The following is a 120,217-nucleotide window of genomic DNA, read 5'->3' on the forward strand; positions in this document are numbered from 1 at the left end:
GTCTAGGGAACGTGTGTTCCAAGTGGCACAATTTTAATATGCCGTTTGTTCTCACGGGCCGCTCCCACTAATGCGACATATCGAATTTTTTAAGATCATTTAATCATACTATCGACTTAAATCGTACATTTTTTGTTATTTACGGCATTTTCAATTAACTACATGCGAAATTGGATGACTCACCCGCCGTTATACGTATTATCGTTCGTATGGTTGCTTTGCTGAGAAACAATTAAAGTATAAATGTAAATTTCACCACTTCTTTGAGAGTAGCTTCCGACGAAACACGTTGGACCCTCGGTTGATTTGGAAAAAGTGCAAATTTTTTTACACACTTACATGTAACATCCTGTAGAAATAAAAATAAAAGGCATAAAAATCAGAATTTCGTTATCACTAAAAAAAATGTTGGTTTGCATAGAACGCAAACTGGTTACAATTACAGAACTAGAATAGTCAGCCGCTTTTCCCATCTTTGCAGATATTACGGTTATCTTCAATAATACAGTTTCGCCTAGTAAAAAAAAGGGCGCAATATATTAAAGAATTCTAGAATTTCCCAATGACTTTCTCGTCATAAAATGTCTGAAATAAGTAACAAATTTGGCTTAGTTTCAACATTTCCACGTCTCAACAGTGTTTTGGGAACACTCGTGTCAACAATTATTATTTAGGGTGGGTATCTCTTGAAATAAAGTAATAGTATAGTATTTGTGTTATATTATGGTAATAGCATAGTATAATAATTGTGGTAATAGTGACCATCAAGAATGTAACTCTACCTTTTAAATTTTAACTTATACTTTGATGTAATGAATTTTTAGCGCATTTTTGCAAATTTATTTGTAAAAAGTAGCTTTTAATCTCACTTTGGCTGGCTGGCTGGTCGGCTGGCTGGCAGCAAATGTGGGCGCGTAGAAGAACTCTTGTAGAAACGCAACGGGTGTACGTGTATCTACAAGGCCGTGTAATTTGTAAACCTTGGGGACAGGGCTACCTGATGTGAGGTTGGCGACATCTGGGCATCGTCCTCGAGCGTAGTATACTAACGTGAAGGTTTTTCAGTGTTTTCCTATCTTCTACTACAGTTTTGGTCCGATTCTTTTCAAATTGGTGTCGTCGGAAAGATGTAAACGCGCACAACTCCTGCGTGGCGGAATTTTGTTTTTTGGCCTAGGGGCGAAATTAACGACCTTTTGCAAGGCGCGCGCGCGCGCGTCTTCGAGAGGTAGTCAACTTCGGGCACCTTTTACCTTCCGTTGCGAATTCTGTCACGCGTTTTAACGTTTCGTAAATCTCGAATGGCTGTCTCTCTTTCTCGTGTCGCCAATAGAAGCTCGAGCAATGAGAAGTGCCCCCCAAAAATTAAGTACTATCTTGTGGAAGGTTTTAAGCGAGATCCACCAAAATGTGGGTGTAAAATAAGTATGCACCGAAAAAGGAAATGTATAGTAGCCTCCGACAAGATCTAACTGATGGTGGAGAAAAATCTTCAAACGCGAATTGCGGGTGAACGGGACGTCGGCAGTGGGTACCGTCAAAGGGAATGTGGTAGCCCCCAACACGATCTTACTGATGGTGGAGTTAAATCTTCAAACCCGAATTGCGGGTGAACGGGACATCGGAAGTGGGTACCGTCAAAGGGAACGTGGTATCCTTCGACAAGATCTTTTATTGATGGTTGAGTCAAAAGTGGCTATAGAATACTGATCTGCCACACAAAAATGCGCTGAAGTCCCTTCGATCTCACACGAGGAATTTGATAATTTTTTATATAAATATTTTTTAAATATATTTATTATATGTTTATTCAAGTCGCGTTTTTTTGGTAAAATAAAATGACATGAATTGTTGGTTAAACCGTCGAACGTAGTGCCTGTCAATAGGCAACACACATTACTATGTAACTAAGATTTCATGTGTTACGTTATGTGTCCTGTAATATTTCAATTTCAGGGTTCTGAGGGCGGATATTAAGGATCTACATTATATGCCCAACGTATTTCTGTAAGTGCATACTATAGTCATTGAATCATCATATCATGCTCTAGTTTCCGAGATGTTTCCAGTTTCACTTCTGAGATGTAACGTAAATATTATTTTGACATGTTTTGATCAGAATACGCGTCGCCTCAGAAAAATAATTTAACATCTTTGAATCACACACACGTGGTTATCAAATGTGCATGTGATGTACCTTTTTAGTATCACGATAATGCGTTTGAAAGCTTGTACTTCAACTTCAAATTCATGTGTAAATAGTTTTGGGTACATTTTGCTCTAAAACTTTCAACCTATACCACAGAGAAGAGTTGAATTGTTACACACCTAAGAGTCATAGGGAATAATCTAGCGAAAGTCCGAACTCGATACATGACCTCTAGGGAATGAAATATGTTGATTTCTATTATATTGAGCCCGCCGTTTTTCCTGTTCCCGATTCACTCACGGCCAATTGCACAAAAAAAATAAGCCAGGATGATTGTTTAATCCGGTTTTGGCTTTATATTGCAGTTGGCAAATAATCTAGGATTGCGATTATAATTCGCTTTCCTGCAATATAGAGTCCTATAACTTTTATTCCTGTTGAACCAGCTTTCTGAAAATCAATAGCGTCCGTTCTTAATGTACCAAGAACCCAAAGTACCGGTACATCAAATTTCAACACAATCGGCCACTTTTAAAAAGAGTTATAGCGCATACGGACGCGACAATACAAAACTATCAAGGATCTGAGGATAAAGCTAGGTAGAAATACCTTGGATGTACTCGTATACCTAAGTATTTCCAAATGCACGTAAGTGTTCTTTCAGAGTCAACCTTGCCAAACAAGACAAGATTTAAAATGGCTCCAAAAATTATATGATTTCACATGTTTTCTAGCGAATACCACTGTCTTATATGATTTTGGAGTTCTATCATGGGGTTAAGAGTGGATTTATGGAAATCATTAAAGCATTAATTGATAATAATTTCCGAAATGAATCAAAGTGGTTTACATTACAATTTTTTCTAATGCAAAATTTCGAGATACAAAAATAGTTAAAAAAAATTATAAATTATAAGGGGCAGTATCCAAGTTAAGTCGGGTCATATGTCCATCAATCCATCCTCTAAATCGCGAGACATCAACATACACTCCGGGAACATCTCGTTGTCCACATCCAATTCCCCACGCGACAATGCCGGCTTGTACATACCGTTTTGGATTACTAGGGTCAGGGCACACCAATGGACCACCTCCGTCACCCTAAAACAGATGAAATTATTTAAAAACTAGTTAGATATTTTTTTAATCCTTACTGTGCACGCATCTACTCCACTTTCCCCTCCAGCACACATAAATGATTGATGAAGTACAAACTTAGCACCAAGCCTGGTCTTACGCAAATTTTCTTCACATTTACCTTTCGACACAGTGGGTAGTTCAATCTTTTTAAGTATTACTTGAAATCTGCCTTTTTTACCTACAAAACCGCAATGGCATATCAAAAAATCGAAATCTTAGCATTACCAAATACATCTTTTCCCCATCCGCTAACGAAACAGTTCCTAGAATTAACCACAACTCCTTGATGTGGCAAACAAATTGTGCCAATGTGGGCTGCTTTGTCGAAGGGTCTGTTGAGAACGATTAAAGCAACGTCATTAAATAAGTTGTTAGATTTGTAACCCTCGTGGATTACTATTTGCTGAATCTCTCTCTCTTGATAGGCATATCTCTCACTTTCGGTTTGCGTGTCCCATTCTCCGGCACGAACCTTTATGTCACTACTTCTCACACTAAAAAAGAATCCAAATATTACCATGCGACACATTTTTATGCTTACTTTTGAACGCAATGCGCTCCAGTGAGCACAACATTAGGTGCGATCAAAGAGGCGCCGCAAATCGATGAAAGCCCGTCGGGTCCTGGATTCTTGTTCAAAATCGCCAACATCCACGGGAACTCGCCATATTCAGCTTCGTTGTTGCTATTTCCAGTGATTTTGAAACCGACTCCGTTAGGATTTCTAATACCGCAGAAACTCGGTTGATCCGGAGGTAGAGTCGGCGTCATTGGAGTAACATCAGGAGGAGATGTAACCTCGGGAGGAATTTTACCGTCGGCAGGAATTTGGCAGCATACATCAAGGTAATCATCACAGTTGTTGTTACCAAATCTAGAACAAAGTTAAGCGTTACCATACCATTTTGCTAAGTTTGTTTGATTTGAAAAAATGTGAGAATGCCTCTTGAATAGTGAACCTAGATTAAGTACACACCTGTAAGGTTAGTTGTAGAACTATAATTGAAATAGTTTGCATGACTAAAGCAAATTTATGCCACATCAAACAGCAAACACCAAAAACCACAAATTACCTGGCGTCGCACCGAGTTACATAAAATTCACGTGTTGCGCAATGCGTCCTGACATTTTGAACCAAAATCGCAGACGCATAAATGCGGGCCCTAGATCGACTGTGGTCACCAAAAAGTTAATAAAATTCCTTTATCAGATACTAGAACAATTAATTTTAGCATTGAAACTGGTACACGTATAATGATTTTGATTCCCTTACTCTTGATCAAAACCTATGTAGTCAATTGGGATAGATGCAAAATATCGATCCTAGAGTATGGTTCAAAAGAAGCCAACGGACATTTTCACAAAATGGAAATTAATTTCTTGGGCATTACAGGAATGCAATCGAACGTTTTCTGGTCATAGTAAATGTATAAATAACGATTGTAACTTCTGAAGAAATATAAATAATTTCCTAAACAGGTACTTTAAATTTTTACCATTTTCATTTCCAAAATATTTAAAGTTATTGTTTTTGAGGCCAAAGTATTGACGCTCACTTCCTCTAAAATTTCGATTTATTCAAGAGCCAACATGTATAATCTGTGTTTTTAATAAACTGTACTGATCGTAGATTTCCCTGCTATTGTTGAAAAATGTTGGAAAACTAAAAGGATGTATTCGAAGGGAATTCCAAAAAGTATGTACACATAGAGTTTGCCTGAGTTTATTGATGCACTAAATTGTGATTGAGAAACATTCAACGTTCAAGAAGTGAATTTACCACTAACTAAAAGATAATGGATTTATTTGGAAAAAAAAATATACGCTGGGATGTTTAAACTGATAGAGGATAGATGGATTGTTGCGAATCCCGGATCTGTTTCTGAGTGAATTTTATTTAGAATAGGTATGCACTCATTGGTGGATATTCCAAATCCGGAACAATCGCTTTACAATCAGAGGTAGATTTATCTTGCACGTACCACAAAAAACATTAAACCCTCCAATTATGATAAATTTGCCGCCATTATTATTGGTAAAAATCCATCAACGCCTTCACTCAAAATCCCACAGGATGGCAGAAGAAATCCCTACAAAGTTGGGGCTCTACCAATGTAATTAGGACAAGGATTTGTTTCTGATATTAATTGTAAATTGCGATGGTGAAGAAGAAAAGGCCCAACGTAAATGATGCTCGTTCACTGACTGCATAGCAGAAGAATTTGCTGTGGATTTGGACGGTTTCACATCGATAGTCGATTCTTGAATCAAAATTCAAAAATTATTCAATCGAGTTTCTTAATTAGGTCTGTTAAGTCAACTAAACTGACGTTGAACTGTTGTGGTACAAGGGGTCCTCAGTGAAAAAGTATAAAGATTATTTAATTCTATTTTCTGAAATTAGTAGCTTTAGGTATACCTCTAGATAAGCTAGTAAATGAGCAAAGCGGAATTGGTAAACAAATTTTTAAAACTATTATTAATGCAATAATATCTTTAGAAAAACGTCGAAATGCATTATCCAAGTGCATATTGTGTGAATATAACAACGTGAATTTTCACTTATAATTGCACAAGAGGTTTGTATCTTACCGAGTAAATTTGAGTTGTTTAGTTAATGAAAATCTGTTGCTTAGCAATTAGACGAGAAAAACTGTCAACTAGTTGACTAGGTAGACAGTTTTTCAAGTTCAATTGCTAAAAGGAAACGGGTTTGAATCGCAACAACACAAATTTACTCGGTTTAGGTAAATACAAACCCCGAGTGTAATTCGGCAGGACAATTTAACGAACAAGAAATTCACCAAACTAATCAATTATTGACAGACGTCAAACTAGTCATATGGGAAAGGATAATGCGATAATTGGTTCGAAAATGAATAAGTGAAAAAACCACTAGTGCATTTGTCGCTGGAAAAGTTGTAGGTAACTTTTGCCGATGTCAAGGTGACAATTGTCAAGCACATTTGAAATTGTTGACCAATCATACGCCTTTCGGATTACAGTATCGTCGGATTTCGTATGCATGTGAATCCAGCTTTATGCATGAGTTGAATTGTCAAAAAAAATCAAACTAGAAGAAAAAAAATCGGCTAGAGTCGACACATTAAGGAAATATAGGAATAGTATGTACCTAATTCATATTTACCAAAATGGATGGCCACAACGGCACAATAGCCAACGCTAACAACACAAACAAAAAAATAAATAAAAAAAATTCCTGCAAATTTAACAATTTAAGTAAGTGGCATTGTTTATTGTGTAAGGGTTTGTTTGGCTTTGCGTTTGGTTGTGTTATATAGTATACACACTTTTACATTTAATAAACCTTTTTTCACATTTGTAAGTGCTTCGCACCCTAACATCATAACATGAATTAATAATAAATAAGTAAATAAATAAATGAATTTATAATTCGAAGATTTAGATCGTGATTCCGAACCCGCATCAACTTTAAGATGGGCGCAGTGTGACGTACTAAAGATGCAATCTTCCTTGAGGCCGAAATAGTATCGAGATTCCACATTGTCGGTATATGCACAAAATAATATCGCATCAGTCAATATAAATAAATTGTTTATGCTAGGCTAGGTACTTCGGTATACATATATTACACTCAAAAATAAATTATAATTATTCGGACGTGTTTTGAATGAGTTATATAAATAGAAAATATAAAGTTAAGCACATGTTAGGACGCAATTGGTTTTTTTTCTAGCGAAATACATCTTGTAACTGCCTCGCGTTCAGATTCACATTCAAACGCGATACAATTTGATGTTCATTAAAGTACCTAGCTATATCATGTTTTATAAGAGCAACTTTTCGCGTTGCCTTTTTCATTCGCTGAACGTTCACAAGAAAAAGTCCTACTTTTGTAAGTTGATGAATACAAATAGGTTGAGGAGGTAACGCTGCCTATTTAAATACGATGTTTAATGTAACTCTGTTCTTGAAGTGTGATAAAATCTTGGGCTTCCCCAGATTTTTCATGCTTCAGAGTGATTTGTGACGTGGTGCATGTAGAAAAAAGATGATTCCAACTTCCAAGTGACATTTATATACGAAATGTTGGCGTTGTGCAAATGGTTTGCAAAATAAAAAATCTCTTGGTAAAAGATCATCCAACTTTCAAGTTTGTAGGTATACCTACATAGGTATAAGCAAAAAACATGTTAATAAACTAGCCACTTGGACGTACTTACTATCTGCCATATCCTTATTAATATTTATAGGTACAAGATGCTATAATGCACCTGTACGTAGATGCCCAAGCATTTTATAAAACGCAGACGGATTTTTTTCAGCATACTTAAGCAGCTTTTCCAAAGTGAGACGGGCAAGGTTATCAACAAATCCATCAAGTTTATACATACTATCACCTATTGACAGGAGAACAATGTAGTTACCGCTTCTAGACATTAGAGGCCAATTAAAATTGCATATTATGTACGTTTAAGTACATTATACATTAAATTTGATTTCACTATCTAAATTTTAAGAATTGTAAGGAAGCAGAAGAGAATAATGAAAATTTTGTTTTTCTATTTACAGTTCAAATTTAACAAAAATTAGGGGCCCTAACTACTAAAACATGGCGCAATAAAATAGTACGAACCCATTAATTTTATCAAGATTTAAGCAGGTCAAAACTGCATAGACTAACTTGCATTGGTGTAGGAACCCAAAACTTTGTCCTTGTCCATATATAATTGTTTAAGTTAAATATACATCTTGAATTATTAGCATAGTATAAAGTATTAGTACCTGATATCAATCAATCCTGTACCATCGTACTCTTCACTTGGGATTATGGTCCGCGTTTCACCATCGCAGTTGAAGTATCGCACGCAGCGATGAACCCCTTCATCCGAACCTTGTCCACATTTTTGCTCGGCCCCAAAACCGTCATTTCTTGGAGACGTTACTTCTTCATATTGATCAAAGTAATTTCCAGTAGATGTAGTAAAGATCTTATCTATGGCAACTTGTACCTTGTCCTGTTGTGCATGTATGTGCAACAACGTGGATAATATAATAATCAATTGCTTCATCTCAAATTAATTCGTCGAAACTTAAAAATGATCACACAAGGTCAAAAAAATAAGTTAACGTAACCTTGACTTACGCGTGCTTCTCTTCTGCAGTATAAATTGCTAACTGCAGTACATATACTTAGCACCTACAGCAAGACAATTACGAAGGACTGTAGCGAAGAAACGAATTGAATAGTTGTTCAAGATCGTCCTCCCCCACCACCACGTCAAAACAAAATAATGTATTTACGTGGAAAACCCGTTTACAAAATACTGGGGACTTTATTTTCAAGAAATGTGACCTTAGCAACGTCATTATCGCAACCTAAATTACAATTTCAACATTATTTATCAATAACTTCTGTAAAATGTTTAAAGATTTTTTGTTTATTGACATACATTAATATGAAGCGTCATTAATTATGAAAAATTCTTACAAACTTAATTTCTATACACAGCAGTATCGAAACCTTGATCGATCATCATGTTGTCTATCCATTCGATTGATTTTGCTACATTGGCGTACACCCCCGGAACCAAGTCTTCACCGCAACCAATTCCCCAGGCGACAATTCCGGCTTGAAAGTATTTATTCTCATTTTCTTTACCGAGAATTGGACAAACGAGAGGACTACCGCCATCTCCCTTACATGTGTCTTTACCGGGTTGTCCCCCAGCGCAAATAAATGATTCGTTTAACTTAAAATGGACACCCAACCTAGTTTTTCGAAGCTTTGCTTGACAAGTCTCCCTTTGCACGATCGGCAGGTCAATTTTTTTCAAAATGACTTGATATTTTCCCTCTTTGCCAAAAACATCTTTCCCCCAACCAGTCGCGTAACACATCAAATTATCGAGTATTTCGTGTTTATCCGGTAAACAAACGACGTCCACGTTTTCAGCAAGATCTACGGGTGAATCTAAGATTAAAAGAGCAAAATCGTAAAAAAGTGAGCCCGGTTTGTAATGGGGATGTATCAAAATATTTTTTACGTCTCGGTCTTGATGAGGATGGAGTTCATTTTTAGTTTGCGTGTCCCATTCGCCCGCGCGTATTTTGTACATCTTATTTTTATCGGGAATGCAATGCGCAGCAGTTAAAACTACTTGAGGATGAATGAGAGAGGCTCCGCATTGATAAATTAACAGTTTTTTGGGATTTCCTTCAATCGATTCTTCGCGAAGTAATGCGACCATCCATGGAAATTCACCGAATTGTGCCTCATGATCCTTTGCGCCAGTAATACGAAAACCCGCACCTTTGGGGTGTCTCCTGCCACACCCTTTCGCTTCTAGGTCTGGTTTCGGGGTTATGGGGACTGGAGATCTGTCTTTCGGCTCGCAGCAATGTGATAAATAATCACACGGACCATCGTCGATTCTAAGCAATGTAAATAAGGGCGAAATTACGTTTAGTTTATTAGTGGTTATAATGAGATTTGAATGGACCTACCGTATATCGATAACTCCAAACCCGTCATCGATGATGGTACCATTAGGTGTGCACAGATAATAGGGAACGCAATCACAGTTTCCCGTCCCGGGGACCTTGTCTTTTGGGGTTAAATCTGGACCTCTACTCTCCGTGGGTGGTTTCTTGAAGACAGTGTCAATTATATCATCAAGATCTTTACCACCTGCAGTTTGCCCCACAACTACGTTTAGCAAACAACATGCAAAAATCGGTATGACCAAAATCATTGTGAGACTGAAACATATTACCATAATTACATACGATTAATGCAATAACACCACTTACTGAATCGCTCAGTAAACGCGCTGTTACAATTCGACTGTTATATCAGACGCCGCAAGTTCGACACTGGAACACCTTGAATAAGCGTAGTTAATACCGTCAACGTCACGGACAAGTAGAAGAGTGGTATAAAGACGATAACTACGAAAAATTATCGCTAAGAGTTCTGTTTGCTGTACTTTGTTGAATGAAATTGAATCAGCTTAAAAACTGGGTGGGAGGGCTACTTTTTCCTTATCTAGAACATTTGACCTTATCTTCGATTGGATGATAACACAATACTTTAACATGGGAATTTCTATGATTTCTTCCTGTACAAGAAAATTAGAAGAATTGTTGAGTGAAAGTTTCCCAAATACCTTAACAATAAAATGCATGTCCAAGAACGTATAAACATTTAGTTAGTAAGTAGGTACCAATCGACTTGGAAATTCCATTATATCAAACGTAATGTAGATGTATACCAACGGTATATTATTATAGTAATGAAAACAATTTGCAATTCCCTAGACATAAAAAGACAAGCTCCATAGAATGTGATCGAAACATTATGTTGTTGACCTTTGTCAATAACCAGCTTTTACTGATGAATTCACAGCGAGATTCACAGTATTTTTATTGGTTTACTGACATTAGTTAATACTACTTACTGCTTTCTAAAAAAGTTCTTGGGCCGAAAAACACCTATGTATCTATTATAAGAGGATAGTAATATACGAGTACATGTACAATAGTAAACCATATTTAACGAAACGTCTACACTACACTAAACTATGCTGTGCTGCATATTTAATAAAATTCGTTCTAATGTTTTTTAGTTAGGTCTATTTGTTCTGAATATGATTTTTGGATTTTTTAAAAATTGAAACGGAAATATTATTATTATTTAAAATCTACCGTGTTCATCGGCTTTACGCGTCAACATTTACCTAGTTAAGTTAGTATAATAGTTATAGTAGTTAAAATAATAGTTAGTGCGTTAAATTTCGTTGGATTCAGACACATGCTCAATTATTAAAAATATTTTTATTCTACAGTCCAAGTGGTTATTGGACTACAGGAACTACCCGCTGCGTAATCATATTCATGAATTTTTCGTTTCGCACAAGTCGTTATTAACCGGTCCTTCGAGTTTTACACGTATAGAGGGGTACGATTTATCAAAAATAGCAGACAAGAAGGACATTTATTAATGTAATGCAATTTTCAGTTAAACCTTTTTACATAGGTCCTACTTGATGTACATGAAAATACATCTTTTTACATTTTCCTACCAAAATTAATGTTTCTTCTTGGATACTATGAAGACCAGAAGCACCAACACAACATGCGCAGCTATTGTATGACACCTACTACACTAGAGTATAACTCACACGGCGCTATTTTAAATGGGAAATGTAGGTATACCTATTCCACAAAATTGTATTTTTTATTGCAAGCAACATATGGATTATATGTAACAACTGTTCAAAAAACGTATACAGGTGGCTCAGGAAATGTGAAAACTTATTTGTTTTTAATGGGAACCCTCCCTTTAATCTTTATCCTTTACAGACAAATCGTGCTCAAGAAAATAAGGCCAGTTTGTAATTAGCTAATTGCATATTATACCTATATGTATACCTCCCTTAAATGAACGGTTTTCGGAGAAAAAGGAATAAACCGAAAATGTATACGACGTTGTCACATTTGTCTTTTTAAATCTACCAACAAACAAATATCGTTAGGTTAAAATACAAACCAGAAAACAACAACAAAGATCTAGCTAGCACACAGCAAGAAACAAAAACCTAAAGCAAATATAGACGATTTATCTTTAGCGACAGACGGACGGAAACATCAGAGCGTTGCACCAAAAACTATTGAACACGGCTCAATTCAATTGTAACGATGTTAGCTATTTTTGAATAATTTCACAAAGTGATATGAGGAAAAATTTGTGAACGATATGACGCGTTTATACACTGTGTCTAAGATATGGATGTCTGTCATAGGAATCTCCGAAACCATGAAAGATACGACGATGGTCAAATTAGAGAAAATATGCGCAATGGAAAAGTTATTATCCTGCTTTAAAGAGTTCCGATTACTTCCGAAGAAATGCTAAAAAAACCGAAATTTGCCGATTTGGTTTTTATTTTTTTCTTATATTATTTGAACAGACATAACAAACATTTTTTTTCACTACTAGCGTCTGATGACATGATTATTAACCTTTTTTCCATTCTTAAAGTGGGCTTTCTCGGCAGTTGTGCAAAGTGGTTAATAATGTGGACATTATCAACTAGTAGTCAATAATGAGAACTGTCACGCTGTCACTTTTAGAAAACACAACCAGGGCCGAATTAAGGTTTGTCCGGGCCCTAGGCAGAATGAAATTTTCGGGCTCCTTTTCATAAATTATAATAACTCGTGTTCCAGCACAGTTGTGTTAGTTGTGTACTTTTTCGCATATACGTTAAACCGTTCGTAGCTCCTTCTAAATATTAATTCAATTAACCGGGTCAAAATATGCCAAAAGTGAAAGACATCTATGTCTATCCGTCTACAAAAATATTTTATCGGACTGAAGGCAAAATTTTTTAATTGCAAATTTGGAGAAATACATAATTGTTAATTGTTTTTCCGATACCTAATTAGAGTTAGTTTCGTCATAATCATGTTTTATTGAGGAATAAAGGTTTTTTTGTGTGGATGGTTGATTGTGCATTTGTTTGCTTACTTTGCCCTTTTTTCAGCTTTTTTGCCCGTTTTGATGCATATAATAAGCGCTTATTTTATAAAAATAAATGCGTTTTTATCCGCACTCTAATCATTATTTAATATAGTTTCGCACCTTACACTCCTCGGCGCAAGCGCCTCGAGATGTAATCTTGGTGCTCAGGCAATAATACTGTAATTCTCTACCTTCATATATAATATACTATTTCTTCTCCTATACTTTAATTCATAAAATATTAAACATTTGCTACCTGTACTTAAATGATAGATTTTTCATTAACATACAAGTTTACGACCAATAGGAATGCAGCATCACGGGAACATGACGCATAATTTATGAAAATCAAAGTTGCCATAACAATGACAGGTCTAATAGTACATTATATATCAAGGTAGAGAAGTACAGTATTATTGCCTGAGCACCAAGATTACATCTCGAGGCGCTTGCGCCGAGGGGTGTAAGGTGCGAAGGCAATAATAGACTTCTCTACCGTGGTATATATACTATTTTTTTCACTACTAGCACTTGAAGTCCTCTAAATTAACATATTATATTGATAAGAAAGTGAACGGTTGGACAGAATTGTTTGTTTATTAATTTAACATGTCAATCAAGTACGTAGAAGTACAAGTCAAACAGGCCGTATTTTGTTCTGTCATTGAGATATTTTCAAAGAGTAATTTCGTTCGAATTTTTTCAAAATGTGATAATGGGGGTTTACAGTATAGTTGAATTCCGCAGTTCTAATTTAATAAGCGTGTACCTGAAACCATAAAACATTTTTTTGGACAGTAAAAGTTTATTTAAAAATAGAGGCTGATTAGCAAAAAAATAATGAACATGTGCGGTTTTAAAGGTTTATTCAAAACGATATGATTGTGGCGGGCTCTGTGACGTAATAAGCCCGACCAATCAGCTCCTAGAACCATTCAGATGACATAACGACTTGGCAATATTGCAGGAGAATGGCATTTATAACTTGCGTCATCGGTCACAGGCACTTGTCACTTTCGTGCTAGATCACAGCCGTCTATAATTACAAGCCGTGCTGAGAATTATGGCAACACTGCATGGTAGGCTGATTTCCTAATTCAACTTGACAGATTTTGAGTGTATTTTATATGTGTTTTGGGTGTAATATTCCTATTTACCCGTTTTAACAGAGCGAGATTGCGACAATTTGCGTTACTCCCTACGAAATGAACAGAAATTATTATTCAGGAAAGTTGCTAAACGAAATATATCGATTTGTTGTCATAACCTCTAAAGCAGGCTACTCCTTACTGGACCCTTTACAAGCACTTTTATTTGTTCAAAGTATCTGTAAGAAGCTCAAATATGACCTACACACTACCTGGTACGTAAGTACGGTAAGTGTTTATCGTGAAAAAATACAATTAGTTTGTATTTCAGGTATTCTAGCACGGACATGTCAAATCCATTTTCTCTGAAGGAACCTTTCAACTTATTCCCAAGAGTTCATGGTACGGGAATTTGAAGTCTATGGGGCTCCCATCTTTAAAAGCTTCGTACCTAGACCTAGACTCACTGGAGTAGCGACTGGCTTAAAGTCTTCCATTCCGAATCACACCTGGTCGTTGATATAACCTCGCTGATGCGCAGCGATTTACTGTCCTTTTACCGAAATTAAGTGCTCAAGCGTGTGCTTCACCTCGACCTCTTTCGACAGAAGTTCACCAATTTCGGAGATCTCGATGGAAAACACATTATGATACAGTTACCAATTTACAGCGTTCCGCATTTTAAAGTCAAATAAAAATGTTATTATCCATTTTTGTAAATAAATAATATATATGCACAATTGTAAGCTGCCTAAGTATCTTTCTTCTATATTAAAACCGCCAAGGCGAAACACAGGGGAGAAGAAAATGCCATTTTTCAAGAGCAACAAGACGCCATTAAAACTTACATCGGCCCACCGATTGAGTTTCGAACAACGTTGGCCGTTGCCAAACTTCTCAGCATGGCTTGTAATTATAGACGGCTGTGGCTAGATGCAGTTAAACATCCCTCTCAAAACGTCAAATGTGACAAACGTCAGACCCTCGCGTAAGGTTGCCAGCTCACTTCTACGTGATTGGTTGTGGGTTTGTGACGTATTTAGTCTGAAGCGTTTCAAATTCGGACTAAAAACACAGCTTTTCAATAATTTATTTTGGGTTTATTTTACTCGCAAATAAAAATTGAGGACACACGGGTCTTTTTATTTTTTATGTACTTTGTGGATCAGAAATAAAAAATGAGGGCGGAATTTTAGGTATATGTAATTTCTCTGGAAATTGCGATGATGGCAATTATTCATTTTAGAGAACTTGTCCAAACGTTTATTGAGCGAAATTTCGGGTTGTTTTTTCTAAAAGTGACAGCGTGACAGTTCTCATTATTGACTACTAGTTAATAATGTCCACATTATTAACCACTTTGAACAGTGAATAGTACATTATATATCAAGGTAGAGAAGTCCACTATTATTGCCTGAGCACCAAGATTACATCTCGAGGCGCTTGCGCCGAGGGGTGTAAGGTGCGAAGGCAATAATAGACTTCTCTACCGTGGTATATATACTATTTTTTTCACTACTAGCACTTGAAATCCTCTAAATTAACATATTATATTGATAAGAGAGTTAACGGTTGGACAGAATTGTTTGTTTCTTAATTTAACATGTCAATCAAGTACGTGGAAGTACAAGTCAAACAGGCCGTATTTTGTTCTGTCATTGAGATTTTTCAAAGAGTAATTTCGTTCGAATTTTTTCAAAATGTGATAATTTTAGGTATGTAATTTCTCTGGAAATTGCGAATGGTGGCAATTATTCGTTTTAGAGAACTTGTCTAAACGTTCATTGAGCGAAATTTCGGGTTGTGTTTTCTAAAAGTGACAGCGTGACAGTTCTCATTATTGACTACTAGTTAATAATAAAAAATTATTAACCACTTTGAACAAATGCCGAGAAAGCCTACTTTACAAGTGGAAAAAAGGTTAATAATCATGTCATCAGACGCTAGTAGTGAAAAAAAAAACTTATTACTTTTGACAACTGATGGACAAATCGGTGGTTCGTTTTCTTATGAATTATGGCCGTTTACACCGACAAATTTAAGTTGATCTTAGCTTAAGGATAGCTTAAAATCCATGGGAACTATTATTGAGACAATGGTTGCCATGGATTTTAAGCTACGCTTAAGCTAAGCTCTGCTTAAATTTGTTGGTGCAAACGGGCATTAATTATGTGTGTAGAAATAGCTATTTCGACACTTCATGTGTTCTAACCGCCAATTTTCAATTTTCTTCCATAGATCATCCCCTTTTTGCAATGAACGTCTTTTTACCTCTAGTGACAATAACTTCGTCAACGGTCGACAAAGACAAATCACCAATTGCACACACGTACACCATGTTTAACACCCTGAAATTAATCTACGGCAACACTGACTGTAAGGAGTCCGTTAACTTGCCCCCCCCCCCCCCACTAGAGATTTGATTGTCACACTATTACAAAGTAATGCGCTCGTTATGTGTTCACATGCGCCACCGATAATAATTCTTGCGGCAATCCGAAAATACATCTGGGAGGAGCCAAGTATACGTTATACCATTGAATAAAAACACTATAAGAAGCCTAACGCTTATGGAAGAAAGCGCGACAAATCTCACAAATCCTTGCACCCGCATTGGTTGTGACCGCCGAACTCTCTTTGCGGTAAATAGGAGGAAAGCAAATTCTCATTCTTCTCAGTTCAAGAATCGACTCTATTGACAGTGTTCCCATTATATTCTCAGTTCAAACTCTGTCGCGCTTTATTTCCACGGGGTTAGGCTTCTTATAGTGTTTTATTCAATGGTTATACGTAGTAGCGCATAAGCAGATGTATCTAGTGGCACATATACCGATAGCAAGCTTGGGCCCTCCCAAATATATTTAGGGATAACCAAAAAACAAAAAATATCTTTTTACGGCGCATTTTAGCGCATACCTAGGGGTACAATTTAGTATCGAAACTTGATAGAAAAATGTAAATTTCAAAAACGTTAAGTTGCCCTCCTTTTTTGAAAATTTGTCAAAGCTTAATCGTGATGGCGCTAGCTTAAATTCAAGTGGCGCAATTGAGCGCATACATACATACAGCGACAACATACGTTGGGGGGGGGGGGGCTATGTATACTTCGCCCCTCCAAATCTCTGTTTTCGGATTGCTAAAAAACGATCATGGCGCAAGAGTTATTATCGGTGGTGCGTGTGAGCGCATTACTTTATAATAAAAGGACCATCAAATCTAAGTGGGGGCAGGTTAACGCTCCTGACTGCAAGTAGGTACGAAATGAACGGAAAATTGACATTACCAATGGATATATTTGTTCCAAATGTCAGAATCGCCCTTTGTGAGGTACCCTCCTACGCCACCCCGCTTTTGAGATATGAAGAATTATAACCGACCACGACAAGACGTCGATAAGAAGAACTGTTGTTGGTAGAAATTAATTCATATCGTTGAGACCTTTTATTAGAGTACTATAAATCGGTTTTGTGGTTCAGTGGTAGCGCGTTGAGCTATAAATCCGGAGGTCGGGTGTTCTAACCTAGGTTGAGGTGAATTTTTCATCTGTGGCAGAGATGGGAATTACCTTCGACCAGTTTCGAGCATTCTGCGGGCTACTCCGAATTAGGTTTTCCTGCAGTAAGGTAAATATCGGAGTAGTATAGAACAACTTAAGACCTTCTGCAAAGGCACCTTTAAAAAGCATTATGCCGGTCACTCTGTAATTGGGCCCATAACAAGAGAGGGATAATAAATAAATAAATAAAAAATAAAAGTATAAAGGATAAAACCAGTTCCTCCCATCCACCACCAGATTTGATATTAGAGGTAAGGGAAAGGGGCGGTAGTTGGTAGAAAGCGGTTCCTTTGTTTGAGACCTGTAGAATACTTTGACAGATAAAACCAATTTATTCCCTTCCTCCCCTCCAGCCACCTGCTGATCTCAAAAATGAGTCACAGAGTACAGGTAGATATAGTTTGTAGAAAGCAATTTGCCTTTGAGTAGGTATGTAAATGTGGCACACATTTAATTGCGGTTGACGCATATAGAACCAACCAACTCCATCAGAACTCTTTAGACAATTTCCCGACGAACAAAATGCACACAATACTTATAGTATAAAATATATTATTACATATTATTACGTCATAAGTGAAATTATAGTGCGTATTAAAAGTGAGTAGAAAAACTGCGCACGATTGGCGGCAATTCTATGAACTTGTAATACGCAAATTATAACCGAATTACGTATCATCAACGGTATCATATTTTTTCTGTGACCTCCGTCGATTTCGAAATGAAAAACACAAAACGACATCTATTGACAGTTCTGGCATTTGTAGATAATTATCACTTCCAAACGTACGTCATCTATTCAAATTTTTTTCATTACGCACGGGTGTAGGTAATGGCCGGGTGCCTCTAAATTATACGTTATGATCTCCTTTTCCGGGAGGTCGTAGAAAAACACATTTTTTAAACTTACAAAATGCGCGAAATACCAAGGACTGTCAGATAACGTTGGCACATTTATTTATGATGTCTGTAAAGCAATGTTAAAAATAATAACAATTCTTGACTAAAACAAAAAAATTATAGTAATGATAGTGCAAATGTATTACATTGTGAAGGTAATCAGAAATCTACTACAAGCAAGTGCATTTACGTTTTATAAGAAGAGGTATCAAAATTATGAGACAGCATGATTTTATCAATCCAATCAACTGCTTTTGCTACATGTGCATATACTCCTGGAACTAAATCTTCACCACAGCCAATTCCCCAAGCAACGATTCCAGCTTGAAAGTATTTATTCTTTTTACCCTGGATCGGGCAAACTAGAGGACTACCGCCATCTCCCTTACATGTATCTTTCCCCGGTTGCCCACCAGCACAAATGAGAGATTCGTGTAGCTTAAAATGTGGACCCAACCGAGTCTTTTTTCTAAATCTCTCTTGACATATTTCTCTGTTCACAATTGGAAGGTCAATTTTTTTCAAAATTACTTGGTATTTTCCCTCCTTTCCGAAAACGTCCTTTCCCCATCCACTTGCATAACATGGTAAATCGTCTAACCTCTCGTTCTTGCCCGGTAAGCACACCACGTCTACATTTTCGGTTATATTGAACGGCGAATCCAAGATTAATAGCGCAAAATCATAAAACAGCGCTCCTCCATAGAAGTCTGGATGTATCACAATATTAGTGACTTCCCTATCTTGATGAGGATAAATTTCATGTTTGGTTTGAGTGTCCCATTCCCCTGCGCGCACTTTATAACGTTTCTGCTTTTCAGGCACGCAATGTGCAGCAGTAAGAACTACCTGCGGGTGAATAAGGGAAGCTCCGCACTGATAAATTAGCAGCTTCTTTGGGTTTCCCTCAATCGTTTCTTCTTTAAGTAGCGCAACCATCCAGGGAAATTCTCCAAATTGAGCTTCATTATCTTTTGCTCCAGTGATACGAAAACCTACCCCATCAGGATTCCTCTTACCGCAACCTTGACGTGTGTAAGTTTCTGTCGGTGGAGGCTTTTCGATTTTATCTTTAGCAATGCAACACCGTGATAAATAGTCGCACGGTCCATCATCAATTCTACAAAAAAATGCATCCAATGTAAAGTTATATACAATCTCTGCTAATTTATGGCGTTATTAAATCAAAGAGTAACTAACTACACGTTATATAGGTATTCAACAAGTATTGATCAATGAATTTAACAATTCAAAAACCTAAACCGGTGCAATTTACCTACATTAAAGGTGGATTCTCACTTGCGCAGCACTCAGCTTGGCCACGCGACGCGATATCGCGCTGCGAAGCGTCGCCAAAAAAGATTTCATGCTTTTAAATGCTAGACTACAATATACGACACCACGCAAAATCTTTATTTAGCGGCGTCGTGTCGCGTCATCGAGCTGAGTGTAGCGCAAGTGAGAGTCCACCTTAAGATTTACAATAAGTAAATCAAAAGCATTGAATAACGAAATTTTTCACTCAACGATTTAAGTAACCAGTTAAGAAAATTAGTACCTACCTGATATCAATGATTCCTAATCCGTCTTCCACAATAGTTCCATTCATGCAAAGATAATACGGAACGCATTCACAATCACCAGTGCCGGGCACAGAGGCTGGACCTTTTTCAGTAACCCCAGTCTCTGTGCCACCAGAATAACCCGGCGGTTTTGTGAAAAGCTTATTCAATATATCATCCAAGTTTTGCCCGCTGGCCTCCTGAGACTCCACAGTTCCTGGCAAACAAAATGACAATATGCATATCAGTGACGCAGCCAGCCTAAAACGAAATCATACAGTGATGTTGACATGAATTTATTAAAAATAACTTACCACATTTCTGGAAAGATATTAGAAAAATAGGCACCGCTTTATTTTAATAGGTACTCGATTACCTTGAAGAGCAGCTTTAAAAGTGTTGTGAATAAACGCAATTAACAATGAGGACGTCAGGGACGAATTGTGGTATGTATATTTAGGTAATCTTGCGGGAAATTCTGAGCAACGATCGAATTAATCTGTTACAGAATGGAGTAGGGTCAAACCATTCCACTATCATTTGACCCGGCGTCCCATTGGTTGCTATTCGTTCCTGTCATGTCTACTTATGAACTCGGTAATTTTTGCACACTTTTTTATGCTTACCACCTTTTTTTAAATGGTACGACGATACGCCATAATGTATTTGTATACTACAACCGACGGTTTATACTAGGTAGGTGTCTAGAGTATTCTTTTCAATGGATAGACAGCTATCTAATTTGGGAAGAATAATTAAAATTTAGTATTGATATAAATATTGTAATCAAAGATTATATCAATTAATAAATTAATAAATAATATATAAAGAATATTCTTATACGTATGTAATTATATAAACTTATTTGAAGGTTCCACTCTATAGATTTCGGCGAATTGATAAATAACCTTGTACTGGTGCAAATTATATTTGCAATCCAAAAAAAATCGCGTTCCAATAACATCAGTACCTAAACAATGCAATATTGCAAATGCAGGGACTTTACACTTTGAGTGAGTGAAGGGGATTCCTTCACCCAACGCTTTACCTACATTTACCGACCCGGTAGCTAAAATAGGTGCTTCACCTTCAATTACTATTCTGCGAAGTTGGAGGTTACCTACATACATGATGATTATATGTATAGATAGGTACGTCATTTTTAAATTAAATAACTCAATGTAAGATCTCTTTGTTTTTAGTACTTGGTATGGAAGAAATTCACTAGGTATAGTATTCGCCCTTTGTCCACCTGCCTCTGTCTTTACGTAGCGTAGCCCATGTTGTTCACATCATGCGTGTATCACGCAATTGCTTCCGTCAAATCGAGGAAGGAAACAACCAAATAAAATGTACAGTTTCTTGTAGACCACCCTTATTTACAAAATGTTTTTGGATCGGGCCGATGCACCGAACTTATAAATTGATAAAACCCGCTGTTGCGGCGCATTTCAAATAGGTACTCTTTCTAAGTTTGCAAACAAATTGTTATACAAAGATGAATCGCATACGATTTCCAGTAAGGGAATTTTTTGACACGCAGCACGCATTCGGAAATACCGGCTCGTATCGATAGTACTGATCCTTGAACCCGTAGAAATCGATTGGAGAAGATTTAGCTGTCTCATTTAGTCATTTCGTTCTCGAGTTAAACGACGAACAGACGGACAGGCGAAAAATTCCTAAAAAATATAAAGCTATTGACATTTAATTTGCACCTAATAAAAAGTTGAGCACCTCTTATGACACTAGGACCTTAGGTCGATTTTCTACCGCTTTTTTTTAATTGAGGGGAAATTGAGAGATGAGATTTTGTAGGGCAAATTTCGACCTGCATTTCCTGTGAAGCGTCATTCAAGGTCTTCTTATTAGCATACACACTATGTAATTGAATTTCCAAACGAAGTTACTGCTGGAAAATTTACTTATTAATCTCACCTATGAAAATTGGGAGCTTATTGAAACCACTCCAAATTTCGATTTTGAGATTCCACCGGATCGTTACGTTTTAAAGGTCCCAGGAGTCCAAAAAAAGAGGTTCCGACCGATTTAGTTGAAATTTGGTACATGAGAGCTGATAGGAATTTGGTAGCGATTTGAAAATGGCAAATGCATCAGGGATTTCAATGCTAATTTCTTAATATCGACATATTTTCTACCTTAATTAATTTACCTAGAGCAAAGTTGTAAATATTTTACAATCTACAACAAATTTATTTATCTGTTACTCAGTTGTAAACGTTGATTAACAAGACAAAACGCAAACGGGTAAACGTCATGTTTAAACGCTACTGACTTGTAAAACTGACAGCAGACCTGTAAAACTGACAGCAAACCTGTAAAAATTTTACAAGTTAGTAATCTAGTTATTTCATTGGCCAGAATTAATGCGAAGTCTCTGTTACATGGATAACATGATATTTTAGACATTTCTTCAAGATTAATTTAAGAACTAATTATTTACGTTTACTATTGTTTACAAATGAGTAACAAATAAAATATTGTACATTATACGCCAGGTAATAGTTTTTACTGGCTCTAGGAGATGACAAGCTCGCCTAACGGCTCGCCAGTCAACTTCTCCTATCGCCAGTAAAAACTCACTTACCTGGCTAATAATGTAAAATACTATTACAACTATGCTGTAAAATAATTAGGGAAGAAAATATTTCAATATAAAGAAATTACCATTGAAATCCCTATGGTGCATAAACAAATTCTACACCATGTATATTCAAAACTGTTGGGTAGGTATTGGTTTTTGGTTTATTAATATCAATTTAATATTCTTGCGGTACGGCAATATAAGGAGCGGTTTTTTTTTGGAATATTTCAAGGCAGGTTTCAAGGTTAACGCATTGATAAAATCAATGACATTCAAATTGAATTTATTTTTGGCAGTGTACAAATATGCAAGCAAGGTTATCATAAAGTAACGGATTATTTTTTATCAGGTACAAAGGCTATTAGCCATGCGACAAGATATTTTGCATTTCAATGGATGTAGATACACAGCGAGTGATTTACAGCAGAGGTCATTCAAATCTATTAGCATTAGTTTTAATAAAGAATGCTATTCGTTAAAGTGTCTGCGCGTGAAGATATACAGGGTGACAATTTGAAAACTTACCACCCCCCCATATCTTAGTAAATAAACGAGATATTAAAAAAAATCAAAATCCGTTTCATTAATTCGGAGGGGGAATTACAATGACATAGTTGGCGACGCATCCCCTCACACCCCCTGCGCCCCAGCCACCCCAACTTTTAAATCTTAAATAGTGACCCCTCATGTGTGATACGTCGTTGGAAAGCTCTGAAAAAATAGCATTACATTTAGGTTAGTAATTATCGTGCAAATCAAAAAATAAACTAATATGATACATTTGAAATCTGTCGTATTTAAAACGCAACCGGCGAACATAGACGAACTAAGACAGAGAATAATTCAAGAATGTCGAAATATTGCAAAACCAACATTGGAAAGGTTCGACAAGAGTTTGAGAATAGATTATAACTGGCGATCAAAAATGAGTTGCTGTCGAGTCGGCTTTGGAAGTTCAAGTTAAATACGATTTTCCATGTTTATTTTTTGATTTGCACGATAATTACTAACCTAAATGTAATGCTATTTGGTATGGTTGGAAAGCATTTTTTCAGAGCTTTCCAACGACGTATCACACATGGGGGGTCACTATTTAAGATTTAAAAGTTGGGGTGGCTGGGGCGCAGGGGGTTGGAGGGGGTGCGTCGCCAACTATGTCATTGTGATTCCCCCTCCGAATTACCGAAACGGATTTTGATTTTTTTAAATATCTCGTTTATTTACTAAGATATGGGGGGTGGTAAGTTTTCAAATTGTCACCCTGTATATGAGGGATGTTTTAGCAATAATTGATTAAAATTTTAAAACTAAGTATGTACCTGCATAGCACAGCGTTTGTTCCTCTCTGCACATCACGGAGTACAAAAACCGATACAACTGAATACCGAACGAACCTCGAGATCTTCACACACATTTCATTTTTACAATATACCTTAAGGGGTTGATTCTATCTCACCAAATCAGCATAACATGAAGAACATACTTTTTGAATCGGCATTAGTTTTACTTTATTGGAGGTGCATACACAGAAAATTTCATGTAATCACCTTAACAAATGAAAAAACCGAGTCCGCATGCGCAAAACAAATTTTTTAATTCGGCATTAGTTTTACTTTAATTTGAGGTGCCTACATACAAAATTTCATTTAAATATCTTAACAAATAAAAAAACGCAAATGCGCAAATACAAAAGTTGGAATGCGCATGCGCAATATTTTTTTTTGAATTTGCATAGTTGCCTGAGGTTTAAGAAATGTTTACTAACACAGAAAACCCGACATTCATATTGGAGGTTTGTGCAGTTTTTTGGGCTGTAACTTTTTGGCCCGTTGGTCTACGTAGCCAAAAAATAATAGCGACCTTTCTTACATAAGAATATGTGTATCAATTTTCAAAGCGATCGGACGTTTCTACACAAAGTTATCGTGCACATGGATAGACTGACGGACAGACAGACAGCCGGACTGACAGATGGGCATCTTTCGAAAAATTCCCCAAAAAATGAAATTTTGTTCACCTCCCCCCCTGAAAAGTAATCACCGGTTTTAAGCGTCTCTATGACAGTCAGGGTGCACTACTGGGGCTGTGATCACTGTCTAGAGGCGTGGGGCGTCATTAACACTTATAACGTTATGACGCCATAAAGATGACGGCCGTGCAATTGTATGATTCGATTTTTAAGAAAACAACCCGACGACTTTTTATTCTAAAGGCGCGTACAGACATGCAACAGATCATCGTAACGTAACTCCGCTCTGCAACATTTTTCGTTGCAGGGCGAAGTTACGGTGTCATTGGATTGCGAGGTGCAACAAAACACCGCTATGCAACATTGGTGCGAAACATATTACCGTGACGGTGGATACCGTCCCATCAGTTTCTAATTTTTTTTGTTAAAGAATGGACGTTGCTGCTGCAGCTTGTATTGTAATTCACTATTTAGTGCAAAAAAAAACGCCGATAAAGGCGCAATTTTTACCCATGTGTCGTTTTTTTTTAAATTTTATTATAATAAAAGGGGTGTTTAGTATCCCACAAAATTTCTTTTTCGTACTTCCGAGACTAAAGTGACAACTTCACTCCATTATGACAAGTACTAAAGTGTCACTTTTTGTCCCGCCGGGATTAAATTTGGATGAAAATCCCGGAAGGATGAAATTGCCCACAGCGGCAAAATTGTAAGGGCGGCAAATTTGGAGGAAAACAGAAAAATTAAAATGCGTTCAAATTTTTTAGGTAAACGGTGAATCGGTGAATGAAATGAAGCAAAAATAAAATCTGTTAGTACATTCATTGCATTGCAAATATAGCCAATGAATGCCTTACTTTCCCCACCTTGTAATAATGGTGATATAGTGATATGTCAAGGGCGGCAAAAAATGTTTGTCCACAGCGGCGGAAACCCTAAATCCGGCACTGCAGGTAAGTGAAACATTACATTCTTAATTGTTTATTTAATTTATAATTTTGTTTTCAGAAACATGTTTTTATTTTTACGCAGGTGAACTTACCCCGAATTTTCCGTACCCATTATTAATAAACCTTTTTACTAATTACTATATTTTGTTATTACTAGAATTTGTTTTGTTAGTTTTATAATAAGTTTTTTAAAATAAAATAATGCACGTTCAAATCCAGCCGCGAGACGAATCCGCTAAACGTGCGACTTCGTCGCGCCGTTGGCTGCTCAACAACGCTGCACTACGTCTCGCAGCGCGACTGAGCAGTGCTGCTAAGTCGTCCAGTGTGCCGAAGTACTTAGGATTTTTTCAATTGCTTTCGCTACATTCGTTTCCAGCTACTTTTCGATGCCTAATGTCAGACTGTTATCTGTCATGATACTGTTTTAGTGTTTTTTATAGGAATATCATGGCACCATGGCACGTACTTCAAATTTGTCAACCAGTGACGTCTTTAGAAACCCGGGAGCATATCTATTAGCGGAAACCTTAGACCATAATAGTACATGGACTGCTAATTGTAACTAAAATATGGTCAAGGACATCGCCTGGGTAAACGAGTCTCTCCGAAGTTGTCCGATTAGACACGATTTGAGACTGTCAACCTATAAATTAGCAAACGTCAATTAATTAATCGTCTAGATATGGCAAAAAAAGCAAAGCTGTTCTTATTTGTGGACGTATAGAAGATAATCAAGTTTATTTAAAGCTTCCCGTACTACGCGGTTACTATAAAAGCTACTCTTTACGCGATCTGAATGGTGTTTACACGACTTTTACCCTGAGATTCACATACCCACGACTACAGTGCCCTCTATCCGTGACCACCCACTTTGTATTGAAAGCATAGGGCCATTGAACTTATAGAAATTCAATGATAAGGACTAATAGCAGTCCATGTACTATATGGTCTAAGGCGGAAACCCAGCTTAAATAGTAAGTAAGCTGTGAAACTCGATGCAACATGGCCGCTGATCTTAACGGCCAATCAAAAAGTAGGGTTCTAGATATATGTGTCTCAAGTCTGTTTTTTTCCGTAACCAGTTAACCACATGGCTGACTAGTTGTGTCGCGACAGTTGTTGAATCATTAATCATTTTTCCCTCTCCCCCTTTATTCCCATTATCATTGTAAATTAGCTACACCATACATCACGTTTTGGTACCTATTCATGACTTTTTACTTCTTTTTCACACATATTAATTGACAAATTACATTGCTATAATGAATTTTTTCAATGAGCGAGTTTGCGGACACGTATTTTCCGTTACGTTAGACGGCCATTTTTTCTTATGATATAACGTAAGGAAATTTAGTGAAACGCGCTTGCGGATAAATTTATTGTTGCTGGAATTTGATTGGTTTACGTTATTTCTAAACATAAGGTATAATAGTGTCTTTATACGGTATAACTCTTAAGCTTTTTTACGTTATAAGATATAACGACAAGTTTTGTAACGTAAAATGTACATCCGCAAACTCGCTATTAGAACCGAAACCGTTAGAAATATTTTCGCTTAAATATAAACAGAACCGGAACCAATGTTTCATTTGAGTCCGGGTCCCTGAAAATAATACTTACAAATCATTTTGGAATTGTAGGCATCTTAATGGTATTTAGTGGTAACAGGAGACCCATCCCTGTAGGGGGCGGTTTTCTGCTGATTCAATTTGTAACGTAGATACACATTCTCTTACTAACTGATTTTCACATTTATTCATTGTTTTGTTATATGGTACTCACCTTATTGTTACTTATCTACTAAATTGGTTTATACGCCCCTATAACCTGATGCCCTCGAAATGTTTATCAATCTTTTCAGTGTATGTATGTATATCAAAGATAATTAGTATATGCAACCTAAAGAAAAAAAAAAAGAGGCCCCAAAAATTCTCATTGCTTACAGCCTCCTAGGTCATAAATCCGATTCTGCTAATGTCTGGTCTGAAAGGTGGTCGAACAAAATTTGTCAGTCCATGTTGTGGTGATTTGACAGAAAAATACAATTAAAATTACTGACGTTCATGATATGTACTTAGACAGACAGACTTTCGATCTCTCACACTGCACACATCTGTAAATATTATTCTGGCCCCCATCCGTTTGATCATTTAATTCTTCTGGGACATTTGCAAGGGTGGATGCAGAGCGAAGGTGACGCCCCCCCCCCCAAGCGGTAATGAATTTTGTTCCTTAAAAATAATACAATGTAGTAGAAGTTTTGATCTGATAGGTTCCCATGACAACTTATTTTCCATTTGTTTATGCATTATAAAATGAAAGGCACTAGTTTATTAAAAATTTAATAAATAAAAAACTACAGTAAAAACTAGCTTAAATACAATATTTTAGTGTCACATGATACACGCAGGTTCTTTAAAAAATTGATAATTGTTGAACACATTTCATGCTAAATTAAAATCAACTCTCATAATTAACATTCTTTTTGTATGTATGTTACTATCACTATTATTATTTACAATACAGTTCAAATTCCTTATCGTTAGAGTCTTGTGCATCATGTAGCACTAACTAATTAATTCTATACGTAATATTAATTATTCTTTAGAATGTAGTCCTAAAACCAAAAAGGATATGTACTTAAAATCCAGATCGATAGATACATAAAATAAATCTATTTATAATATATGTAAAAAACACAAATATTAGGCACTCAACAAATAATATATGATCTGTTTATGTATGATGTAGTAGGAAAACATGAACCCTTAGCTTATATGCTTGATATAAATATATGACAATCCTAAACCTACGAACAATACATAGGTACATAAATAATATTCTAAAAATAGACTTACATATCTAAGGGGCACGATACTCGCCCTGTACAAATAATAATGCACACAAAATACAAATACTGAGAGGAGAGCAGATATTTTACCAAACGACCTACTAGTTAAAGCACTAATGTAGGATTGCAATGTTAATTCAGTGCGTCAGAGGGTCCACGGGACTCTGTGATATGTTCCTAATACTAGACTACAACTGCCAATATTGCGCAAATGTAATATACAGTGTTATTTCATAACAGACAATTTGGTATTTTCGATATCACTACAATGTTTTTCATTCTATTACGTTTAACTAAAAATAAAATACAACGAAACAGTACAAAATTTACTTTGGTCTGTATAAAATACTAAAATTGGAAATGTTTAGAAGAATATAGTTATTTCTGTATTTGATCCGAATTATTAGATTGCGAACTGGAATGATCCGAATTGTTATTCATCTTTCCAATCAGTCCTTCCAATTTTTCCTTTTTAATAACCGTCACGTCAGGACAGTTTGCAAGTACCGAAGTGGTAGCGTTACTTGTCGACGATGCTGGAGAATTATTTGAAGATTTCATATTTTTATATACATTTATATTTGAAGGCAGATCGGGTAAAATACTATCTCCATCTTCGTCTGATTCTCCGTCATCGTACTTGTCAATGCTTCCGTGGGGAGTCATTGTTTCGTTATCGAGCTGTGACATCGAAATTAAATAGTTCGATAACGTTTGCGGCGTAACATTTAACTGTTCTGCTGCACGAAATAGTGTTACTTCCTTTCTCTTCAATTTTAAAAGGATGTCTGTTGGACCTTGCTCACTCCAAAAATCTCTTACTCTACATGAAATCAAAATTAATTAATATTCGTTTGTACAAACTCGTCTTAAATAGATCAGTCAAGTCATGCGGTGTACTATAAATAAAATTCTATCTATTTGTCCTCTTCTGTTCATGCTTTTTTAAATAAAACCATACAAAAGTAATCAAAAATGTAAGCAGAGTTCCAAGCAAACTGAATATATACAACTGAAAGGTCCTAATAATCCCAAGGGCTAGTTAGTATCTTCTCGCTATAGAACAAAAATTTAGAATAAAAACACAGGACACATAATATAAGCTTTGATGTTTTTATGTAGGTAATGTGAGTGTTAATATATGATTGATAAGTATAAAATATAATATGATTAGTAATTTGCGATATTGAGTGAATAAAAAATATCATTTCAATTATACAATAATCATGTGCAATCCAAACTTATTTCCAATTGAATTGTACATTTTCAAATTTTTAAAAGGAACAATTAGAAGGTACTAGCGGGAAAACTATAATATGGCTCAAGCCACGGCTTGGGATTTGTACTGGAAATAACCACTTGCATCAGGATTTTGAAAGTTCCCACATTTTTGGGTGAGTGATAAAGTATGTCACCAACTCTCAAATGAAACATCCGACATTACACCCATGTGAAGATCAAGAATACCAAACCATTGAGACACAATAACTTTAGATGTGACATACAGCGCTTTTACCAGTTTATATAATTCATAATTAGGTTCTTTTTCAGCTTTATAATAATTTTGTTGCAGTGATACAGTTCTTGTAAAATTGTTCTCCTTTTACGACTGATTTTCGTGTAGGGATTAGTTTAATTGAATACTTAAATGCAAATTGGTTTTCAGATTAAAATAATAGTTTTGGGTTCATACTGCGGTGTTTTTGCTATTTCCCCTTTTTTATCAAAATTATAAAATAAGTAAGGTGGTTCATTATGATATGAAAATTCTGCATAAGTGGGAGGAATAGAAGTTGCGATGCTACAAAGATGGAAATGCGAATTATTGGTATCGTCCCACAAGAAAATGAGTGCTACCATTTTCTAGTCCTAAGATGAAGCTTTGCCACTTTTGGTGAATTGAAGCTGAAACAGATGAAAAGAAAAATTCACAACAAAGCAAAAGCCTCAGAGTCCTTCGAATGTTTTACAAGTAAGGTTCGTTATTTTTTAATTTTTTATGGAAAGTCATTGTTATTTTACTTATCATTACTGCCTATTAATAAAGGTCATAAACCATATCTATAGAACCGATAATTGACAGCGTGGGGAAAAAAGATTTTGTTAACAAAACCGCTGGAAACTATTTTTAAGTTTCTAGGTTTGCCGCTAGAGGGCGTACGATACATGACTCGAAAACGTAACAGTGTTACCTACCAGTATACCATTGACTCAATTCCAATTACTCGAAACAATAATAATAAGGATCTAGGGGTTCATTTTGACAGCACTTTTACTTTCTCGAATCATATTAGACAAATATGTAGCTCCTCCACAAAAACGCTAGGTTTTATTTTACGTAACTGCAAGTCGTTCACGAATACAGACACTATAAGATTTTCTCTCTTGTACGAACGAAACTTGAATACTGCTCTCTTATATGGTATCCGCTGTACGCTTATCAGACAGCTAACATTGAATCTGTGCAACGTAAACTACTAAAATACTTAGCATTTAAAAGTGATGGAGTTTATCCTGCTAGAGGCACCAATCACGTAAATCTTTTACGCCATTTTAATTGTCAGTCACTTGAAAAATGAAGAATCCGATCGAGCCTCTCATTTTTATTTAACCTATTACACCATAACACCAAAAATCAGCTAACCCTTTATACATCTAAACCACGAACTTCCATTTTATCACGTTCTCCAATTACGATCACAAGCAGAAACTTCACTATTTGCCAGATGTGTGACATACACGCTGATAGCTTCAAATTTATTCTGGAATTAATATAACACTATGTCCTTCTGTTTTGTTATTTTCTTTATGTATGTTAGGATCTATTTTATTAGTTTGGAATTTTTTTTCTTTTTTTGTTTAAGTATCTATACTTTGTCCTGTAATTGGGCGATAAACCTGTAGGGTAATATATAAATAAATAAATAAATAATAAATAAATGATAAAGGTATTAATATATCTATGGATTAAGTAGACAAATTATTTTTTGCCTAAAATATACCCAACAAACATGCATAGCAAGTTTAAAAAGTAATTATGCAAGCGTATTTTCCTCCTAATAATATTAATGCTAGGACCAGGAAAACATACCGGTAGGTACGAGATCCTTACCCCATTCTCTTTCAAATGAGCCGCCTATCGTCGAAGTCTATACAGTTTAATGAAAAATAGTAGAGCGTATACAAATACATACAAATTTTGAAATGGGCATTAGTATTACTTTTATTTGAAGTGTCTAGATATGGAACTTTTTATAAAAGCTTTCGTAAAAAAAAAAAAAAAAAAAATGCGCTTTGTCTACATTAGAAATTTCATTGAATACCTTCATAAATAAAACATACAGCATGCGTTAACAGTAATTTTGAAACCGGTATTAGTTTTAGTTTCATTCAAGGTGCCTACATATGATATTTCGTTTAACTGCTTTCATAAATAAGGAAGTTGGCATTGCGCATGCGCAAAAAAAAATTTTAACACTGGTATTAGATTTGCTTGTATTCCAAGTGCCTATGTATTAAATTTCATTTAAACGCCTTCATAAATAAAAAAGTTAGCATTGCAATGCACATGCGTTAAACCAAATTTTTGACACTGCGCATGCGCAAAACCAAATTTTGCAACTGGTGGTTCCTAACTTAACTTTCTTGTTTACTTTTCCCATTATCGTGTAAAATTAAATTAGTTTTAGGTTATAAAGTATAAAGAAAAACAAAACATTGGCAGGTCACGATACATGCGCGAGTTTACTCCCACCTTCCTCTATTCAAGCGGAAATTATTTTCGCTGAGAAAAATGGCGAACGCTGTTAAGCGCCAAACGACAGTTGTATGTTGAATAGTAGCGCTACCTTGGCGCAACCCAATGTTATAAGGGAGATACCTATATAAAAAAACAGTAAATAGTTAATCGGTATCCATATGTATCACTATCGCTTTCTGAGGTCAAAAACAAATGGCTACTTAACCATGAATTGCTCTCCCTCTAGCGGCACACCTAGAAACTTGAAAATAATTTCCAGCGATTTCTCTTGACCTCTTTTGTTAACAAAATCTTTTTCCCCAAGCTGTGCAATTAACGGTTTCATAGATATGGCCTGTGACCTTTATTAATAGGACATCCTGTACAACAATTGCAATATCATTGAAAATATTTTTGGATCCAGCCTTCAACATGCTCCGACAATAAATTTTAAATATGTGCATTAATAAACCCACAATCTTCCACCCACGCACTATTGGCGTATAGGTGATAGGTAATTAATAACGGGCGATCAAAAAAGGGATTTCCCATGTAAACAAAAGTTCCAAAGGTGACTGGACACCAACTCTTTTTTGATCGCGTTGTATTTAAATGACACATTTTTCCGTTTTCAAACTGTCTTCTAACTCAAACTTATTTACGACCATTGGACTCTGTCCATGGCGGATACTTTTCTGTCTCTTCTCAAATTATAAGTAGTTTGGCATGCTACTAATTAAATTTTATTTCAAATCGTTTCAAAAACACTTTCAATGCAATAAAATGTGACACTGTCAAAAAATGTGAATCAAAATCAAAATGCCAGGAACCATCTGCAGTTCCAGGAACAACGTGTTGAAAAGGTGCATAAATGATTTCTTTTTGGTACACCGTTGGAAGTTCCCTTATCATTTGCAAGGGACATAATTTTAATTTTCTTGTTGGTAAAGGTGCTGGAAAGTAAAATTTACCAGCAACCCACCGTTTTGGATGATTTGTTGTTTGGTATGTTCGTGAAGGTTTCCTTTTTTCATTGGGAAAAGTTACTAAAGGTTCATGAGGAAGGTACTACAAGTTAAAATTTGAAAACTGATTGCTAGGAACCCGGTATTGTTCTTGGAAAACAGTGTGGAAACTTGGCTTGCTACCTTGGGTTGAGTAAATTATTCAACACATCAATTTCTGACTGTGCCATTTTTATGATCGCTGTATTTTCAGAGTCACAACTTAGCAGCGCCCTAGAATTTTAAACTCGTACTCAAATTGTTCAATGGTCTGGGCAAAAACTGAAAATTGCTCGCGAGTTATTTGCCAAGTCAATGACATGAGATTAATAATGAAAAGGAACATAATGAGAGTTAAGTGCCATGCATAATGCAACCGTGTAATTTTTAATAGGAAAGTTTAAAGAAATTACCTGTAAGGATGTTTCAAGCAACCATATGCGTCCCTATATCGGCCATAAAGTGTACCATATGAGACTCCTAACAGTTCGGCGGCAATCTTCATTTCTAAATTTTTTGTTTTAATCGCGTCCATAACGCGTTTCGTAAAAGGTTCCTCCCAAAACTGCTGTCTTCTGCCCGTACTTAAATAGTCATTCATTTTTATAACATCTGGCCATTCTTTTTCTATAGCTGCGGTGAGGCATGACGTAGTGGCAGAATTGGAAGAATTTGTTGATTGTTTGGCGCCATTATTTCCTTTATTCTGACCACCGGAAGATTGTAAGTCAAATTTTGAGTCAGGTCCTAGGTCCATAGCGCTGTCATCCATTAACAGATCGTCCTCTTGAAGCTATAATTGCGTTATCTCATTAGAAAAACCATTTGATACATTACCGTGTTAATATAAAAATTGTGCGCAAGTAGTTCCTACTTACAGATTCCGATTTTATTTTGGGCGGGGGTTCATCCAGTTCTGTTTGATCGTTGTCGTTCGCTGCCGATTCTTCTTCCCATATTGATAAGTCTTGATCACTACTTGACAACGCATCATTCGAATAACCTTCCTCCGCATTCCCTGTGACACTGGTAATTTTTGGTGTTGTAAATGCTTGCTCGTAATCGTCTATTGGCGGTCGACCCCTTTTCCTTTTATTGGGCGGTTCGTTTTTTGGACTGTCCATTACTGTAGATACATTTGGTAAAGCTGATTGTACGCCATTTACGCTCGTGTCATTGTTGCCTTCTTCGTCTCGCCACGAGACTTCCGCCAAGCCTTTTATTCGAAGTTCTTCTGCCGTTTTTAATAGTGTGGCCAGGTGACACTGAAATGGTTATTATTGTGTTAATTATAAAGATTACAAACAATTTCTTAGTAAATGTCAAATTGCCTACGTATCGATACCTATACCTATACAGGGTGTCTCACTAGGAATGCCGGCTATCTGTATCTCAAAAAGGAAACCTTAGAATATTTTGAAAATTTGATAGTAGTTTAATATTGGTAAGAGGAATTCTGGTTATGTCAAAAATTTATTCCAACTTGCTCATTTTAAATGGAATACCCTATATATTCTTTCGTTTTTAGATGTTACATAAAATTCTATATGCATTTCATGTTTAATCAATATCCTATATCTAAATTTTTTCGTATTTTAATTTTTGTGTAAAAACTGACGTTTGCAGCCCAAATCACAATTGCTGATTTTGTCTATATGATCCCTGTTATTATATACCGGGTGGGGTACGGTAAGTAGGAACCGAGGGGTAAACCACTTCGCGAAATCGTGTCACAAATTTCAATAAAACATACGAAATCCCTTGCGAAATCGCGAAATCCGCGAAATCGCTTGCGATTGCGTGGGAGGGTGTTTCTTTGATTATAGTCGATGAGAAAAAGGTATTTGAAATCTGTTGCAGGTTCTAGCACTCGCCGATTATTTCACGAAATCCCTAGGACATCTTCCTACACTTTTAAAAGCTGTGAAACCCCTAACCATTTCGCGAAATCCCTTACAATTTCGCGAAAGCTCTTCGAAATCTCTTGGAAATGCGCGAAATCCCTTAGGTACAATTGCGCGAAATCCTTGCGAAATCGCATCGATTTCGCGCAATACTGTCACAATTCTTAATAGTGGTTAACCCCTCGGTAGGAACATAGGGATTTAACATGGGAAATTAGTTTTATGCAATATCCTGCCATCCTGTGCAGTTTACAGAAAAAACTGCAGAGTTTAAAGTTGTTCAGAATTAAAAGAAGCATACAAAATTGTGAGAAATCTGTGGTTGAAATTTCAAAGAAATATTTCCATCAATAAGAAAGTTGACGTTGCGGAATTCGCACATCCGCTCATTTAATTTATACTATACCTATGCGATATGTTTGATTTTACTAGAAGCATCTGTGGGTTTTTCCTACAAGTGGTATGTTATTCTATACTAGAAACACGGTCTACGGTTAAAATTTCAAAGAAATATCTTCAAACATCAGGAAGTTGGCACCGCGCAGAATATTGACTGCCTGACATCTACTGTTTACATTATGAGAGATGTTTGCCTTTAAAGCCCATCACACAATGAAAAAAATAAGGAATAAGAAATATGAAATAACAAATAAGAAATAATAAATAAGGAATAACAATTTTCAATCTATTGACCTTTATGGATTTGCACACAACACTGAAATATGAAATAAGCCTAGGAAATAAGAAATAATAATTTCCTTCAGTCGAATTTTTATTTCGTATTTCATATTGCGAACCAATGACATTAGAAGAGGCGTGCACGCGTATTCTACCTATATTCATAAATAAACGGCATGAGTGTTCTGATTGGCTTATAGTCTGTTGCTATTTATTTGTTGTGTTTTTCGTGTACGGCGTCACTATTTCTTATTCCATATTTCATATTTCTTATTCCTTATTTTTTTCATTGTGTAACAGAAACATCTGTGATTAAAATGTCAAAAATATATCTCGATAAATAAGACAGTTGATATTATGCATCATGCGCATGCGCACATTAATCGGATGTTGACAATATGAGATATGTTTGATTTTACTAAAAGTATCTTTGGTTAAAATTTCAAGAAATATATCCACAAATAAGAAAGTGGGCTTTACGAAGTCTCCCTATGTGCACAACTGATTTTTACTACATGCGATATGTGACGTTTAAAAAAGTATCAGCAAATTGAAGACCACCCCGGGCAGCAAACGTTCTAGGTCCACCAATGATTATTGTAACTTTGATATTACTACAGACATGAAGTTGGTTAAATCAGCAAATAGGAAGCATATTTTGTGAGCATTAAATTGATGGAGCCAAACTCGGAGCCAAAAAATCAGTTCAGCATGGGGTTACCAAGAGATTCCAGAAAATAACATTTTTTAAATGGAAAGCGTGTACCTATATTTGAAAAAGAATGTAATTCTTTAATACATAACCACTTTAAATTAATTAACAACGGAGCTATAAAACATTAATAAACATTCAATGTAAATTATCCTCACGAAAAACTCGGAAAAAAAGAACTCAAAGAAAACTAAAACTATAAACAAAAGAATTACAATGAACAACGGCACAAAAAACCTAATTATAAAAAAAAACTACTTCCGCTGTCGGCGTAATATTTATTGATTGTCATTCTTTTGTTTGTGCTTTTATAGTTAGTTTATAAGTAAAAATGCTTCATCAAATTTCGTACCTCCAGTATCCTCCAGAACGTTAGCAATAGTTCCGGTTGGAACACACTGAAGTAAAAACATGGTCACGATTGCGCCCTTGACCATATGTATTATGACTTATGAGATTTAAACAAAACGTGTGTTACGTATGCGTTAACTTCATTGGGAAATCGTCTAAACATATTACCCCGTCAAGATGCTGAATCAGTAAATGTAAATTTCACATATTGTGTATATTTTTGACTACGAATGATAAAATCGCTACTTTATCTATGAACTCTATTGGGAAAACATGAAAGTCCAAACGTCATTACCACGATGTAGTCGAAAAAATGCAGGAGGGAAAACGCGTGGTTTGTATCTATCTCCAATGAAACCCGAGATGAAACCCTACCATACATGTGAAAATCTGCAATTCTAAAAAGAATTTGATTTTTTCAATTGCCGTTTTGAAATAATAAGTTGTGTTTCCGCTGGCACTCTGTACTCTGTACTATTCTTAAATCACACAAAAAATATTTTCAACAAAAAATTCAAAACTTATTTTAAGATTTGTGTGTTTATCGCTTAATGCGTCAAGTCTCAAAGAAAAATAAATAATATTTTCAAAACATTTATCACGCAAGATATCATTATCATTTCTTAACCACACGACTTTGAACAATTTCGGAGTTAAATTTGGGGATTAAGATAAAACCGTTATTTGAAAGGAAAATGAAACACTACAGTATCGCTTGTAATCATCGTTTCCTTTCATGTCGATAGATAACCATGCATACGACCATCTGAAATCTTTGTTTAGCGGTTTTATACCAACAAACTTCAATTTCGCAGTAAGGACAATAGCCTACATTTTCAATTCAAATTCCCGTCACATAATCAGCATGCGTGAAATTACAAATTGTTGCAAGCAAAACTTAATTTTTCGCAAACTTAATGAGACACATACAATTCGAGTTAAACTGAAAATGTAAATTGAAGTGTGTAGTTGAAAATAAGTGTATAAACCCAGTTTGCGGAAAAAATTGAATACATGTTGTAGAGTGAAAATAGCAACTACACAAACAAGTATAAATTGTGCACAACTCTTGCGCAGATAAAGCGCATTTTTTTAAAAAACCGAAATAGCTTTTGTTTTGACATGACCGATGGATATATTTCTTGCAGACGTCTCAATCGTGCTTTGTGAGTACCCTCTTCCGACAATCCGTTCTTGAGGTATAAGGGAATATACCCGATCACGATAAGAGGTCGAGGAGGAGGACTATGGTTGGTATAAATTAATTCCTTTCGTTGAGACCTTTCATTAGAGTATCATGAAGGATAAAACTAGTTCACCCTCCCCCCCTGCCCCACCACCCCGTACTTTGGATAAGAGGACAGAAAGAAGAGCAGTAGAAAACGGTTCCTTTCGTTGAGACCTTTAATTAGAATACAATGAGAGATAAAATTAATTTTTAACCCCCCACCCCTCAGGCCCCGTCACTCACTGATATCGAAAAAGAGTCGCACGACAAAGTTATAGTTTGTACAAACCAATTTATTTCGATGAGACCTTTCATTAGAATACCATGAAGGGTAGAACATGTGTTTACCCCCCTTTCCTAAAGTTTAACTTAACACCACTAAAGGCATGCGTATGCAAAATCTGAGACCAATTGGTTGTCGTATGTAAAGCCCGCCTTTTAGACAGCGAAAGTTAATGGCCGTCTGGCACACCTTCAAGGTATAGGTTACCTACTGCAAACAATTCCAACTCTAGGACCATTCCCCTAGAAGTAGTTCAAAGCGGTAGAAATGGGCCCGGACGGACAAAACGCAAACAATAGCACATTTTTTTAATTCTTCAAAAATTGCGCTAAAAATGGACGGTATCAAAATGTTTACGATCCTAATCCCAAAGGTCTCCAAATGTGTGTTTCTTTTTCGAGTATGATGTTTGTATTTGGTTAGATTTTTCCAAAATTCTCTTCATTCCCAAACAAGAATTCATTGGAAGTTATCGAAGAGACATTTCATTACAAGCTGTATCCCGCGCGTCCGAATAATTATCTGATTTTTACCCCGAATTGCTGTTGAATACTTTTTGAGAGTTCAATTTCCGTTTACGAATGGGAAGAAAAAAAAAACAAATTACGGGGTCATACGAACACCTAGGTAAAGCCCATAGCACATCTTACCGTCTTACCCTGTGTATATAGCTGGAAACTGCTACATTGTGTCCGATCTAATTTGATTAATTGTGCATTCGTGTCGTCACAGGCCTTTGACCAATAAACACAATAAGATTTTTTTACCGTTTTAAAAATAAGTATCCTTTATTAACGAGCTCCCAGCGAGTTTATAATTTTGCGGTGTCTGTTCGTCCGTCCGTTAGCACGATCTTATAAACGAATGGACCGATTACGATTAAACTTTGTAGGTAGATTCTTTATCAAATTTGTAGATCGGAGTTCGTGAATTGGCAATGTAAACCAAAAAATAAAGTAGGCCCTTTTGACATCTCCGTTAGTTACGAACCGAATTGCATGAAATTCAATATGCGCATAGCTTTAACCATATAAAACACAATTCCAAAAGTTGAGCCTAATCGATCAGCATTCACAGTGCCCTTTGCGCATCTCGACCATTTACAGACCGAATTGCAAACTTTCTTATTTATGAAGGTAAATGAAATTTGACATAGCCACTTGGAATAAAAGCAAATATAACGCCAGTTTCAAAATTTTTTATTTTATTTTTTTAATATCAAAATATTATATTTATGAATTTAACAAGGCCTAGTAACCTCGGAGAGGAACTAAAAATTTTTTGGTGGAGCGTCTGCAAAGGATATGAAAAGCTCTCGGAGAGCGACATAAGGTCTTTCAGCCTTTCAATCTGCTTGTTGAATTGAAATCATTTAGAAGGCAACTGAAAAGGCCTATAGTAAAATGGGCGAGAAAGGACGTCTGGAACTCTGATTAGTCCAGGCACGGTTGTGCAGTGTCAACTTTTTTATTTATGGAAGCAATTAAATGAAATTTCATATTATACTCTTTAAATAAAAGCAAAACTAACATCAGGTTTAAAATTTGGTTTTGCACATGCTATACCCATACCCAGGAGCTCGTTTGATATATTTGTTTAATTTATTCAATACTGTAAACGATAAATTTACAAAGATTCTCCATTTATGAAGAGAAAGCGCGGCATATTACCATGTATATATTCTGTTAATTAGTCCTATTCTCTAATTATCGCGAAAATAGTTCACAATCATTTACGAGTGTCGCCTCGAGTGTCGCAGAACAATCGCACGTTTTCGTACTTTCTTAAAACATTTTCTAAAATGCCCTAAAAAGAAAATTAAAAAATCTGGTCTAGCAAAGCCTCTCGGTTTTTGGTCCGTTCTCTACCGGTAAAGCAACAGTCGCTCTGAAGACGATCGTGAAAATGTTGAATGATGACTAGCCCAGCACTTATTATCAAATAGGTATTGTTGAGTGACGATGTCGCCAATCACCAGGTTTTTTTTCTTAAAACGAAAAAAATCCAAATATTCGAAACATTTTGATCTAAAATGTCTGAAAAAACCATGCAGAGCTTCTAAAACAGACGAAATTGACAAATCGTAGCTGTATGGGGATTCAAACCAGGATCCGTGCCTTCTTCGCCGCTTTCTTGACATAAACGTACAAGGAATAAAATTAAAATATCAACACAGTCCTGCACTAAAGCGGACTTCTTCTCAAACAAAACCAACCACAATTGAATACAACAAACTAAAAATTGGCAATTGATTTGAGCTGCAAACGTCACTTTTATGACTTTTAACTTCTAACAGGACGTTTAGAGTTTAGATAAGTTGAGAGTATCAAACGTCCTCTTAAAAGTATCTTTCAAATTGTTTCTTTTTCTCTAAAAATAATAAAGAATTTTTTTTACAGTGGTGACTTGAAACTCGGAAGGTGAACTGCAGATAAAAAGACCTTCAGAATGAGCATGACCTCCTCTTCTCAAAAAAATTCAAAATAGCGCACGTCGCTATCTGAGAACTGTCAATTATATGCCAACAAGTAGTATTTTATACTTTACCCCCTCCCCCTTATTACAAATATCCCAATCCAATTTAGATGGGGTTTGAATGGCTATTTACGTCCGCACTGTATACAGTGTGTCCCAAATCGGGTGGGATGGCATGGGTAACTTTGGTATTATTAAAGATAGAGAATTGGTTAAATGGACAATGTTTTGCAGTTTTGGATGCTTATTTAAAATTTCCTTATGGAAATTCAAAATGTCGCATAGGTTCGACGTAAATTCAAAAAAACTAAAATTGGCCATTTCCTTGAATGTCTTATATCATCGAAAGTATAAGAGATATAAAAAAAAGTTTTATATAAAAGTGACTGTCTTTGATACGCTTAACTTAGAATTGATGTCAAAAAAAAATTCAAGATGGCCACTTTTGAGGAACATTTACCAACTTCCTAAAGTTAAATGGGCGCCATATTGGATTTTTAGATTACTTGATACATTTTTAAATTCTCTTTTCAACGAACTATTATAACATAAGATTGAAAATAAGATACCAGTTATATTAACAGTGTTTGTATTTTAATCAAGTATCTAGTCTGTGACGAATAAAAAAAAAACAAAACAAAATCTATTCGAGGCAACAAAACAATGAAAATAATTACACCAGATGTTTAAAATACTGGCCATTATTAGTGAAACACATTTCAAGACAGTTTAGTTTAGGCAACGTGTTGCCATTGATGATTATTATTGTAGTGGTAGCTACTTCTACTTTACTTTTATTTTTTAATTAAGTACTTACTTTTATAATTTAATGTACTGTACATAATTCGTGAATTGTGACCTGAGCAGCCAGTTTGTTGGTAGGTAGCATAAACTAACCCTTCCTTCGAAACATACGTTGTCGAGAAAAATCCTTTAAGGAAGTTCATTGGAGAATTTGTAAATAATGGTGAGCAGTTAAAGATCCATCGAAGATTACCGGTCCAATTACATGACTTCCCATTATGCCATAAAATACATTAATTTAAAAAAATATTACTTGATTTCGGCGTGAAACTACAACATGTAGGTTTTCCTGTGACGAGTAGTGTTCATAATGTCGATTTGAACACTTCGCAGTTAGAAAAATAAGATTCATCTGCCCATATACTCGGACTGGTAAAACTGTTAGTTTCGATATTTTTGCGGATAAACCACCTACAAAATGTGACCTGGGACAATGCATCAATGGTAATACATTGTGTAAAATAAAGCGAAGTGTCTTGAAATGTCTTTAACTGGATAATGGCGTGACTTTTTTCGAGGGGATAGTTTGTAGTTATACCACCATTTCTAGGTATGTAAGTATGGATAATAAGTCAATAAGTGATGTTATAAAAATCAAATTTTTCTAGACCTAATGCTTATATAAAATTTTGGAGGGAGTTGTAATGCCCAAACCCCCCCTCTCATGAGTGCGTCCCTGATTTTTTTAAACATCTGATGTAATTATTTTCATTGTTTTGTTGCCTCGAATAGATTTTGTTTTGTTTTTTTTAATTCATCACAGCCTACTTAATTAAAATATAAAAACCGTTGATATAACTGGTATCTTATTTTCAATCTTATGTTATGATGGCTCGTTGAAAAGAGAATTAAAAAATCTATCAAGTAATCTAAAAATCCCATATGGCGCCTATTTAACTTTAGGAAGTTGTTAAATGTTCCTCAAAAGTAGCCATCTTGAATTTTTTTTGACATCAATTCTAAATTAAACGTATCAAAGACAGTAACTTTTATATAAAACTTTTTTTTATATCTCTTATACATTTTGAATTTCCAAAAGGAAATTTTAAATAAGCATCTAAAACTGCAAAACATTGCCCATTTAACCAATTCTCTATCCTTAATAATAACAAAGTTACCCATGCAATCCCACCCGATCTGGGACACACTGTATATAAAGCATGGTGTAGTATAAATCTTTATTATACACCATGATATAAACTAAGGAAGTTGGTGCAACCGGAAAACTCAAAATTATTTTAGATAAATAATTCCTCTCAAAACTCGGCGTTCATCGTTCGATACCCAGTACACGTCACTGCTAACTAAATAGTTTTTGATATATTTCTAGATTGTGTGGAACAAGCTTTTTTGTGCTGCCAACTACAGATATATCTTGCGTAATTCGTACTTCCTAAGTACATCTGCAAATAAATATAACCTACATCCCCGTTGAGGAATGCCCCATTTTGACGTAAGATTTTTACAAATTCGGAAAAATTAAAGACAAGTTAAAAAGTCATTATGCAAACATAAATGACGAGAGCGTATTTTCCTCATAAAAATATTAATGCTAGGACCGGGAAAAAATACCGCGAATGGGCACAAGATCCCAATTCTCTTTCAAATGAGCCGCCTATCGTCGGTCTATACACTTTAAGGAAAAATAGTGGAGCGTATACAAATACATACTAATTTTGAAATGGGTATTAGTTTTACCTTTATTCGAAGTGTCTACATATGAAACATTTTTTTTAATGCTTTCGTAAATAGCATTTGGCATTGTCTACATTAGAAATTTCATTGACTACCTTCATAAATAAAACGTATACAGCATGCGTAAACAGTAATTTTGAAACCGGTATTACTTTTAGTTTCATTCAAAGTGCCTACATATTTCATTTAACTGCTTTCATAAATAAGAAAGTTCGCATTGCGCATGCGCAAAACAACATTTTAAAAACGTCGTTAATTTTACTTATATTCGTAGTGTTTACATACAAAGTTTCATTTAAATATCTTCATAAATACAAAAGTTAGCATTATACATGCGTTAAACCAAATTTTTGACACTGCGCATGCGCAAAACCAAAAATATTCGGTATGCAGGGAATCCTTGGACCAAGCTCTTTCAATTGAACACTATATTGTCCAAATCGGTTCACTGGTGTAGAAAGAGTACGTGTGACGGACAGGCGGACGGACGGACGTCAAAGTGCAGCCAATAGCGATTTTTCACTTTGAGGAAAATACGCTAAAAACACGTAAATGTTGAGACTTTTAGAAGCGCAATTTACCCATGCGAAACGTTTAGGAAAATATGCTTGTTTTGGTCCCCTCTACTCCCTCTTTTTGACATACTTACCTATTTCCGAGCCTATTCCATGACCCGTAGTGTGTAAGATGCACATACAGGGAATTTTTCTTAAATGTACACAGTATATGTAGACTTTTAAAAAAAAACATGTCAATGCATGACTATAGGCAACCAATTCTACACCAATTTGTTTTAAATGATAGTCTGCCTTGGAGACAGTAACAAATTAGGGTTACCTATTAGTATTTATTTATATTATTTGCATCAAATTGTAATTTTTTAACACAACGATGTATAGCAAAGAGAAAATGAGTTTCTTTAAAACTTAATTTGGGACCCAGTTACCTACTTCCTCTTTATTATATGTGCTTCGCACGCATTGCTTCGCTTTTTATTGAGCGGAGTAACTAACCAACAAATAAGAGATTTACTTCTGCACATGCGCGCACACGGAATTTAACATGTTTAATATAATTGATCAATTTGCTACACTGTTAACGGGTGCTTCTGTAAACATTTCAGTAAGATCGATCCACAAATAAGAAATTCACTTCTGAGCATGCGCGCACGCATCTTTTGAAATGCCTAATACGAGTATGATTGTTAATATTTCAGAAAGAGTAATAGGGAACCCTTATTTGACCTTACACAATTAAGTTGTTTTGTATGCGTTGACATGATTTTTTTAAAAGTATACATAGTCCATATGTATACATTTAAGAAAAAATCCCTGACGGGGATATACATGCTGATTCAAATTCAAGGGCCATGATGGGGATCTAGGAAACCGTAAGAGATAGGCAGGTAGTTTAAATTTGGTAAACTGGCGTATTTTAATGCTTAACAAAATGTAGTTTTGAAACTAAAAAATTGTGACTACTTTCGGAGATACCCTGAAATAAACGAAATTTTGCAAAATCGTTTTTATTTTTTACCGAAGTAAGTAAACTTTGTTTTTTCTTATGAAGGTCATTTTTACTTTTTGTGTCATTTGATAGAGCATTTTTATCTGATTTCAAAAATCTAAATATCACTATTCTTTAATCAGAAATGGCACTACTAAATCGTTAGAACGCAAGAAAATACGAACATACACTGTCCAAGGTAAACGTTGTCATGTCAGGCAAAAAAGAAGATTTTTTAATAAGTATTTAAAAAATAGTTATGTTTACACGCAGGGCAACAAGTAGGTTTAGATATGGACAATCCTTCTTCTAGAATCTAGTGTTATTGACTTGAAACGGCAAGAAAATAACAACAATATCTTTGACAACGAGAGAATATTCTCGAAAACAAGATGTAATTTAAATTTTAACATAAGAAGCAAGACGAATCAGTAATAGCAGCACAATCTAGTAAGCATATGAACGATCCTGCTTCTAAAGATGAAACAAACTTTCTTCATGATATGGATACATTAAGAACAAGAAAATAATAAAAAAGTATATCGATCTTGCAAAAAGTGAGCATTGTCGTTTGATGGCAACGACGTGACGGTTAATATTCGATCTTTACAAAAGGAGCATCTTGAGTCAGACTCGTCTCGCCTAGACATCGGTGCAATTCTACAACCGCAAGACTTACATTTATAACTGTTAATGAAATTTTTACGAGTGTATTGGGATATATATATCTTTTTGCTGATTATTCAAAAATTCCTACTCTGTGATGAAACTTTTTTGAAAAAATTTTTTATTTCGCTCCCTGCCCGACCAAATTTTGTTTAACGATATCGTGTAAAATGATTAATTTCACACCAAAAAAGAGTGCACCTAATGGATTAAGACGAGGATTAAGATGTCTTTTTTTTAATTTACTATCTTGCCCTCAACTTTCGCATTATTTCCGTATTAAGAACAATGACAGTAGCCTGAATAGTTTACACGGCCAGAACTGTTAAAAAAAAGAAAATAATTTTAGCTTCCGGTTTACGTATCACTAATTAAGATACCGTGTGGGTGAAATGAATTATTTCTTAGGAGCGTTAATAATCTTACAATTAGTCTTTATTGCACGAGTTCGAAAAGATGTTATCATTCTTAAAATAATGAAAACATACTCATACAAGTGTGGATTTCAATATCGGCTATACTATATTACATATTAGAATATCTTGGCAATTGAAGGGAAGGGATATAAAAGGAGGATAGGTTTCTAAAGTTTTGCTGCAATACTGGAATCAACTTACTTTTTCCCATTTTAAATTTTAATACATTTTAATTTAAGAACCCTTTAAAAAGCCATTGGCACCCTTACTAAGTATTTTAGTTTGCGAATTCCTGGTGGTCCAAAAATATTAGTAATGAATGTTAAGTACCTAATTGAGATATTACAAAAAAACATTGAAAACGGAACGTAAAAAGAAAATGTTCAGTGTTCATATTTTGCGTTTACAGCTTTGTGGAGTGCTCCCAAATTCCGCAAAATGCTTTCGGAAAGCAATTCATTTTTACAACGCAAACTTTTTCGTGTCGGTGCATCTATTTCAGGTACATTACATGTATTACACATATGGTAATAGCGGTCTGTACTGTAATTTTAACGGAACACGAAAATTGATCATCCAATTCCGATGTAATACGAAACCAGAATCATCAGTCTTAACTATTAAATATTGCACGTCTACGGTAAATTGATATCAACAAAAAATAAATGCCAACAATTACCAGCAACGTCAAGGTTTTGTTTTCCTACGTTTCAAATAAAAAGTTTTCACTCTCGAAAATTATTTTGTTTATCGCAATAAACTAATCCCATGAAAACCGGATTGACAAATTAGTTTTTATAATTAAAGAAGTGTTTAGTCTCACTCTCAAGACGATTCAAATTTATCAATAGATATATATTTTATTTACGTAATTAAAATTATCAAGTTGCACATCAATTTTAATATTGTATTGCACGTCGTCATTATGCGATGACGATTTTTTTTAAAATTTCATTCAACGGTATTACTCTAATTTTTTCTAGCATCAGGCAAGCGCAATAACGTACGTTGTACGCTAACTTCAAATCACAGGTATCAAAGGCCTCGTAGATCCTTCGTGAAAAAACACATTAATTTAATTCTGTTTCCCTATGGCGCCTTCTCCCTGGGACACAAGGTATGTACTAGCACAGATTTAAATTTTAAATCTGTGGTACTAGGACAGCGTCAAAAATTTCCGACCTAACACAGATCAAGAGATCACCAAAACTGTCACAGCACAAAACTTCCAGTCTTATTAGCCTTGGAAAAATAAAACATGAACTATGACAATTAGTTTTCTTAACAATTTCTTGAATCTTGTCAACTGTTTAACAGCAAAATCGTGTACCGAGCTGTGATCAAATTCACTCGAGGCATTATAGATCGATATTTTGTAGTGCAGGGCTGCTCAGCGTTTTTAGCAGGCGAGCCAAACGGATGACGAAACGATTATTGTAAAGGGTGTATTTTAGATGTATAGACGTATAGAACCTTAAAATGAAATCAATCACATAAAAATAATGGTAGTGGAAATGATAATTTTATAAGATTTCTGGCATATGAACGCCGCGGCTAACTCGAATAATAACTAGAGGCCAATGATTCCACCAGCATATAAAGCACACCAAACAGTTGATTTTTGTGGATGTAACGGAGTCTCAACAATGGCTTCTGGATTTTCTTCACTCCAAATACGGCAATTTTGTTTATTAACGTACCCATTCAACCAAAAATGGGCCTCAACGCTGGACACATTTTTGTGGTCGATTTGAGGATAAAGAGCAATCTTATTTTAATATTTTCGGCCCATTCACCGAAATTAGCAAGCGTTCTTCAAGTAAAAGATCTCCCACTTCCAACCCAAATCGACGGGTTTTTGTGTTTGTTTCAAAAACTATTTCCTTACGAGTTATGCAGTCTGTTTCGTTTTCGGTGGTCCACCATGTATTGAGAGTGTACGTTCCGGCAGCGTGCGAAATTTGGCCTTTAAAACTCACGTGCTTTAAAGTTGCTAAGTAATGATACGTCAAGTATGACTTATGAAAGTGCCATCTGGGGCTGAAATAAAAAATCTTCTTAGGTCCGAGGGGATAACATCTTCTCAAATTTTGTGACAGTATTGCGATAATCCCCATGATTTCCCTACGATTGCTGCGATTGCGACTACAATCCGGCGATTGCGATGCGATTGTCGGATTTTAGAGGATTGCATTGATTATGAATGATTGCAGACGATTGTAAATGATTGCAGGTCATTGTGGGTGACTGACAAAGATTTTTGGTAGCTGCTCAAGTTGCTATACACGGGCATTACCTAAGCAAGAAACAATTCATTTATGTTGGCAATTAGGGAATTCTTAGTTGGTAACAGGTACTTTTAAACACACAAATAATAAGTTAAAAAGGTAATCGTAAACGATTTATAAAAAGCGCATTACTCGGCGCATTACAATTGCATTCATTTCCCATACTGTAAGATGCAAGCTTAAAATTTCGCAATCCATTTTTGACTTGCTGCTTCAATTGCAGTTTATAACAAGAACCCTACCCTAACATTTCAGAGTAATTCTGGACATGCGCAAAACAAATTATTTGATTTGGCATTAGTTTCATCCGGTTTCATCTTTATTCGAGATGTCTACATACAAAATTTCATTTAAATAACTTAACAAATAAAAAAAATTCCATTGCGCATGAGCCCAACATATTTTTTGACTCGGCACTAGTTTTACTTTAGTCGAGGTCGCCATCTATATCTACAACCTACATACAAAGTTTCATTTAAGTATTTAACAAATAAAAAAATGGATTGGGCAAATACAAAAGCTATCGTGCACACGGACGGACAAACAGACAGACAGATACACTGACCGACGGGCATACAGACAGACAGCAATACAATACAATCTAAAAAAAAATGGGTTTTTTACCATCACTTTTTTCGTAAGCGGCCCAGAAAAAATTCCTTTCTTGGTGCAAACCTTGACAGCATAGCGAACCAAATAGCGAAAAAAGTAGAAAAACTAGGGACGGATGGCAAAGTGGTCACAATAGTAATTTTTTTTATTTTTGTGGAATTGTGCTACAAAGAAGAGTATTTCAATGGAACAAGTTCTATACAATCCGATAAATCTAATAGGGGGGTGGCCCACTCAAATCACACATACCGAAAGACATACCAAGTGGCATGTGCTCTTTTTGGGCCAATGTTAAAAAATGGCACAATCAAAATTTGAAAACATTCGAGTATCTCTTTAGAGATACAAGCGAAAATCAAAAATTGTCAATATCAGAATGAAAAGAGACACGAAAAAATGTTTATTACAAAATTACTGCTGGGTAATCTGCCTTTTTCAAAATAGGTTACATATACGATGTCCGCAAAAAAGTTACTGAACCTCATTTTTTAAATTTTAAATTGAACACCCTGTATGTTTTTATCTAAAAAGATAGCACATTAACATTTTCTTTTTTAATATATAACGCAATCGCAATAGATAGGGAAAACAAAAAATTCAAAATTATTAAAACGAAATTAAAACATTTAAGAAAGGTTCAAATATTAAAAAACAACAAAAAATTAAACATTTTGAAATTTTTTAATTTTTTGAAAAATCTAATATTGCACTTTTTAAATTTCTTTAGTGTTATATTTTTAGAAAGTGAATTTAATATGCTCTTTTTCGAATGAAATATACAGAGCATTCCACTAAACAAATGACGTTAGGTCTCGGGTTAGGTCCTATAAATTTTTTACCTGATCCAGTATACTTATTTTAAAACGGCAGATTATTCAACAGTCTTATAAAGAAACTTGTAAGAAAAATCTTTCTATATCTCCTTTAATAAATATAGGTTCATTCTGAGATTTACAATTTTTTGAATTTCCTACGTCCATTTTTAAATTGAAATATTTTAATCAAAAACTAACATATTAAGAATCTCTTTTCCAAAATATAACACTACACAAATTCCATATTGATTTCAATAGATTCAAAAGATTTAAAAAACCGAAAGATTCAAAATTTTTTTTGGAATCTTATTGTATTTATCAAATCGTTTGACCTTTTTTATTAATCTTTTTTGAGCCCTTTTTGAATCATCCTTAGCGTATTATATTTTTTAAAAGTTAATATGCTATATTTGTAGATTATTAAGCGGCAGAGGAAAGCGATGTAAGCTTTATAGGGAAGTTGATGGTGTCCGTCTGTCTGTCCGTGAACACCATAACTGCCAAACGCTTGGACCGATTTGGTTCATGCCACAAGTAATAAGCCTATTGCAAATGGGTCAAATCCAATCACCCCGTGGGGTCACGCCTCTCTGTCTGTGCCAAACGCTTGAACCTATTCGGTTGAAACTTTTCACAGTTAACATACATACCACATGTAATTCCCCTAAAGTTTAAAAAGGAAATGAACCCTAAATTTATCACAATGACATTAATTACTTTCAACGTAACATATACTTTTACCAATTAAACGTGTGGTACCGCAGGAAACAATGCAAACCAACACTCGACAACATCGAAGATGTTGGATGGTCCATGTAAAGTAATATTTGGATACCTGTCCATCTTACTGTGCTCACATAAACTGTAACACTAGAAGTACTGCCAACAAAAATTCAAAAAAATTTCCCGCAGAGTGAAGTTTATGTTTCACAATAATTGATTTATCGACTTTCGTATTTTTTTCTGATACTGTGTTTACATTATGTTTTCTATATAATACGCAGAACAGCTCCGTTTTCCATTTGGCATTATAGTTTTTGGCATGATTTCGCTCCACTACAGGTGACAAGCCGGCTATCCGGCCGGTGCCGATAGCAGCCAAACAAGTGCGCTGCTAGGCGGACCACGGGCGCGCATGAGCTGCATATAGAAATACCATTTACTCGAAAACGGTAAGACCTATCACTAAAATTCTTTCACCAAAAACTTTTTTTGGTGACTATCAGCTACAATTCGTACGATACATGTATAGAGATTCCTCAAATAATAAAAAAGTTTCTCGCAGAGTGAAGTTTACGCTTCTCAATAATCGATTTTTTGACTTTGATGACAATTATGATAATGTAGTTATATCACGTTTTCGATATAATAGGCATAGTTAGAAGCGCTTACTATTTGGCATTATAGAACTGAAACAATTATAACAATATCTCGTGCGGGAGCAGAGATATTCCGGGGTAAATCTCTAAAAACGTAAATTTTTATGAAGACACTTTTGAGTTGTTTTTTGACTATAAAAAATGTCATGACCACCGGAAAATGTCGTAAAAGACCATTTCGGATGCAGAATTACAATATCTACATACTCTACTAGGTCTGATCTTGTTATACCTTCAAAAATTTTTTCCCCATTTCTAGAGGACTTTTTTGCCCGATTTCGCTCCACTATTAGGCGATTGTGAGATTGCAAACGCGATTGTGGGACTGTGAGGGAGATTGCAAGCGATTGCAGACAATTTGTGACAGTATTGCGGAAAGATGTTACCCCCTCGGGTCTATCTGTAAATACAGAAGATTTCTTTGCCTTGTGCCTATCTTTTGTTTGACGCAAACGCGCGTAATTTAGGGTATGCTGCCAAATCTGTTTCACTTTTTAATCGCAGCATTGTTTGAAGTTTTGAATGAATGCACCAAAAGATAGAAGTTTTTTTTTGCATTCGGTAGTGTATAGCTCTGGAACCTGAGCCAAAGAAAATCTTGACGATTAAACTGCGCATACTGTAGGCAACTTGTAAGACACTACAATCCCTTGGTTAGTTTCTCTTGGTCTTTTATAAAGATATAAAACGCACACCTAGTAAGGAACCGTTATTCACCGGCCATTCGCAAATCGCTTTCATTCATAATCCAGTGACTGACACTAACATGAAACCAGTTTGATGAGAGCGAGGATGAGAGGTTCCAACACTCAAACTATCGAAAACATTATAATTTAATATTTAAAAAAACGGCATTAAAAATTCACCAAGAATACATATGTATTACGAAAAAAAAACCAATTTGTTTCCAAAATTGTCGAATGGTAATTCCGAGGGTAATTCCCTCACGATCCAAGGGTGGAATAGACGTCATGAAATTAACAGAAATCCGTTCTACGTTAAATTACATAGGATTCCACTGGAAGTGGGTTAACTTGGAACGTTGGTAATCGTAATCAGAATATCTCACTTGCAAATAATAGCGCCAACAACAATAGTAGTGTATGAGAATACTTTTAAACAATTCAATGATTCATTGCCAAATTACTCAAGCATGAGATCGAATATTCCAAAAAAATAATCCTACATTCTAAAATTGGGAAAAAGTAGAGCAAACTGTGCATAAAGAAAAATGACTGTATAAGACACCACAATCATTAATGCCACGAAATGAATGGACTAATTTAATTAGAACTAATAACAAAAGTCGTTAAGTTTCTGACGAACAACACCAGTGAAAATAATGAGGGATTTTGTTCATCTTAAATATATCATACTTTATTAATTTCTTATGATAATTTAGTACAAATAAATGTAAATATATGCATCAACCGGTTCCATAAAATCGCATTCTTGAAATTATTTACACTCGCAAATTTCCGGAAACACTACGATTGTACGTAACACTTTCAATGTCTTTTAACCAAATTAAATAATTAATTGTAAGGTGCATGTAACTTTATTTTAATTTCGCATTTAATTTTTAAATTAATTTTCTTTTATGTTTACACGCTCATTACATTTGCCAAACAAAATTGGAAGAGACGAATTGAGATGAATAATTATACTTAACGGTTCACAACCACTTTTTCAATTTTTCACTTTTGCTCAAAAAGGAATTGTGATGGCAAATAGTAAGTTAAAGTAGTAGATATCGGCACTGTTAATTTATTTAGTATTTTCCAAGGTATTTTCAATTGGTCAAATGTTAATCGACCGCGAAACGGGATTTCCAATTTTCAGTGTTCGTGGAAAACGGGATTTTTCGACATTTGAATTTCATGGAAAACATTGGTGCCGACCCATAGTTTGACATTTAGGTGTACCAAAGTGATCAAGCCTACAGCTTAACAGCTACCTACATTATATTCTAAAGGAAATTTTTGGTGGTATATTTCCACCAGGATGGCATTTGGCTTTGAACCAAGATATAGCCAAAAAGGATTAAGAGAACTTAGAGGCAAAATTATGTAATGTAACATTGCAGCCGATAACACAACGGTTAGGCATTTTTGCAAATAATGCAGATCAATGACTACCAGTGTCAAATTAACACGTCAAACGTCAATAAATCTAGTAGCACTAACTAGTGATATTATTGCTATAGCGCGCCACCGACTTATTTGTTCGGATGACGTCACACACGGTCGTTGTTAACATTCGACACCTTGCCATTTAAGAACGAAACGTAGCGACCTGCGGTTTTCACCGTTACTCTTAGATATTTTTGCTCTATTTTTAGACGAAAACATGACATTTGGGTATACTGCCCCTTTAAATGATTTTGTAACGCACTTCCCAGCGAAGATATTTTTTTGAAAATTGCGTCTAGTAAAGGCACATTTACCGCAAATAGTAAAAATCAGATGTGCGCATGCGCACATTGTGCGATGCCAACTTTCTTATTATGGATGATATTCGTTTGAATGTATAACCCTCGGTTTAACCATAAATACTTCTAGTAAGAACAAACCGAGGGACAAACATAATAATACATCAAATAGGCGCATGCGCAGACTCAGTAATGTCAACTGTTTTAACTTACCTATATAGATATTTTTTTGACATTTTAACGATAACTGGTTTTAATGAACACATGAATCGAATACAGTGAAAAATGTAACCCGCGCATGTGTGGACTCCGCTTTTGAGAAAATGTTGAGTGCACATGCTTCTAACAAAAGCAAATGTAGCGCCCATGTTTAAACTCAAATACGTACATGCGCAGCGTCAGCTTTCTTATTTATGGGGATATTCCTTTGAGCTATTGAGACCTAACAATGCTTCTAATAGATTCAAATAAAAATGCTTGTGTCGATATGACCTCTCGGATAATAACTGATCTGTGCACGGAAAATGTGCTAAAGTTACTCGCCTTGGGGCCTTTAGCGCATTTTTTAAGAATAAAAAAAAGTGTAATTGTTTGCGTTTTGTCCGTCCGTCCGTCTATCTGTCTACCCACTTCTGCCGTGTTGAACTACTTTTAGGGGAATGGCCCTAGAGTCCTGGAATTTTTTGCAGTAGGTAGCCTATACCTTGAAGGTGTGCCAGACGGCAATCAAATTTCGCTGTCTAAAAGGACCCCCCCCCCCTACGAATTATTTCCTGAGATGCTGTTTTTGAAAGTAAAACGTGCATAACTTTTACATACGACAAGCAATTGGTTTCAGATTTGTCATACACATGCCTTTAGTGGTGCCAAGTTAAACTTTAGAAAATTGGGGGGGGGGGAGTAAACATTAATTTTATCTCTCATTGTATATTCTAATTAAAGGTCTCAACGAAAGGAACCGTTTTCTACGAACTACTGCCCTTCTTTCTGTTCTCTTATCAAAGTACGGGGTGGAGAGGGAGGGGGGGGGGTGGAACTAGTTTTATCCTTTATGCTACTCTAATGAAAGGTCTCAACGAAAGGAATTAATTTCTACAAACCATAGCCCTCCTCCTCGACTTCTTATCGTGATCGCGTATATTCCCTTATACCTCAAGAACGGATTGTCGGAAGAGGAAAATATTTTCATTGAAAAAAAAGTTGATGATCGTAACTTATTTTTGAGCAGCTCTGTATACATGAATTGACCATCAAATAAATTTTAACATTAAAATGAGAAAATTAACAAAATCATTTATTATTTATTTATTCTAAAAAAAAGATGGTTATTATTATTCCAATCGGTACACCCTTTGGAGAGTTCCCTCCTTGGACACTCTGTCTGGTGATATTTGCACTTTGCGAGTACCCTCCTCAGACACCCCGTTTTCGAAATATTCGTTTCGACCTCACCAATAGATATGTATCGCCGATCAGACTATTCATTTTGCCTTTGTGAGTACTCTCCTTCGACACACTGGTTTCATGATATTCACATTTAAACCTTCTTCCAGACGTTCCAATCGCCCTTTATGAGTGAGTACCCTCCTCCGATACTCCGCTGTTGATGAGAGCTTATAACCGATTACGATAAAGGGTCGAGGATCAAATAGTGCCCCATTTTCGTATTCCGTCTATTGCATCATTCTTAATACACGTACTCGCACATTTTATTTCCCAAACTGAACTTTTGTTGTTGCTAGAGGTGACCTTCCAAGTAATTTTCTGACGTATCGTGAATTACGAATGAAATTTCGCACAAAAATTGTCTATAATCATTAAAATCGATAAATTTTCAAATCAGACAAGACGAAAAGTTTATCCACATGTGTAAGCGATGATAACGCACTTTGCGTACATAGTTTAGTATCTTGGTCAGTGTGCCAATTCCTATGTCACTATAGGAAACATTTTTTAATCTGGATGAATATTGGAAATTGGTTTTCAGATTCTGCGCGTACTTTTCACATAGATCTCTATTGCCCTTGACCGTTTTGATCAATCCTACAAACTAACGTAGCAATTTTAAAAATATCCCAATTAGTTTGTGCAAGATCCCCGAGAAGATCCCCCACTTTTTTTAAAAAATTTCGAAAAAACTGAGGAAAAAACACAGGAAATAGAACGTACTTATACTTTTTACATCACATTAGGTTTTTTTTTAACTTATCGCCTCGCTTTTCCCCATATATACATATAATTTGAAAAAGCACGGCTAGAAAACTAGGTAATATGCGAGGTAATATCGGAAAAACCTAAGAAGGTAACACAATGTTAAATTCGATTATAAATAAGTTCTATCCCTTTTGTTTTTTCGATATTTAGAAAATGTGAGATAAATCCGAGGATAAATCAAAGGTTCAAAAAATTGCCCAATTCATTCTTTTTGTCAATAATATCTCACTTGATCGAAATTTGGGCGAGGTAGGAAAAAGCTAAAACTCGAGCTAAAAACGTAATCTGATACAAAATGCAAGCATGACCGGGAGGCAGCGTACATAGTAACTAAACCATAAGCGACAAAAAATTCGACAATACAGGCTGAAAGTACGTTGAAAACTAATAATAAAATCACTCGTCTGCCAGTCGTAAGTGGCAGCATTAACTTGGGGCGGCGCTGAATAGGTGACTTCTTTAGGTGATCAACTAAATTACCAAACTATAAGGGTCACGGAAAAGATTTGTATCAAGAAATCCCATTTTTTCCATAGTTTTCAAATATGCTATGGCAGACGATTTCAAGTGCAGCGTTGGTAGCGAAAGACGCCCTCCAATGTAGGGAAAAACAACCCTGAAGTAAACCATGAGGACCGTATAAAAATTATACATAAAAAATTCCTCTTTTTGTCACTACTTTAAAATATATCCTGGCAGACGATATTAAGTGTAGCTTTAATAGTGGCAGACGTCTTAGAAGTTAAAAAATTTAGGTATAGTAAATCCCAGCGAGTGCGAGCGTGTGAGAGATAAGCGCGCGAGAGCATAACCAACAGAGATAGCGATAGGATACTGACTACTGAGATATTCCAAACCATTTGATTCTAAACTTCAGATTCACATAGTTCCATCCACTTCATTAAAACGGATTATAGAAACTCAGACATTTTTCGGTGGCATTCGCCCAAATTGCGATGAACTAAACCATGAGGACCATACACAAGTCATACATCCGGTAAATGCGTGGGAACCCAGTAACGCGTTACACACATCAACACCTAAATTCACGAACATCTCTCGAAGATTTATGAATTTCTGCGTCTTATTGGAAAAGAGACCTACTTCCATCTATACCTTGATGGTAGCGTCAATTTTACATTTCCCCAAGCTAATAACAGCAATATCCATATCGGAAGCGCTATTGCTACTTGTTGGTAGTTTACCTACCAAGATGGTAAATTATTCGAGAATCTGCCTCTTAGTGGCTGCAGCACAATTCAGTTTTTACCACATCATCTTCCCTTGTCACAAATTTATAGCACTTATCTTCATATGTGGCAAACACAACTTTCCTTCCAAGTAAAGCGCAACAGGTCTTTTTTGCCTATGAACGGTATATGTAATCTATAAGAGAGGCTTTGAGCTATTGCGAAGTGGTTTTATGAAATTTGCAGGCTGCTTCTGAGTGGAAACAGAAATTGAGTAGGATTGTAATCTTTACTTATTTTGATCCCAACGATCATGTTCTGCGGCCTTCATGGAAGGGGTAACTATCTGTCAAAAGTAAGATGTACTTCTCTCGCTGACACACCACAAATCTTGCCGAGGATGTGTTCAGAAAATCGCTCAAAGGTTTACCGGAGATCTTTTAAAAGATCCAAAAAAAATAATCCATCGATTAAAACAACATCTACAACTGGCGATGGACTACTATAGGAGCACTTGAAGAAATCATACTTCCGAAAAAGTTTCAGCAAAACAAACTTGTCGATTTTAATCATCGATCCATCAATGTTGCATAGAGACAACGGAACTGGAGTCAGAGGATAGTTTAGAACGAGCTGAAGATCTATCTTCTTTTCTCTTCAAGTTTTCTGTTTCTCAGTCTGAGAAGAATTCAAGAAATACCGACAAATCTTATCGCGAAATAAACAATTTATTATTTAATTCGTTTGGTAACTCCAAGCGGTGCGTAAATCTGTAGCTATCTCTGTTCGTTGTGCTCTCGCGCGCTTATCTCTCACACGCTCGCACTCGCTGGGATTTACTATACCTAAATTTTTTAACTTCTAAGACGTCTGCCACTATTAAAGCTACACTTAATATCGTCTGCCAGGATATATACTTTAAAGTAGTGACAAAAAGAGGAATTTTTTATGTATAATTTTTATACGGTCCTCATGGTTTAGTTCAGAGGTGTTTTTCCCTACATTGAAGAGCGTCTTTCGCTACCAACGCTGCATTTGAAATCGTCTGCCATAGCATATTTGAAAACTATGGAAAAAATGGGATTTCTTGATACAAATCTTTTCCGTGACCCTTATAGTTTGGTAATTTAATTGAGCACCAAAAGAAGTCACCTATTCAGCGCCGCCCCAAGTTAATGCTGCCACTTACGACTGGCAGACGAGTGATTTTATTATTAGTTTTCAACGTACTTTCAGCCTGTTTTGTTGAATTTTTTGTCGCTTATGGTTTAGTTACTATGTACGCTGCCTCCCGGTCTATATTTCCGCTTATTGTTGTTTTTGATATTTTCAAAGATAAGTGACATATCTTGCAAAAACGAATTGATTGAGCGGTTGCCACGTTACTATTTCAAATAGGCCCAAGGTCCATTGGAAAAGGAGCGGAAAATATGAAAATGGTTTTTCCGATGATTTTTCAATATCCCTACAGATAGGTACTTATTAGCGAGGGTATAGGTTATTTCAGCAGGACAATCGAAATTGGTACACACTGTATAGCACGTCTTGTCTGTAATCAAGAGAAAGATGGAGAGGGCCCATCGAGACAATATGTTTTGACATTTTCAACGGTTTCAACGAAATTGATGACGAAGCTTCGCACTAGCAACGCCATCAGAAAGACAGCAAGGTTGCACTAATATACATCGGTTTCCTTGCGTACCTCACAAGATCCGAATCAATGATTTTATATTCTGAGAGAAATAATTACGCGAGTAATTATAAAGATAGCATCAATGAATACAGAGAACCTGAAGCAACATCTTCAGTGTATTTTAGTATTGTAACGTAAATTTAATTACGTGATTTACAACACATTAACAATAAATGTGTAACAGTATTGAAAAGAATTGATTTATAACAGTTAAAATATTATTTATCACTCACGTCTGTCCTGAAACGCAATTCGATTTGGTTATATATCAAACTCGAGTGTTCTCGAGTGGTTACAAACGCTCTCAAGGAATGTTCTCCAACAAACACGTCACATTTCCCGGGAAGATTGCGTCACATCCGCCTTCGTTCTTTATGGCCGATGACTAATCTTTCATGGCGCTTCGATGTCTATCGGGATTTCTGGAATATTCGCTACAGTATAATGGCAATGAGTATTGGTATACTTCTTGGTACCACTGACGGATCTTTCCAGCGTTCCAATACGCATGTGTTTATATCTGTAGCATGTCTAGAGAGAATTCAATGATTCGGATTTCCGAAATATCATGGATCTGCTGTATGTCACATGATATCCATGAATATCCGTACATATTCATGAATGTCTAAATGCAAACATATCCATAAGAATCTAAGGATGTTCAATGAGATCCCGTCGATTTCAGAGGATGTATAGAGACATCTGGTGGATATCTGTAGATTTATCGGGATTTATACCCTAAATCTCGCCCTAAATACTTAGATGTTTGGTATCCGAAATTTTATCTGTGATTTCCGAGGTGATTTCTCAGATAAATTCCATCTAAAGGACAGCATTTTAAATCGTTGATATGTAGGTATTCAATTAACATTAAACTCCAGGTTTGAATTTTTAAATGGAACACGGAGTGGAACACCCGAGGGAACACCCTATATATTTTTACATTTTCGTATTTCTCAAAAACAATTCTGGATCAGATTGTGATATTTTTAAAACTTTTTACATCTACTTAATTTGTTTTAGAGCAACTGGTAATATTGGATCTAGTTGGGCATGACCGGACATAAACAAATCTAAGGACCTCATATCGAACCTCAGATAATGTGAGAATATTACAATAGCACAATTTTAGTAACTTAGTATGATGTTATCAAATCATTTTATTCTATCAAAAATTATTAAAAATCTGTATTTAATTCAACTGCTAAAAAAACATGATTTGATACAATGAATTGCTTTGACACGACTAACAAAAGCATAACATTTCTTTTTCAACGCAAACTAATGAAACTCGTAGTGAAATTATAAAATTAATTATAAAAAACCATTTTCTTTGTATAATAAATGTTTCTATATCGAAAAAGGTGCGCACTTTAAAAATACATAATAAAAAATAGTGGTTATTAAAAAATATATGTCTCTCCCGGTCTCTCCTTATATTGCAGACGTCACTGACCACAATTTTAAAGTACATATATAAGTAGATTAGTAAGTAGATTGGTAGCAAACTTTTTATAATTTTGGATACCATGAGGTTTGAAGCGAGGTTTGAAGATATATTCTGAGATACATTCAGTGTTCCAGACAAAATTTCCCCTGTATTTGAATTTTTATGTCAATATTGACGTTTGCAGTTCTAATCATAATTGACAATTTTTTCCTTATTGCGAGGCTTATTGATTGTAAGTCGGATTGTAATGGAACTCTATTTAAATAGCATTTTCCCACCACGCCACGTAAAATCTACATCTTTTTGGAATCAAATTTGCAAACTTCAATCTCGACTTCAATACCCATAATCGACATAATCGAATTTTTTATGATCATTTAATCAGATTATCGACTTAAATCGTTATTTTTTTGTTATTTGCGAAATGTTCAATTAACTAAATGCGAAATTAGATCTCTCACTAGTAGAAGGGGGACACTTTGTGATCCGAAGGCCCAATCTTCAAATGGTTATAACTTTTGTTTGAAAAGTGATTTTAAAAAAACTCGTCGACACTTTTGTTCCTTTACTCATCAAGTATGTTATATGTACACAACAAAGTTCGTGGAATTCTCTCCATTTTCGTTGTCCGATCAAGAATTGCAGTGGAATTTTTTTTCGAATTTTCGAAAACTAATTTCATATTCGTGATGTTCATGTTCAAAAATCCGCAGATCCCAATTTCGTCGAAATCAAAAAATTTTTTCGCACCCCCATTTAGGGGTGCGGGGTTTTGGGGTAAGAATTTTGAAAATTTTTTTACAGAATTAGAAATGGCATACCCAAAAACTTATTCAAAGACGTGCCACCGGTCTTTCTAACTCTTATGGTTGCTGAGAAAAAAATTAAAGAAGAAATGCAAATTTCACCACTTTTGTGTAGTCTCAGTCATAATTTTTTTGTGAGATATTCTCATTAGTAACAATCTGTAAAATTTTCACTTGTTTTCATTCAGTCCCTTCTCAGATATTGACCGAAGAAAATTGACTTTACCATACTTTCGGCCATTTTTGAAAAGTCATACAAAAAAAGGAGTGCATTCTCAAGACTAAAACTTTTGCTGCAAGTAGTATTATAAGTGCTCCACAGAGAAATATATTATTAGTGAGTCTCTTCTCCTTCCTAAAAATGTGTGGCCTTAAAATGTAACGAGTCACTAGTTTGTTTTTTATTTTTTTGAGAATGGTTCTAACCTCAGTTCTAACTGACTTTCTTGCATGATGGGGAAATTAAAATACCTAATGGAAGTTTTCGATCATTTCATGCTGAACACAGGAGTCTGAATTATTTTGATATCTTAAAAATAACTTAGCAATAAAACTTTCCGCAAATCCCGTTTTTCCATCAAATTCGCGAAACTGCCATTTTAAAAATGGCTGCCAGAAAATACTATGGCTTATAAAATTTTTTCAAATAGTGGTTTGTGATTGCCTACCTATAGGGAACCCATGACTTGAAAACCAGAAAAATAAAAAATGTTCAGCAACTCCTGCCTGGGCGATTTGAAATGGATTGACCCGTGCCAAATATACACTGAAATATAAAAAAAACAATACATACTTAATTCTACTCTAACAAGATTTTCGTATTCAGTCATCGGTTTAACTTTTTCTTTATACACATCAACAAAAATTGAGTAAGGAATAGAGACCCAAAATTCCAAATAAACCACATAAACCATATTCAAAATTATATCTCTTAAACGTTAACGTCCCACAATTTTTTCATTAATTTTATTCTACCCTCGGAGAAACCATAACAGACAGAACGATACAATGTATAATGATTCTGTAAAAAATGTTAAAAATTATAACACCCTAATCTGGGGTGAGAGAAAATTCTGGGAAAAAAAAAAGATTGAAAGAAGAAACAGAAGAAGAAACCCAAAGTTGAGTCTTGGAAACAGAATTTTTGGGTTTCCTATAAAACCAATTTTTTACATATCTGATTTTTTTGGATTCCTTAAATCAGAATAATTATTTTCCTCACTTTTATTTTTCAATCTTTTTTGTTTAGATCTATTATTATAAATTCCACCACCGCATTTTAATTTATTGTTATGTAGGTACCGAGGGGGAAACCACTCTTTCAATTTGGTGTACATGAATTTTTCATTCCAGTTTCATTCCATTTTCAATCTTTCAATATTATCATTATCAGTTTCATTACTTTCAATCTGTTCATTCTCTTTTCATTCTATTAATTCTAAGATTAATTCTTTTTCATTCTATTAATTCTCTTCATTTATTTTTCATTTCCTCATTTTTTCTTATTACGGTTATAAATATTTTTCATTAACGGTTTCATTATTTACAAAAACGAATAGTTCATTTTCAATTCTTACGATTTCATTCTTTCATTATTATTTCAATCTTTCATTACACACTTCAATCCTCTCATTATTTCCATTTTCAATCTGGTGTACAAATTTTAAGGAAGTGGTTTCCCCCTCGGTAGGTACCTACCTACTTACTATAAATCGAAGTTGGTCTATGAAATTGCTTCTAAAATCTTAAAAAAAAAAGGTATAATTTGGTGCTCTTAGGCTCAGAGACAAGCAAGCCCAAATGTTTTGAAAGACAAGTCAACTGATATAGCAATCATAGTACTGAGATTTAAAATAAGGTAGCAAGGGTCATCCGGTATCTAATCTAATAGGAAGTGGCATACTCTCGGGCATACTACAGGGGACATAAACTCAGAACAGCATGCCTTTAGATTAGCGAGAATATGAATGCTTGTTCCTTTTTCGATACGGTATAAGCCATCAGAAAATACAATAATCATACATTTTGCAATCATGGGATCCCAAATTTCTGCAGCTTCATTATACACAATGCGAACGGGTCAATCATAGATATCAATATAATAACAATACACTGTGAGACCTTTTCCCCAAAATATACCCACATTTGGCGACGTTGACGTAGGTCAACACATTGTAACCATTATGAATCGGAAAAGATAGGTTAACTTAAAATCGGTGCAGGTTTTTGAAGCACAGAGTACTTACGATACTATACATATAAAACAAAAACGGATCAGAAAATGTGTACGTACGTGATCTACGTTGATTTCTCCTTTGTACATAAATTCGACTAAGCATTTAATATCTACATATTTAACATCTTTCATAATGAGAATAGGGTCCTTTTCCTCGTACTGCGATAATATCGTATCGAAGTATGTACTGCACGCCGAAAGAACTATTTTGTGTGCCTTAAGAGTTTTTCCTTCGCAAGCTAATGTCACATCACAAAACGCCTCCCTTTCTAGTAACTGTGAAAACATTGTTTGTAAATTTGAATGATGGTATCTCCAACGTAAACAATACTGTTGAGGTAACATTTTGTTTTTTGAAATTTTTTGGTTACATACACTATTAAAACTGAAAACAAACACACTTTATGGAGTTCACTTCACTTCGTAGTTTATTAAGGCGAAACACGCCTTATCTGTTTACAAAAAAAACGTGAGTCACCTTTTTAGAACTTCAAAATACACGAAATAATCAATACAACACATATTTTCGACTTCTTTCAAAATTCCATGTTTTGATTTGTAGATAATTGTAAACACGCACTAAAAGCACTTTCTCACCGTTAAAATTTTCTAATTTTCGTATATCAATTTAACAACAGTGGCTCTCCGAAAATTTTCTATACGCGTATGTACTGTTCAGTCATTTGGAAATTTCCAACAAAAAATGTGTCCCTATTAGTTTTTTATGAATCAGTGAGCCAATAGAAACCACGTAAGACCCCTATAAACCATGTATAGTCCGTAAAATTCGCCGGGCCAAGCCTTAAAGGCTAAATCAATATCAGATACGTCTTTAAAAATTTTCGGATTCTTTTAATTTTAAATCTCGGAACACGTTACTTTATAACAAATAAACACAAATGCGAAATGAATTCTCAAAACGAGTAACTTATTAGGCTAAGCTAACGGCATCGTGGAGCAAGAAACGCGAACCAAAAGGGGGTCAAAATTAAGTTGACTGTACTAAGGCCTTTCATATTTATTTTTATAAACTTGGGAATCGCTTACGGTTTGAGAAAAGAAGCGGAAAACAACGGAGGTTCAACGATCTTTTAATCTACTCCAAAAAAATTACTCTCCATTTTCAAAATAGTTTTTTTCGAAAAATTTGTTTACTGAAAATTTACAAATGTCGCAGCGAATTATTCGTTTGTCCTTGCTCGATTTACGCCCGAATAATTAAGCTTAAGCTCGGGCAAGTATAGGTTTTCCCTAGAAAAAGCTTAATTTGAAAGTTTTCAAAATCGATCAAGTTATAATTTCGGAAAGTAATTAACGAGAGAACAATGTGAAAGCATTTTCAATTAAAAATTACTTCACAAAAACAAAATTCTTTCGTTTCCTACTGTTGGTGAGTTTGGTTTTTGAAACGCTATTGGCACCTACTGGCGACGCATTCCGAAAATTATAGGTTATATTTTTGTTGATAGACGGCGAAAAAATGTCAGATGACGACGAAGATGTTCCGTACGTTAAAAAAACGAGAACCATCCATTACGGATCGCTGGAGGATGCAGAGAAAGCTAGACTGGAGGCCTCTTCGGATGACGATAATGATGATTCTAAGCTCTCCGCGCTTCAGAGTGCACAAATTCACATATCCAATGGTACTCTTTCAGCAGTATTTCTGGTATTAAGTTTTACTTTTAGAGTATATGGAATTGGAAGACTCGATATCGAAGGAGAAACTAGCATTGCTTGAGGAGTTCGAAAGGAGAAAAAAGGCCCGGTCTATCAATGTTTCGACCGATGATGGCGAAGTGAAAAAGAATTTGCGACAGTTAGGCGAACCTGTGTGTCTTTTTGGAGAAGGACCTGCAGATAGACGTAATCGATTGAGAGATATATTAGCTTGGTTAGTATCTAATGTTTTTTTATCTTTAGAAGGCTGCGGTGTATCATCTTTTGCAAAACTATTGTACCAACCACATCACAAATTAAATCATGATGATTCAGTTCTGTGCATAAAGGTCTTGAAGGAGAAGGACCAATTTTGTCTCGGGGTATGGCAGTTTAATATTTAGAAATTGATTTTATAAACTGTGTTAGGTATTATCATACCCGGAGACTAAAGTTATTGAGGGGTGAAAAAACTGAGCATCAGACATATTCTCTTGGGTCTTTTTTAAGTTTGCAGTCGAAGTTGGCTTTGCAAAATTGAAATTGTGAACGTGCCAAGATTATGCAAACCAAACAACATATCAATTGTCGAAAATACTACTAAATTCCACTTGTAAGATTATGTTTATGTGTTCACAAAGAGATTGTCATGGCCAAGTTCAACCTCAAATTTTAAAAAAAATGGGTTACATACTTAGACCATATAGTACATGGACTGCTAATTGTAACGAAAATATGGTCAAGGACATCGCCTGGGTATGTGAGTTTCAGGGTAAACGAGTCTGTCCGAAGTTGTCCGATTAGACACGATTTGAGACTGTCAACCTATAAATTAACAAACGTCAATTAATTAATCGCCCAGATATGGCCAAAAAAGGAAACCTATTCTTATTTGTGGACGTATAGAAGATTATCAAGAGTATTTAAAGCTTCCCGTACTACGCGGTTACCATAACAGCTACACTTTACGCAATTCAAGTGGTGTTCATACGACTTTAGTTTACCCTGAGATTCACATGCCCACGACTACAGTGCCCTCTATCTGTGACCACCCATTTTGTATTGAAAGCATAGGGCTAATAGCAGTCCATGTACTATATGGTCTAAGGTTACATAGTAACATTTTTTAAATCAAACCCTCTGTATATTTTACATAGTTTGAGAGTAAATAATGTTACGTATAAAAAATTCTTGACAGATAACTACTCTTAATTAAAGGTAGGTAATAAAACCATTGAATTTGTAACTTATCGGAAGTATGGGTTATATGCCAAGAATTGTGACTGTTTTCTATAGTTGAAATTGTAAAACGTAGATGTCTGTACCATCAAGAAAAATTAGTTATAGTCAATTTTTAACTTTCCTTAGTTGATGTACACTGCAGCGGTTCTCAAACTTTTTTGGTGACGTAACCCTTTTAAAAAACTAAATAACAGAACCCGAAAACTCCAAAGTAAAAGCAAAACCAGTTATAGGTATGTGCATTGTTTATTAATAATCATACAAAAAAATTTACTGCGGCTAGCATAGATACACCTACACGATGCAATTAGCCATAATATAGAAAAACATCACAGAATGACAATTTTTTGTTATTTTACACAATTGCGCATGCGCGATTCTGCACAACAACTTTTCAGATCTTCCTTTTATGTGTACCAAATTTGGTTGCAATTGATTCATCCGTTTAGCCAGAAATGAGAGTAGATACAGAGTCAGACAGACCAACATCATCGAGGTTTTGTTTGAAAAACTGCGGCTTGACATTTTGAACGTAGGTTTCTTTGAAGGTACTTTCCGAAATTCCCATAAGAGTTGAATAAAACAGAGTGCAATGTTTATGCGCGTACGAACATTTTATCTGGAAGACTGGATATCAGGATATACAGTGTGTCCCCGGATGGACTGAACAAGAGGGAAAAAATTTTTAATTTTAACTTTACGCAAAAATGTCATTCTTTATAAAAATTTTTGCTTGGCTCAAAACCACCTATTCTGAAATAAAAATCTAGATATTCCTTTTAGTAGCTGAGAAAATTACAAAAAACGCAAAATCTACAGCGGAAATTTTTCTAAGTTGCATGTTTTTGATTAAATCAGACTATCATTGTATCTTCCATGGCAACCTGATAAGCAAATCAAGTTAAAAAAGACACCTTAGAGCTTAAGAGAAACATTTTATTTTATTATATGTGGTATCCTCCAACCTCTACACACTTTTCAGCTCTACATACAAATTCTTTATAAACATTGTGGATCGTATCTTCATTGACAGAATTTACCGCTTCCGTGATTTTTGCCATGGAAGATACAATGATAGTCTGATTTAATCAAAAAATTTCCGTTGTAGATTTTGCGTTTTTTGTAATTTTCTCAGCTGCTAAAAGGAATATCTAGATTTTTATTTCAGAATAGGTGGTTTTGAGGCAAGCAAAAATTTTTATAAAGAATGACATTTTTGCGTAAAGTTAAAATTAAAAATTTTTTCCCTCTTGTTCAGTCCATCCGGGGACACACTGTATGTTCAAAACATTTTTTTAAAAAGCTTTTTATGGTATCCAAAATTATAAAAAAATTGGTACTAATTCTACATACTTTTAAGTTTGTGATGAGCGGCGTACGAGGCGCCGTACTTCTGCATGGTCTGAAAATAGTTGAACTTGAAATCAATACTTTGGTTAATGTGAGTACATAAGACGCAATAATAATAATAATTATTATTATTGGCAAAACCTATAAAAGTATATAGTAAAATTTAGTTCAGATGAGTTAACTAATGATTGTTAGATGCTTTGGAACACTATTTCAGAATATTTCAACCCTTAAAAATCAACCCCTATTGTGGTTTAATTAATAAAAAGTATTTACCTTCAAAAAATAAATAATCGTATTAATTTAAAAATGTTATTGCTTAAAATATTAGTAATTTCATTTTGTCAATCCTTAAAAACCACCTTTCAAAAAGTGGTTAATAGATTGAAATATTTTCATCATAACTCGCTCAGTGTTTAAGCTACATTTTTTTAAAAACGAAAGTTTTTTTTAAATAATTAAAAAAAATTCTATGTTTCTTGAACAATGCATAGTTTTCCCGTGACTTTGAAACCCCTAAGTTTTGAAGAACAGCTAACCTTTAACAAACCATAGCTCGAGTCATATTGGTCATACGGCAATCATTAAAAAACCAGTCTCTTGTTTTTTTTAAATTAAATTTTGTTCTCCACAGTTTTTTTTATAAAATGTATACCGAGATGTATACTTTTCGATTTTTTCGCGAATATCCAATTTAAAGCATGAAAAACTGATACCATCGGTCACATATAACTTGAAAAGTATTAATGTTACAAAAAAGTGTATACAAAACTTTTTGCTGAGAATTGATTTTTCTATCTAATTTTAATAAAATATTTGCGAGATGGGGTGGCAACATGCAAAAAGCAAAAGTTAAAACCTTTGTTTCCTTGACTATTATTATACTTTTTTGTTAAAATTTTCATATTTACCAGGTGAGATATAATTGCGCATGAACAGTTTCGGGTGGTCAGTTTCGCTAGATACAGCCTTTTGAGTGATTTTGTAGTGATTAATAAATTCACTTTTTGTGGTAGATGATATATAAATATTCTTTTGGATTGTTTAGTCTTGGAGAAGATATAATAACAAGGCGAGATGTAGATGACGAAAAAAAACAACTAGAAATTAGCCAGGAAACAACTTGGTACCACGAAGGTCCGGAATCACTGCGAATATCTCGGTTATGGATAGCCGAATATTCTTTACCGAGAGCGAAAGCACGGTTGGAAGAAGCACGGTTGATGCGAGATCTACCCAATGCAGCTAGAACTGCTAAAAGACAGGAGATACAAAAGAAAATACAAAATTTAGCCATACATAGCAGCCAAATAGGAGATACGCGACCAATTTCTTCTTGCATGTTCAGTCCCAACTCTCAACTATTGGCAACAGGATCTTGGTAACCTACTCAGTGTGTATTACCAACATAGAACTGTCTTTTTAGGACTGGATTATGTAAAGTGTGGAGTATACCAAATTGCGAATTAAAACAAACTTTAAAGGGCCACAATTCTAACGTGGGTGCAATTATATTTCATCCAAAGGCAACAATAAGTCAAGAAGAAAACGTTTGCAACATGGTGTCCTGCGCTTTTGATGGTTCTGTAAAACTATGGGATTTCAAAAGGCATACTTAGTCGTTTACTCATTTAATTAGGCACTAATTTTTATTTGCAGTGAAGAACCAATAGCAGATATTGAAGGTCACATGCCGTATCGTGTTTCTAAGATGGGTTTTCACCCATCGGGACGATTTCTAGGCACGTGTTGTTATGACTGCTCATGGCGGCTATGGGATTTACACCAATGCACAGAAGTGTTGCATCAAGAAGGCCATGGGAAACCAGTACACTGTATTAGTTTCCAAATAGATGGTTCGGTTTGTGCTACAGGGTAATGCAATTACCTAATACATTTTTGAGCTTATATTAATATCTCGGTTGCAGAAGTTTGGATGCATTTGGAAGAGTTTGGGACTTACGAACAGGGCGATGCATTATGTTCATGGAGGGTCACTTGAAAGGAATTATGGGGATAGATTTTGCACTTAATGGCTACCAATTGGCAACATCTAGTGAAGATAATACATGCAAGATATGGGACTTGAGAAAACGTTCAGCTGTTTATACCATTCCTGCGCATACTAATTTAGTATCGGACATTAAATATCAAAAGGAGGGAGATTTTTTGGTCACCGCGTCATTCGACACTACTGTAAAGTTGTGGACAAATCGTACGTGGCAACCCTTAAAGACTTTGTCTGGGCATGATGGGAAAGTTATGTGCGCAGATATGTCTCCAGATAATCAATTTATTGTCAGTGCTTCTTATGATAGGACATTTAAGTTATGGACTGCAGAAGATAAATGTGACAATTTGTAATGGGTACATGTTTGTAACATTACGAATAAATGTGGTTCTTAAGAATTATAATTTTATCATACAGCTTGAAACATTGGAATGTTCTTTTCAAACGTTTAAAGGAAAAGTAAATAAATAGAGCTACTATATCTTCAAGAGTTTGTCAGTGCTAGAGTGCTATCTTCAACTTGAAGAAGTTGATGGACAATTTAGATTTCTCATTACTACTATAATCCATTTCAATTATGTGGTACTTGTTTTGTTGAGCATGTTTATCGTTACCAGCTCTATCGTACTGTTTGGCAATAAGAAGTATGATATCAATATATCATACTTACATTTTCGATGTGTTTTATGTATTCTAGGGCTAGACATTACTTGGAGTGTTTTGTTTTGCAAGACCATTAAGTAACATGTTAAGGGTGTTACTTATCATATTCATCATTTGTTAATATCTTCAGATCAAGATATCATATGCGATGTTTTGTTTTTGATGAGCCTATTTAAACGAGTCATCCAATATTAGGTATTATGTAAACTCTGTATAAGAGGAATTATCTCTTTTTTATACTCGCAAGTTGGAAGTGACAGAAAATTGATGTCCTTAAAGATATGTTGAGTTACATGTGAGATGATGTTTGGTGTTTGTCACACGCCACTGATTGCAGCTCTCAATTAAACGTTGTCATTGCTATAAAGATAGAGAAAGTAAACTAGACAAAATTTATCAATATGTGACATACCTTAATACAAAAGATGATGTAAAGTTCCTATTATACAGATTTTAGTACATTTTGTGCTTTTACTGAGTGTATTATATGAGGGGTCGTTTTTATCTTCTCTGACTAGGCATGAAAACAAAAGACCTTATACAGTCCTGGACTAGTGCAACAACAAAATTTTATTTTTCAATATAGTTCCCCTGCTTTTGAATTGCAGATATAACACCGTTTCAATAACATCTTTAATTTAGTACAAAAATATTCATTTGGTTTTTCCGCGAAATGGCTCTCAACAGCTGCAATAGTTTGCATGATACTCTCCCGTTACCGTACTACTTTTATTAATATAATCAATCAACAAAATAGTTACCATTATTTTTCCTACTGAAAGGGTGACTTCTTGGGAGAGCTGGAGCCCTTAACATGCCACTGCACCGAATTTTGTTTCGATTCAGGATTATGATGAATCCCAACAGCGCACCAAAAATTATCCGTAGGAATCTGCACGGACACTGAAATTCTGAAAACTGTGGTTTCTGTAACTAGTGAAGCTGTTAATTGTCGCTTCTTTAGTCAAGCGTCCTCTAGAGTAGTCTCAAAATGAGAAGTACATCGTGACGTCATCACTTTCTGCGCGTATTGTTGCCACTAGTGGCGTATCATAGGGTATTTAAATTGAGGTTTGAAAGTACATTTGCTGTGTGAGGCAATGCACAAATCAAGTGAACAGAGCGCCCTAGACGAGAGATCTCTAGTACCAAACATTTGGTTTTTCCAAGAACATCTGAAATGATCAAGTGAACAGAGCGCCCTAGACGAGAGATCATCATCCAGTGATTCTCGAACAGGTTTAAATAATTTTAACCACTTGCAAATAGATAGCTTAGAAGGGCAATAATTTTCATATACAGCCAACATTTCTTCAAGAATAACTTTTGGAGGTTTTCCTTGTTTTGTAAGGAATAATAGAGCCTAGTATTTGATTTTATTCATATCGATATTCTACAAGGTAAGGTCGACCTCCGCTCATCTGTTTAGCAAGTGAAATACATTTTTTACCAATCTTAATATGTAAACAAACACATCGGAAATGGGTTGCCTAAAAAAATTAGTGTATTAATGTAATTCATGTTTCTGTCTGCTTCTATCACATAGAGAGAGCGCATGCGCATTCTCTTACATCGATGCGTACACCACGATCAGCTGTTACGCTGTGTCCTTATCTTTCGCACGGAACTATACACGTTTCTCTCTCGCGCGTCACTTAGAATTGCGACAACGCGATTATGAGTTTGCGAAATTTTGTACTCGAAATGGAATCACCCATATTAGGTCAACACCATATCATCCACAAACCAATGGTTTGGTGGAAAGAGGAGTTAAAACATTTAGACAGAATGTTGAAAACAACCAAAGGACAAAAGTTGCATGAAAGTCTGTGCAGTTTTCTGTTCAATTACGGAAACACTGCTCAACGTTCAACTGCACGGTCACCGTGAGAAGTTCTTTTCGGGAAGCCACTACATATAGTTTTCGACCATTCAAACGGGACATTCATCGCAAAATGGATAAACAGAAAATCCTTCAAAAGAATGAGTTTGATAGGCACGCGCCCGAGCGTACTTTTCCAAATGAGCCAGTTTGGGTGAATAATCTTATGCCAAAAGGGCCTACACCGGGTCATGTTTAAAAAAAGGACGGGCTCATATTCATACATTATCAATATTGATGGACAAGAACGTAGGGAGCACGGAGACCTATTACGGTCGAGAGAATCAACTGAATTTCATACTGTAAAATGAGGCAAGCTGCATCAGCTTCTGAGGAAGTTGCGGTACCAGTGCCAGATTATCCTGATGTTCCGTCCACATCTCTGCACGCTACGTAGGAATGCGCAGCGTAGTACACAAGTGCCGATTCGTTATCAAAAGGATTTCCGTTAATGGAGAAGCAACTGATTTTCATTTAAGGGGGGAGATATGTAGTAGGTTGTGGCAATAGTAGATTGAGTAAAAAAACAATGAATTATTTGAATTGTCAGCAGTTACAAAAAGTTCTTATTTTAACATCAACCATACCACACCCTTATTTGAACGTAAATAGCGGAGCCCGCTAACCTTATTACTGTCAACGCCATTTCAAATTGAAAATGCGCAGCGCATGCGCACATGATAAAATAGTGTTCACCACAGACCAACAACGGTGTTCATGAGCGCTATCTAAAGGCGGAAATACTCGAGCAAGATTTCTCGTGCGATTTGGTGTCTGATAGCACTGTCGAGGTGTAAATACCACCGAACGTCATCGACAGTCCTATCCGACAGCAACTCACGCGAGAAACCTCGTATTCCTGCCTTGAAATAGCGCTCATGAAGCGAGTGAACGCACGGTATATACCGTGGTTGAACGTAAGCATAAAGAGACACCCTGTATCCTATCTTTCCACGTCAACTTGTTGTTTACTAATCATAAATTCATAACCTTTAAAAAATTAAGAATGGTATTTAATTTTTCGTTTTATTATTCTTATTTACTTTCTACACTTGTGCTTACAGGATATCGGTGCGTTCTCTGAAGACGATTTTAACACAAAAGAATGGATAAACAATATTTTGAAATCTTTGGAGCAAAAGGACAAGAAAGAGGTTTGCATGTCATGTAACTCGCATTTAACTTACTGTCCATTTTAGAATCACACAATGTCCTTAGTTATGAAACTCCAGCTTTACGTGCAACAAGTGAATGCTGCATTAGAACAAACGAGCCAACAAGTTTTGGTATCGCTGCCAAAGATTATGCGAGACACCGAAAATTTACAGCAAGAAGCTGCGTCACTAAAAGAGAAGTTAAATATTGTTAAGGACGAAATTATTAAAATCGAAAGCGATACAGGGCAGTCGTTGCAAACTTTGGAAAACTTGGATACAATAAAAACACAGCTAACTGAAGCTAAACAAGGTTTACATGAAAGTGACAATTGGACTGTGCTTGGTAGTCTACGCTTGTAGAGAAAGTATCTCTTTTAACATATGTTTTTATAGCAAATGATCTGGAGGAAGTGTTTGACTCGAGGGATGTTAACACAATCGCTACAAAATTACTTGGAATGCAACAGTCACTTAAGTTGTTAATAAATGTTGCAGATTACGAAGATAGGAAAATGCAGCTTGAAGGTCTGAAAAACAGGCTGGAAGCGATTGCCAGTCCTGCAGTTGTGTTAGCATTTACCTCAAATAATGTCGGCGAGTATATTCCAGTTTTAAGAATTGCATTATTTGTACTATTTTATTTGTAGAGGAATCTTTAATGTATGTTCATATATTTAGTTCCATTGAGAGGCTTTCTCAATTACTTAAATATTATCATAAATGCCAAAAGGACATACTACTTAAAAAATGGAGAAACCAACTGGAAATAGAACAAGATGAGTCGATCACTCAGTGGTTACATAATTATTATGATATCCTATTGTCAAATTGGCATACACAAAGTAAATGGATTAGTCGAGTTTTTCCAAATGAGTCCAGTACAGATTGTCTAATCGACATCTACGTGGATGTTTTAACTAGCCTGGATCCGACTGTAAAAGAGTGTGTTGATGCTGCTCTCAAACAAGTGAGCGATAAATTAGGTCTTCTGTATGAAGTCAAGCAAATTACCAAACAATTTGCCACTAATATTAGTAACATTGTTGGTAAGTTTTGTATGTAGGTACTTACCTTATACCCACCATCTCTTTCATGTTATTAGTAGCAATTATTTTGTTGTGAATGGTAATCTGTTGCACTGGCAGTACGGAAGGAAGCTTTTCAAATTTCCTTCCAAGATCCTCAGTCAAAAGTGTCATTAACCCCAACCTCTGGGGCCTCATCTCAGCATCACATCCCTTAATGAGTCTGAATGATCTTATTATCATGATAGCTAAAATCGTGAACAAACTGAACATAAAAGTTTTATGATCACGAATTCCTAACCTATAAATGCAAGGATATTTTTGCTCAAATGTTAGTTTAGTCATATTTGTAACTGAAGAGTAGCATAATCATGCAAGTACTTGTACTTGTATTTAAATTATATTCATAATCCAAACAAAAAATATTATATGTAATTCGAATGCAAATGTGTAGTACCTAAACTTAACCATACTTTGATTTAAATTCGCGTTTTCTTTCGTAAAACGTAATCCTACGAATCACGATCTTGAAATCATGATCACGAAGTAGCCGAAAGAAAGCGCCTTATATGTAAACACTATGAATATAAGTGAAACTAATATAATAATATACAATAATAATATAATGACGTTTTCAAAATATTGTTTTGCGCATGCGCAGTGCCAACTTTCTTATTTACGAAAGCATTTATGATTTATTTTTTTTTATATTTGTATTAGGGCTAGCCAGAGACTTGCTATAACTAGACTGCGCTTAACGTATCTAAGGTGTTGTCGACACAGTATGCAACACACAATGCACCGCGGGGCAAAAATCGCAGAGATGATGTGCAATATAATGAAATAAGCTGTTATTTTAGATGTTCCGTTCTTTAATTATTCTCGTGATTAGCTCGAATTAGTGAACAGATAAATTTCTGTTGAGAATAAACCAATAAACTTAGGTTAACTCGTGCGTATCAACATGTACTCTGTAGATAGAATTTTAAATAATATGCAGATTTCCAACGGATAAAAGTTTAAAGGGCCAATGGATCAGAGCCATTCGAAGAGAAAAATTTACTCCCACCATAGTGCATTTGCGGGGAATGAAGCCTATTTTAGACAGGTACCTAGGAAGGTGTTAAACAATAACGCAATACCGAGCGTTTTCGACTTTCCCATTCACTTAAAATAACGTAGAACGTAATTCGACATCCTTTACCAGATAACGGCAGTACCTATTTGCCTATTAGGTATAGACGTAACTAAGTACTTACTGGTACTAAGTATATTTCAGGTTTTGTTACAAGAAAAATAGCTAAAAGTCTGTTAAATGTTCCATATGTGCAGATGCGATATTCGCATCAGAGAGTCATCCAAAGCTTTTAACTAGAAAAAAATCGTGGAGGATTGTTGCACGTATCAAGCGATGAATTAAAAATTTGCCAAATTGCTGAAAATGTGTTCAGGTTTTTCATTCAATCCACACCACACCGCGTTGTAAACAAAATGGTTATCAGCAGTCTAAGAAAAATAAATAACAGTGACAGCCCATTTGGGTTTTTGGATAGGCATATATTGAATTAAAATCCGCTAAATAATCATATCTTACTACTTACATCTTTAGTTTTAAGAGTATATTTTCCCGTGCGTGTTCACCACCAAAATACACATATAAATCGAATTAGGACCAGAGTAAGGCAGTTATATACCAATTTAGTACAAATAAAATACCAATAAATTCGATTAAAACAGTTAACAGTTATATGTTATCTTTTTTTGCTACTAAAATTTAGAATAAACATATGCTAAAGCATTGAATAAAAACACTATAAGAAGCCTAACCCCGTGGAAATAAAGCGCGACAGAGTTTGAACTGAGAATATAATGGGAACACTGTCAATAGAGTCGATTCTTGAACTGAGAAGAATGAGAATTTGCTTTCCTCCTATTTACCACAAAGAGAGTTCGGCGGTCACAACCAATGCGGGTGCAAGGGGATTTGTGAGATTTGTCGCGCTTTCTTCCATAAGCGTTAGGCTTCTTATAGTGTTTTTATTCAATGGCTAAAGCAAGCTGCAGAACGTACGTCTGCCCCGCGATGAACAGTTGGTTGCCTATCCTATCTTGACAACAGGCGTTTATAGTAAAATGTACGTTACGCGCGGTCTAGTTATAACAAGTCTCTGGGGCTAGCGCATACATACAACTTTTAGTTGAACAACTGTTTTGTTGTGTATCATATGTTTAAAAGAATATATTTAAGCGCACATACTGTCAACTCGATAGTTGCTCGACAAAAAAGTCAAAAAGCTTTATCGATTTGCTTTTGATTTAAAAGTTGGACAACTAACGATCAAGCGCTGAATTTGTAATGCATTGTATTATGTGCACAAACCATCGACCAAACAGTCGATCCGCGACTGACTGCGACTGCCAGTCTCGTATAAGCATTGGAAGCGGCGCCACGTCTCTTGTCACCATGGCGGGAACTATTTCATTATTTATTGTTTCAATCGATCTCAAGAGTAATCTACCTCAAATAGACTAGATCCTGCATATCTACACTATAGCAGAAACCTTTAGTAAAAATAAGTTTTCTTCGCTCATTCTATAATTTTGAAAAACTTGTCTGGGTGCTCTTTTAGCTTAGAATGTAACGTATGAAATATTCCACTAGCTAGATAATCTATCACTGAGTATCAGAGACTGGTATAACAAGTCTCTGCTGAGTATAGGATGTACACAGTATCTGGTCGATTTGAGGACATAAAAAAATCGATTGTATGCGCACCTCCATCAACTAAACTGTTTAGTTGAGTAGCAATCACGAAAAGTACAAAACTCGACAAAACAGTTCAGTCGATGCAACAGTTGTATGTATGCGCTCGGCCTTACGCTATGAATACGTTCTCGTCATTTATGTTTCCGTAATGACCTTTTAATTTGTTTATTATATGAAGAACGTGTAGTTTTAAAGATAATTCCATTTACAAGAAAAATTTGGCATTTGCAAGTGTCATTTTATTGTCAAAACTATATTACATTCATTATAAGAAGGTAGTAGATGGCGCTGTGTTTAAATATAGACTAAAGTCACTAGATATAGAAAGTACCGCAATCATCCGCCATTTTTGGGCCAATTTGCTGCCAACTTAAGAAAATTGACAAATAAAATCTGAATAGCTGTCATTTTTTATAACCTAACTTCATAGTACTGTCATGTTTTATAAAAATTTATAGATATCTCCAAACAGGTGGAACAATCCCTAACATTAAAGTTACTAGAATTTGGTAACTTCCGCCATTTTTGGGCAAAAATCATGCGTTCTCTCTCTAACACACGAGCCCAATGGATTGCGGTACTTTCTATATTTAGTGACTTTAATATAGACTAGTAATCTAGGGACTTTAAGATAGATAGACACACACAGGATAAATAGAAAACGGCACCAAATTTGAAAAATATTAATATAAACACAGCCGTTTATAATTACAAGTCATGCTGAGAAGTTTGGCAACGTTGTCCGAAAGTCAATCGGTGAGCCGATTTAAGTTTTAATGGCGTCTTGTTGTCCTTGTAAAATTGCATTTTTCCTCTCTCCTGTGTTTCGCCTTGGTGGTTTTAATACAGAAGAAAGATACTTAGGCAGCTTACAATTGTACAGGGTGGCCAACTAAGAATGCGAGGTACTGTATCTGAGAATCTGTACATCGTAGAGGCTTGTGGTAACAAAAATTATTTCTAAAACGGCCACGAGTAAAACCTGGAAAATATTTTTAAGTTTCTGAAATGACCGCTAGGGGGCGTAACTGCAATCTGGAATCTAAAAAAGTGGTGTTTCTGTGAATTCCGCTATATTAACCTAACAAAAAAATGTCCGGTCTTTGAAGTTGACGATAATCTGAACAATTTTTGTTTGACAATTTTTCCTGTATCTCTAAAAATGAAGTGGTGGGGGGTATTCAAAGGTTTTACAAATTTATACTATTTGACGTTTTGTGTGAAGTGCGTGTGAGATTGGTTACCGTATAGGAAATTATTATCCAAAGTTGATGGTTTTTGGAAGAGCTAAAAGATGAAAAATATACACAGTGTTTAAAAAAAGTGAGACTTTAATATTAAGTTTTGTAACTTTGGCCTACAAAGAAAACACTCTGTAAATTTATTTTTAATTGTTTCATAGTAGATGTAATATTTATTTGACTTTAGGTTTACCCATGATAAAGTATAGAACCTGGAATCAAAATTTAAGTAATTTTGGCAATCAACTGACGCAAATGCCAAATGATTGCTTATAAATCGAATTATGTTTAAAACTATACAAGTTCTTCGAGTGTTCACCATATATTATAATAGTTCCTTCTTTCTCACACTAGCTCCTGAGACAAAAATATTTGTAAGCTTTGTAAAATTAAAAAAATGGTCGGCCTGGTCATCAGATTGCTACTAAGCCTGTTTGATCTTTCCAACCCCACCAATAGTACTATATACGTCTCACCTTGACTTTACAGTACTGGCTCTTATGGTCAACGATGCCGAATGTCATCAGAATATGATTTGAAGAAAACTCTTTTGGATAAAATTGGAATCGCCGCCCTAAACACTCCAGTAAGGATTGCATTGCCCTATGTTCCCTGTACTGTTAAGTCAACGTGAGATGGACTATAGTAGTTTATATGTATCTTATATATTTGACAGATCAATGATCAATTGAACCAATGTTTGCAATTTATTCCAGATAAAACTTGTAAAGAAAAACTGCTGCCATTGTTACAAGCCATTTACGATCCACTAATCAGTTACATTTCGAAGTACGCAGCGTACGAGCAGGCCAGTCTTATGCAAAAACTGTCGTCAGTTAAATGCATTAAAGATGAACTTCCCGACACTATTCAAGCGTTGGGGTTGTCCGTCTCCACAATTACAGATGCTGCACAGGACGCAAAGACTAGGTGCAAGAATATCACTGAAAATTGCGGATATTGTGGGCTTTTAATTGCGCTGAGAGCATTTTTCTTAAACTATAGCGACCAGTATAAGATTACGCTGAGGCAAATAGAAAGAAGTAGGGGAACAAAAGAAGATTGGAATCTATTTCAGTTATGTTTATCTTTACTTCAGAACACTGGTGACGTGTTGCTGCATTTGCAAAAGTTTGAAAAGGAATTAACTTCTACGATATTGGAATTAAATGAGAGCGACAGTGGGATTGAATATAAGCATTTATTATTGGATTCATCCGAAAGGAGAGAATATGAGGCGTTGGTGAAGTGTGTGATGGAAGGCACCGAATTAGCTTTGTTGGATCATGTTACAGTGGAGTTTGGCAAATTGTGCATCGATATTCATCATGCTATGTATGAAGTCGTTTTTGCGCCGATATCTGTACATTTGCAAGTTTTGCAACTTCCAAAGACTTGGTCACATATACAGGAATCTTTTTCAGGCAATTTAGATCTTCCCGATTATAGTTTCTCCCCTCAAGAATACATCACACAGGTAATAAATTATGAGTGGACGAAGGATGTGTAAATCGTGTTCTATTACAGATTGGCCAGTATCTCATGACCTTACCCCAACATTTGGAACCTTTTTTATTTAGAGAAAATCCAGCATTGTCCTGTGCTTTGAGGGCAGCTGACGAAGAATACAATAACGCAGATAGTGTAGAGGGTGCACTAGCAGATGTTTTGCTTAGCATTATTGCAAAAGGATTGTGTCAAGCATACTGTGATCAAATTTTGAGTATATGCGAGTTGAATAATATAGCCAGCCGACAGCTAGCGCATGATATTGGTAATATAACATTTATAAGATATCAGATTAACCTTGACTTGCAGGTTATTTAGCCAATGTCTTGGAAGATTTAGGACTCCATTTGTCAGATACCTTAAAACAGTTGATCACTTTGCTGAAGCTACCTGCAGATCAGTATCAGACTCAAAGTTCTGGATATTCCGCAAGATATGTCGCTGCAATTAGACAAATAAGGAACATTACGTCAATAGATAAACATGCAAAAGGGCATACATAAAATATTAAAAAATGTAGCATTATGAGTTGCATTCAATATAAATAGAATTTTTCTAAAATTATTTTCTTTTGGAATATGCTACGGTCTATTTAATTCTAAGATGACTCATGCATACAAAACTTAAAACATTTTAGAATTAAAAAGAATCCAATGTATTGTTACTCTATTTTCGAAAAGTACCACAACAAACTGGGTAACAGCATTGTTTAATTATTTCACGCAGTGGTACCACGCATTATTTAAATTTAAACAATGGTACCAGATTATTCACAACATTTTGAATCATTTTATAACAGGTTTTGCAGTTGTTTGTGTAGATAGATTTTTTTTAATAAGACACAAATTGAAAAATGACAGCCATAAATGGGATATTATAAAAATAAATGTGGATTATTATGGGATAGTGGGGAGGGCGGCCCCATCTTCATAGGCATACGCTTCCATTTGTGGCGGGTACCACGGATACACATGCTGGTGGCTCTGATTCGCATACAACCAAGTTTATTCTTGTCGCGCGGAGAACCTCCCTCACCATACCTTCTGTCAATTACTATTTCACTTGTTTCCTTCTTTTGGAGTTACTTCATTGCATTTAATTTACTATTATACGGTATTCATTTTAATAAGGTAGCGCTAGAACGCATATGGAAGCTTTGACCTTCACTGTGATTGGTTAAAACACGAGTCAGTGTTACGCTTAAACATAAAGCGACTGGCAAATTTTGTAAGCTGGTAGTTTATGTTGCCAATTAAACTGACGAAGTGTCATTGGCTGTTAATGTGAAACATTTCTGTTCGCAGTGCTGGATATTTCTACTTTACAATAATTTCGTGCCGTTTTATATTTTTACTGTGTGTTTATCTTCAAACATAGCGCCATCTACTACCTTCTTATAATGAATGCAGTATAGTACTGTTTAAGACTTTAAATTCGATTGTTTTTGTTTTCAACACCAAGGTATACACTTCCGATTCCGATAAACCAAATTTAAAAACTTAGCATCCGACTTCGGGTTTCAATATAACCACTTCCGTAACATCCTACTAGAGAGAATAAAGTGTCAGGTCAAGGTTGCCTGCAACGCGGTGTGGAAACTTGATTTTGCCCAATGACTAAAGCGGTGCTAACAAATTTGTCCATAACGGGAGCTGTGCATATAGCAGATTCCATAACGCGCTGTGGGTGAAAATTTCGCCCACTGCCGAATTCGGCAATTGCGTAGAACATATACCAAAACATTTCCTCCGACTTATAATTTATGAGGGTTATTCCACCTACACAATGGCATTTCGGACACTGGCGCGAGGCCGAAGTGCGGTGCCTTAGTTGCTTACCTATCTGGCGGCGCTGGATAGAAGTTCCACGTGAACCTACATGTTAGACAGGCTGTCCCAAAAGCGGTCTACACCCCCCCCCCCAACTTGAACTGTAGATGTATTTTTTCGAAAATGAGTGTTAGACAAATCAAACGGAAACACTTGAAACATAACACAATGCTATATTAAATATTTAGCTGCTACAATGACCAGGTACATCAGGAATATAAAAGTTATTGCTCTAATCCTATGTTAATTTGATCTTTTACTTTTGTTTCTTCTACGATTTCTTGAATAAAGTGTAATACTTTTTGATATAAAAATGACATCCTAAAAAGTATCTCCATTAATTACATAGTAGCCTATACAGACTTGTAAAGTTTGACTTTAACCGAGTCTGTCCCACAGTGTAAAATAAAGAGAGGTGTTTACAAACTGCTGCTTAAATTGGCAAGCAACTTTAAATAGATTATGTGAGTCTAATAGGGTAGGTTCCTGATTTGGGTGCCAGCGCACTTTGGAACAGGAGGCCTCGAAAGGGCTGTAGGAGGGACTTCGTCAGCCCCAAGCCTGCCCTAGGAATTGCTCCCTTCATTTTCATGGCCCAGATTAAAGACTGGATCAGAGAGAGCTCGTTGGCGGCGGTTATTTGGAACCGAGGAGGATGAAGCAACTTAGGCTAAACAGTCCTATCCTTTATAGAGAGGAACGGACTTTGAACCTAGTTGCGAGGGGATAGGATGTAGGCACAATGTGGCTTTGGTGTGCCATAGTACTGCCTAGCCGAGGTGCCCTTGTGAATAGAATAGAAGTAATATTGTGATCGATCCAATGTAAGAGAAAGACAGTCTGTTTCCAGGTCTTAGTGAGGTCTGGTGTTTTCCTAGGACAATCATGATCACGCGCATTTGTTTGGAAACGCGGGGCAAACCAAATTGGATAGGTAAACATTTGTACAAGATAAACTGCAAAGGACCAAACTTCCTACACAAAACTCCGCAACAGTAAATGTATAGTAATCATCTTTTAAATATGAAGCCTTGAAATGACTGGGTTGTGTTGTGTGTGTTATCTTTGAATGCTTATAATACGTAAATGGGTTAAGATAGATAAATGACGTCCTGGAGTTTTTTGTGGAAAGTTACATGGTGCATCAACCTGTGCAAAAAATAGCTACTTGTACTTCAATATTTCCTCGCCAGTAATTTTCCTGACTCTTATGTAAAAGTAAGTATTCCAATTTTCCATACCTTTTAGAGTTAATACACCTTATATTAATTTACACTGTGGTCTGTTCCAAATTTTAGTGTTCATTTAAGGTAAAAGTCTTATTACCACAGTTAAATAACTTACCTGTTTGCAGGTTTGCATATTCCTAAATGATCCTGAGGAACTTCAAAATATTCTCCTATTGACGGATTTCCAGAATGTGAATCAACAAATAAAACATTAAATTTAATCGCGGTTACCAAGGTAGACTTTGTTTCAACAAAACTAAGCACTTTCAATGGAACCTGTTTTATAAATTGTAAGAAATTTTCCTGTATTTTATACAATCCTTGTGAATCTAAAATAAATTTAGATTAGCATAAAACAACGTGTTCAACGCAGAGATTTTATTAAAAAATGCTACCTTCACGCAATTCCTGTATTTCAACTGATGGCCACAGTAACAATGAAGCAGTTGCATTCAAATTAGCTATACGCGATCCAATGTGAGGAGTACTATAAAACACTATACCTTTTGAATTTAAACATAACTTCCTGGCACGCTTGGAGTTGCTTTCCCATGCTGAAAGAATAAGTACACTGTACTTAGTTCCAATACTAACAATTAATATGCTTTTGATGCAAAACGTTAGAAATGTGTTAGAAAACGTACCACGTTCCATAATTGTATAGAAAATTTTGCATTTTATTGAAAAAGCATATTTAAACGTAGTCCACAATACTTTTGTGGTTTAGGTAAAGTCACATGAAAGACAAAGTAACCTAGCATCGTTCGTCTGTAATTTAATTATTTAAATGATTGAACATAAATAACTAGCAGTTCATTTATACTTATATTCATAAATTAAGTAAAACTGGACCTATGATACATACTTCTGGTATACCTTTGGTATATATTAAACTCAAATCAGTATTGTTATGTTATGTACCTACCTATCGCGCTAAACAAACACATCAATCAAGAGGATTAAGAGACTAACCTTTCCATAGTAGATTTTTAACAATAAGCCCTCCCATTGAATGTGTGATCCATATTATTGGTCTATCGCCCACCCCAGCTTGCAAAAGGCTAGTTAGAAATTCGTCGCTTCTTTCGTCAATGGTGCATTTTTTTTGTTCGTTGGGACAAATTTTTGCCCATAATGATAAGCTGGTATCATAATTAATGCCTAATATTCGTAGATCACTGCAATCGTTCGGTAACCAATCTCTAGGCCAACATGATGTATGTGTACAGCAATCTTCAGCTGCTTGAGCGATACAGTCGTTATTTCTACAAAATTTTAATTTACACATAAGAAAGTAAAATGTTAGTTAGAGCAAAAAAAATTGAATATATTTTTATTTATTTATAGAAAGTAATACACACCCACAGCAAGTGTATGGACCTTCTGCCTCAACATTAGTGGCTGTTGGTATGTCATTCAACACAAACTCAAAATCTTGTCCAACCTGGTCCCATTCATATTGATCTTTAACTTCTGCATCTTGAATATACTCTCTTACTAAAGGATCACTTGTTCGAAGCAGTTTTGACTGTACATCCGTTACAGTTCCTAAAACAGAGTTTGGCTAGAAGAAAACGCAATGGTTTTATTCTCACTTCTAAATATTGAGGTACTAAACAATCCACTAAACACGTTAGCTCTCCTTTGTCGCCACGTGAAAAATACTCCTCCCAACAATCCATGTACGAATATTACATCAACTAATGCTTTCTGGTCACAGTGATATAATGGGTGTAAGATGTGCAACGAATTTTGATACATTGCCCTGTTATCATCTAGATTCGATAAAATCTTGGCGGCAGTACTAGACAAGCGAATATCATTGTCATTGAGCCATTTTGACAACACAGTAATCCATCCTGTAAGATAAACGGCGGTAAAGTATTGATTGTACTACGGTTAAAAAATATGTGATCCTCAAGCGGTCAGGACTTACATGTCATAGACAGTATAACATAATGTTGCTTCTTAAAGAACAAAATTGCAATAATAGTCCGGTCAAGTTGGCATGAAAAATAGGGGTACCCTTGCATAAGAAGCTGAAAATTCACATGAACGTTAGGGATACCATTATAATAAAATTGTGAAAAGTCCCCATCGATCCCATGTGTGCACAAAATTTTATTCAAGGTCAAAGTTCGCAAAAATGGGTTTTCTGAATTTTTTAGCGAAACGGTTAGTTTTATGATAAAAATAGTTCAGACAAAAATTGTAGATCATGCAATTATTATATACGAAAAATGTCCTTACACTTTTTCTCCTAAGATTCAGTACCTACTTCTGAGAAAAAGCGATTCCAAAATTTACTAAAGTTGTATTCTCTATACTCTGCACACGTTTCCACGCCACCTATGAGGTAGCTTACGGCCCGGCGCACATTGAGACGCACGCGACACAACCCACGGCAACACACGCTTTGTGTACTGTTGAAATTACTACACAATCTGTGTCTCAGTGTACTGTGTAGCGTCAGATATGAGTCACGTGGTATCGTATATTGTGCTACAATCGTGTTTACTCCTTAATTCCGATAGAATACAACGCGTGCGTGGCCGTGGGTTGTGTTGCGTATGTCTCAATGTGCGTCGGACCTACTTGACGCGTTTTTTTAACGTGGTTTCTCCAGTAGGCCTACTCCACGGTCCATTTTATTTAATCTTCGTAGAATAATAGGTCTTCTCATTCAATTTATTCTTCTTTTGCGTTTCTCTTTCTCCATAAACTTCTTGTTTTTCTTCGTCTTTTTCCTGAGTCGACGTAAATTGTTCAAACAGTGATACATCAGGTGTTTCGTCGTCGATGTAAGGATCAATGTAATTAATTAATTAATGTAAATCAAGCCTCTGCTCACAAATACATACACAAACATTATGTATTGTTGTGCGGTATTTGATACTGTTATACTTACTGGTACTTACTTATTTTAAATGCTGTACTACTTATCTTGTTGTTTAAAACTAGGAAACTAGGCATGGCAGTATTGTATACAATCAAAGTCGTTTTACTCCACCATTTATTCAATTGAAAACATAATAGTTGATTCAAATTTGCACTCATTTTTTTCATCCTGTTTCATACAGGATTGTATTTTGTTTGATTAACCGAACTTTTGATTATCCGAAGCACTACCTGTCCCAATTAGGTCGCATAATCGACGTCCTACTGTACCACGTTTTCAATACCAGAGAAGGTTGAAGACTATAATGGCATTTTGTTGGGACCATAACTCAAGAAAAGCAGAAAGACGAGCACTTATCATTCAATATTAATGTATTAGTGACGCAGACTAATAGTTTGACTTATATTATTCGTCCAATGATGTGCATAGGCAGCGTAGTCACGCATGTTATGGGGAATACAGCTTTAGCCCAGGGGCGCCGACTTATCAAAATTTATGTGGGTGCTCACCAAGCCAGAAGCCTCACATATTATGTCCACAGATAGATATAACCGTCTATCGTAGGTGTAGTCTTTTTTAGTGTATGAAAGAAATTGTATTGACCAAGTACCGAGTAGATTTTTAAGTTTTTATTTTCGATTTATATAAAAAAACTTTATTTTTATTGCATAAGGCATAACTGTAGATTATGAGAATAAAAGTCTTTAAATAACTTTAATTTTAATTATATTAAAGGTTAGGTAAGCGTAAGCAAAAAATAATCTGCATATGCATGCGACACCTTCGTTGATGCGTCAAGCATTTGATACCGTTAATTTTAATTTGCAACAGCTTCTCAGTTTTCATATCCTCTGTTTTAGGTGGTACCATTGAATAATAAATCTGATTTATTATTCAATGGTGGTACTATACCTACACATGACAATTATTAAATGTGTGTAGTTATAGGTAGGTAGGTACTGTTAATCTTTGTCATTAAAAATAAACTAAGGAATTAAATTTAAGAAGTCGCATAAGCGTTTTCAAAATCGCCCAATTTCCGATATATCGTAAATGTGAAAAAATAGGAGCAATTATGAATGTTGTATCGCCCATTTTGCGATAAATCGCCCACGTTGGGAACCCCGGACTGGGACCTGGCCTGGGACTGCGGCTTTGAAAACTTCATGTACCGAATACCTATTATTTCATTTTTCATAAGAATTAACGATGGCGATCGACGATGTATGTAACGGATGACGGATGTAATTTCATTTCGATAATTCGATATCATAAAAATGCTGTACGATCTGTACAGATTCTACAAATGTAGTCACATTCAAATTCAACAACTACTGTAGTCTGTACGCCGTACGGAAAATATTTATAGAAATCTTTCCTGCTATTTCGTGTGAGTAAAGTAAAAAAATATATCTAAATTTCTTCGTGTTTAGTAACTATCGAGAAAAAAGACCTAAATAGACAAATATCAACCGGAAAATTCTGTGGGTGCAATGCACCCACATAACTTTTTCTGTGGGTGCTTAAGCCCCGAAGCACCCACGTAGTCGGCGCCCCTGCTTTAGCCAATTTTAGAATCGCTTTTTCTCAAAAATACTGAATTTTAGGGAAAAAAGTGATTAATAAGAACAATTTTTGTAGATAATTGCATGATCTACAATTTTTGTCTGGCTTATTTTTATCATAAAACGAACCGTTCCTCTAAAAAATTTAAAAAAACCCATTTTTGCGAACTTTGACCTTGAATAAAATTTTTTGCACACACGGGATTGTGTAAAGGTGGGTTCATAGCTCTCCGTTCATCCATTGCGTTGATCCGTCAAACGAATAGTACATTTTGTTAAGGTTCATAGCAATCCGTCCACATTGTACATTTGCAAGTATACCATAACCTATACTTTATTTTGTACTGTACCCTCCGTCATTTTCAGTATGTAAAAATGGTACGAAAGTAAAAACACATTGCTATCTGGTTATTACCGTGAAGAACGAATAGGCGAACGCTGTTAACGTACCAAACATAACCTCACTCTTGTTAAAAACGGACCAACGGAAACGTAAATGTTCAACTTCAACCAACTTTTCCGTCGTAAACGGACGACGTACGATTTAAAAATTTGCTGTCTTCTGATTGGCTAACAGACAAACGGAAACGTATGAACGGAGAGCTATGAACTTACCTTAAGACTTTTTACAATTTCATTATAATGGTATTCCTAACGTTCGTGTAAATTTTCAGCTTCTTGGGAATTTATGCAAGGGTTAATGTCTATTTTGACCGGCCTAATAAGTTTTGGAAATATTTAGTGGTTAAGAATGTCGTTAGTCAAAGGACATGTAGTAATGGAAAGCTCTCCAAACTTTTATTGTGTCACAATCACTTACATAATAAATATCTTCCGTTTTGAAAATTCTTGATGATTCATGTTACAATTGCTTGAACTTTCCTTCTATTGATAAAAGAGACAAGATGACAATGTCATTTGTAAGTAATGATCTAATTGTGTACCAGAACCTTGCATGTAGTACATATAGTAATTATGATATCAAGGGTGTTATAAGGGACATAACGCCTGAGAGCCTCCGGCTCGAGGGCTGTACATCGGCTGCGGGCGTTATTTCTGTTAACGCCAGTGGTGCTTTCAACGTTTTATGTCCTACTTTATTACAACTATAATTTTAGTTCAAAAATATATATATATTTATACAGGGTGTTTTTTTAAAGATGGGCCATACATCATAATCGTAGGTGTGTGCCAACAGATAATGTAAAGGCGTTAAGTTATTTAAATTACATTGCGCCAATTGTTCTCAAATCTTGGCCTTGCGCTTAGTTATTTCACTGACAGTTCTCAATTTGATCCTTCAAACTGCATCAACGAAGCAGGAACATGTATTCCGCCGCTCGAAAAGGTGTTCATGTAGTACAATTTGTACAAGAGTGCACAGTAGCTGAGTGGTGTGCGAGCTATTCTGTGCTGAGTATCGGGTTTTGTTTGGTTGCCGGTGGAAAACAATTCGAGTAGGTACCTTTTGTAATCTTATACGTTTATATCTGATTTGAATAAATTTGTTGTTTTAGAAACAATTTCTACAGTACTGTGGCAGATGATTCGCGAGGAAGCTATGACTGAAACAATTGATGCAATGTAGGTAAATTTCCCTATGGCCCATTTTAAATAACTCAACGCCTTTACATTGTCGTATGGCTCATCTTAAAAAAAAATACCCTGTATAATTATCGTTCGAACATGGTTCGAATCACCGAACGTTCAGACTTTTTGACGTTAGGTACTGATAAAGTAGCTGCTCGCAATACTCGCGCTACCTACTTAATAATGGATTTTTAAAAACGCGCTAAAATTTACGTGTCAATCCCATTTGCGGAATAAAAATATATAAATGAATTCAATACACGCTACCACATTTTTAAGAGTAAAACCTTTCTGATGATTTTTTAAGGGTTTTCCTCAAAAACAGGCATGTTTGATTATTGCACCAGCACTACCTATAGGTACTATCTTCTGAAAAAAAGTTGATATACTACTTATGATGTATGTAACGTACTAAACAAGTTTTGTCTGTCCGTCCTAATTGATCTTTTTGAAACACTTTTTCTTCGTTCCGTCCGAATCCATGTCTGCTGTGTTAAAGTACTTTTAGGGGAATGGTCCTAGAGCTCTGGAATTTTTTTGCAATGACTAGCCGATACCTTGAAGGTCTGCCAGACGACTATTAAATTTGGCTATCTTAGGGGGGGGACGTCATGAATTGCTGAAATGCTGTTTTTTGAAAGTAAAAAGTTTTACATGCGACAACCAATTGGTCTCAAATTTTGCAAACGTAATACGCATGCCTTTAGTAGAGTAGTGCTAAGTAAAACTTTTGAAGAGGGGAAGTGAACACACGTTCTATCGTTCAAGGTATTCTAATGAAAGGTCTGTACAAACTATAACCTTTCCGCGCGACTCCTTTTCGAGATCAGTGGGTGACCGTCCGGGGGGGGGGGGGGGTTGAAATTAATTATGGTATTCTAAATTAAAGGTCTCAACAAAAGGAATTAATTTCTACCAACCATAATCCTGCTTATATTTCAAGAACAGATTGTCGGTGGAAGCGGGTACTCACAAAGAGCGATTGGGACGTCTGGAAGAAATATACCCATTGGTGATGTCAAAACTGTAACAACGAATATTCTCCGATGAAAGTACTCTCAAAGGCAAAATGAATATAATGGGCAAGTGGAACGTCAGGACGAGACATATCAATTGGTGATGTGAAAACTATCAGTGTAAATATCTGCAGAATGGAGTGTTGGCGGAAGGTACTCTCAAAGGGCGGAAAGATCATTTAGACGAGACACATCTACTGGCGATGTAAAATCTTAATTGTGAATATCTCGAAATAGTTGGTGGAAAGGGAAAATGCAATATTTCGGAGAATTTGTCTAAGAGCTTGATTCTTCTTGCATTATATAGCGTAGGTTTTGAAAGTATGCTAGTTTTATGTATAGAGAGCCCCTTCCCTGTTCATCATCTACGAAGAAAGTAAACAATTTATGCTTGTTTATGGTTACTTTCTTGTTTGTTGTTTGTCTGTGTGTCACGAATTTGTCACTCGATGTGCACACGCGACCCGATAGAGAATCAAGTAGCGAATGCCCATCGATTCACTCCTTTACGTCTACGGCCACGAAACTAGAAAATTCTTGTTGCCTTCTTACTGATAGAATATAAAAAACAAAAAAACTTAAAAAAAAAACACTTCCGTCATCAAAACACAGAATCTCAACCAAGCACCCAGAAATGGTTCTGTATTTGTTACCTTTATCATGAAGGAACCGATTGCCCCTGACTTGCAACCGGAACCGTTATTCAAGAAGTTATGATAACGGGAACCAATACAGATATCGTTATTATTAGTATCAAAGAACCAATATTATTTAATTCTCTCTCTCTTGTAGATAGACACATTGCACTTTGTGAGAGGGAAGTCCGTTTTTATTGTTATACTTAAAATTTGATTTTGGAGTGTGTTTTAAAAAATTTTCTTCAAATTAACATTAGTGATTACTGGATATTATTGCCACAGATTGTAAGATAGGTAGGGTTAAATGTAATCATACTCATGACCATTTTCCCTATGACAAAAAAAGATCTGTGTCCAAGTGTACAGTTTGCCATGCTTAGATTCAGGCATATATATAAAATATGATATAATATGGATAAACGAGTGGACACGCCTATCGCCAACATTGGAAGAGGGAATTATACTTCTGTCCTTAGATGTGGAATAGGCGCTAATGCGCTTGTCTGTTATTATTAGTGTTATTTACCAAGCATTTACCCCAGTTTGACATAACGGATTGAGGTTAAATAGTTTGTTTTGTTTATGTGCTATTTGCGTAATTTTAATAGTAAAGAAGACTTTTGTATGTATTGTAGATTGGTCGATACCATGGAGGACAGAGCTTTGGCCCGTTACAAATTAGGTTAATGCTTCTTTGTGCCTTCATGAATTTATGTACCTACCCAAGTCAGCGAGTAAGTCAGTGGTTAAATTAAACGTTATCTATACATTTTTTATGACTTTGTCCACTCACACCCACATAAAAATTGCTCCCTAAGTTAATTAATGAGCATTCCATTATCTAACCTACCTGTTTTATAAAAATCCTCTACGACATTGGGATAAACAGATACAAAGGCTAATACATTGCAAAGTTTAACTTTAGTATCCAAATCATTCTGAAATCGATTATAGATCTCCATTAATAATGGTAAACCATCCAGACGAATAATATCATGGCCATTGTTTCCCAAAGAACAATGATGCAATAGGGACTCGAGGCAAAGTGGTAATATATCTGAAGCTGATTTTATACGGTTTCGTAGTTCCGACATTGATTTGTGTTCTATAAAATGCTGAGCTGGATCCTGCAGATAATCACGGATTATAGTCTACTGACTTGCATCGTAATTATTTCCTTTAGGTAGATATCCTTATACAAATAAACATTTACAAATTAACATAATGTGCTCCAAAGGAAATAATTGTTTTGTCAATTTTAATTATTTTTACCATATGCTTAGGAGAGATCACCACAATACTTAAATGTGCTAAGTATAACGACATTGAAAATAATACACTATTACTTTATCCTCAAACTATCGTTATTTGTTGTTCACATTCAACATAGTGCCTACTATGAAAATTGTTTTTATACCAAATGCAGTCTTTTAGATTTCACACAGAATTGTGATTAGCTAAATTAATAATATGCAAACCTTCCAATCTATCACAATGCACAATTTTTGCTTTTGTCTTGCATGTTCACTGAACCCGATCCAATTTATTGTTTAGTGCCCAATTAAGACAAGCTTTTACCTTTGTACAGAGTGGCCCATTTTTGACTCTCCGTAATTGTTAGTGCTATCAAAAAAGTAATATAGGTGTTCATGTGCTCTTTTCGCGTCAAACTTAAAACGGTAAAATCAAAATTTGAAAGTATTCGCTCGCTTAAGAGATACAGAGGAAATTGGCAATTTTCTCGGCAATTTTAGAATGATCCTGTATTTTCTTAGAGAGATGCAGGAAAATGTTTATTACAAAAGTTTCTTTATAATGATTGTTGAATAATATTGCCGCTTTCAAAATAAAGTATACAAGGTCAAGTGCAAACGTTATCAGACATAACCTCAGTTTTGTAATTGGAACACGCTGTACATTTTGATCTAAAAATATAGCATATTGAATGTTCTTTCCAAAAATATAGCACACAATGGTATTAAAAAGATTCAAGTGATCCAAAACATTTCAAAAATACTGTGAATTGATTAAATTATTACATGTTAAATTTTTGAAAAGAGAATTTAATATTCTATTTTTTTAGACAAAATATACAGTGTGTTCCATTTAAAAAAATGGTAGGGTCCATTAACTTTTTTACAAGACCCCGTATACTTACTTATTTTGAAAACATTTTTCCGTATCTCTTTCAATTAAGGAAATATCTCTCATTCTCAAGTTGACAATTTTTTTATTTTCCCCGTATCACTTAAGCGAACGAATATTTTCAAATTTGGATTGTACCATTTTAAGTTAGACCCAAAACCACCTATATTATTTTGATAGTACTAACAATTACGGGAATACGCTGTAAAAGTCGAAAATGGGACACCCTGTACATATTAATAGAAAATCTCGAAACACGTCAAATTTAAATCATAATCACATGATTTAGTTTTGTACACAATAGTCTTCCGTGCGAGCTTCGGTGTTTAACCGGGGGGATGAGAACCTATCCAGGGGTGTGCTGGAGGGGGCTCGGTTGGGCGCGCGCGAGCCTGTTGTTAAATTTAATCACGTTCGCAGAGCCTATTGTTGAAATGGATAATTTATAAGTTTCTAACCCTTACTAAATTTACTAATGGTGCCAGAGCTGTCAAGGAGCCTTCGCAAAACGAACAATATATATGGTCTCTTTTAGAATGACACCTGTTTTTTTCTTGTTTAAGGGCCATGTGCTTTTTTTTAAATATTAATTTACTAATTACGTATATTTTTCCTTCAAACTACACCAAATAAAGTACATATTTAGCAGTTTTAATTTTTCGATACTAACTTACTGACATGTTTTAAACACGCATTTACAGGTATCGCCTCCAGTTTATTGAAATACTTATTAGTTGGCTAGGCGAGCCCTCTGATAAATATTTTCCAGCACACCGCTGAACCTATCATATGGGGGGGCTGCGAGGCCTCAATTTTTGTATAATTCTTTAGAAAACAACTGGTTACCCAGAAGTTACAGTAGCAGCAAAAGCACGTTCTAAAGTAATAGAATTAAAGAATTATCAGTACAAACTTTAAAGTTAGGTATTAAGACCATATATTTGCGTATCTAACAATTCTCATTTCTATATACCTACGCTAACTAAATTTTACTTTTAACATATACGACGTATACCTTTCAATATAGCACTGCTCTTCATATCTCCATAAAAAACAGCCTAAGTGTAAGATCAGGTGATTTTACTGGCCCTTTTATCTATCCAGTAATTTGAAAATGTTGAGGTACTGGCGGATGTTGATTGGTAATGTGTTGGTGCACCATCTTGCTGTAACCTTATCGTATTCACTACAACTTGAGGGTTTCCTAGATCAGGATATACATTGGCCAAAGGTTAATATGGGAAATAGGTTTTTAGTGTACTCTAGTGAATTTCGGTAATCAGATTTTATGTCTTTTATGTGAATTTTGCAATAAATTTGAAAACAATAACATTTTTGGCTCGATTTTTGGATAGAGTATAAAGAGATATCAAAATCCCATACTTCCCATTTAACAAATTGGGGGTTGTAACTGTCCCTAGAAGGGGGGAAGGTAGGGATCACATTTAAGAATTTCAATTTTGAATTTAAATTTGATGTATTTCGGGATTTTCTGTAAATATCTACAGTAACCGAAATGATGAATTAATTTCATTTGGTTGTCCATCGCGGTAATTATGTGAATTATCTGGCGAGATCAAATAGAATCTGAACATTTTGCTAAACCATATTATGTACCTTACAACATAAGAATGTCCAAAATGCCAACTGTTCCCATTCTGGCAGGCTTTGGTAATTTCTTAAAAAAAGAAATTAAAAGTAGTTCTAGTGTAATATTTGGCATTTTGCCATGTTCTTTGTCTATGCACAATTTGGCAGTATTGTTTATACCTACAGGGTGTCCCAAAAGCGACCAACAGCCCCCCCCCCCCCATTTGAAATGGGTGTATTTAATTCAATTGTTAGATTCTAAGTAACTATAACTTTGATTATAGTTATTTTCTTGTTACTTTGGACCATGATCTATCTTACCAACCAGTAGCCTAAAAAATTTTGTCAAAACTTCTACTTTTACTGACTTGCAATTTCTCAAGCAAAGTGCCCCGGCATGGCCGAGACTAAGAATCCTGACATTATTTCCCCAATGATCTGTATGTCCCCCACAACCCTGCTTACACCACTGATTGCTGCAATGGCAGTTGGCATTCGTACTGTTTGGCAAAATGTCCTCGACTTTGCAACGTCGTACACAAAATGCAAAATGTCAAAATTCGGATAAATGTAGCTCACCTCTTCCAATGCTCTGTTGATGAAATATTCAACACAAGAGTGTGGAGCTTCATCATTTAGTGAGGTAAGTAAATCCTTCATACATTTGACGAGCATTTCGTAGCTGTAAGTTAAGTATCTCGACGGAGGTTTTGGAAAAAGACGATAATCAATATTTTTCATGCGAGCTAATGTCACTGCGGTTTTAGCATTCAGCTGCTGACCCAAATACGAGTAATGCCAATTATCTAAATTTGTAACATTGATAAGCCGGCCAACCGCATTCTCTCGTACAAATGCTTTATCACTGTTTGCCCATTTTAAAATCTGTCGGGCGTAAATAAATTTCAACGTTTTCCACATGTTTTGTTTTGGTTCAAAATTTATGCTGGGCATGTTGATGAAATCCATGTTTTCTAAATCGTCATATTGTTCCTCGAAGTCGGGATACTTTGCAGGCTCCAAAAAATTGACTACAGATGTGTCCAATACGTTATTTAAAGTGTCGTAAGTATTCTTAATTTGTTTTACAAGCCACAAAACACTGCAAATTGGGAAAATAGTAATAGGTACCATTTCACAGAATTTATCTACCTAATTCCTAGTGTTGTGGTGCCACATAGTTTTAATAATTTCTTATTTTGGCTCCAAAATGTCATTTATTGATTATTGTATTTAATTTTTAAAAAAATGTGAACTTTGAAAACTTAAAAAATAACCTATATTGGAAGTGCATACTAAACCGACGAATCGCAACGTAACTAAATGCCTGCCTCCTTGCGGCTTTATATCGAGCGAGTCAAAAAATTCAACATCATAAAGTGCTTTCCATTCGAAGTTGATTGACTCCCAAACTGCTCTGCACCTGCTCTCGGTGACCACACCGTTTTTAGCAAATGGAATAATAGCAGCTGACAGTTGAATTAAACAAAAAAGTCCTATCCCCATATAAGTGTATTAAGCTTTCTCTACTAACTGTCTCTAACGTGTCGGGGGGGTAGGGAATTGCAAAACGAGCTGATTACACGAGGCAGTATTATGCTGAAAAATAAAACGAGTGACCAATTTTGTAAGCTGGTAGTTTCTATTGCCAACAAACTGTCGAACTGTCATTAGGGGTCAATGTCAAAGATCGAAGCGTAAAATCGTTTGAATTATTTCTGGTCGTAGCGCTGGATATTTTTACTTTACAATAATTTGGTGCCGTTTTATATTGTTCCTGTGTGTGCTTATCCTCAAACATACATAGGATAGAGTATGTATAGTACCGTTGAAACAAAAATGAAAACAAAATTACCACTTAAACAATAATTTAGCACATTTACACCAAAAATGATAACGGCTTGAAACAATAAAAGTTAACGGTATTTTCCACACACGTGATCCAGCAATCATTGAAAATTATAAAAAATGTAAAATGCTGTGTACAAAACATTAAACATTAAACACACAAAAAAAACCCAACAAACTTAAAGATACGATCCTCTCTCGAAGACAATTTATAAACCAAGATGGCTATCAAAAAAAGCGTTCATGCTCTCGAGACGGCGCGGGCAGCTTTCTTTCAAAAAAACTCAGATGATTATCAGAGACATATGACTAGTGAAGGAAGAAGGAATAATTAAACCATTCAGCAGCCTCCTCACCTGTGGCGCTAGGTAGATCTGCACGTGGTTTTCCGTGGATTAGGTAACGTAACGTAACAAAAAAGATATGTATCCGTTGTTTAGAGTAGATGACACGCTAAACCGGCTTTATGAGGGTGTTCGAACCTGGGTTGAGGTGAATTTTTCACCTGTGGCAGAGATGGAAATTATCTTGGACCAGTTTTGAGCATTCTGCCGGCTACTCCGAATTCGGTTTTCCTGCAGTTTTTCTAATTCGTAAGGTCTAGTCTAGGCCGTCAGGAGTAGTATAGAACAACTTAAGACCTTCTTCAGAGGCACCTCTAAAAAGCATTATGCGGGTCACTGTAATCGGGCTCAAACCTGTTGAGGGCCCAGAACAAGAGGATAATAAATAAATAAATACAAATTACTTACTAGTTCGGAGTGCTAAGTTGTTTTCCACCTTAGATATGAAAAGTGGGTACTGGCATAAAAGGTGATTTAGATTCTAAACATCGCGTGAAAACCGCATTTTTCTGAAACTACTTTAGAAACAACTACTTTCGTCTCTAAAAAGGGCGAAGAAAATGTGATTTTCCTGTCTAGTGAGGAAAGTAAAAAACAATTATCTTAATCATGATATTTAAAATTGAAAACATACCCGTAGGTATCTAGATTACTGTGTGTCAAGTGTCAAACTCCATTATTGCATACGATAATTTTTCAATTTTGAATGTAGTTTCCAAAAAAAATGATGTATAAAACGTGAGAACAAAGTGTTTTTTTTTGTGACGGGAAAAACGTTTCAGATATTATCTCTGTTGATAGGTAACAAAATAATTATCACGTTTTATGTGAGTACTTTTTTCCCGGATATACACATAAGCATAAGATATACCAAGCATATATATAAGAGAAGATATATATGATACCAAGATACTATGACATAAGTAAAGATATATTCAATTTTTGTGAGGCTACTTTCACTGCTTCTACTAACGAAGGTGATGGTGAAGTCTAGAGAAAATTCAGAATCAGACATTTTTGACCTTATATGATTCAATATAACTACTAAACAATCATTAAATTCGAAATGTTTAAATCAAATGACAAAACTGAATTGACAGCACAGAATACGGCCTTCTCAGAATAGAAACAGCAATGTTACAAATTTGTATTTATATATCTATGATTTGTATGGTATTTTGGCGGACCCTGGTGGGTGTACTGTAAACTAAAGCATCAAAATCAGAGTAGCGCCATCTGGTGACTAGCTTCTAAATCCATGAAGTAATTTCCCTAATTCGATCTAAATAACAAATATAGATAAAGAATACACAGTTGTTAAATTGCAAGTATATTTAGATACAATCACATTACATTATTTAACACAGACATCTTAAATTACATGTTTACAAATTACATATAAAACTCAGAAGTAAGTGCAACTTACGCTTTGTAGAAGTTAACACTTTGCAAAAAGATCCTTACGTAACGAGTTGTCCTACGAAATATTTGGTTTTAATTGCTGTTTGGACTACATATTTTTGTTAAAAAATATCTTTAGAACTAAATTTTTTGTTCCAAGAGGTGATAAAACCGTTTCAGCAAATTGTCACACAAGTTTTTGACAACAAATGTTAACTTGATCCTGGTGCTTACTGGTTACTTGAGAAGCGAGGGTGGAAGTTGAATTATCTAAAACGAATTACAATATAAGTATCTACATCTATATAAATATAAAACTCAAGTCTACACCCTTTTGCGCCTATAGGTACAGTTGGTAATAATTCTGCGTCAATTTGTACCTGTTACTTACCTTGCATAAATTGCAAAAGGAAAGAAATAACAGCACATTTCAACCCTCTTCGCGTTTCAAGCACAAAACAAGCTGTTTCAAAATGTGGGAAACGATGCCTTTTTGATATTTTATTGTTACAATCCGACACACAACACTTTTTACGGTCACATAACTTGTTCATATTTTAAATCTTTCAAAAGTCAAAATTGACATGTGGAAAACCTGTGTACGTATAAAATCGACGGTAAAAATATTTCCTGTAACGAGCAAAATTACAGGTTTTGCAAAAAAATATTTGAGTCTGCGATAAATAGTTCTCCGTACAACCACGGGAAACGCTGTAATCAGTGACAATTTAGCGCCATTTTTTGCGCGATCGGTCATTTCTGACTATTTACCATGGGTGTTTCCATGACAGTACGTAGAATTTACCAGTTGCTATGATTACGACGACGCCAAAATTACTTACCGATCTAAAAACAGAACAGCAAAAATACTTACCGACGCCTTTTTAAAAATCAACAGTCTTACATTACATTTAATCTTTAATTATTGTTAGGTACATTAAACGTACAATTTGTGCTGTTGTTTCCTATAGCAAGACGCTCATAAAGTCATAAAGGAAGTGCAAAGCTAGTAAACTACATCAGACACATGCACATTTTTATGAAATTATTAATTTCAATTTTGACATTAAACTGGTTACCTAGTGATGTACACCATACCACTTCGATTATTTCGATTTATTCTGCTCGTTAATTTCTTAGTGCATATTTATATTGGTTGGATAATTTTAATTTCGATCGCGCAAAAAATGTTATAAGCACGTCGAACGTTAAGGGTTACCGTTCTCAGACAATAATTGGAGTCGTCGCTTCGCTCCTCCTCCAAACAATTGTCTTCGAACGGTAAAAATCCCTTACCGTTCTCCATACTTAATATACTATATGTTTCTGTTCTGTGAAGGTCTTATTCTGTGATTGACAGATATTTGAGTAAAGGTCTCCTTATAGTAACGCAGTTCGTATTGTCGTGAGAAGTACAACAGCCTATCTGCAGTTTAAAACTTCAAATTTCTATAAATCGATACGACTTCAATATATCGTTTTCCCCGTCACTGTCACGTCACAGAAAAAAAATAGTGTATTAACTATTAAGTATACACGGGAAAAATGTTAGATTTTAGCTCTCAGTTTTTTGTCTCCCTCCGCTTCGCGTCGGGAGACAACACAACCTCGAGCTCTAATCTATAAATACTTTTTTCACTTGTTTAATAAATAACTATTTCTACTCGAGTTGAAAAACTACACTTTTTACTCTAGTTGTACAAATATTAACTATTACTATATAGAGAGTTATGTCAGTGACGGCTTGTTACGGTCATGCCCGTCTGTGCTACTCTCCCGCAACTTTCGTATAGTCTTGAGAGGAAGCAACAGAAAGCAACAATGAGGCAGTGTAACGCAGGTAATATATAGGTAGGTTGTGAATAGAAAGTATTTCACAGCGATGATTTGTGTATGGCTATATGGATTCTTTAGGAAAATTTCGATTTAACGGGAGAATTAACGGCTGTTCTTTCCTAAACCATGGTTTATGTGTGTACCAAATTTGAGCTTATACGACAAAGCGTTTTTGAGTTATCGTGCGATCGACCGGACAATCGGTTGTTATATGGACGTTCAGACTTTTGGACGTTAGGTACCTATTGATAACTGTTCGCAATACTCGCGCTACTTAATAAATGAAAACGACAGTCTTCGTAAATGCGTACCTAACTCTTCCGAGTTCTGTTTGGTTGTGTAAACTGCGTGGTTGGAAAATTCCAATCATAGGAAAAATTTTCCATTCTGACATTTTTAAATAACTCGCATGCGCAGGTATACCAACCCTGTAGGCTGTATTTCAAAGTTTTACAAATTCAATTGGAGATTGCGGTAAGTACTATTGCATTTTTTGTAACTCGTTAGTATGCAGATTTTCTTTTTATAGGTATTTGTGCAACAAAATGATCACTTAACTTATCAAAAACGGAAGAAATTTATATCGGTTAAGTTTAATAGCCTGGAAAATAACAGCAGTCAAAAGAGGACATTTGATACCCGCCATTTTGGAACACGTTACACACGTTTCTTCAGTTTTTAGTTTTAAAAGAGAGTAGTGTACATATAGTTTTTAGCGATGTCGAATGAAGAAACTTCCGCAGACCGTAATGTAGAAATATGGAAAATCAAGAAGCTGATAAAAAGCTTGGAATTAGCGAGAGGGTTAGTTAATTTAACATGAAGGCATGCCAAATCTTTCCATAAGGTCACTTGTCATTTTCCATTTTTAATCTTGCATGTTCAACAATATGAATGTGGAAAATTTGTTACAGGAATGGCACAAGTATGATATCGCTTATTATTCCGCCAAAAGATCAAATATCTAGAGTTAGCAAGATGTTGGCAGACGAATTCGGCACTGCTTCCAATATCAAGTCTCGAGTAAACCGTCTATCAGTTTTGGGAGCGATTACATCTGTACAACATAGATTAAAACTGTATACGAAAGTACCACCTAACGGTTTGGTTATTTATTGTGGTACAATTGTAACAGACGAAGGAAAAGAAAAGAAAGTGAATATCGATTTCGAACCATTTAAACCAATCAATACCTCTTTGTACTTATGTGACAATAAATTTCATACAGAAGCTCTCACTGCACTCCTAGCCGACGATAATAAATTCGGATTTATTGTTATGGACGGTAATGGGGCATTGTTTGGTACCCTACAAGGCAACACAAGGGAGGTGTTACACAAGTTTACAGTTGATTTACCAAAAAAGCATGGAAGAGGTGGTCAATCTGCTTTACGTTTTGCCCGTTTACGTATGGAAAAAAGACATAATTATGTGAGGAAAGTGGCCGAAGTCGCGACGCAATTATTTATTTCTAATGACAAACCAAATATTGCCGGTTTAATTCTTGCGGGTAGTGCGGATTTTAAGACTGAACTTAGTCAATCAGATATGTTTGATCCTGTGAGTCTTTCCATGCCGATTATTTGATTGTGAACGATTTTTTTTAGAGATTGCAAACAAAAGTCATTAAATTAGTAGACGTTTCGTACGGAGGTGAAAATGGATTTAATCAAGCGATCGAATTAGCAGCTGAATCTTTACAAAATGTTAAGTTTATACAGGAGAAAAAGTTAATTGGTAGATACTTCGATGAGATTAGTCAAGACACAGGTAAATTCTGTTTCGGCGTGGAGGATACGTTGAAAGGATTGGAGCTTGGTTCTGTCGAGACCTTAATATGTTGGGAAAATCTTGATATTCAAAGATATGTGTTAAAAAACCATGCAACTGGAACTGAAACCGTTCTTCATCTAACGCCGGAACAAGAAAAGGATAAATCACACTTTACAGACAAGGAGGTAATCACTTTTTTTTAAACTTATTGATAATTTGGTATTAACCGTATGAGGCATATTGCTATCCATTTGTGGTTATTCCATCTTCATGCTATGTGAGTGCAACTTGAATAACAGTGCTACCATTAGGATGGAATAACTAAATACAGAAATGTTAGGTGACATTTAGTTAATAGGTGTCCGAAGTAGGTAACTCAGGTAGCAAAAAAATGGCCAATAGCAGTTTATTCTGAAGAAAAACTGAAAATAAGTTAGTCATGCATGAGTAGTTTAAAGGAACCTTTATGTCATAAAATAAGACATCACATTATGGTTTTGGTGGCAAAAGAATGTTGTTAGGACACATACAATTGAAATGGACTAGATCAAATGAAAACAAAAATTGATTCACAACCCATCTGAAAGAGTAACCGCAAAGCTAACCTTAGCACACTCACCATGGAATTTTGTGCACATATTAAAGTGTTTATTTATTGCTTCTTCCATTTGGTAGAATTTATTTTGAGTCTAAATACATTTTACCCTCGATTTTACCATTTTGTGGAATTCCCAGCTTAATGTTAAGCCGCGTAATAAATTTCATACTACATACAGGAATAAATAAGCAATACATGGCACTTTAATATGTTCTATTACATTTTTCAAAATTTTATGAAGAGAGTACTACTTTTTAATTTTTCTCAGCAACCATAAGTTACAAAGATGGGTGGCAAGTCTGTGAATAGGTTTTCGGGTATGCCCTATTTTGAAAAAAATTGCTTTTTAATTAGAATTCCAGTACAATCAATAAGCATTATCGCAAGTATTGTAATATCGACTTAAATCGTTATCTTTTTGTTATTTGCGACATTTTCAATTCACTACATGTGAAATTATATCACTCACTAGTAGGCGGGGGACACTTTGTGACCCAAAGCCTCAATCTTCAAATGAGTTCGAAAGTAATTTTTAAAATCTGTTCGAAAATTTTGTTCCTTATCTCGTCAAGTATGTACACAAGGATGTTCGGGGAATTCTCTCCATTTTCGTTGTCGTTGTAGGGCATACCCGAAAACCTATTCAAAGCCCATCATTGTAACTCTTATGGTTGCTGACAAAAAAAATTAAATAAGAAATCCAAATTGCACCACTTCTTTAGGGGTGGCCCCCAAACGAAACACGTTGGACTCACGGTTTATTTGGAAAAAGTGCTTGTCCACCCAACTTTTTTTTTACATATGGTCATGTAACACCCTGTATAAATCAGCAGATATACATTTCACGACAAAAACCAATGATTGTAAAACTTATGACATTAAAAAACACCAAAAAACATGTTAAAAAGCTGAAAGGTAACTAGATTTATCTAAACAATTTTATTACTGATTTAAATTTGGAACAGCTAATAATTTAATGTGATCGGGTCGAGAATTAACAAGGTATGTGATTGGTACTCAATGCATTTTTTGGTTTTGAAAGCTTTGGCTTGAAAATCATGTTTATTTTATAGCATATGTTAAATTGACATTTTAGTAGGTTTGGTAGGTTTGAGTAGGCTAAGCCGTTCTTTAACCGTAAGGATAGATAAAGTGAAAGAAATGATTGTGCATTCTAATGACATATGTCATTCTTATTGCAAATGCACGATATAAAATGACATTCAGACAATTCTAAATTAAATTCAGAATTGTCAGAAGCTAATGATTTGTATGGCTTCTGCTATAAAATAAAGTTTTGCACGGCGATAAATGGAAACTAACCATCTCGTGAAACATCTTTCACCCAATGGTTAAAATATCCCTTTATCATCTTGTATAATAAATAACTATTATTCCTGGTAATATGCTTAGGATTACACACTTGTCAGTTGTCATCTTGACACATAGGAGCATTTGCTCAAAATTGTGCATTTAAGGAATAGTAAAATGCCACTTTGCGTGCTTGAAATAAATTTAGCCCAAGTGTAATTGCAATTGGAACACTATAGTTTCAACGGCCCAAATGGCAAATTTTCCAAAATATTCAGCAAAATAGATTAATAAACATTGGGTTATTAGTTTATTACTACACGAAGACTGGAACATGACTTCCCAAGAGTATCCCCTAAATGGACAAATGTTGGCTTAATTGTGCATGATTAATTTTCGACAGAAAATGTAACAGTAATATCTTGTCTGAAGATCCAAAATTACTAAAAAGTGCAAGAAAGTTTTCTATTAATTTTTTTAACCTTGTCTATATTAATTTGGGTTTATCCATGCACAAATCTTTAAACTAGGGACCATTAGTACCGCAGTGCAGCTTCCACTCCGGTCCACTAGGTTACCAAAACTTAAGAAAGAACAGAAAGACACCCCTGGGAGTATTTCTATTGAAAATGTTAAAATATTCAAAGATGTTTTTAGGAAGATTTTTTGAAGATTTGAAAAGGATTTTTAAGGTTCACAAATAGATTCTAGTAAATTTTTTAGCGAGATAATGTAACAATATTTCCTAAAGTTTATTGCTAAAAAAGTTTCCAAGAAGTCACAAAAAGATTAGCAAAAGGGTTTTAAAAAAATTGAATAAGATTTTGTGATTCAAAAAATGTGACCAAAAGATTTGAAAGATATTTAAAATTTCTTAGAAATTTTTCAAAATTTGTGAGGCGAAAGAGTGCTCAAAGATTTCTAGTGATAAATTTAAAAGGTTTTTCAAACATTTTTTCCTGGGAAAAGAATAACTGCACGAGGAATGCCAACTATATAAAGTCTCGGAATATTTTGAAAACTTGACAGTACATTAATACCAATATGCATAATTTATCTAAAATATTTTTAGGTTGTCAATTTATACATATATAAAAAATGACGTTTGCAGCCCAAATCATAACTTCCTGTCTATATGTATGAGACGTATTTGATAGGGGTTCCGTTTTAGTGAACTGTATTGTTGATTATGATTATTATGAATAACTACAGGGGGTCAAAAATAAAATTTGATAGAAAAAATGTCAACGTTTTACATCATTTTAAGCAACTTTTAAATAATAAAAAGTCACATGAGTTTTTTAGAAAAGGAAAAAGGGTACAAGTTACATATTTTCGTCTGCAAAACGGTTATTTTGAGTGAGTTGAGGAATGTTCTCTAAAATTGTTAAATCAAGGTTTCCCTTATTATTATTCTTGTATTTTTGACATTTTTTCTCGATCTTAACGGCGTATATTAAAACGAATAGAGAATAGTTTGAGGTAAATTTACTTAATTTTACTTAAAAAATTATAATGAAAAATCCAGATTTGGCTTTCGACGTTTTTAAGCTAATTTTTCCCGTCTCTAATTTCAACCTACAACTAAGCCGCATATCTATTCGAATAAAATGAGTCTTCCATAGTATATTTTCCATTTTATCATGACATTATAATGATCATCGTTCTTTTTAACTAAAATAATAAACGTAATGAACGTACAATAAAAACAAGTTGTAAATCAGCATATGCATGATTAAAGCGCATTTTTGGTAATGCAGGTCAGTATTTTATTAGCGAAGTTTAAAATTATCGATCTCACGAGTAATTTTGGCTGCGTTAAATAATTAATTTTATTTAATTTCAATTGACGGTACGTCTTGATTTTGTAAAACAAATCACAAAGTAAATAATAAGTTTTTATACTAGTAGCGCTATCTAACGGTAAAATTATAGCACCTCCGAAACCCATATCGAAATTATTTTCTTCAATTATCGATCTCACAAGTAATCTAACTCAAAATAGACTAGTGCCTGCACATCTACACTATAGCAGAAAGCTTTTAGTGAAAATTTGAAGTCTCTAGCTATTGTAGTTGTGGAGATCTAACGCGGACAGCCGGCCTGCCAGCAATAACGAATATAATAGCGTATTTTTTTCAAAAAAGCGCGGGCGCTCGGATTCGAACCCACGTAGTTGCAGTCGTAAGTTGGCGGTTAATGGTACATTTTCCATATACCACTGTCTTATTTTATTCTGCTAAGGCCATCTCCTGCTCTGTATTATTCTGTAACTCGTAATATATCACAGGTGAGTTAAATCTGAGGCACTGTATACATATCAACTGACGGCTTTATCCAGTGCTACATGTTTCAGTATATTAATTTTTATGTCTGCCCAATAGATACTTAGTTACCCGTGATTAGTTAAAACAGGAAGTTTAATTGTATTTTGTTGTAGATGCGTTATCAAAATAAAAGGACGCTTAAAAGGATAAGCGCAATTTTCACTGTAAGTGTATTTGAAGTCTTTGTTTCTATCGGAATTAGGGTTGCCAGATTGATACCCAACATTTTCGTGATTTTGTGCCCGTTTGTGGAGGGGGGGGGGGGCATACGGAACCTTCTAGATCATACTCAATTGAAGAAAGTATATTTATGGAGAAGAGGAGCATTCGACGATATCAGGGCCTTCTCCGACCGTTTGTCAACCCTGCCAAATGTAAAGTATATCAATTACTGTAGGAAACTTTTTCCACCTGCAACTATCATGGTGAAACTCAAAAAACTTTTTACTACCAGAATTATAGTGTTCTTGCATCAAAATAAGTGTACTTCGCCTGCGCCAACATTTTGTAAGGAAATTGTAGAACATTAGAACCTGGCTGTTCTACATTGCAATTCTATCCAAAAATTATGATCATGCCCGATTTCGATGAATTGTTTCATGTTACGTTCGTTACGTAACTCGTATCCATTTTGTTAAGTTTATAACTTTACATTGGACATGTTCACGATTTTGAAAAAGTTGAAAGCGAACATCTGTATGCAGTCTCATGTTCCTCTTTGAATCCATGTTTAGGTTTAGGAGAACTCGCATCCGCTCTACAAACTATCTAAATAGGTTACCTACCCTAATGATCTGCATTAATTTATCTATTTTTGGCCATCATATTTGTTGTTTAACTCTTAGGTGTTTTTCATTAAGTTCACATTTCTTCTACAAACACATTTTTTCATTCTATATTATTTTCTTTGGTTTTCTGTATGATTGGCTCATTTCAATCCACTTTTACGTTGAGTAGTTTTTAAATTCTTTTGTCTTTTCTATCTATTTTTTATTTTTACTGGAAACTCATTTCTCTACTAATTCCTTTATATACCTAATCTAAGCTGCTTTTATGTAATATGTTCTCCACGAACAAAAATAGTTATTATTATACAGGGTAAGTAAATAGTGTCGGGACAGGCGATTATCTCCTTTTTTTACGAAGCAATTTTTTTAATAATTGGTGTACTGATACACTGTGTCCGAGATAAGGATGTTTATCGTAGAGATCTCTGAAACCATAGAAGATATGATGGTCATGGTCAAATTATAGAAAAGATTCGCAATTAAAGAGTTATTATCATGCTTTAAATAAAAACTAGAAAATTCCGATTACTTACGAAGATATGCCAGAAAAACCGAAATTTGCCAATTTGTTTTTATTTTTTTTTTATGTTAATTGAACAGGTACAAAAAATAGAAAACACTTTCTCATTTATGTTTTTATATGGCCTGTAAAAAAAGTACATAGGTATTCTATTGAGTAGCATTTTTTATTTCGAATCCAACGATATGTCACACACAAAAAAGCAAAAATTGGAAACTGTTGATTTTAACAGAATGACGCACTCACGCTCTAATCCTGACAGAATACCTATTGGATAATTTTTTTTTTCCAGGATATTTGTATGGGATAATTTTTTTTTCCAGGATATTTGTTCCATAGGTATTCTAGCCCGGTTAGAGCGTTGTGCGCCGGTGCACCATCCTGTTAAAGTAGTTGGATTCGTAATAAAAACTGCTACTGAATACAATATGTACTTTTTTACGGGCCATATAAAAAAATGATTTTGATAATTTCTACGAAAAGAAGTGTTGTATGTATTGAAAATCTCTCAACGGTGCCTTTTAGAGCTCAAAAAGTGACAATAATAAAGTGTTTTTTATTTTATTGTATCTGTTCAAAGAACATCAGAAAAAAATAAAAACCAATTCGGAAAATTTCGGTTTTTCTGGTATATCTTCGGAAGTTATTGGAATTTTCTGGTTTTCTTTAAAACATGATAATAACTGTTTAATTGCGCAACGTTTCCCTAATTTAACCATCGTCATATCATCTATTTTTATTTCGAGATCCCCATGACAGACATCCTTATCTATGACAGAGAGTATAACAAATGTTAATGCATTTAATAATGATAATGTCTTCTTTTTTCGATTTCCAGTTTTGCTGGATGATCTTAACATTTTGTTTTTAAATGCGACATAGTTTGTATGTAGTTTTTTATTCTGCGTCCGATAACAATAAAATATACAGGGTGTTGCATTTAAAAACATAAAATTGTCATTTCTGGCTAAACCAGAAGTTGACAAAAGAAAACATTACGATTTTTAAATTGCATTACTACTTGTTATATGAGCAATTAAAACAAATTGCTTCATACATAATAGAGATGATTGGCCACTTTTTACCTACTTTGTATTAATAAATACTCCAACATTAACGACTTGTTATTAGCAGCGTTAAACAAATGGGGAAATATTGTAAATTGTTTCATTTCATAACTTGATTTTTACATTTTTTTTTAAATCAAGATAATTAATGATTTTGTAATTTTAAATTGCGGGCAAATTTTGGTTTTGTTTCTTTTTTAAATTAATGGTTCAGTGTTATTTTTCATTTTGGGTGAAATTTCAAATTTTCAATCTTACATGGGTGGGTTGGGTTGGTAGAGCAGCCTTGACTGAAACCCAGTCCACTTAAAAATGGATCACAATATAACTAGCCTATACACAGAGCCGCTCTGTGTACAAGAACAGTATTGCTTTCACTTGTAACATGAATTGACAATAAAAATGCAAACTAGTTGTAGTTGGTGAAAGTAAAAAGTAATTGATTTACTTTAAAACTTAAATGCACACCTGGCTGTACATTGCCCTATTTCACAGTATACAGTGAGATTGTTTTGAAGGTGAAAATATCATTTTTCAATGTAATTATCTATGTTCAGTGAACGGTTTTTTTTGCTCATAAAAAATAAAAATAAAAAATAAAATAAAAATATCAGCAAATGTAACCGTTTATACTGAAGTAAATAAGAAATTATCATGAAACTAGATCCCTGTAAAAAGCTTCAGTTATAGGTGTCATTCATAGATATTTGTTGTCAAAGGCATTTTTGGCGGTTAAATATTGACGTAAAAGCAAAGAGTATTATACTTTTTGGTAAGTTAGTAGCAGTATTAAACCATATTTTGAGGAGGTGTTTCTTTTACTAACGCTTTTTTTCATCATGAGAAATTAGAATTAAAAAGATAGGTATCGCTTTTAACTGCGACGTTGATAATGAATCGTCGACGGCTCAAACGACGAGGTCAGTAAAGCGTTATAGTGTTCGTCCCTCAAATACTGTTCCATTTTAATGGATTGTAGGTATCTTGCTGATCTTTGCAGTATGTAAGAGATTGCCTTTAACTTTATTCATCGTCCATTTTAACAGAATACTAACTATGCGTTTTCCGAAATGCAAAGCTGACAAACTAATGTCAACGTTAATTTATGTCGGGTCAGTAACCTTGACGTCAAATTTTGTACTTATGTCAAAACAAAATTGCGCACGCTTATTTGCAGGTTCTTATTCTTAAGTTGGAAGTTGTCAACTCTATTTTTAAATACTTATTTTTATTTATTATTTTGGTCAGTATAAATGATTGTATGAAAACGTATAGTTTTAAATTCTTATTTCTTATTTTTAAATTGTTATTTTTATTTTTTATGAGCATAAACTCGCCTATAGATGTCACTGTATATTTCTTCAATATGGTGCAGTATTGTTAGGTTTTAAATAAATGCTACTAATGCCATCTTCTATTTTAGAGTGGAGTGGAATTAGAATTAGTGGAGTGTCAACCCCTTTTAGAATGGTTAGCTAATAATTACAAAAACTTTGGTGCCACACTCGAAATTATAACGGACAAATCGCAAGAAGGATCCCAATTTGTAAGAGGATTTGGTGGAATTGGAGGTTAGTATGTTTTTTTAATTGTTGTATGGCTTTGTGTGCTCGCATGCCAGGTACAAACATTTATTTCTCAATTTGATGTAAAGAATGCAAAGTTGATGTTCAATCAATATTTTTTGTGCATGTTTGCATGAATCTTATCTTAACGTTGCAAATGTGTGTAGAAATTTAATTTACTAACTTTTCAAACTAATTAAATTATTTGTTCTGCGGCCTGGATGCAGGCATTCTACGCTACAAAGTGGATTTTCAGTCACTTCAAGCTGATGAGCCATTGGACGATGTCGACCTTGATGATTATTAAAAGGTCTACACGTCTTAGTGCTCCACCTATCATCAGGTATATTATTAGCTAACTTCTTACGAATGTTGCTTCTATTAATCAAGCGCAATTTATATGCTTGTAACAATATCATTTGTCTATAATTTAAGGCATTAACCTTTTTACCAGAATATTCCATTTTATTCTTAATTATGGTATTACCATACAAAAGGTAAAGAAATTAAAACCGCCATGTAACATAAACTCAAAATCAGTTTTTATATTTAAAGATGTAATCTAGAAACATCACACATGAAATTTACCATTGATAATACTACTAAGACTTGGTTTCTACTTGAACTCAATGCATTCGGCTTTATTCAACCATGTTTAGTAAACACAGAATATAGAAGACAACCCGTTTTAGTATCATTGTGACATTACATATGTTTTCAAAATGATGTACTGTAAAACAAAATAAAGATTGATACTGTAATTTGTGCGATCAGATTTTATAATGACAACGGAAACTGTTATTTTTCTTTGTTTGTAGGCCTTTTACGCTACAAGGTGGACTTCCAGAGTATGCAATTAGACGACTTTGCTAATGGAGAGTTTGATTTGGACGATTATTAAGTAAATTTATTTATAAAACCAACAGTGACAGCATTTGTAGGAATAGTGACAGCACCAAGTTGTGTGGGTTCGTTGCTCATTTTTGATATATAGATTTACAAATTGTTATGTGATAGTATAATTTCGTATTATCTCATTAAAAATCAATTTTGGAAACCATAATTTATTTTTTACGACGGATAAGTTATGTTTGTTAATTGTATATCAATAATTATATAAATTTTTACATGATGTATTATAATTTATACATACTACAGTTTTTATTGTTTTAAACATTTTGGTAATTGTTAGAAGCATGGTTGTATAGTTATGATGAATACAATATTTGATTATACTTGGTGATATGTTTTTGTACTGCAATATCGAACTCCTCACGACTATGCTAATTTCTATATGTGCGGAATATTTGTGCGCCTTTAAAGTCATTATGTAAGTATTTTTTAAGTTGCAAACCAGTTTTACTGAACAAAACTTGTAACAATTTTCAAGCCTATTCCATCATTTCCTACGAATTACAACCAATAGATGACATTAATTAGACAAACAATTGAAATTTGGAGACGCACAAATTTAAAAATATTGACTTAATCCACTCAAAGACTTGTACCTACCTTCATTATTCTATCTTTCCTAAATTCTAACAAAAATAGTATCAAGAATATTACAACGTCCGTCTTGAGGGTGGGTTTTTTTCTCGAAAGCAACACTAGAAAGAAAAGGTATTTGCACTTGTTCGATTAGGAATAAACTTGAAAGGGCATAGTACCTTTTCTACGATAGTTTTCGAGACCACTGTACTTATCATAAAAAAAACTCGCCCCATCGTTGGCGTTGCCATAAGCCTAAGGTGTGTATAGTAAGTAAATTATGATTATTAGTTGTATACAGTTGTTATGTTTAGTATTTTGTCTACCGATGTTTATAATGTGTTTCAATGTTCTTTGCTTTTAAATTATTACCTACACTTAATTTACACGTGTAATATCGTTGCAAACATTTTAATTTGAATTGTATTCGAAGGATACTTTTATGTATAATTTATTATACTATTTCGGGCGTAATTTATGTTTTTGTAAATATTCGCAATTCTGAATTAAAAAATGATATTGCTTCTGAAAATCAATGTAATTATTTTAACCATGTGTGCACAGATCTTTGTATATATTGGGTATACCGTCAAGATATTAAATCTATATTAACAGTATTGATTCAATGTTGCAATATCGTTTTCTTTTTATATGTCAATTTTCTCTATTAAATACAAGATTTTGAATTACATTAATAATTTTCTGTAATATCCTGAGCCCAAAACCCGGATAATTTTTGTGCAGATGGTCAGAGTTGTTTTGCAAACTTTTTCGCAACAGACAGTTTAGCAATTTTGTTAAAGAATTATGTGTAAAGCTACTCCGGTCACCCATACAATACTAAAAATCTTCTACGTTTATTTCGTTAAAAACTTGATAGGCCCTAGCGAAGTTCAATTTTTAAGTTTAATCATTGAATAAAAACATTAAGAAACCTAACGCTTATGGAGTAATGCGTGACATGCCCCCTGCTCGCCGCATTGGTGATTATCACTGTACTGCATGTGTGGCTACGAGCGTCTTGTATACAGGAAAGCTATAACTCGTTCATCTCAGTTCAAGATCGACTGTACCGCTTATATCTCAGTTCAATCATCTGCTACGATTTATTACAAGGCATTACACCTCTTATAGTGTTTTTATTTAATGGTTTAATGGTACTCTTTGGTTTAATACAATTGTAGTAAGGCCATTGAAAGGTAAGGCTAAATTATTGTGGCTAGTTGTACAAAAGATCAAATGTGACTAGTTACTTGAGCAGTTGGAGCACAATAGCATGGTATATTTACTGACAATAGCAAAAAATAAAACAAGTAAAAGATTTCTTTAGGGCTTTTTCCATGCATCGATCAGTACTTCCAAAAGGCCATAGCTATGGGCATTATGTTTTTCTTTACTAGAGGTGTCTGTGGTTAAAATTTCAAAAAAAAATCTCCATAAATAAGAAAGTTGACGTTGCGCAGTTCGCACATTTAATCTATGGTATATGCGATGTTTGTTTTTACAAGAAGCGTCTATGGGTAAAATTTTAAAGCGAGATCTTCATAAGTAAAAGAAGTTGTCATTTTGCACTCTGCGCATTTGATTTTTACTTCATGTGATATGTTGCTTTTTACTAGAAGCATGTTTAAAATTTCAAAGAAACATTCATAAATTAGAATTCAAAATCTCCCACGCGCGCGTTCGGCATCGCAAGTGGCGGCTTGCTTTTAGCATTGGAAATGCTTATTTCCTTTAACTGTCTTTTTAGAATGCATAAACTGTTTATATTGAATTATTTTATTTTTCCCTACTTGTCTACCTATACTTTTTATTTAAAACCGTAAACTTTCTGTAGCAAACTAAAAGCAAGCACCTGCGATGGCGAGCGCGCGCGTGCGAAAATTTTAATTCTATTTATGCTGACTGACGGCGTTATCCCACAAAATCGCTGACTGACCAGTTCCGTCCCTTTATTTAAGTGACTGACTATTATAACTTTCATTAATATACAATATATACCTACTATTTGTATAACAATTTTCAGCCTTGGTAAATTCATTGCATTACTCGGCAGGTACAACATCTTCGGTAGTGTACCGGAGGCGCCTGTTCTCACTTTCACTTGACTTACTGCAGTATATTTATGCACATAACCATTATAATGCACTATGGAATTTATTTTATTTATTTGTTTAACCAGAAACCAATTACATGGCACTGGGGCTCTGAACAAATATTAGGACGATCTAATTTGATTTATTATTCAATTTAGGGGATCGTGAAAAAAGTCGATATGATTAACTGAGGACAATTTATTTAAAGTGATCAAGATCTTAATAAGTGGGGAAGTTGTGTTGTTAACTGCAAAAATAGTATTATTTTGCCTTAGCTTAACAAATGGTACCTTAAGCTTAATTTCTTGAAGTAATTCGGAAGAGTTTAACAAATTGTGTAAAATTTTGACAAAAATTGTGGAGGCAATGTACCGTCGGGTTTCTAACCTCGTTATATTTAAACCGCAAGTACTATTTAAGTAATTAAGCTGGGTACCGTAAGTAGATCAAATGTGGATAATTTTGGGTTGACCTAAAAAACATTACTCGGATGAACTTTTTCGATCATGTCTGAGTATTTGAGAGTTTGAGGAGACCAGATACATGCAGCATACTCAAGCTTGGATCTAATAAACGCATTATATACCTAAGGTTAGCATTGTCTGTATATTCGTGAAATTGAGTGTATTTCTGATAACGAAACCAAGAAGTTTGTAACACTCACTTGTTAGGTTTTCAATGTGTAAGTTGAAGCATAGATTTGGTCTATGGTTGAAATTAAGATTGGTATTGAAAAACACGCCCAGGTCCTTAACGGAGATGATTCTTAGTAAGACTTTTCCATTCATCTTATAATGAAAAAGTAAGAGATTTTTCGATCTAGTAAAAGTAAGGACTTTACACTTATTGATATTTAGTTTATTTTTGATACACCATTCACATTATCGGTCAGAACATGTTCATAAGAAATACACCAAACTGTTGTGTATATTTTGCTGGAATGTTCATTTTAACTTTTAAGGATAGCTTGGTACTATAAACACTTGCATTTAGCGCAATGTAGGTACTTAATCTGTTATCCACACAATTTTTTAAAATGTTGAAACTTGTAGCGTTTGTAAAACCTAATGCAATTTTATGTGACGTACCTTTTCCATGTCAATTGGACAAATAAATATCATTATCCACGAACAGCTGCTCCTCCATTATAGCAATCTGGTCTAAAGTAAATGGGGGAACATTTTCAGTTTTGTGTGTGATTAAATCTGTAATTGCGATTTTGTTCATTTTTTTCAAATAAAAATAAGTTTTAAAATATATTAAAAATCTACCAACATGCCAATTATAAATAAACATTCCACATTACACATTATAAACATTACAAACATGATTAAAATGTACTTGTAAAAAAAATTATAAAGCAATTTGATTTTTTATTACAGTATCACTTGAAGGTACATCTGGAAGTTTTAAATTTTCTAATCTTTTCTCAAGCTCTAAAGTGTCAGCATCAACAATTGGTTTAGAAGGAGAAGAAGGATCATTAGGTGGAGTATTACTTGACACTAATAGAGCCAATTCATCTTCCAGATCATCATCATCATCATTTGATAATGGCCGAGAGAGTGTATTTTGAATGTCTTCGTGCATATCGAGCACTGAACCTAGTTCCGATACTACATCACCTACGGAGTCTTCTGATAAACCGGTATCTTTGAAATTCTTTTGCAATGTAGCTAAAGCCAACCGGTATGATTCGAAAACTTTCGCATCCGTACTACTGTCACGTAGTTTTAACAAAAGGAGTTGAACATTGTGTAAACTGTTGGCCTTTTGTGACAGCCGCTTATCCACTTCGTGTTTTTTCCTCAAACAACTTTTAGCCTGCAATGCATAAATTACAAGATCTGGTTATTGTTAAAATTTTAAGAGTAGGTACCATTTGACGATGGCCTTTAGCCAAGTACACTTTAGCTTCTTCGACAAAGCCCATGACTTCCTTTTCTAGTTTTTCAACCAGTAAGGTTATACTTTTTTCCAACTGTTCTAAAATGTGGATGTTTACATCTACTTCTGTGATAATATCTTCACTTTCCCTATTTTTAAATTTAACTAAAACATTGATAGGGACTGAATGATTATCACTTCCTTTAATCTCATGCAAATCAATTGCCCCAATACACATCAAGTGATGTAAAACTAATTTTACTTGACTTTCTTTAATTGTCTCCAAATTCATAACATCCATCAACTCTTTTAAGGTGAAAACTCGTTTCTTAAAATCATCAGGTATTACGGATTGCAATGTCGTGCCTTCTGATACAATAGCAGGTACGTTAACAAGCAAACCTAAACTTGAAGATCGGACACGTCTCACTTTGTTATAGGACCAAACAAACGGCTTCTTCACAAATGTTTCTGCCATCCAGGAACCCCACGTCTTACATGGTTTTTGCAAAAAGTGTTCTAATTGTTGCAACTCTCCTCTTGCATACATTTCTTCGATAATAACGTTTAAACAAGCCGGTGAACGTCCATTAATATTAAATAGCTTCTGCAGTTCCTCCAATGTAAATGTGTAGATTTTATTGTAAATGCAAGTATCGATGATTAATTTCTTCCAGAAAGCAAATTTAGAATCCCAATCATGAGGATTTACAGCTCGGTTACGGAAAGGTGCAAACAACACATTCATACGAGAATCATTTTCCCAAACATCGGGTAATTTATCTTTTGGTAGTATTGATAAAACTTGACCGTGAGACATTTTAATGATTCTGACAAGTATATACTTCTTAATTTTCTTCCTTCCATATAATTCGGTGCCTTAACCTATGCATGACTGACGTCTCAGAATGACGTCCATAAATTGTCAGTCAGTTGAGACTGTGGTTAAAGTTCCTAGTCACCGATTACAAGTACTATGCGATCAAGAATGAGTTGCTATTGAGTCACCTTTGGAATTTATGTTTACATGGGAAATCGCACTTAACTTGAACGGTAACACCATTGAATTTATAACTATCAGAAGCGCGGGTTAAATGGCAGGATATGTGACTGTTTTCAATAGTTTAAATTACAAGACGTAGATGTCTCTACCATCGAGAAAGATGAATAATAATGTCAATTTTTTACCTTTGTTAATTATTATACAGGAACCTGTAATGAACCCACTATCTCGATTTGTAATTGTTGCATACAGAATTCTAGATACTCAAGAAACGTATTTATAAGGCATTTATGTGGCACACAGGATGTTGAATGACGCAAGATAAACATTCTTCCTTTCATGAATCTTGACCTACTTAACATTCCTTAAGGAAGATTGAATTACACTTGAACAGGAAAGCAAAAAATACGTAGGCATCCTTGATCACTGTAATGTAACAGAAATTAAATGTACCTACCTATCTATTCTTAATTTTTGTGTGTGTCGGTTAAACTACCTAGAACAGGAGTCGGCAACCTATTGAAACGGAAGAGCCAAAAATTACAATTTACAAAATTTCTCAGTTTTTAAAGGGCCACAACATTTTTTTGATTCAATATTATAGTTTTTGGCTATATACAGGGTCCTGTAACAGTGCATCGGTTTTTCCTGCATAGCTGATATCTGGTAAAAAATATTGGTGGCTGCGGATCTACAGAAACTATTTTTGAATGTAGGTACAGGGTGTTCCATTTTTACGATGTCAATTAATAACTGATCTTTTTAAATTGAACATCCTGCATATTTTTACTTGTTTCAATGCCATTTGTTCAAAGTGCTATAACTATTCTTTTTCAAATGGAACTACCACTATTTTATTTCACTATTCGATTGTCTTTTGTGTTTTCTTCAATGTTTATAAGGGGTGCCCAGTGCTTAAACCCCGCAGTTTTTATGTTATTCAATATTTTTCACAAAAGTATACCTACTCATTAATTAATTACGTGTTTATAAGTCGGAGTAGGCTGGCTACGGTACACTACTAACCGGCGATTCCCTAACCGGCAATGACCAAACCGGCGACGACTAGACGGCGCTATACCAAACCGGCGCTCGTTCAACCGGCGCGGCGTTATGCTTTGCCGGCGCTCGTTAGGCCGAATGCTTTCCTATTTATGTGGGTTGGATTAATACAACGCAGAGTATCTACCCAGTGGCGCACCCATAGGGGGGGTTTTCGGGGTTAACCCCCCCCCCCCCGAAATTAAGCACTGATAGATTTTTTAAAATAATCTTTTCCTACAATCGTTTATGAATTAATCATTCAAAGTGATCAATTCGCGCACTATAATTTGCATGTTTAATCCATAGCAACCATGCAACTTGATTGTCACAATAAATTAGCAGTTTCAAATCTTGACGGAAAGTACCGAAACTTATTACCGGATTGCAAGTAACCTAAAGGAAAGATTTTTAAAACACAAACAAATATTGACCTATTTCCCAAAGATCCGACCATTCTCCCCGAGGAAACCAGACTGCCAAATGAAGATCGACCCAGAGATGCCTTAAGTGCTTTACAACTTTACAACACGTTACAGACACAAATATTAGGGTATTACTTGCTATATTAGCTACATTGCCTGTCTCTACTGCGGAAGGCGAACGTAGTTTTTCAACTTTGAGAAGACTCAAAAATTATTTAAGAAATAGTTCTTCCGAAAACCGACTAAAATAGCTTAACTGTTCTAAACATTATAGAAACATGACCCCTTCTGTGGAAAATATTTTAGAGAAATTCGCACAGAAACCTAGAAAATTAAAACTTAGTTTAACCATTGAATTTATAATTATAAATTCAATGGTAACACGTAACAGTTCAGGGTCCATGCGAATTTAAAAGAAAATAGTTTCAGAAATGCTTGGAAATGGCCTAATTCTTCGAAAGGGGATAATTTTTTTTACGCAAATGTGCCGTATTTTCACAATCTCAAAAAAAATTTTTATAGTAGTTCCTTAATTGTACAATAGATGGCGCTGCGTATTCATTATAAAATCAATTATTTTGCTTTATTAAATGTCCGTGCAGGGGCGGACTGGCCCGGGGGGCGGGTGGCGATTGCCACCTGGCCTGTAGATCATAATGGCCCGTTGGAAATTTATAAGTATGTGCTGTATTTAGTTTCTTGCACTATTAATAAATTATTAACACGTTTCTCTAATTGGGGTTGATGTTAGGTTGTTAAAAAATTCTGTTTTAATTGAAGTGTTTTACAATGAATTTATCTTTTTTTGTCGTAGCATGAAAGTGCTGAAATACAATGATAGGCGACGCACCTCGTGTGGATTGTATATTTTGTTACTTTTAATTATCAGCTGCAATTTAAAAAAACTGTATGGTAATTGATTTTTGAGAAAGGAGTACTTTAAAATGTTTTTATGGTGCACCTCAGAGCTAACCCCCCCCCCCCCCCCCACCTTCATTACTACACTAATACTTTAATGGCCCGTAACCTATGCAATTCCACCTGGCCCGTAAATACCCAGTCCGCCCCTGTGTCCGTGTATGAAGACCTGAAAGAAATTCAAATATATTATAGCGTTTAGAAATGTAGCAATTCGTTTCTGCTTCCTTTTCTTAATAGAAAAACAATTCAATGGAAAAACGTAAGCTAAAGATGCGTATACATTATCCGAACCGAACATGTAATGTAATGCTCGTTCATGGCTCGTTCACTTTTGACAGAACGAGCACGAACGCGTTACAAACACGGAGAAGTAGTAAAATACGTCCCAACTGTGCGAGCGAATCCCTTTGTGTTCGTCACAAAAACCGACTTTTGCTGGAGCGGGTGAGCACGTTGCGCATCTGTTTGCTTCGTGCTCGAGGTACCGTCTCAACTACACCAATTTGTTACATTACATGTTACATTACACGTTTGGTTCGGATAATGTATACGCAGCTTAATACCATCACGAGCGATGGGCGATACATTTAGATTCGAATTAACAAAACCCCTGCGCACTGTTAAGTAAGAACCGTATCGACAGTATCCGCGACTTTTCCTGAATCTACCGATTGCAGTCGAGTAACGGGACAATCATCACTTGATGCGACACCAATTGTCTTCTTTTCTGCTCGACTAACCAGCACAGCCTACCTACTATAGTAATGTAAAGATAAACGATGAGCTAAACTTTTTTTAAGAGTAAAACTTTTTGATTTAGGCTTCCGTTTATTAGATAATACGATGTATAAACGCAAAAGTTACTCAAAATTTGTCAAATTTTTAGGGATATCGAATTGAAATAATCGCGTTTGAAATTTAATTCTTCCGTAAGGCCCAATGTAATTGGCAACGTTTGATAATTTCTTATTACCTTCACTGTACAAAGAACATTTTGATTTATATACGAAAAAATTTGAAATTTTTCTTCTTTCCGTTTCGTTGTTTTATGCCCTAATGCATGGACCGCTTTTGGGCGGCTTTGACATTTAGAATCAATATCATGACCTTTCATTTTTTGAGAATTTCAACTTGTGGCACCATCAAAACCCCACGGAAGTCATAATTTGTGCCACGGAGCACTCTACTATACGCCAGTATAGGTACAACTGCGAAAGCTATAAGCCCCTAACGTGCCAACCCGCCATCCTTCTAACTCAAAGATATAACTCACGTGTTCGTACGGAACGATTTAGTTAGACAGCTAGCCACTTCAATTACCCTACAATGGCCCCTTTCCTGCACTAAAGTGTACAGACAAACTGGTAACCATAGACAAACGCAGGGAGAAACAACGAGCAATCGAGTTTTCAACCGAACCGCGGGAGCGTCACATGTAGCTCAAATTTGTAATTATAGGTAGGTACTACAGCCAAGAACAAGATCCATAAATAAGAAAATGACCAATTTAAAAGGTTTTCGCCCTAACTCGCCCAACGAAACATCTTCATAAATAAGAAAGTTGGCACTGCGCATAGACTGTGCATGGGCACATCTAATGTTTACAATATGAGATATGTTTGCCTTTAACAGAAATATCTGTTAATTCAAAAAGATATCTGGATAAATAAGACAGTTGATGTTGCGCATTCTGATGCGCATGTGCACATTAATCTGATATTTACAATATGCGATATGTTTGCATTTACTAAATCCATCTTTGGTTAAAATTTCAAAGAAATATTTTCATAAATAAGAAAGTTGGCATTGCACAGTCTGCGCAATTTTTAATCTTTGTTAAGGGTTTTTAGGAAAAGGCAATTAATTAGTCGTCTTAGTTCGCTTGTGAAGATATAATTAATTTTATAATATAGGTAATTAAAATAATAAATAAATAAAAATAATATAATTTAATAAATCACGTATTAAATTTACGTTACAATCGTAAGTATTAAATGATCGTTCAATATTTTTAAAATTAAATATGTCCCTACCTGCCCAGTGTTTGGATTTACCTTTCCATAACAAAATACGCTCTTGCTAAACGGCCTGTGCTGTCGTGCATCAACGGAATTA

The 120,217-nt window shown here is 35.1% G+C and overlaps 9 protein-coding genes across 15 annotated transcripts; 3 read left to right on the forward strand and 6 right to left on the reverse strand.

Annotated features, from left to right (window-relative positions):
- Positions 1-2,994: 2,994 nt before the first annotated feature.
- Positions 2,995-8,556, reverse strand: LOC116182958 (phenoloxidase-activating factor 2-like). The gene is made up of 6 exons (XM_031503532.1): positions 8,418-8,556; positions 8,057-8,363; positions 3,831-4,163; positions 3,515-3,783; positions 3,304-3,467; positions 2,995-3,250 (listed from the first exon to the last, which is right to left on the reverse strand). Exons 2-6 carry the CDS (start codon positions 8,341-8,343, stop codon positions 3,053-3,055), a joined length of 1,251 nt encoding a protein of 416 aa, XP_031359392.1. The 5' UTR covers positions 8,344-8,363; positions 8,418-8,556; the 3' UTR covers positions 2,995-3,052.
- A 135-nt stretch (positions 8,557-8,691) lies between these two features.
- LOC116182960 (phenoloxidase-activating factor 2-like) lies at positions 8,692-10,280 on the reverse strand. Its single transcript, XM_031503533.1, has 3 exons — positions 10,085-10,280; positions 9,779-10,033; positions 8,692-9,706 (listed from the first exon to the last, which is right to left on the reverse strand). The coding sequence occupies exons 2-3, from the start codon at positions 10,024-10,026 to the stop codon at positions 8,767-8,769; spliced, it is 1,188 nt and encodes a 395-aa protein (XP_031359393.1). The 5' UTR covers positions 10,027-10,033; positions 10,085-10,280; the 3' UTR covers positions 8,692-8,766.
- An 8,094-nt stretch (positions 10,281-18,374) lies between these two features.
- On the reverse strand, positions 18,375-20,358 carry LOC116182971 (phenoloxidase-activating factor 2-like). Its single transcript, XM_031503548.1, has 3 exons — positions 20,218-20,358; positions 19,904-20,164; positions 18,375-19,461 (listed from the first exon to the last, which is right to left on the reverse strand). Exons 1-3 carry the CDS (start codon positions 20,220-20,222, stop codon positions 18,528-18,530), a joined length of 1,200 nt encoding a protein of 399 aa, XP_031359408.1. The 5' UTR covers positions 20,223-20,358; the 3' UTR covers positions 18,375-18,527.
- A 7,564-nt stretch (positions 20,359-27,922) lies between these two features.
- On the reverse strand, positions 27,923-63,493 carry LOC116182954 (protein abrupt-like). 2 transcript variants are annotated; one of them, XM_031503523.1, is made up of 4 exons: positions 62,914-63,487; positions 33,903-34,289; positions 33,438-33,817; positions 27,923-29,104 (listed from the first exon to the last, which is right to left on the reverse strand). In XM_031503523.1, the coding sequence occupies exons 1-4, from the start codon at positions 63,199-63,201 to the stop codon at positions 28,660-28,662; spliced, it is 1,500 nt and encodes a 499-aa protein (XP_031359383.1). In that variant the 5' UTR covers positions 63,202-63,487; the 3' UTR covers positions 27,923-28,659. The 2 variants fall into 2 exon arrangements, with proteins under 2 accessions (XP_031359383.1, XP_031359384.1); XM_031503524.1 differs by having other exon boundaries at positions 28,963-29,337; positions 62,914-63,493.
- On the forward strand, positions 63,307-69,519 carry LOC116182953 (U4/U6 small nuclear ribonucleoprotein Prp4-like). 3 transcript variants are annotated; one of them, XM_031503521.1, is made up of 7 exons: positions 63,307-63,325; positions 64,326-64,502; positions 64,546-64,750; positions 68,156-68,488; positions 68,534-68,716; positions 68,767-68,982; positions 69,036-69,519. In XM_031503521.1, exons 2-7 carry the CDS (start codon positions 64,337-64,339, stop codon positions 69,469-69,471), a joined length of 1,539 nt encoding a protein of 512 aa, XP_031359381.1. In that variant the 5' UTR covers positions 63,307-63,325; positions 64,326-64,336; the 3' UTR covers positions 69,472-69,519. The 3 variants fall into 3 exon arrangements, with proteins under 3 accessions (XP_031359381.1, XP_031359380.1, XP_031359379.1); XM_031503520.1 differs by lacking the exon at positions 63,307-63,325 and adding an exon at positions 63,502-63,607; XM_031503519.1 differs by lacking the exon at positions 63,307-63,325 and adding an exon at positions 64,052-64,246.
- A 3,053-nt stretch (positions 69,520-72,572) lies between these two features.
- Positions 72,573-79,926, forward strand: LOC116182956 (conserved oligomeric Golgi complex subunit 7-like). Its single transcript, XM_031503530.1, has 8 exons — positions 72,573-72,672; positions 72,728-72,817; positions 72,863-73,163; positions 73,214-73,414; positions 73,468-73,866; positions 78,570-79,330; positions 79,381-79,627; positions 79,672-79,926. Exons 1-8 carry the CDS (start codon positions 72,670-72,672, stop codon positions 79,863-79,865), a joined length of 2,196 nt encoding a protein of 731 aa, XP_031359390.1. The 5' UTR covers positions 72,573-72,669; the 3' UTR covers positions 79,866-79,926.
- Positions 79,927-81,344: 1,418 nt separating this feature from the next.
- LOC116182957 (protein SERAC1-like) lies at positions 81,345-95,152 on the reverse strand. Its single transcript, XM_031503531.1, has 9 exons — positions 95,016-95,152; positions 94,443-94,965; positions 90,979-91,255; positions 84,016-84,279; positions 83,782-83,968; positions 83,393-83,685; positions 82,816-82,974; positions 82,536-82,749; positions 81,345-81,512 (listed from the first exon to the last, which is right to left on the reverse strand). Exons 1-9 carry the CDS (start codon positions 95,078-95,080, stop codon positions 81,416-81,418), a joined length of 2,079 nt encoding a protein of 692 aa, XP_031359391.1. The 5' UTR covers positions 95,081-95,152; the 3' UTR covers positions 81,345-81,415.
- Positions 95,153-99,603: 4,451 nt separating this feature from the next.
- On the forward strand, positions 99,604-110,849 carry LOC116182955 (eukaryotic peptide chain release factor subunit 1). Of its 4 annotated transcripts, XM_031503526.1 has the most exons (8): positions 99,604-99,766; positions 99,822-100,096; positions 100,207-100,852; positions 100,900-101,250; positions 105,415-105,465; positions 109,100-109,247; positions 109,469-109,584; positions 110,060-110,849. In XM_031503526.1, the coding sequence occupies exons 2-7, from the start codon at positions 100,011-100,013 to the stop codon at positions 109,546-109,548; spliced, it is 1,362 nt and encodes a 453-aa protein (XP_031359386.1). In that variant the 5' UTR covers positions 99,604-99,766; positions 99,822-100,010; the 3' UTR covers positions 109,549-109,584; positions 110,060-110,849. The 4 variants fall into 4 exon arrangements, with proteins under 4 accessions (XP_031359386.1, XP_031359385.1, XP_031359389.1 ...); XM_031503525.1 differs by lacking the exon at positions 109,469-109,584 and having other exon boundaries at positions 99,607-99,766; XM_031503529.1 differs by lacking the exon at positions 105,415-105,465 and having other exon boundaries at positions 99,608-99,766.
- Positions 110,850-113,681: 2,832 nt separating this feature from the next.
- On the reverse strand, positions 113,682-115,680 carry LOC116182972 (charged multivesicular body protein 7). The gene is made up of 2 exons (XM_031503549.1): positions 114,705-115,680; positions 113,682-114,649 (listed from the first exon to the last, which is right to left on the reverse strand). Exons 1-2 carry the CDS (start codon positions 115,530-115,532, stop codon positions 114,179-114,181), a joined length of 1,299 nt encoding a protein of 432 aa, XP_031359409.1. The 5' UTR covers positions 115,533-115,680; the 3' UTR covers positions 113,682-114,178.
- Between the last annotated feature and the right edge of the window lie 4,537 nt (positions 115,681-120,217).

The sequence above is a fragment of the Photinus pyralis genome, unplaced genomic scaffold (genome assembly GCF_008802855.1).
Source record: "Photinus pyralis isolate 1611_PpyrPB1 unplaced genomic scaffold, Ppyr1.3 Ppyr1.4_unclustered_Scaffold8227, whole genome shotgun sequence".
NCBI classification, from domain to species: Eukaryota; Metazoa; Arthropoda; class Insecta; order Coleoptera; family Lampyridae; genus Photinus; species Photinus pyralis.

Coding starts and splice junctions, on each gene's coding strand:
- LOC116182958 (XM_031503532.1), bottom strand. CDS start 8,343: ATGAAGCAATTGATTATTATATTATCCACGTTGTTGCACATACATGCA. Junction 4,164..8,056: donor ACAGGATTGATTGATATCAG/GTACTAATACTT, acceptor ACTTTGTTCTAG/ATTTGGTAACAACAACTGTG. Junction 3,251..3,303: donor GTGGAGTAGATGCGTGCACA/GTAAGGATTAAA, acceptor CATCTGTTTTAG/GGTGACGGAGGTGGTCCATT.
- LOC116182960 (XM_031503533.1), bottom strand. CDS start 10,026: ATGATTTTGGTCATACCGATTTTTGCATGTTGTTTGCTAAACGTAGTT. Junction 9,707..9,778: donor TTTGGAGTTATCGATATACG/GTAGGTCCATTC, acceptor TACATTGCTTAG/AATCGACGATGGTCCGTGTG.
- LOC116182971 (XM_031503548.1), bottom strand. Junction 19,462..19,903: donor TTAGGAATCATTGATATCAG/GTAGGTACTAAT, acceptor ATTTTTTTGTAG/AATTGATGATGGACCGTGCG.
- LOC116182954 (XM_031503523.1), bottom strand. CDS start 63,201: ATGTTACCTCAACAGTATTGTTTACGTTGGAGATACCATCATTCAAAT. Junction 34,290..62,913: donor GAGAAATCAACGTAGATCAC/GTACGTACACAT, acceptor TAACCATTTCAG/TGTCACCTGGCCACACTATT. Junction 29,105..33,437: donor TGCTTGAAACATCCTTACAG/GTAATTTCTTTA, acceptor GATTTCATGTAG/AGTAAGAGATTTTTGGAGTG.
- LOC116182953 (XM_031503521.1), top strand. CDS start 64,337: ATGTCAGATGACGACGAAGATGTTCCGTACGTTAAAAAAACGAGAACC. Junction 64,751..68,155: donor TTGAGAGATATATTAGCTTG/GTTAGTATCTAA, acceptor TGGATTGTTTAG/TCTTGGAGAAGATATAATAA. Junction 68,717..68,766: donor AAACTATGGGATTTCAAAAG/GCATACTTAGTC, acceptor TTTTATTTGCAG/TGAAGAACCAATAGCAGATA.
- LOC116182956 (XM_031503530.1), top strand. Junction 72,818..72,862: donor AGCAAAAGGACAAGAAAGAG/GTTTGCATGTCA, acceptor TGTCCATTTTAG/AATCACACAATGTCCTTAGT. Junction 73,867..78,569: donor TAATATTAGTAACATTGTTG/GTAAGTTTTGTA, acceptor AATTTATTCCAG/ATAAAACTTGTAAAGAAAAA.
- LOC116182957 (XM_031503531.1), bottom strand. CDS start 95,080: ATGACATTTTGGAGCCAAAATAAGAAATTATTAAAACTATGTGGCACC. Junction 84,280..90,978: donor AGAGGATTTTTATAAAACAG/GTAGGTTAGATA, acceptor TTTATCTTACAG/GATGGATTACTGTGTTGTCA. Junction 81,513..82,535: donor ATATGCAAACCTGCAAACAG/GTAAGTTATTTA, acceptor GATACTTTTTAG/GATGTCATTTTTATATCAAA.
- LOC116182955 (XM_031503525.1), top strand. CDS start 100,011: ATGTCGAATGAAGAAACTTCCGCAGACCGTAATGTAGAAATATGGAAA. Junction 100,097..100,206: donor AGCTTGGAATTAGCGAGAGG/GTTAGTTAATTT, acceptor AATTTGTTACAG/GAATGGCACAAGTATGATAT. Junction 101,251..105,414: donor CACACTTTACAGACAAGGAG/GTAATCACTTTT, acceptor ATTTTGTTGTAG/ATGCGTTATCAAAATAAAAG.
- LOC116182972 (XM_031503549.1), bottom strand. CDS start 115,532: ATGTCTCACGGTCAAGTTTTATCAATACTACCAAAAGATAAATTACCC. Junction 114,650..114,704: donor CTAAAGGCCATCGTCAAATG/GTACCTACTCTT, acceptor TATGCATTGCAG/GCTAAAAGTTGTTTGAGGAA.